Source organism: Phyllobates terribilis, unplaced genomic scaffold, assembly GCF_046119375.1.
Source record: "Phyllobates terribilis strain yellow unplaced genomic scaffold, ASM4611937v1 Scaffold_11__3_contigs__length_659146591, whole genome shotgun sequence".
Taxonomy (NCBI): Eukaryota; Metazoa; Chordata; class Amphibia; order Anura; family Dendrobatidae; genus Phyllobates; species Phyllobates terribilis.
Window position 1 is genome coordinate 530404994 of NW_027362771.1, and position 144179 is coordinate 530549172.

Sequence of the window (144179 nt, forward strand, 5' to 3'; positions counted from 1 at the left end):
CACACACTCACTCTCACACATACACACACTCACTCTCACACATACACACTCTCTGATACACACACACACAGACTCACCATGCCCCGACTCCATTCCTCCTGCCTGCTCTGACTTCTCCGTTGCAGCACTGCAGGCCGGGCACGCATTGCGTGACGTCACAGCTAGGAGACACGGCCGCGCACAGGGCCGTGTCTCCTAGCAGTGACGTGGCCGGGCCAGCACAGGGAATTTAACTGCTGCAGTGCTGGCCCGGCCGGAGAGGAAGCAGCGGCCGTGTGCCGCTGCTGGGGGAGCGGTCCGGGTCCCCCCCCACTGTCTGCCAGTATGTGCCGCAGCGCCGCACATATAATGAGAGCAATCCGCCCATAGACACCCCGGAGGCACGGGCCCCCTGGAGGCCCGAGGCCCCGGGCTGTAGCCCGGATTGCCCTCATTATAATCCGCCTATGGATCAACGTGCAGGGGTAGATCCGAGTACACGATGAACCAGCTGCACTCAGGAGCACTTGTAATGTTTGGGCATCCAGACAAAATACTTTAAAAAAACGTCTGAAGGAAAATATAGAGGCTTGAGCACTACTGGTTGAGGAAGTGGATCAATGGGATATAGACCAAGTGACTATTTTATTGTTAAAACGTTGCACAAAGGTATAAAATAACAAAAAGGCATGAAATGGGAGGTAAAAAGTCATTTGAATGGACTCTTCATCTCCCATTTCATGCCTTTTTATTGTTTTTTACCTTTGAGTAACATGAGTAACTTTTTAGCAATCAAATACTCACTTAGTCTATATCCCATTGGATCCACTTTTCATTCTATCCGGAATTCCTCAACCAGTAGTGCCCAAGGCTCAGTATTTTTCTCCAGACTATACCAGAAGTTTAAAGTCAGGGACAGAATTGTGAGTCAGTCTGATAGTCCAAAAAACGAGCCAAGGTCAGAAACTAAACACCCTGCGTAAGAGGTGTATTATCAATAGCAATGACTATCGTAAGAAAACATAATTTTAGCAATGGTAAACTTAGACCTTCTGCAATTTTGGCATCAATAAATTTTGCTGTGGTGCCACAATTAATAAAAGCTTTAAGTCACGAAGATTTCTCTAGGTGAGATAAGCAAAAAAATATGGAGCAATATTTTTTTAGAATCATAGGGAAAAAATGTGTGCCTACTTGGGATTCCCAGGACCCACCTAGATGCTGAAGCTTCCTGCGTAAGTCCAGATCCCTGTATCAGGATTGAAGGAAAGGGTGAAGGCCAGAGTTCTGTTGGCACATGCTAGACTGTGTGGCTTGTGCAATGCCTGTCTGTTTGAGCCCTATTTGAGCCTTTGAGCTAGGCCTCCACCTTCAGTACCCGGTTAAAGTATAACTGGCCCAAAATTATGGATTACTTCCAAGCAATGGTTAATCAAGTGCAAGACCTGGCCCAGTAATTCAGCTCGTGCAATCTCCCAGGCTCAAGCCATTTCAGAAATTTCCTTTGACTATTTCTAAATCCAGGGTGAATTTACTTGACAAATTTTCAGGAGAAATGTTTACCTTTAGGGAAAGTTGTTCTTATCCTGGTATGTTGTTTTGTTTAGCCCTGTACCCTGAATCTTTTTGTGTTTAGTTCCTAACCTTGGCTCATTTTTCTGACTACCTAACTATCTCACAATTCTGATCTTCACTCTGACCTCCTTTACACTAAACATCATGACAATTGTCTGCCAGTCCGCTCCACCAGCCAGTAGCCACTCTGTAGATGTAACCGAGGGAGATGTGCTTAAGTACTGTTAGCTGTACAACGATTAATTTTGGCAGGGTTCCCTGAGGACCTGCTAAATGGAGTGGCTTGTGCAAAGCCTGTCCGTTGAATCCCTATTAAGAGCTGCTAGGCCTCCACCTTCAGTACACGGTTACAGTATAACTAGCCCAAAATTATGAATTACTTCAAAGCAGTTGTTAATCAACTGCAAGACCTGGCCCAGTAGTTCATCTCATAAAACCTCCCAGGCCCAAGCCACTTCAGCACTTTCCTTTGACTATTTTCGAACCCAAGGTGAATTTACTTGACAAATTTTCTGGTGACTGTAAAAATGTTTTCACCTTGTTGTTGTACTTACCCTGGTCCGTTATATTGTTTAGCCCTGTACCCTGAATCTCTTGGTGTTTAGTTCCTAACCTTGGCTCATTCTTTAGACCACCTGACTGTCTCACAATTCTGATCCTCACTTTGGCCTCCTTGTTTACACTAAACATCACGACAATTGTCTGCCAGTCCACTCCACCGCCCATTTGCCACTCTGTAGATGTAACCGAGGGAGCTCTGCTTAAGTCCTGATTAGTGATGAGCGAGCATGCTCTCTACTGCTCGGTGCTCACCCGAGCATCTCACTGCTCGAGATGCTCGGCGCTCGCTGAGTATTTCCAGGGTTGCTCGGCGGGAGCTTGGGTCCCCTCCCTGCATGTTTGGCGCTCTTTACAGAGCCAATGAACATGCAGGGATTGTCTGCCACTCACTGTAATGCCGCAGCCATGTTGGTTGTTGCATTACGGTGATTGGCTGGCCGCACAGCGTCATCAGGTCTATATCAGACCTGCCGCCGCCATGCTCGTCACAGTCACTCCGCAATCAGACAGTGTAGGAAGAGCTGCTGCTGTGTCAGGGAGAGATTTGCTTGTTTCTAGTTAGTGTAGGTGTATCAAGCTATATTAGAGACACATATCCATCTCAACAAACAGTCCTTCTGAGGACTAATCCATCTGCAAATATATCAGGCAGGCAGTGTATATAAGCAGGCAGGGTATATAGTAGACTGCAGAGCATATTGCACAAGTGGCTCCATTCCAGTTTTGTCTGCTGCTGTTAGATATTTCTAGAAATAGAAACAAAAAAAGAGGACAAAAGAGTAATATGGCAAAAACAGACATAATTTTATTTAATACAAAACTCCAAAGTGGTAAAAGTATACGAAATTACAAAAACAGGGGATAAGGTGCCAAGTGCCAGAGAGCGAAGAATCCCTGGGGGGTAAAGAGACAGGGCATAAGAAAATGTAAATTCCTGGGTATGTGAATATCGAGGGGCAGGTATGAATATATATAAATAGATAAAAGAAATCTAAATATGAGGCAACTGGGGGGGGGGAGGGTTTGTGTGTACCCTTGATCTAGCATGCAGCTCAACCATAAATCATTAAGTAACTATCATATATCAAACACAAGTCAGATGTAATGGCAAGAGCTGAAAGCGGTGTTAAATTAGGAGCAATCATAATGCTCCATATAGACTCAAGGGAAATGCCCACACAGTGTCCCAAAATAGCTGCCCTACAGGTAAACCAAATTACTCACCCAAGAGTTCAGGAGTAGAGAAGAGCCCACGAGTCCCAGGGAGACCCCAGAGAGTGCTGATGGTGAGGAATGCGCCCCGACGCGCGTTTCGCCGGTCTTTCTCAAGAGGTGCCTAGATTTCTTTTATCTATTTATATATTCATATCTGCCCCTCGATATTCACATACCCAGGAATTTACATTTTCTTATGCCCTGTCTCTCCGCCCCCCCCAGGGATTCTCCGCTCTCTGGCACTTGGCACCTTATCCCCTGTTTTTGTAATTTTGTATACTTTTACCACTTTGGAGTTTTGTATTAAATAAAATTATGTCTGTTTTTGCCATATTACTCTTTTGTCCTCCTTTTTTTTTCCAAATTGTGTGAGTAGGCAATACGGACCTAGCGCCTGACACTCTTGTCTTGGCACTATGGTCCGTCTTTTATTGTTCAGCTGGCCACTATTTTGTTTATTTCTAGAAATAGGCCCAGGTCTCAGGGGCCAGGAATAATTTTATTTTGGATCTTAATCCTCATTATTTGCTTAAACAGCAATCCAGAGACTCCTTTTTTCTGCGCCATTTGCTTGTTGGCACTGCAGAATTCAGCCAGGTCCTTTCCATATTATAGCGCTAAAAATCAAGCTATTTAAAACTGTGTTTTCTCCCTCACACGGATTACATATAATTGCGCTAAAAATACTGCCATTTCTGGCCTCCATTAAAAAAAAATTTCAGTGTGTCAGTGAAGCTATTGACACCAGTTTGTTGTTCAAAATAGTTACCTACAGGCCAGGTATTTAAAAGTGTATTTTCTCCGTCACACGGATCACATATACGTTTTCAGAAAATACTGCCATTTCTGGCCTCCATTAAAAATTTGTTTCAGTCTGTCAGTGAAGCTATTGACACCAGTTTGCTGTTCAAAATAGTTACCTACAGGCCAGGTATTTAAAACTGTGGTTTGTCCGTCACACGGATCACATATAAGTTCGCTCCAAATTCAGTCATTTGTAGTGAGCGTGGAAGTTATTGTCCTCCATTTAAAATGGGCAAGGCACGTAGCAAGGGACGTGATGGTGATGGTGCATGCAGAGGGCAAGCTAAAATTGTGGCACAACAAACACCCATATCTTCTCCGCTCGACCTTCCTGTCCCAATTAATAGGGGACCGCAGAACACCACTATTGAACACAGAGTAGTGTGAAAAGGTTATTGGTTGGATAGCAGATAATGCTTCCAGTCACTTCGCCACCACCACCACCACCACCTTGTCTTCCACACGGTCAAGTCTCAGTAGCTGTGAGTCTGGACGGCATATTCCTTACCGTGAACCTCTTTCCTCCCACCATGCCAAGTGACCAGAGACAACTGATCCCACACTTGGACACTCCAAAGAGCTGTTCACTTTTCCATTTATAGATTCGGGCCTCTCACCTGGTCCACTTGAAGCGGGGCAAGAGGAGATCACATGTAGCGATGGCCAAATATTTGAGCAGCCACGGTCACACGAAGGTGATGGTGGGAAAGTGTCATAAGAGGTGGACGATGATGACACACAATTGCCAGAAAGTCAGGAGGAGGACCAGGGTGCGGAAGTGGAAGACGAGGTGGTGGATGGTATAGTAACTGACCCAACCTGGCAGGAGGACATGCAGAGCGAGGACAGCAGCACACAGGGGGAGGGAGGAAGAGCACCCGAACATGTAGGAAGAAGTAGTGTGGTGGCCACAGACAGAAGGCAAGCAACCAATCCCCATAACACCAACACGAAGGAAGTTGCCAGTACAACTGTTAGGTCTTCCAGAGTCTGGTTGTTTTTTAAAGACTCTGCCGATAACCCCAAAAAGGCCATTTGCACCACCTGCCAGGCCACTATCAGCAGGGTTGGCAGAACCACCAGCATGACCACCACCAGCATGATCATGTGTGGCGCCCCTGCGGGTTCAGTCGCAACAGAGGTACTGCATCTCACCCAGAGGTGTGGTATCTCACTCTCAGGTAAGGATGGAGTACTGCCCAGGACCCTAACACCTGCATCCAACACATTCCACTTCAGTGGGGGCAGGGCGAGATTTCTCCTGAGGGAGAGCACAGTCCCTGGTCCCTAGCTGAAGGGTGGAACTATGTAGTGGGTGTGGGTGGAGGACATAGTTCAGGGGAGCACAGGAAAGGAAGTGATATAAAAGAGGGAACTGTCTTAGAAAGACAGGTCAGTCAGAGGAGGAGAGTGTGTGGAGCAGGAGCTCAGCAGGAGCTCTGCTCCGGAGGAGGGCCTAGAGAGAGGCCCAGGACAGACTGAAGGAGATAGGAGCAAGAAAGAAGGCTCCAGGAGGAACGAGGGGATCCTAGGGGTACGGGCAGTGCTGGAGGCCACCCATATGCCCGAATCTGCAGGAACGTGGAGGGATCAGGCCGCTGAGAGGGGACCGGCCCCTAAACTAGTGGAGAACTACAAGGCTCAGCTAGAAACCGGAGACTTCTGTACTTTTAGGGTGCAGTTGCCACAGCCACAATTATATCGCCGAAAAGGTGGCCACAGAGGGTCCAGGGGACTGCAGGTCGCCCGACAAGACCCGAGGCTGCCGGCTTGGGACACTGATTGTGAGGCGCAGAGCAGGAGGGTGAGAGCCAGCGTAGGAAGAAGACTGAAAAAGGCACACAGAAAGGGGTCCCGTTAAGTGCTCTGGAACTACCTGAGGGATTGCTGAACCCCTTGCCTAGTGAACGCAGCGCGACGTGGGAAGTTACCCCGGTACCTGTAACTTGGATTGCAACAACTGTGAGTAAACCTGAAGACTGCACCCCACTGTCTCCGTGAATTACTGCTGCGCCATCACCCCTGCACTACACCGCAACATCCACGGCCCAGGAGGCGCATCACATGCTCATGGCAGCAAAGCACCCGACTTTATGGGCCGAACCCCAGGGTCCAGGAACAGTGTCTGCGGGTGGCACCACTGCTTCTTCCGCTGTTGTGCATGCAAGCCAATCCCCTGTCCATGGTGCATGCGAAGATGCCTCCTGCCCTGCACCTATCATTGCATACTCTCAAGTAGCAGCATCAGGAAGCACGTCCACGTCCTTGTCCCAGCGCAGTGTTCAGTTGTCCTTACCCCAGTCCTTGAAAGCGCAAATACGCAGCCAACGCCCCACAGGCCACACTACTAAATTCCCACATTTCGTGACTGCTTGCGCTCGAAATGTTGCTTTTTAGGCTCGTGGAGACGGAAGCATGATGGCAGCGGCCGTCCCTCGGTACTCGGTCCCCAGCCGCCACTATTTCTCCCGGTGTGCCGTCTCCGCATTACACAAGCACATGTCCCAAAACATTAGCCGTGCCCTTAACAATGCAGTTATTGGGAAAGTACACCTAACCACGGACACGTGGACAAGTTCTTGTGGGCAGCGACGGTACATCTCGCTGACGGCACACTGGATTAACATAGTGGGAGCCGGGACCAAGTCGGACCTTGGGACGGGACACGTCCTCCCGACGCCAAGGATCGTAGTCCCTAGGTCAATCAGGGTTGCCCCCACAGTCTACAGCTCCTGCACCTCATCCTCCTCAGCTTCCTCCTCTTCTTCAGCCTCCATCTCCGAAATGACCACATCAGTCACAAGCTGGAAGCACTGCAGCACTGCCTCAGCCAACCGGCAACAGGCTGTGTTGAAGCTAATATGCTTAGGTGACAAACCGCGCAATGCTGAAGAGTTGTAGACAGCTCTGAAAGAGCAGGCAGATCTGTGGCTCACACCGCTGAACCTACAGCCAGGCATGGTTGTGTGTGACAATGGCTGGAACCTGGTGGCGGCTCTGAGGCGAGGCGAGCTCACACACATACCATGCCTGGCCCATGTGCTTAACCTCGTGTTTCAGCGATTTCTCAAATCCTACCCTGAGCTGCCGGATCTGCTTGTTAAAGTACGCCGCCTGTGTGCCCATTTTAGAAAGTCACCTACAGCTTCCGCTGCCCTTGCCGTGTTTCAGCAGCGTTTGCTGCTTCCGGCTCACAGACTGGTGTGTGATGTCCCCACGCATTGGAACTCTACACTGCCGATGTTGGGAAGGATTTGTGAGCAGAAGAGGGCAGTTGTTGAGTGCCAGCATCAACAAGGCCGTCGGTATTCAGTTCAGACTCCACACATAAGACCTCAGGAGTGGACATGAATGTCAGACAATGTACCATCCTCCAAAACTTTGAGGACTCCACCAAGATGGTGAGCGGCGATGAAGCCATAATTACCGTCACCCTCCCGCTTCTTTGTTTTCTGAAACGCTCTCTGCTCACAATCAAAGAGGATGCATTGCAGGTGGAGCACGATGAGATGGAGCAAGGAACCATACAGGGTGACTACACACAGCCCAGCCTCATCTCATACCAACGTGGATTGGGTGACAATGAGGAAGAGGAGGTGGAGGAAGAACAGGAGCTAGTTTCATGCGCTATAGACGGTACTACCTGCACAACTGTCATACCGTCTGTTCAACGTGGATGGCCTGAGGACAGAGAGGAGGAGGAGGAGGAAGAGAGCATGGTCAGTCCTCTTGGTGAGGACACTGAAGTCTTGCCTATTAGCAGACTGGCACGCATGGCTGAGTTTATATTACGCTGCCTTTCCCATGAACCTCGCGTTTTCAAAATTTTGGGTGACAGTCATTACTGGTGGGTGACACTTGTAGACACACGCTACTGTATATCTCTTATTCCTGAGGCGGACAGGTCTACAAAAATGGGGCAGTACCAGAAGGCCCTTGTTGCAGAACTATTAAAGAAAAATTCCCATCTGAAAACGCTGGCGGCAGAGGTCACAGTTCGTTGGACAACCAAGGACTACAGGAGAGAGAGACCCAACTCCAATCCAGCATAGGCAGGGGAACATTGTCAAAGTTCTGGGAGAATTTTCTCAGCCCCTCCCATCTCACAGGCCCTGAGGCGCGGGGTACTCTCACAAGGAGTGCAAAGTTTGGGAAGATGCTGAGGGAATACCTTGCTGACTGTACCAACAATTCCTCTGTGCCTTATAATTATTGGGTATCCAAGCTGGATACGTGGAATGAACTGGCTCTCTACGCCTTGGAGGTCCTGGACTGCCCTGCCGCTAGCGTTTTATCAGAGCGGGTTTTTAGTGCCGCTGGTGGAATTATAACTCATAAGTGCATCTGCCTGTCAACTGAAAATGCTGACAGGCTGACTCTTATAAAAATGAACAAGGGCTGGATTGGGCCAAACTTCTCAACACCACCGAATGATAGCAACGTAACATAAACTCAAATACCCGCACATGGGTATACGCTTCCTGATTTTGGCTATTTGCTCTTGCCCTCCTCCTTCTCCTCATCCTCATCTTCCACCACCATATCACCAGGGTGACCGTGGTCCTTGATGCAACACCCACATAATTTTTTTAAAGGGTGTATATGATGCCCGTAAAAAAAAAAAATGTATACAATATGTTCATGTATACCCCCCAGGGGTAAATGTTTGTCAGCCCATACACTTAGTGCATGGGCATTACAAGTATAGGAGACCCGCTCCTTTCTAATGGGAACATTTTTTCATGAGGCCCTCTATGTTTCTTCCAAGGGGTATTGGAGTTCCTCCAAATTTTTGGCAGCCGTTGCTTCACTGCATAGGCAAACAGTATGGGAGACCCTCTCCTTTCTAATGGGAATTTGTCATTACTGTGGCCCTGCTCTATGTGTCTTTAAATTGTTAGTGGGTTTTTTCCTAAATTTTGTCAGCTGTTGGACTCACTGCATACCCTATAACTGTATAGCAGACCCTCTCCTTTCTAATGGGAACATGTCATACTCGTTACTGTGGCCCTGCTTTATGTGTCTTTAAATTGTTAGTGGGGTTTTTTCAAAATTTTGGCAGCCCTTGCAGTCACAACATGGGCATTACCACTATAGGAGACCTGCTCCTTTATAATCGGAACATTTTTTTTACTGAGACCCTCCTCAATGTCTCTTCAAAGGGGTATTTGGTTGCGTCCGAATTTTTGGCACGCCTTGCAGTCACTGCATACGCAATAACAGTATAGGAGACCCACTCGTTAGTAATGGAAACAACAAAGCATAGCCGGCTGATAGCTCTCTAACAATAGCGAGGGCAGACTGCTGGCCTTTTAAGAATAGTAAGGGCCGCCTGATGGCCCTATAAAAATAGGCTTTGTGACTTTCAGAGTCCCTCCATCATAAATGAAACAGGTTGTGTCTGATGATGTGTCACACACCACATTGCCCAATAAAGTTGTAAAATGTTAAAATGACATTTCCCGGTGAATGCATTTGTCTTAAAAAATAACGTTAACAAAAAAAAACAGTAGGATCTTTCTTTAGTATAAAAAACAGAGTCGCTAATGTAACCTCAATGTAATCACATTGTTCAGCTCCTGCACCTCCTCCTTCATCTCCGAAATGACCACATCAGTCACAAGCTGAAAGCACTGCAGCACTGCCTTGGCTAAGCGGCAACATGCTGTGCTGAAGATAACATGCTTAATGCTTAGGTGACAAATCGCCCAGCGCTGCAGAGTTGTTGAAAGCTGTAACACAGCAGTCTGATCTGTGGCTTTCACCGCTGAACATACAGCCAGGCATGGTCGTGTGTGACAAAGGGCGCAACCTGGTGACGGAGAAATGACAGCCGGGGTAGATACAGTTTCCCTCTATGCCAGTCCTTTCACCGAGCTAAAGAATATGGCTGTGGTGAAATACAACTCCCACTGAGAAGCTGTTTCAGATTTAAAAACATTGGGCCCACCAGAGGATTTGATTCTGAGGGCTAACCTTTCTCCCCCGCTCAAGAGCCCCATAGCAGCTGCAAAGTTAGCGCTATCATGAACTCTCCTGATGTAGAAGCCTGGGCACACCAGAGGATTCTCAGGTGGGACCGTTCAACCCTGCCGAGAAGCAGTCCTGGCTAAGAAAAGTGTGTGGGAAGGTTCCCGGACACTCTATGGCTGCTTTTTTTACTGAGGTGGAAACCCATGCAAACACGGGGAGAACATACAAAATCCTTGCAGATGTTGTCCTTGCTGGGATTTGAACCCAGGATCCCAGCGTTGCAATGCTTCAGTGCTAACCATTGAGTCAATGTGCTGCCGTTCACCCTCTAAAATCTAGCAGGCTGGAGAAGTTTGCACCTACTGCCACTCTATCTTCAGCTCCTTTGTGAGAAACTAATGTATTTGGGCAGCCACTCAGTCTACCAAATAAAATTCCTTACAAGGAAATTGGTACTGGGGGCAGTGCTAATACGATGGCGTCGTACCATAGTTTACTGGAAATATTCCAGGCTGATAGGAGGAAAGCAGATTCCCACAGAAAAGTACCAGCAGTAATGTTCAGGGACCCTCGCTAGTAAAAGGCGGAGACAATACCGGGAGAAATAGTGGCGTCTGGGGACAGAGTATGGACACCCGGCCGCCGCCATGAGGTTGTGGACAGGTTCCACTTCGACGAGCCTAAAAGGCCACATTTCAAGTGCAAGCAGCTGGCCAGAAATCTGGCAGTTTCGTTTTGCGGCTTGTGGGTGGGTGGGCGTCTGGCTGCATACTTGCGCTTGCATTCCAAGTAGCAGAAAACTAAGCAGATGGTGGCCTCTATCATCATCATGGCCTCACCTCGGCACTATGCACTCTCCTGAAGGAGAAGCCAGGGCCCACCAGAGGAGTCTCCGGTTCTCTGGTGGGCCCGTCCAACCCTGCCAAGAAGCAGCCATGGCTAAGAAAAGTGTGTGGGAAGGTTCCCGGACACTCTATGGCTCTTTTTTAATGTGGATTGGACGTGCTTATGTATGTTATTTCTTAAACTGCATTGCAGATCAGGCCATTGCCCAACTCTGTAGTTATGAAATTAAAGGCGCAAAGAAAGATGTTTGTGTGTCGAAGCACCACCGACAAGTGCGAGCTGATGTTGGAAGGGCTGCTATTGCTTCAGCTACAAGCTGCATTAGAGGACTTCCTGGGAGAAATGACACCCAGAGTAGATATCGTTTCCCTCTATGCCAATCCTTTCACCGAGCTAAAGAATATGGCTATGGAGAAATACAATGCTAACTGAGAAGCAGTGTCAGACTGAAAAACATTGGGCCCACCAGAGGATTTGATTCCGAGGGCCCACCTTTCTCCCCCGCTGAAGAGCCCCATAGCAGCTGCAAAGTTTGCGCCTATCATGAACTCTCTTGATGGAGAAGCCAGGGCCCACCCGAGAATTCTCAGGTGGGCCCGTCCAACTCTGCTGAGAAGCAGCCCTGGCTAAGAAAAGTGTGTGGGAAGGACTCTCTATGGCTGCATTTTTAATGTAGACTGGCTCCGTACCATCCCTGGCCACATTCACCTGTCCACGTGTTTGTGGTTAGGCAGTCTTTCCCAGTAAGTGCACTGGGGAGGGCACGGGTAATGTTGTGGGACCTGTGCTTGTGGAAGGCGGAGACGATACCGGGAGAAGTTGGGGACCGAGTATGGACACCCGGCCGCCACCGGCATGAGGTTGTGAAAAGCTTCTGCCTCCATGAGCCTAAAAGGCCACATTTCAAATGAAAGCAGCTTTAGAGGACTTCCTGGGAGAAATGACAGCTGGAGTAGATATGGTTTCCCAAGTCCTTTCACCAAGCTAAAGAATATGGCTGTGGGGAAATACATCTCTCAGCAAAACTAGCTGTGGACTGGCTCTGTACCGTCCCTGGCCACATTCACTTGACCACGTGTTTGTGGTTAGGCGGTCCTTCCCAGTAAGTGCACTGGGAAGGGCACGGTTAATGTTGTGGGCCCCATGCTTGTGGAAGGCGGAGACGATACCGGGAGAAATAGTGGCGGCTGGGGACCGAGTATGGACACCCGGTCGCCACCGACATGAGGTTGTGAAAAGCTTCCGCCTCTACCAGCCTAAAAGGCCACATTTCAAGTGAAAGCAGCATTAGAGGACTTCCTGGAAGAAATGACAGTTGGAGTAGGTATGGTTTCTCAAGTCCTTTCATCAAGCTAAAGGATATGGCTGTAGTGAAATACAACTCTCAGCAAAAAAAGCTGTGGACTGGCTCCGTACCATCCCTGGCCACATTCACTTGACCACGTGTTTGTGTTTAGGTGGTCCTTTCCAGTAAGTGCACTGGGGAGGTCACGGGTAATGTTGTGGGACCCATGCTTGTGGAAGGCGGAGACGACACCGGGACAAATACTGGCGGCTGGGGACCGAGTATGGATACCCGGTCGCTGCCGCCATAAGATTGTGGACAGCTTCCGCCTCCACGAGCCTTAAAGGCCACATTTCAAATGCAAGCAACTGTCAAAAATTTGGCAGTATAGTATTGCAGCCTGTGGGTTGGTGGGTGGGTGGCTGGCTGCATGCAGTACAGACCAAAGGTTTGGACACACCTTCTCATTTAAAGATTTTTCTGTATTTTCCTGACTATGAAAATTGTACATTCACACTGAAGGCATCAAAACTATGAATTAACACATGTGGAATTATATACTTACCAAAAAAGTGTGAAACAACTGAAAATATGTCTTATATTCTAGGTTATTCAAAGTAGCCACCTTTTGCTTTGATGACTGCTTTGCACACTCTTGGCATTCTCTTGATGAGCTTCAAGAGGTAGTCACCGGAAATGGTTTTCACTTCACAGGTGTGCCCTGTCAGGTTTAATAAGTGGGATTTCTTGCCTTATAAATGGGGTTGGGACCATCAGTTGTGTTGTGCAGAAGTCTGGTGGATACATAGCTGATAGTCCTACTGAATAGACTGTTAGAATTTGTATTATGGAAAGAAAAAAGCAGCTAAGTAAAGAAAAACGAGTGGCCTTCATTACTTTAAGAAATGAAGGTCAGACAGTGCGAAAAATTGGGAAAACCTTGAAAGCGTCCCCAAATGCAGTTGCAAAAACCATCAAGCGCTACAAAGAAACTGGCTCACATGAGGACCGCCCCAGGAAAGAAAGACCAAGAGTCACCTCTGCTTCTGAGGATAAGTTTATCCGAGTCACCAGCCTGAGAAATCGCAGGCTAACAGCAGCTCAGATTAGAGACCGGGTCAATGCCACACAGAGTTCTAGCAGCAGATACATCTCTACAACAACTGTTAAGAGGAGACTTTGTGCAGCAGGCCTTCATGGTAAAATAGCTGCTAGGAAACCACTGCTAAGGACAGGCAACAAGCAGAAGAGACTTCTTTGGGCTAAAGAACACAAGGAATGGACATTAGACCAGTGGAAATCTGTGCTTTGGTCCGATGAGTCCAAATTTGAGATCTTTGGTTCCAACCAAAAAAGGTGAACAGATGGACTCTACATGCCTGGTTCCCACCGTGAAGCATGGAGGAGGAGGTGTGATGGTGTGGGGGTGCTTTGCTGGTGACACTGTTGGGGATTTATTCACAATTGAAAGCATACTGAACCAGCATGGCTATCACAGCATCTTGTAGCGGCATGCTATTCCATCCGGTTTGCGTTTAGTTGGACCATCATTTATTTTTCAACAGGACAATGACCCCAAACACACCTCCAGGCTGTGTAAGGGCTATTTGACCAAGAAAGAGAGTGATGGGGTGCTACGCCAGATGACCTGGCCTCCACAGTCACCAGACCTGAACCCAATCGAGATGGTTTGGGGTGAGCTGGACCGCAGAGTGAAGGCAAAAGATGCTAAGCATCTCTGGGAACTCCTTCAAAATTGTTGGAAGACCATTTCCGGTGACTATCTCTTGAAGCTCATCAAGAGAATGCCAAGAGTGTGCAAAGCAGTCATCAAAGCAAAAGGTGGCTACTTTGAAGAACCTAGAATATAAGACATATTTTCAGTTGTTTCACACTATTTTGTTAAGTATATAGTTCCACATGTATTAATTCATAGTTTTGATACCTTCAGTGTGAATGTACAATTTTCATAGTCATGAAAATACAGAAAAATCTTTAAATGAGAAGGTGTGTCCAAACTTTTAGTCTGTACTGTTCTTGCGCTTGCATTCCAAGGAATGGGGTAGGGACAACTGAATGCTGCACTGGGAGAAGGACGTGGACGGTGATTGTTGCAAGTCTGCAATGACAGGTGCATGGCAGGAGGCATCTTCGCATGCTCCAAGGATCACTTATGATGGGCACACTTTTAGGCAGTGACCTGGGAGTCAGAGATGCTTCCAGGGGTCTTCCCCATGCTGTTCCCATGTCTTTTCAGCACTGTATGCATGTGTCTGATGATGTGTCACACACCACATGGCCAGATAAGGTTGTAAAATGTTAAAATTACATTTCCCAGCGAATGCATTTGTCTTGGTTGAAAGTGTGGCGCCCATGTGGGTTCAGTCGCCACAGAGGTACTGCATCTCACCCAGAGGTGTAGTATCCCACTCTCAGGTAAGGATGGAGTACTGCCCAGGACCCAAACACCTGCATCCAACACTACACCACTCCAGACCAGCAGGAGGGGCAAGATGCACTGCTCCGCTGCTGAGCCCTGCCCCTGGCTGGAGTGGGGGGAACCAAGAGAGGGGGAACCATGTAGTGGGTGTGGGTGGAGGAAGGAGAACAGGGGAGCACAGGCAGAAGTAGTATAAGAAGGGATGGAACCATCTAGAAAGGGTCCAGTCAGAGAAGACAGTGAGAGGAGAAGTTGTGGGAGCAGGAGCTCCGCAGGAGCTCTGCTCAGGAGGAGCGGGCCTGAGTGAGAGAGGCCCAGGAGGTGAGACTGACTGAGGAGAGGAGAGGAGCAGGAAGGAGGCTCCAAGAAGGAAAGAAGGGATCCTAGGAATACGGGAAATGCTGGAGGCCACCTGTACGAATTTACCAGGACGTGGAGGGATCAAGCCGCAGAGGAGACCGGCCCCTAACTAGTGGGAATTGCAACATTCAGCTAGAAACCGGCGGCTTCTACATTTCCAGGGTGTGGTTGCCACAGCCGCAATTAATCGCCAAAAAGGTAGCCACACAGGATCCAGGGAACTCCTGAGGTTACCGGCTTGGGGCACTGTTTGCGAGGTGCAGGGCAGGAGGGTGAGAGCCAGCGCAGGAAGACGACTGAGAAAGGCACACAGAAAGGGGTTCTGTTAAGTGCTCTTGAATTACCTGAGGGATTGCTGAACCTCTCCCATGGTAAACGCAGGACGATGTGGGTAGTTATAATCTGCAGTTGTAACCAGGAGCAACGTGATAATCCTGAGTAAACCCTGAAGACTGCACCCCACTGTCTCTGTGAATTATTGCTGCGCCATCATCCCCTGCACCACACTGCACAACAACATCTACCTCATCTATAATTACCACAGCTTCGCCCTGTAGCTTAGCTCTACCTGTGGAGAGCTGAACCAACTCTGCTGCATTACCAACAGCTCCAGAGGACCTGCTCCGCAGCAGCGGCTCCATAGAGCCGCATACCACAGGTGGTGTCACGAACATTAAACATAAAAACTATAATCCCCTTTCAATAATCCCCCTTTTATTGACCACCCTGAGTCACGGACCGGGTCACCGTCACTGTTACATCCCCTGCACCGACCGGCCCTGCACCGAGTACCCCACGGCCCAGGGGGGCGCGTCAAAAGCAATGAAAAAGTGCAAAAAGGCATCAAAAACGCTACGTGTGAACATAGCTCAAGGTGTGGAGGAGTATTTTTGGCTATTTATTTTGCCTTATATACAAGTCATTACCCTGGAAAGGATGTTCCTTAACATATTTCCCAGGAAAATCCATTTTGGTTTAGTTTTTGTATGTTTTATTGTGAGTCCGTAAAAGTGGCGTAATACCTCTGACAACATTGTTGACAGCAGTGACCTGGGCTCGTTGCTCGGGTCGAGCACCCGAGTATTCCAATGTGCTCGACCCGAGCATCGAGCACCCGAGCATTTTAGTGCTCGTCCATCACTAGTCCTGATCCCTGTAAAACAATTAAAGGGGGAGGGCTAGGGTTTCTCGAGGACCTACTAAATGGAGTGGCTTGTGCAAAGCTTGTCTGCGGAAGGTCTATTAAGAGCTGCCAAGCTTCCACCTATGATGCGCACTAACAATAAAAGCTCCCTGCCTGGACGACATCAATAGTCCTTGCAATCACTTAACTGGACTGTACTTGGGTCTCCCCATATCGTCCGCAACAAAAAATGGAGATGTAATAGCAGGGGTTCACCGGACCTCAAATATAACCTCAGCACTATGTGATCCTGTCCTGATCATTGACAATCATTGGATGACTAGACCTTACATATAACCTCTGCACTATGTGATCCAGTCCTAATCATCTTCAGGTGGAGGATCACTGGCTATTGGACATTAGGATTTTTGGATGAAGTAGGATTCTGCTGCTGATGGTTTTTATTGCAGTTCCTTGAATCTATTCCAGAGTTTCTGAAGTAAATGTTTTCAGGAATATTTTATGAAAAGATTTAAGGACTTTAAGGCACTGGCAGCGAGAGCGCGGTCTGTCTGCTGAGCTTGGTGCAGATTTATGGCCTGTAATAATCCTGCATTAGGAGGGAAGTAGCTCTGCCACAATGGATATACTTGTGTATGGAAGATTTCTTGGCACACTGAGTGCATTCACTGATTACTAGTCGTGCTCAATGAAGTGCCAGTGGCCTACATGTGCGCTATTAGGAAGGAGAAATGTAACATACGCACCCATTAAATCAACAGCCTCTACACTGTTGTACACACCTGACTCCTGAAATATTATGAGGCAAGCTATGTACTTTGTAATGCAAGCGCAGGTGCATGTATCCGCTTTCCTCCACGCAGGCAGTACTTATGAGAACCCTTATAAAAGCGACATGCAAGCAACATTCATTCAACTCCTGGGGATGAAAGTGCCTATCTGGGAATGAATTGTGTCTAGACAGTGTCGTGCTGCAAGTTTTATATTTTTAGCATATTTCCCGAATTGTTGCTTGGAGCATGATATTAAAAATGCAAAGCAAGCACAAAACCTAAAACCTGGGATTAGATCCAGAACTCGGTGAAGAATTATGGACAATATACAAATGTCAAATGGACATCCTAACATCTAATTTACCACTAAGTTAACCATAGCGTATCCCTCATGACATATGGAAAATTAGCCCAGGGCACACCATGCTGCGCCAGTACCTTCTAAGGGCTCATCTGCGAGAAAATCAGTCCGATTTCATCAGTGTTATTGATCAGAGATTCATCAGATGTTTATCCTTGTGTCATCAGAGTTTGGTCAGCGCCTTATCAGCTTTTTAAGCCACTTTGTTATCATTTTGGCTGTATGCTTTCGGTCTTTGTCCATTTGGAAGATCCATTTCCGCCCAAGCTTTAACTTCCTGGCTGATGTCTTGAGATGTTGCTTCAGTATTTCCACATAATCGTTTTTTCTCATGATGCCATCTATTTTGTGAAGTGCACCAGTCCCTCCTGCAGCAAAACAACCCCACAAAATGATGCTGCCACCCCTGTGTTTCACAGTTGGGATGATGTTCTTAGGCTTCCAGGCTTCTCCCTTTTTCCTCCAAACATAACAATGGTCATTATGCCCAAAAAGTTAAATTTTAGTTTCATCAGATCACAGGACATGTCTCCAAAAATTAAGGTGTTTGTTCCTGTGTGCATTTGTAAACATTAATCTGGCTTTATGTTCCTTTTGGAGTAATGGCTTCTTCCTGGCAGAGTGGTCTTTCAGCCCATGTTGATACAGTGCTCGTTTTACTGTGGATATTGACACAATCTTACCAGCTTCCGCCATCATCTTCACAAGGTCTTTTGCTTTTGTCCTTGGGTTAATATGCACATGTTGGACCAAAGCATGTTCATCTCTAGGACAAAGAACCTGTCTCCTTCCTGAGCGGTATGATGGCTGGACATTTGTGACATGCTGAAATAGTGCTGTTGAAGAGTGTGACATGCAGAAGTAGTGCTGTTGCTTTAAGATCATTCAGCAACTATTATAAGTAAGACAAGCACATGAGAAAGGAAGTGTTGTGCTCCAAAAGCATTCAGCAACTAGAGGGGTTAACACAGTCACAGGAGAAGGGGAGTCTTTTAGCAGAGCCCCAGGGGGATTGTGGAGAAGTTGTTTACAGTCTGGCTGGAGCCGAAGAGAAAGGTGGTGTGTGTGTTCTGCATTTAACAGAAGCGCCCCTGCAAGTGAAAAGGATTCAAGTCAGGAGTGAAGCTAAGCACAGGTCAGGTAGAGTTTCTGAACTAGCAGTGCAAAGTATTGTCAAGCAGAAAGATAAGGACTGTAAGAAATGGTGTCACAGGGATCATCTCCCTCAGCAAACCCTCCCCCCTCCTCTATCTCACTGTGCTGTAAAGAATGCTGTGTTCATTAATGTGCCTTTGCATTCGAACTGTGCTGTCCTGTACTACTGGGAATACTGTGAACTGCTGTGCTGCTAAGGAAACTGTACTGTTCTAAATGAAGAATGGAAAGGCGCTACCTGCCACATACCTGCCTTCGGTCGCTAAAAGTACTTTTAGGACCAGTGGAACTCCACAGCAAAGCTGTCAACAAGACCGAAATCCCTTTCATAGGCTGGGTGGAAGTGACTTTCCAACTGAGGGCCACGAAGAGCAGCAACACCATTGACCTTTTGGTACCTTTTCTCGTGACCAGTGATCAGAACGTGGCAGAGGATCCTATCCTGGGTTATAATGTAATCAGTGAGGTCATCACAAAACACAAGGAAGGGACTCTGGTGATGGATGCAATTGCCACATCACTTGCCATACCCAACGCCGTGGCGGAAAATGTGATTCATAGAGCAAAGAAAGGACAGAATACAATGGACCTAAAAGAAGTCAAGGTAAGCTGGCGCCCAGCCATCATCCCTGCAAACCAAATGGTGGGGGTGAGGTGTGGAGTCTGGGTAGAACCGGGAAGAAAGGACCAGAAAAGACTGTTCGTGCCAAAAGACTCCTCAGAACTTCCGGAAGGCCTAGTTGAAGGTGAGATTGTGCTTTCCTACTGGTGGGTTTGTTCGAGTGACAGTACCGGTGATGAATACTACAAAACACGAAATTAGTCTGGATCCAAAGACTGTGTTAGGTCACATTGAAACCGTTAAAACGGTATATTCAGCCAGTTTGAGACCCGCCCAGGGGTCTACAGTAAATTCAGTCTCCCCACCAAGGAACAGGAGTTTCCCAGGGGAAGAAATTACACGACCCACCTCGGAGTCTTGGGAGTCCCCCAGTACCCCTGGGACACTTGTGTGCTGAAGATCGAGTGGTAGCAAAACAGATGCTGAGAGAAGAGTGTCATGCATTCTCCAAAGATGACTCTGATATAGGCTGTATCCCATCGTTGCAGTTGAAAATCAATTTGAAAGACACAACCCCAGTAACCAGAAGTTACATGTCTATACCGAAACCATTACACCGTGAAGGGAAAGAGTATTTACAAGACCTAATCAACAGAGGTTGGGTCCAAAAGTCGAAGTCATCTTATTCCTCTCCTATTGTTTGTGTTAGGAAGAAGGACGGTACGTTGAGACTCTGCTGTGATTACCGGGATCTAAACCGAAAGTCAGTACCTGATGAGCACCCAATACCAAAGATCCAAGATATGCTGGATAGCCTATCAGGAAGTACCTGGTTCTCTGTCCTCGATCAGGGTAAGGCATACCAACAAGGGTTTGTCGAAGAGTCCAGTAGACCCTTGACAGCATTCATCACACCGTGAGGATTATATGAGTGGATCCGCATACCGTTTGGGCTCAGTTCAGCTCCAGCAGAATTCCAGAGGAGCATGGAGACATGTTTAGAAGGATTGAGGGATGATATCTGCCAGCCGTACTTGGATGACAATGTGGTACACAGCAAAACCTTCCGGGAGTATGTTGAACACGTGAGGACCGTATTACAGCGGTATCAACAACACGGAGTTAAGTTGACCCCAAAGAAGTGTGAACTGTTCAAAAGGCAAGTCCGATTTCTAGGGAAAATTGTGTCCGGAGAAGGATATACCATGGACCCAGCAGAAATCGCTCCGGTACTGGCCTTAAAAGACAAGCGGCCCTCCACCTTCGGGGAGTTGAGGCAGATATTAGAATTCCTCTCACACTATCGTACTTACATTCAGAACTTCTCCAGGATTGCCGCTCCACTATACCTCCTCTTGGGGGGGCGACAGAGACGACAACACCCACGGAGAAAAAGAAGAATGCGGGTAGGACCGAGCTTAAAAGAAACAACGCCGTTTTGTCCCAACAGCCCATTCTCTGGACAGCAGACCACCAAGAGGTATTGGAAGAACTAGTAGACTACCTGGTAAAACCACCCATCTTGGGATATCCTGATTTCAATTTATCATTTGTTCTTCATTGTGATGCTTCTCAAGTTGGACTGGGAGCTGCCCTGTATCAGCATCAAGATGGAAAATTGAGTCATCGGTTACGGTTCTAGAACATTGACAGATGCCGAGAAGAATTACCATCTACATTCAGGAAAACTGGAGTTCCTGGCACTGAAATGGGCTATCTGTGAACGATTTAGAGATTATCTCTACTACAGCAAAGAGTTTGAGGTATACACTGACAACAACCCTTCGACCTATGTCCTTACTACAGCCAAACTGAATGCAACGGGTCAGAGATGGGTCGCTGAACTAGCTGACTTCAATTTCAGCATCAATTACAGGCCAGGAAAATGCAATGCGGATGCTGACGGATTGTCAAGAATGCCACTAGAGCCTAAGGAGTTAATGCAAGAATGCTCGGAGGAAGTCAGTCTGGAAGCAATTGAGAGCACTACCCAAGCAATACAATCTTATCAGGAGGAAGACACAACATTGTGGTGTCCGTTGATGGTGGAAACCACCATAAAAGCGAGAGAACAAGATCACCCCCGGTCTAATCAACAACTACCAAAATGGAAAATCCGTAGAGCACAACAGGAAGATCAGATAATTGGTAGAATACTACTTTATGTGGACCAAAATCGATTTCCAAGTAAACAGGAGAGAGACAATGAGTCACCAGCAGTATCTGTTTTAATTAAAGAATGGACGAAGCTCTACCCCAGTGAAGACGATATTCCCTATCGTAAAGGAGGACAAAACCAGCAGCTGGTACTAACCAGAGTATTCCGTAGGTTGGTCTTCAATGAACTCCATGACAACATGGGACACCTGGGAGTGGAAAGGACAACCAACTTGATCCGTGAACGTTTCTTCTGGCCGTACATGCAGAGAGATATTGAGAGGTACGTGACCAGGGAGTATGGGTGTCTGAAAAATAAACGTCCCAACACATCAACCCGGGCACCTATGGGCAACATCCAAACTACATATCCGTTTGAGATGGTCTCAATAGACGTTCTACATCTCGAGATGTGCAAGGGTGGTTACAAATACATCTTGGTGGTGATGGACCATTTCACTCGATTTTCTCAAGCATATGCCACCACCAATAAATCAGATCGAACAGCGGCAGAGAAGATCTTCAATGATTTTGCTTTGAGGTTTGGGTTCCCTACGCGGTTACACCATGACCAAGGAAGAGAATTTGAGAACCAGCTCTTTGCCAAGCTAGGAAAGTACTGTAGAATTCAGAGATCCCACACAACGCCCTATCACCCAGAGGGTAATGGACAAGTGGAACATTTTAACCGGATATTATTGTCGATGTTGCGCACTTTAACAGCTGATGAGAAGAAAGACTTGAAGAGTTCTCTGTCAAAAGTGGTACATGCCTATAACTGTACAAAAAGCGATGCAACGGGTTACTCACCCTTTTTCCTATTGTATGGACGATCGCCAAGGCTGCCAATCGACATCATGTTCGATACTCCGGTGTCAGAAACTTACAAAACGTATCCGGAGTACGTTCAGAAATGGAAGGAACGGATGACAGAGGCATACAACATAGCGTCCAAAGTCGTTACGCAAGGACAGAGCAAGAGTAAGGATTACTATGATCGAAAATGTTAAGGAGCAGAATTGGCACCGGGAAGCCGGGTGCTAGTCAAGAACGTACGTGAGAAAGGCAGTCCAGGAAAACTTTGTTCGTACTGGGAAGACAAGGTGTATGTGGTCGTAAGGAGGAAAGCTGATGACAGCCCAGTGTATGAAATCCGATTGGAAACAGGAGACAAGAAAACCAGAATAGTCCATTGGAATTTACTACTACCCTGTGATTATCTCCCACCACAACAAGACTTCCCAGAAGTAGACCGACATCGTCCGAGATCGACTAAGGGACCACCACAGACTGAAGCTCCGGAGGTGGATAGTGACCTTGAAAGTTCCGATGGAGAAGAACACACCATTGTATTTCTCGGACCGGCAAGGAGAGGGATATACCATCCTCAGGAGAGTGAACTAAATCCTGAGGCTTCAGAGTTCGTACCAAGGAGTACAGATGAAGTCCAATTCAGATCTGATGATCGAACACTGGTCCTTGAAGAGACCGATTGACACTCAGGAGGAGCGGAATTACCAGACCATGCGGAAACAAGCGACTCAGGAGAAGTACAGGAACTTACAGAGGCAGCTCCAAGGGCATCTGAGGAAGCATGGGAAATGAGTGCGGTGGAAGAAACTTCTGTGACAGAAGAACCCATGGTCTCTGAAGAACAACCCACCAGGAGGATGTCAACTCAAGAAGTGAGGAGGCCTGTGATACTGACGTATTAGACACTTGGTGAACTGAGTCAAGTGCCAAGGACTGTCGACTGGTAACGGGTATCTCTGCCTGCGGACCAGGTAAGCCCACTTGAGTGGTATCCACCACCTAGAGGCAGTATGGAAGATGTTGTCTACTGGAAAGACTCGTTTTCATGCTTTGATTTTTCTTAAAAGACTTTGTAGAAACAAAGAACTGTTAAAGCATAGATAGAGAGAGCTGGTTGACGTACGAAAAGCTCCAGCTGAAGAGATGCTAATTGTTTTAATTGTGTTAATTGTTTATTTCTTACAGGCATCCTACAAGAGAAAGGTCATAAGTTTAGGTTGTTACCAATGTTTATGAATGTTATACCAATTTCACAATGCCAATTTGTATATAAAGCTATCCAACTTTCACCACTGTCTCAGAATTGGTCAGATTGACCAATTAAGACGAATGTCGAGGGCGACATTCAAAAAAGAGGGAAGAGTGTGACATGCAGAAGTAGTGCTGTTGGAGAGTGTGACATGCAGAAGTAGTGCTGTTGCTTTAAAAGCATTAAGTAACTATTAGGCTGTGTGCCCACGATGCATTTTTCAAGCGTTTATGCTGCGGAATTTCCGCAGCATAAACGCTTGGGAAACGCTTGGAACACCTTCCCCCATGGTCTCCAATGCAATTCCGCACTTTCAATGCCCATGCTGCGGATCTTTCCGCAGCATTTATGCTGCGCTCAAAAATCCGCAGCATGTCCATTAATTTTGCGGAAGTGCTGCGTTTTTGCCGCCATTGACTTGCATTAGAGCGCGCCAATTCCACAAGACTGCATCTGTACTTGCGTAATTGGCGCGTTCTAATGTGCGGATGGTAGCCGGGTGTGGAGGAGAAAAGACTCTCCTCCACACCCAGGTACCATTAAAAAAGCTGTAAAAAAAGGAATAAAATAAAAAATAAATGTATACTTACCTTCTGGCGGCCCCCGATGCGCTCCTCCTCGCTTCCCGGCACTTTGCGATGGAATGAAGGACCTGCGCTGACGTCGGAGTCATTTGACGGGTCACGCGACGCTGATGTTGGCAGGTCCTTCAGTCTACCGCTGCCGGCAGCCGGGACCGAGCGAAGCGAGACAGCGCGGGCCATCAGAGGGTAAAAATATATTTATTTTTTGACATTCTCTCGGGTCACACTGTATAAATCCATGCCAGTTGCATGGATTTATATAGTGTGACCAAGTTGACAAGCACTTTCCAAGTAATGCTAAAATCGCTTGGAAAGCGCTTGTCAACCCGCATGCGGAAATGCAAGTGAAGAACGCTTCATTTCCGCATGTCCCTGGCAGGAAAACGCATGTACAATCCACTTGCATTTTTTTCTGCCAGGGAGATGCAGAAACGCTCAGGAAAAAATCCTGAGCATTTCTGCATCGTGGGCACATAGCCTTAGAAGTAATGCAAGCACATGAAACAGGAAGTGTTGTGCTCCAGAAGCATCCAGAAACTAGAGGGGTTAACACAGTAACAGGATTAGGGGGGTGTTTTAGCAGTGCCCCGGGGGGATTGTGGAGAAGTTGTTTACTGTCTGGCTGGAGCCGAAGAGAAAGGTGGTGTGTGTGTTCTGCATCTGACAGAAGCGCTCCTGCAGGTGAAAAGGATTCAAGTCAGGAGTGAAGCTAAGCATAGGTCAGGTAGAGTTCCTGAACTAACAGTGCAGAGTATTGTCAGGCAGAAAGATAAGGACGGGAAAAAATGGTGCCACATGGATCATCTCCCTCAGCAAACCCTCCCCCCCCTCAATCTCCCTGTGCTGTAAAGAATGCTGTGTTCATTAATGTGCCTTTGCATTAGAATTGTGCTGTGCTGTACTACTGGGAACACTGTGAACTGCTGTGCTGCTAAGGAAACTGTACTGTTTGTCACTGGAGCCTGTTGCTCATAAGACTTAACTTGCACTGGCTGTGTGGCTGCTTATTAAATGCTACTGTTCTACCGTTTATGAGGACTCTTGTAAAGTGTGAATGGTCAGCAAGTGAAACAATCTACGTATCTGTGCCTGAGGGTCAATACCCCTGTGTGCCTGAGAGAAGCTGCAGCACATGGTCTATGGTCGCCCTGAGTAACGGTTCCCCCAGGATTCCAAAGAATTCATGTAACCTGTCTCACCCCTATCTGAACCTAGCGGCGTGCGTGTAACACATTCCCATCTTGTTTGTATTTCCATATAATTGTTGGTACAGATGAACGGGGCACCTTCAGTTATCTTGAAATTGAACCCAAGGATGAGCCAGACTCATCCTTGGGTTCAAGTCCACAATTCTCTTTCTGATATCTTGGCTGATTTCTTTAGACTTTCCCATGATGCTACACAAAGAATCAGTATGTTTCAGGTGTGCATTAAAATACATCCACAGGTGTGTCTCTAATTAATTCAGATGTTGCCAAAAAACCTATCAGAAGCTTCCAAACACATGACATCATCAAATGGGCAGTCCCAAATTGTTTAAAGGCATAGTAATCTTAGTGTATGTAAACTTTTGACTTTGCAGTAAGTAATAAAAAATGCCTTAAAACATTCTCTCTCTTTCATTATTCTGGCATTTGGCAAATATTACAAATTATAGTAATCCTAATTAACCTAAAACGGGAAAGGTTTATTTTGATTTCATGGCAGATATTGAGAAAAACATGCATATGTGTCTTTTTATATAGTGTATGTAAACTTTTGGTTTCAACTGTAGGTAGTTTTCATTGGGGGCATGTACTTCTGCCTCCTGTATGACATTGACCAATCATAAGTAGGCAGCAACATAGAAGTGCTTAAGGAACTGTGATGATGTCATCAGGGTCACATGACCTAAATCCACAGGTACTGGCAGATGGAGTGTGCAGCCTATTAAACCACTGATCATATATATTGCACAGCACAGAAGTCTCCGGTTAATATTTCTAGAACTTCTGTGCTGAGTAATATATCTTCAGTGCTTTAGGCTTCACAATCCATCTGGCTGGACCTGTGGATTGAGGTCATGTGACCCTGCTGACATCATCACAGGTCCTTCTGCACTTCTATGTTGCTGCCTGCTTATAATTGGTCATCGTCATACAGGAAGAAGAAGGACACGCCCCTAGTGAAAAATATCTAATAACACCCACTTGGATTTAACTAAAAAAAACTTATTAGGTGCCAAATTAGTGATTACTAATATCTCCACAACGGAGAAGCGGAATTAATAAAAAAAACTAAAACGCTTTATTCTGCTCAGCAGCCACTATTACATCGCATATCCAGTTCAACATGAAAACTTTGGTGAAAGGCCATTTCAGGAATTGTTTTGGCTGGAAGACATTGCAAACCAAACACCTCGTGATTAAGCCTTTTATCTTCATTGTCTTCTTCTTGGTTCTCCTGAGAATTTTACAAGCACTTTAGTGTAGATTGTGGTATCAGTCTTACATGTAGGGCAGCTTGTGTCTTAGTTTTAGGTGTCTGTTAATGGCACTGGAGATCTCTTCTCTTGTTTCTGGCTGACAGTGAATGTCACCTTGAGATACTTATCTTTTTATATAATCTAAGGCCTTGACCATACCAGCTCAGGTCTCCATGGCTGATCTAAGGAGTTCATTGTGAACTTATGAGAGATCCTCAGGATGTTAAATATATCTTTTGTAACACTAGGACTCTACTAAGTCATTAGTTATTTACAGACGACATCGTCACCTGATATGACCGGTAGGACCTACTTCCAGTGATGGAGGAACACCAGTCTGGTGACATTGTATTAGGCGCACTGAGGATTACATTGTTGTGGCTTTTGCCAAAACCTGTTTTGCTTGTTTCCTGGAGAACAATGACAAAACACCACTATATACATTTCTGGTTTTTCTAGGCCAGGTATTTCCTTAGTTTATGTTTGTGCCTGAACAGAAAATAAAGTGCAGTTACATAAACTACAAGACTCCTCAAGAAAAGATGGTCCACATGTGTAAAACCACCATACACAAGAGATAGGTGCCGTCCTAGGGTTCATTCCGCAGACATCTATCTCTCCCGACTCCCCCATACACATTATATACATATATATTCTTATTTTAGTGGCTTAAAGGGAATGTTTTTGCTACCTCATGTGAGAGCAGCATTCCACCAAGGAGAACATCGGCAAGGAGTTTGTATGTTCTCTTTGTGTTTGCGTGGGTTTCCTTCGTGTTCTCCAGTTTCTTCCCACACTCCCAAAAAAAAAACATACTGATAGGGAAGCCCAAGCGGGGACAGTGATAATAATGTCTGTAAATCGCTGTGGAATTAATGTTCAATAATGATGTGTTAGATCGAATCCAGCAGAAATCCGTTAGGAAAAACACTTTTTAGTCCGTTATTCACTAAATGATTTCTACCGTATCCGTTTTTTTAACATTGGAATCAATGGGCAATGGATCCTTTAATGCGGTCACCTATTTCTAATGGATCCAGCAAGAAAAGACTGGATCATTACTGGACATGTGAACATAGACTTAGCAGTTTTTTATATACATTGTATATTGACTTGACAGAGAGCAGCTAATCAGGGGTGCGGGCGTGATTAGACCAGGAGGCATGCAGGCAGCTAGTCCTCTAGAGATAATCTCCTGCTGATAAAACACTGATTGTATTGAAACTACAGCACACAGCCGAGTAACACATCACTGAAATCAGTGTCTCCGCCTCTACATTATGCTGCGCTCAGATTATGTAGCAAAAACCTGCTGATGGGTTCCCTTTTAAAAAACGTTAAAATTTGTAAACAATAATTTGGTTTGTGTCATCATTTTTTGAGACAAAGAACTTTTTAATTGTTTTTGCCTAGTAAGCTGATGTTTTATTTTTACACTGTAATTTTTTATTGTAATTTTAGGGGGAGTTGCGGCAACCCAAAAACTGCAGTTCTAATGTTTTTATATATATATATATATATTTTTTATTATTTTATTTTACTCACTTTTACAGCGTCAATGATTCCACAGTACATTACAAACATTATTATCATCACTGTCCTTGTGTCTTTGGAGTTTCTTTATGGCATTTACTTACGGGTTAAATAATTAGATATTTTGATAGATCGGACTTTTACATATGCAGAAATACCAAATATGTGTATTTTTTTTTATTTCTGAATTGTATAAAGGGGGTGATTTAAACTTTTATATATTTTTTTATATTTTTAAAATTATTTTTTTTAGATGATTTATTTTGTGGGTCTGATTGTTTTTATTCAGATGTTTTAGTCTAATTCATCTTTTGCAACTTTTCGAAGTGTTGCAAAAAATGTTGCCATTGTACTCTAGTACCATCGTGGAGAACAAAATCTCTAATTATATATTTAAGTAGTTGAAAATGAACATGCAACATTTCAAAGGATTATGCAACTTTTTTCCTCTAATAGGGCACAAAAAAAGTAAAAGATGAGAAAGAGCATCTTCGATTCAACCTGTGTGCGACATTTGAAGAACTTGGCATGAAAAATACCAATGAAGGTGTGTACTCTACTAAAAAATGAAGTTATTTATATGCTCACAATCCAATTCGTCTGGAGTACGGGGTGCTGGACAGCTACTCGCCACTTCATAGCAAAGACGATGGAAATGAGAAGTGTTGGGCTGCCTCTCCTCTCTGTAAGAGCTGCTTCTACGTTACGTCAGTCCTTGCCCGGATTTATGGACTGTTGGTGGTATATGGGAACAATGGCTTGTGTCAGAAATTCTATTGCCATCTACAGTTTCAATCCTTACCACTGGAAGCTGCTGTTGTGTTCTGCAATTGCCCTTTTCCAAGATGGCGGATTCTGAATCTATGGAATCCATCTTGTTTCCTGTTTGGGCCTACTTAAAGCCACATGGATCTCTCACTCATTGCTTGAGTATTGTGTCTAGCTGTTAGCTTAGCTTCAGTCTCCAGCTCCTGAACATTCTTACCCAGTCTGTTCTAATTTATCTACGGATTGTTTCCTACAACTCCTTGCCTTGCTATCTCCAAGAACTTCTACTGCCGTTTGCTGTTCCTGCTTGTGCTCCTTCTGCCACTGGTTTCCAGCAGTACTACACCAGTATCGCAACAGCTTGTCATGTAATATGGTAGGGCTGTTTGGGCACTATATGGCACTATTACATGTTATAAAGATATGGAAATGGGAATCTTATTTAGCAGGTATATCGTTATATCACAGTATCATTTTAGATGAAGAGGCCGAAATATCCGCCATTTTTCGCTTGACTGTAAAACTTTGCACTATCTCTATTCATGCTTCGGGAAATGTAACCCATGTATTGACCCCGGATTGTTGCACTCAGCAGAGATCAGGTTAATCTGCCGTCTGCTTGGTTAGATAAGTATTGAATGAACATGTGTTTCTAATAAGTCCGCTGTTTATGTGAAACTGATCTGTTTATTGCTCCGAGCTTAACTTTTGTTTCCAGTAAAAATAACATTTTCCATGGTGGGGAGTCAGATATAGAAGAATATACACAAACATACAGTAAATGCAGCGTACAGCGCAGATGTTACATACTGTATCGTACGAAGATGAATGGTGCAGGCGGCTGGGCGATCTGTAAAATATTTACCGGTACATCACTTAGTTCTTTCCCCTAAAGCTGTACGATAAACCCCAAAAAATGGGATAATATGTAGATCTTAGCCAAAAGATTTGTTGGATCCTGGTCAAGTGGCCATGTCAGAAGTCCATGGCCACCTGACCAGAGCCCTGTGAATCTCCTACTATCTGCGACATCACCGGCGCCTCTACTAATTAGTAGGCGGTTTCACCTGCATCATGCCATGTGGTAGTAATGTCGCGGTAACCTACTCTTCATAAGAGGATGCTAGTAGGAAGGAGAAGGTTCACAGAGCTCTGACCCGGCATTCATGGCCACTAGACCAGGATCCTGCAATTTATGTGCACCAATACATAAAACTGGCACATAAGGCATGATATATTCCCCCTATATATCTGATTCAGCCAAATCAGGTTCCCCATTTTGGAAGATCAGGTCTAGGGTTAGATAAGAGGACTGGGATTCTGAGGCCGAGCTGTAAAGAAGGGGATGTGGAATGACCTGACACCCAGTCTCAACAACCGTGCTTACTAACTCCGGGACAAGTGTGTTACATGTAGGGACCAAATTAAAAAACTCAGAACGAATGATCTGACGTTAGAAATTCTGCATTAGGGAATTCTATATTTCAGTTCACTAGTGGAGGGTGGCCAAACTGAACTTCTCTAACTCTGGAGGACTCAGCAATACACTGACAATTGCATGAAAACAATGCAATTCTTCATTATGCCTGTGGTGGCTTTGCAGATAAAATCAACATATGAAGATGGGTTCATCCCCTATATTACAGATGATTCCTGGGGTCATTGCAGCAGGACTCTCTCTGATCAACTTATCCTCAGTGAAACCTTCGAACAAAATGCGCTAAATTCCTTGGAAAAAAATATTTTGCTTTAAAAAGTTCATACTGTACTGTGGGATGGCCTGCAAACCTTGAGGGTAAGGCCAGGAGAGAAGAGCAGAAACTTTCTCAGGATCCATTTCAATGCCCTGACTTGAAACAATGTAGATGAGGAAAGGCAAAGAGGGTTTTCGAAGACACATTTGGATAACTTGGTAAATAAATCATTCTCCCAAAGGCACTGCGGAACCTGATGGACGTGTCTTCTATGGGTAGGTAAATCAGGGGAAAAAATCAGAATGTAGTCCAAATACACAACCATGGAAACATAGAGGAGGTCCCGGATGATGTAATTAACAAATTCTTGAAACATGGCAGGCGCATTGCACAGACCAAAAGGATGACGAGATGTTCATAGTGACCATTACGGATATTAAAGGCCGTCTTCCATTCATCGCCCTTGTGGATCCGGATCAAATTATAAGCCCCTCTTAGGTCAAATATAGTGAAAATCTTCACCTCACGGATTCAGTAAAATAGTTCAGAAATCAAAGGCAGAATCAAAGGCAGGGAATACTTATTTTTTATGGTAATTTTGTTAAAGCCCTGATAGTCATTACAGGAATGTAGGAAACCATCTTTCTTTTTCACGAAGAAGAAGCTGGCATCGGCAGGGGAAGAGGACTTATGAATGAAACCCTTAGCTAAGTTCTCTTGGATATACTACAACATGGCCTGAGTTTCTGGTAGAGATAGGGAATATACCCGGCCCCAGTGTGGAGAGGTGCCAGACTGAAGATCGATGGGACAATTATAAGATCTATTGGGTGGCAAGACCTCTGCCTTCTTTTCACAAATGACATGTGCATAGGCATGATAATAGGTGGGCAGAGAAGAAAGATTCAAAGACACGGATGGCGAAGACTTGGTCAAGACCTTGGCAAGGAAGTTGGTAGCACAACACGGTCCCCATTGAAGCATCTGGCCAATGGACCAGTCAACAAATGGCGCATGAAAACGCAACCAAGGAAGGATCTGACAGGAGTTGTCCGTCAATGGATGCAGTAATCAGGGGTTGACCTAGCTGATGTGTAGGAAGCTGAAGTTGAAGAACCAGATCCTGATGGATGAAGTTGGCAGTGGAGCCAGAGTTCCAAATTGGCTGCTGCAAAGAGAGACCTCGCTCCCCAGATCAGGGTGACCTCGGTCAATAGCTTTGGAGAGCATTCTTTCACCCCTAAGGTATCTCTCCAACCAACCCTAGGTGTTGGAATTTCCCAGCCTTACTGGGCACTGATGAACATAATGTCTTTTGCCTTCACAGTACATGCATTTGTTCTCTCCATATCTTCGCTGTTGCTCTTGTACAGAAATTGGCCCTCTCCACTTGCATCGACTCAATAGCCTCTATAGCAGGATGTGTGACTTGCAGTAGCAAGGGGTACTGGAAGGATGGAGCCAGCTTGGGTGGTCCTCTGACGCAAGATGGTACTTGAGCTTGTTTGAGAACTCACTCATGGAAGCAGAGATCGATCCTAGCAGCCAGGTGTATAAGGGCATCCAACGAAAATGGTAGATCTCCAAGGAAGATGGTTGATTTCTGCTTACCAATTCATCATTAATACGACCAGACAGGCCCTGTCAGAAGGTCGCCACCAGGGCAACTTAATTCCAAGCCAACTCAGCAGCCAGGGAACAGAAGCCTTGTCCGTGCCTTGTCTTAGGGTTAAAAGGGATGGGGAGGCTGAGAAAGTTCAGCCTGGTACGTCGAATACTGCTAGGAACATCTCCAGGAACATCCGTAAGTCATGTGTCTCTGGACCTCCACTCTCCGAAATGGGATTTGCCCAAGCCAGGGCTTGTCCAGACAGGAGAGAGACTATAAATGCATTCTTAATCTGGTCCGAAGGAAAGAGATGAGCATGAAGAGTGAAGTGGATTTGGCACTGGTTAATGAAGCTGCGACTCTCTTTGGCGTCTTCATCGTAGAGGGAAGGGAAGCTGGAGCATAGCTGCTCCACCAGGAACAAGAACTTTAGGTAGATCCCTGGATCCCCTGAAAAGGATATCAATCCTGAGGAAGGATGGGCTGTCACAGCTAAGGTACTGGGCAGGGTGGAAACAGAGGTGTACAAATCCTGCAGCTGAGTTGTCCCCACATTGATTGCCTGCATCAGCTTGTCTTGGGGCTCACGTTGAGAACGGACCTCCTCAAACAGGATTTGTTCATGAGACTTGAGGTCTCTGGGTCCCGATCTGTCAGCGGGGTCCATAGCCTGAACTTACTGGGACGATTGTGGGTGTGCAATGACTTTTAAGCATGCTGATGTCACGCCAGGTGAGGGAAAGACTTAGTGCAACACAGAGGGATAAGAGAAAGGGAACCCAGACACTAGGGAAAGGGGAAAGTGGAGACCTCCTAGTCTGATCTGGCGTCACCCTGTCTCAACTAGCGTCCCTATATTGCCTCTCTAGCAATCGCCGCACGCGTGCCTCGCCCTACTATCCCTGGTGTATGGCTACGGCTAGGGATGGTAGGAGATGAGCACTAGTCAACCTCCGCTAAACTCTATAGACAACAAGGGTAGACAAAATGGGGGGAAAACGGCTTAGCTTTAGATGAACTCCAAATAAGCACACGGGCTCAAGTGCCAGAGAGGACGAAGTACCGCTCCTGCTAAGCTTCACAAGTAGAAATGAGCATAACCGGCGACTCCCTCTCAGACACACCAGGTATATATACACCCAGCCCAGAGAGCTAATTAGCAAGGGAGCGGTAGCCGCTCGGTCCTAAAGACAGCGTCTTATCTCAGGAGCTGTCTGCAATGCCAAACGTAGAGATCTCCTGCAACCCACTGCAGGGCGACTGTCTGTCACCTCTGACACACCCGTGACAATACCCCCTCTCTACGAATGGCCTCTGGACACTCAGGACCAGGTTTCTCAGGAAAAGAGGTGTGGAATGAACTAACCAATCTGGGAGCGTTCACCTCTGATGCTGAAACCCACATCCTCTCCTCTGGACCATAGCCTTTCCAGTGCACCAAGTATTGTAGAGAACGATGTTGGAGACGAGAATCTACAATCCTCGAAATCTGGAACTCCAGATTTCCATCAACCATTACTGGGGGCGGTGGTAGAGGTGAGGACTCAAGAGGTTCCACATACCTTTTGAGTAAGGACCTGTGGAACACATTGTGGACCTTAAGGGTCTGAGGAAGTTCAAGACGAAACGCAGCTGGGTTAATGACAGCGGTTATTTTATAGGAACCAATAAAACTAGGTCCCAGCTTCCAAGAAGGAAATTTCAATATTATATTCCTGGTAGACCAGCACACAAAGTCATTCACATTCAGGTCCGGACCTGGCAAGCTTTTTCTGTCAGCCATATGTTTATACCTGTCTCCCATGTTCTTTAAATTACATAGAACACCCTGCCATACCGAGGAGAGCGATGAAGCAAACCTTTCCTCCTCAGGAACTCCTGAAGCTCGTCCCCCTCTGAAGGTACCAAACTGTGGATGATAACAGTTTGCACCGAAGAATGGTGACCTGCCAGTGGATTCTTGACGATGATTATTGATGGCAAATTTTGCCAGCGTAAGTAGGATGTCCAATCCTCCTGATTTTTGACTCCAAGTTCTGATTGACACGCTCGGTCTGACCATTCAACTTAGGTTGGAAGGCAGAGGAAAATCACAGCTGCACCCCCAGTCGAGAACAGAATGCCTTCCAGAACTTGGAAACAAGCTGGGTACCCCCATCAGACACCACATCGGAGGGAACAACGTGAAGCTTCACAATCTCATTTATAAACACCTGAACAAGAGTCTTAGCATTGGGAAGAGCAGGTAATGCGACAAAGTGAACCATTTTACTGAACCTGTCTACTATGACCAAAACCACCGTTTTGCCTGCAGAAACCGGTAGGTCAGTAATAAAATCCATGGAAAAGTGTGTCCATTGCCTACTAGGGATTGGTAGTGGAAGAAAAGTACCAGGCGGACAGGTATGCAAAACCTCAGAACGCACGCAAATACTACAAGCAGCTACATGTTCAATTAAATCCCGATGCAACCCCGGCCACCAAAAACGACGAGAAATGAGGTCCGCGGTTGCCTTACCACCTGGATGCCCAGCAAGCACAGAGTTATGATGTTCCTTGATTACTTTGTGGTGCAGATCAGATGGTACAAATAACTTTCCTGAAGGGCAGGAGGCAGGGGTGTCCCCCTGAGCCTCCAACACCTCACCCTCTAGTTCAAGATCAAGAGCCGAAATGACTACCCCTTTCTGTAATATCGGGGCAGGGTTCTCATGGTCACCAGGGAAGCTCCGGGACAAAGCATCAGTCTTGACATTTTTGACCCCTGGACGAAAAGTGACAACAAAATTGAACCTAGTAAAAAAACAGGGACCATCTGGCTTGCCTAGGGTTGAGACATTTAGCTGACTGGAGATATGACAGGTTGTTATGGTCAGTAATAACAGTAATAGAATGGACAGCCCCTTCCAACCAATGTCGCCATTCCTCGAATGCCAATTTGATCGCCAAAAGTTCCCTATTACCCACGTCATAATTTCTCTCAGCCGAAGACAATTCTTTAGAAAAGAATGCGCATGGATGCCATTTACCAGGGGACGAACTCTGAGACAACACAGCCCCAAACCCGACATCCAAAGCATCGACTTTCACAGTAAAGGGTTGAGAAACATCGAGTTGACGGAGTATAGGTGCAGTGGCAAAATTATTCTTTAAGGAAGAAAAAGCCTGGAGGGAAGCATCCGACCATTTGGAAAAATCAGACCCCTTCTTAGTCATGTCAGTAAGGGGTTTCACTTTACAGAGTAATTTTGGATGAATTTCCTTTAAAAATTAGTAAAGCCCAGAAAACGTTGTAGAGCCTTTAGGTTCTCGGGACGTTCCCAGTCATGAACTGCACGGATCTTCTCTGGATCCATCCGAAAACCCTGAAGATGACAACAAGAAACCTCAAAAACTGCACCTCCTGAACAGCAAAAACGCATTTTTTTAGTTTGGCATAACATTTGTTATCCCTTAATATCTGAAGCACCTGCTTAACATGCCCCAGATGAATCTCAAAATCAGGTGAATAAACCAAAATATAGTCCAGATAGACCACCACAAACCTCCCCACCAAATGATGGAAAATATAATTTATGAAATGCTGGAATACCGCAGGTGCATTGGTCAAACCAAAAGGCATAACCAGACTCTCGAAATGTCCTTCCGGGGTATTGAACGCTGTCTTCCACTCGTCCCCTTCTCTGATTCTAACCAGATTGTAGGCTCCCCTTAAATCCAACTTGGAGAATACCTTAGCTCTCACACCCTGGCTGAACAAATCAGGAATCAGAGGAAGAGGGTATGGATGGTAATTTGATTTAATTCCCGGAAATCTAAACAGGGACGTAGACCGCCATCTTTTTTCTTCACAAAGAAGAACCCTGCCACGGGCGAAGGTGAGGGTCTGATATCTCCCTTCTCCAGACTTTCCGCAACAAAATCTTTCATGGATTGTCTCCCAGGGCCAGAAAGATTATACAGTCTGGACTTCGGTAGTTTAGCTCCGGGGGTCAGATTAATAGAAAAGTCATAAGCACGATGAGGAGGCAAATCCTGACAACTCTTCTCAGGAAAAAGTCCTCAAAACCGGACAGAAAAGCAGGTAATATTTCTGTATTTCCGTAGAGACAGTAGCAGTGGAAATATCTAGACAGTTCTCATGGCAGTAATCTCCCCATTCAATAATCTCCCCGGTTTGCCAATCCACCAACGGATTATGTTTAACAAGCCAAGGTATACCCAAGACAATCGGAAGTGGGAAGATTGTCCAGAACATAGCAAGGGATGATTCACAATGAACTGACCCCACCCTCAGTTTTACATTATGGACAATCTGAGTAAATGCTTACTGTGCAAGTGGTGCCGAGTCAATGCCAAAGGAGTTGTAGGAAACAATCTGTAGATAGGTGAGAACAGTATGGGTAAGAATGTTTAGGAGCTGAGACTGGAACAGGGCTAACAGCTAGACACAATACTCAAGCAATGAGTGAGAGATCCATGCGGCTTTAAGTAGGCCCGAACAGGAAACAAGATGGATCCCACAGGTTCAGAATCTGCCATCTTAGTAAAGGGCAATTGCCGAACACAACAGCAGCCTCCAGTGGTAAGGAGTGGGATTGCAGCACAATTATTAAGATGAACAATAGCAGCCACTAGTGGTCAAACTGTAGAAGGACAACAGGAATTCTGACAATACTCCTCCCTTTCAACAGTGGCCTCCGGACGATGCTTGGTTTGGTTTACGTGGGTATTTTTGGTGAAACTGTTTAAGCAGTCGAGGAGCATTGATATTTTCTACAGGTTCCCAGGAGTTATATTCAGGGCCGTACCTTTGCTACTTTATTAAGTACTGCAACTTGTTTCTGAATATTCTGGAATCCAGGACCTTTTCAACTGTGTAATGTTCTTGCCCATCCACTTCATTAGGATCAGGAGGAGTTATATGACGCCTTGGAAAAGGATTTGGAACAAATGGCTTTAGTATCTTGTTACGATATTGGCGTGGTACTGCTGGAAACCAGTGGCCGAAGGAGCACGAGCAGGAACAGCAAGCGGTAGTAGAAGTTGTTGGAGTTAGCAAAAGGAGTTGTAGGAAACAATCCTTTAGATAGGTGAGAACAGTCTGGGCAAGAATATTTAGGAGCTGAGACTGGAACTAGGCTAACAGCTAGACACAATACTCAAGCAATGAGTGAGAGATCCATGCGGCTTTAAGTAGGCCCAAACAGGAAACAAAATGGATCCCACAGGTTCAGAATCTGCCATCCTAGTAAAGGGCAATTGCAGAACACAACAACAGCTACCAGTGGCAAGGAGTGGGATTGCAGCACAATTATTAAGGTGAACAATAGCAGCCACTAGAGGTCAACCTGTAGAAGCACAACAGGAATTTTGACACCCCTAGTCCTTATTTCTTAAGCTTCAGTACAAGCCTGCTGTGTGGTACAGTATCAAATGGCTCTCCAAGTCACATAGGTGAATCAAATTTGGTTTAAAAAGAAACACATTGCCAATCTTATCTTGATGTCACCATGCTGGTTGACAGTTATTCTATTATTCTCTGCTATACTTTTGCAGGCCATCTCTTACAATTTCTTCAAAAAATGTGCACAGCACTGAATTCAAACTTACTATTTGCACAAATCTTTCTTCTTATCTTTCTTGAAGATTTGTACCACATCAGCCGTCCTCCAGTCTTCTGGCACTGACCCTATTACAAGAGAATGTAAGAAGATGAGATTCAGCAGTCTGTCAGTTAATGTGCTCAACTCCCTAAATACCCATGGATGAATATCATTTGGCCCTGGGGCTTTATCAATATTTAATTTTTTCAGATACAACCATACTTCTTCCTGTGTTAGTGATATTGAGAAGTGAACCTTAATTTTGCACATTACTGATGTAAAACTTACTGGATCATCCTTCTTTTTCTTGAATATCAGTGCCACACCAGCCATTCTCTGTTCCTGTAACACTGACCCTGTTATTGGAGAGTCTAAAGGCCCCATTAATCATTAGATAAAAGTCATCCAACCACCTAATATTTATGGAGGCCTCCTGACTCTTCCATAAATGATGTTGGGGGAGAGAAAAGGAGACCCAGCATTTGGAATTTTATCTGCCACTGTTTTTGTTCGGCGGTGAGATAAGCTGCTGCCAGTGGGGTCTGGCAGCAGCTCTTTCATAGGGAACACAGGAGCACTTGACAGAGCTGAGCATTCCCGTGTATGGGGGAGTTGGCAGACATAGCTGTCGGTTGAATTAAATGTGTATAGGTGTCTTAAGAAGACAACATTCTGCAATCTATCAATTACCAAGCTCAACTCCCTTAGTATCTGTAGATGAATATTGTCTGGACTGGGGCTTTAATCAATATTTAATTTGTTCAGACACAGCTGTACTTATTAAGTTGGTGATATTAGAGGGTGAAATGGAACCTGGAAGCTTATACTTGCTGCTTCAACCACGGACAGTGTGTATCAGACACTGGCTTTAGGATTTCGCCAGCTGTGTTTTACTCTAAAATGCTGCATCGTTTCAGAAAGGGATGTGGCGCCCGTGCGGGTTCAGTCACCACAGAGGTACTGCATCTCACCCAGAGGTGTGGTATCTCACTCTCAGGTAAGGAAGGAGTACTGCCCGGGACCCAAACACCTGCATCCAACACTATGTGACGCCCTGCTGTGCATGGAGTCACAGACCCAAGGGGGGTGTATTTCAGGTTTTCTCCACAAGAGGCCCCCAGAGCATGCACACACCTCCACCCTACCTCAGAACCACCAGAGGGAGCCCTACAGGGACTTATAAATAGGGATGGCGGAGCTAGGCAGGAGGGGACTCAGCAGGTTTCTGCGGTGAGAGAACAGACTGGAGTCTGCTGCAGCCTGAGACAGAGAGACAGTGTGTCAGCAGGTTCTGCAAGCAGTCTAGCAGAGCAGAGGAGGAGACAGCTAGGAGCGTTGCCGACGCTCTAGAGAGTGGCAGAAGAGGCAGCCAGCTAACTGCCAGTGTGTATAGCCTAGTGAGGGCCCAGAGTAGGCAGAGGGCTAGTGGAACAGTAGTGTTGGGGACAGAGGAGCTTCATAAGCTCACCCCAGAAATATACCGGACACCGGCTCCTAGTCTGCAGAGCAGTATACCCTCTGTGGAAAACAGCCGGATCTTTCCTGGAAGACTTCAAGTCTCAGGATAGCCCAGGAGCTGACACGTAGCAGGACCAGGAGGCACGGAGGCTCCGCCATACCAGGAGCGTGCTCTTCAGCAAAAGGCCCTAACACCAAGTCAGCCGGCGCATCACAAGGACTAAGTTGGGCCTAGTTTCAGACGGGCCATAAACTACACGAAGCGGCAAGGATACAGGAGGCCCTATACCTGCTCACTGGGGAGAGACCTGCAGTGCACCCCTCACCCTACAGTGCTCCGGGCGGTACCGCAACTCCACCAGTAAAAAGGTACTGAAGCCAAACGTGAGTGTCTCCCATTTTTCCTTGGACCCGGCTGGGTCACCGCCATATCGTGCACCTTACCAAACACCGCTGCCCTGAGGCCTAGCTCCACCTGTGGGGAGCTACACCATCATAGCTGCCGTAACACCGGCCTCAGTGGACTGCCGCAGCGCTGGTGGTCCTCACCAGACACCACAGGTGGCGTCACGAACTTCGACATTTCATTTTCCTTTATCCCCTTTTTAAGAGAGACCCCAGGGTACGGGCCCGGGAGCCGACCACCGCGACATCCCCCAAGACCAGGCATTAAGGCCCGGGCGCCGAGTGGTCCCCATCCCCTGGGCGCTACAACTACACTGCTCCAGGCCGGCAGGAGGGGCAAGATGTGCTGCTCCTCTGCTGAGCCCTGTCCCTGGCTGGAGTGGGGGGAACCAAAGTAGGGGAAACCATGTAGTGGGTGTGGGTGGAGAGAGTAAATCAGGGGAGCACTTGTAAGGAATAGTATAAAGAGGGAAGCCATCTTGGGTTTGAGAGTTCAGTCAGAGGAGGACAGTGAGAGGAGCAGGAGCTCTGTAGGACCTCTGCTCAGGAGGAGGGCCTAGCCAGAGAGGTCCAAGACTGAAGAGAGAGAGGAGCAGGAGAAAGGCTCCAGGAACGTAGAAGGGACCCCAGGGGTACGGGTAGTGCTAGAGGCCACCCATATGCCGAATCTACAAGGAGGTAGAGGGGTCAGGTCGCACAGAGGGGACCGGTCCCTAAACTAGCAGAGTTCTTTAAGCCTCAACTAGGAAACCGGAGGCTGCAGTATTTCAGGTACTGCATCCACAATCCACATCTGTCTCACCAAGAAGGTGGCCATAGAGGACCCAGGGGACAGAGAAGACGTCGCCCGGCAAGGTTCGCTGTCACTGGATTGGGACACAAGGTCTGAGGTGCAGGGAGACGGCCAGAAGGAATACACAGAAGGGGGTCCCGTTATGTACTCCGGAGGTACCTGACGGTTGGCTGAGCCCCTGCCCGGTGAACGCAGCACGACGTGGGAAGTTATGATCTGCAGTTGTAACCAGGAGCAAAGTGTGAACTGTGAGTAAATCCGGAAGACTGCACCCCACTGTCTCTGTGAATTATTACTGCTGCGCCATCGCCCCTGCACTACACTGCACCACGAGTGCTACTTCCATAACAGCAACATCTACACTGCCCTGGAGCTAAGCTCTACCTGTGGAGAGCTGAACCAACTCTGCTGCATTTACACCAGCTCCAGAGGACCCTGCTCCATAGCGGCGGCTCTATATGGTCACATACCACAGGCGGCGTCACGAACTGTATATAAGAACTTTAATTCCCCTGTAAATATCCCCTTTTTATTGACCGCCCTGGGTCACAGATTGGGTCACCGCCACTGTGACATCTCCCCTAGCAACGAGCGGCCCGGCACCGAGTGCCCCACGGCCCAGAGGGCGCGTCAGGGACATGGATATAAAAGCTGCTGGGGACCATGTTGCACAGGTGACTAGTCCAAAAGGCAGGTCCCTGGTAGCTTCTTCCAGTCTGCTCTCCTTGAGTGACAGGTCTCTCTCTATACACACACTTGGCTATAAAATGTATAGCTGAAATGATACAGCCGACGTCCGGTACGTGCTGGCCATGGTTCGGGCAGCATGTATCCGCTGTCAAGTTCCCTTGAGCCTTGATCACTTACTGGATGATATCTGGCAGCTCTTTGGTGAACACAAGATGAAAACTACATGTCTGTAATATTACAGCCTTCTCTATATCCTGCACGATTATATTCCTGGGGTCTGAGAAATGCTTCTATACATCACTTAATAATTGGATTCAAGGACTAATGTCAGCGATGATCTCAGTACAGCGCTACGGAACTTGTTAGTGCTACATTAGTAAATGAAATAAACTAATGATATCCAATTATTCATATATGTGACTTGTGATTTTTCAGTAATAGATTGCATCTGCGCCGAGTGTTATAAAGACCCCCTGTACTCATCACGCTGGGGGGTGGCCTTGCAGGTAGCCATGATGTTGAGTCTGCACTTGTGTGAGTGACACTTGTAAATGAATTGTGCCTTTTGCGGAGAAGTGATAGAAGAGGGAGGCGGAGAGGAGATTCAGCAAAGTGGAAAAATCTGGGAGGATGGGAGAAGTGAGAGGGACTGTTAATGGGCAGCCTGCAAGGAGAGGGTGCAAGACTGGACATCAGTGGAGTGGGCTGGACATCACCAATGTGAGAGGAAAGTAACAGAGAGAGTGTGACCCAAGGAGGAGAAAGGGAGGAGAAGAGGAGGGCTGCACTCCTCTCATTGGATCTGCCTGATTCTTTCTTGGCTAACAGTTACTGCTCTCTGTTCTCCAATATCAAACTGTTCAGATCCAGCAGCCAGAAGCTCCAGCAACTCTGCAGCCCATTGTACTGCGCCACCACAAAGTCAGCACCAACTACTTTCATAAGAAGTTCGGACTACATACTCCTATCATTGGGATTCATCAAAAAAACTTTTACAAACTTTTTCTATTTCTTTTTTTTGTATAGGATTTAGGACACAATGTCACCAAGGGATGGCGTTTGGCCCTTGCTACTTCTATGGGTCACACCTGGACTTCTCTCCCGAGAACCTCAACCAAGTGAATATGACTATGTAGGCTTCCAGCCAGAAATGGTTCGGCACTACCAAAGCGGACGTTTTTATTCCAGAACGCCACAGTGCGTGGACATTCCCCAGGATTTAGCACTGTGCCATGGAGTTGGGTACCACAAGATGGTACTGCCAAACCTTCTCGACCATGAGACCATGGTAGAAGTCAAGTATCAAGCCAGCAGTTGGGTGCCTCTGTTGAGCAAGAACTGCCATCCGGGGACACAGGTGTTTCTCTGCTCTCTCTTTGCCCCAGTTTGCTTGGAGCAGCCTCTTTACCCATGCCGCTGGTTGTGTGAAGAGGTCAGAGATGCTTGTGAGCCAGTCATGCAGTATTTTGGTTTTCCCTGGCCTGATATGCTTCGGTGTGACCAGTACCCAAGGGAGGATGTTTGCATCGCCTCACCAAATGCCACCCAAGCCCCTCGTCCACGGAGTAAGTATCACAAACCATGACAAGGTTGTTACTTCCCTGCAAAATGTTATTGATCCACAAACGTAGCAGAGCTGAATTTGTCATTTAACTCTTTGTATTTTTACCACAGTGCATCGTGATAACCCCCTGATAAAGATAATGTGCGAAACCACAGATAACATATTGTGATCTTGAGTCAAGCCACAAAGCAAAAAACATAAGATATCACAAGGTGCCATAAACTCTGCTGTGCTACAGTACATCTATACATGTCCCACACTGTGAGGCTATTATTTCCCCTGTTCATTTGGGATCCGTTTGTAACTGATCCAGTAAAAAAAAACACAAAAAAACAAAACACCAACATATAAAAGAAAAAACAGATTCCACAATGAGCCCGAAGTTTCCATTTTTAAACTGATCTGTCAAACTTTGGTTTCCGCTTTGCATCCATTTTTGCACCATTTTCAACCATTTTTGCTCCCTTTTCATGTTTTTTGCACCATTTTAATTCATTTTTGCTGTATTTTCATGTGTTTTTGCTCCATTTTCATTAGTTTTTGCATAATTTTCATCCGTTTTTGCTCCATTTTCATATGCTTTTGCATCATTTTCATCCATTTTTGCTCCCTTTTCATGTTTTTTGCACCATTTTAATTCATTTTTGCCGTATTTTCATGTGTTTTTGCTCCATTTTCATTAGTTTTTGCATCATTTTCATCTGTTTTTGCTCCATTTTCATATGCTTTTGCATCATTTTCATCCATTTTTGCTCCCTTTTCATGTTTTTTGCACCATTTTAATTCATTTTTGCCGTATTTTCATGTGTTTTTGCTCCATTTTCATTAGTTTTTGCATCATTTTCATCCGTTTTTGCTCCATTTTCATATGCTTTTGCATCATTTTCATCCATGTTTGCCCTCTTTTCATCCATTTTTGCTCCCTTTTCATGTTTTTGCACAATTTCCATCCCTTTTTGCACCATTTTCATCCATTTTTGCTCTATTTTTGTTTTTGCATACTTTTCATCCATTTTTGCCGTCTTTTGATCTGTTTTTGCACATTTTCACCCATTATGCCCTATTTTCATTCATTTTTGCACCAATTTTCTTTGTGTTTGTTCCATTTTGAACTGATCCCATTTGTATTAGGGCTGTCTCTAAACACCCCCAGTGTTCTAGGCATGCTCAGTGCTAAAAATGGATCCATTAAGCGGTGACAAACGAAATGCAGGCCTTTTTAGGAAGCATAAAAAGCCATTAAAATGAAAGGTTTCTATAACCGAATATTTTATTTCTGTTTTTATGATTCCCAAACAGATCATAAAAAAACCCAGAAAATGTGAACAGATCCTAACCCCATACGTACAGGTGCTTCTGCTCTAGCCTTATGCTGGATTGCTCTAGGTATTTTTCGGTAGGGTTAGATAAAACTGGGAAAGAACTCTCTGTACAGAACTCCATTTGTACATACAGTTGACGATTGTCCCATATTTTCAAGGACTGACCCAGTTTTTAAAGATTTTTCCCTGGATTTTCTTGGTCCTTGCTGCACTAAAATACCAATTTCTTGCTATCCATAAGATAATGTTATCGGACAAATCTTGGAAGTTTATTTCCACCGACCTCCTATTAAATTATGAATTCCATGTATGTAGGGGCAGCTTTCCACCAATACCCCTTTGTGCCGGAATTGTGGCATAAATGGTTGCAAATTGTAGCATGTCTCATTTGAGGAAAGATTTGTGACTTTTTTTTTATTTTATTCCATGCTGGCTACTTTTCTAATCAGTTAGTGGGGGGCAGCAGAAGAGGTGGGACCTCCCGCGACCCATCAAAAAGTGAAACTGGCACAAATCTAAATAGATCAGATTTTCTGGCAACTGGATGATCAGAGATTCACTCTATTAGGAGGCGCGCGCCTTTTGATAAATTTTACATTTTACTCCAAGATTGTCCATATTTGGGGACAATTTTTTTTTTGCTACTTAAATGCATATCTTTGAGGTTAAAAATAATTTTTTGTTTCATTAAAAAGTTTGCAGTGTTTTGCTTTTACAGGCTTTTATTATCCCTGCACATTCAACTTTGATGTGGTCTGTGGTCATAAATTAGGTGAAAAAAGCCAGATAAAAAAGTTAGAATCTCTCACACAGGATCGTCGGAACAAGCTCGCTGACCGTTTCTCAGTGAACTCATTCTGCAGCCAGCAATAGACAATGCAGCACAGAGGCTATAGAAGGCAAAAGAGTGCAAACTTTTTAATGAAACCCAATAGCAAAAATGATTATACATGCGCTTAAGAAATAAAAATGGTCCCCAAAGATGGACAAACCTTTCTTATTAAAGTCGTGCTTATGTGCACATCCAGCCTGATCTTATTTCATGAGGAATGTAGGACTGTGTGTTCACAGAAGTTCTTTTCCATTCTATACGAGGCTTTAATAAACATTTACCTTGCTGGTATATAGCACCGGAGCTGTAGTAAAAGAGAATGATTTATTTTCACGGAGTGCACACTCATAAATCAAGAAAGAGGATTGTCGCTAAAAGAGGTCATGAAAATCACCAACATTTTTTCGGAGTAAAATACTGGTGCAAATGCGCTATAACCGCGCAGTGTCGCAATGAAAATACTTTTAACTCGCTTAGCAAATTGCTGCTTGTTAATTATGCCAATTAAAAGGAATTTATCAGCAAGTTTAACCTCCCTTAATCATTTGTGGGTCACTGTGCATTGATACCCTTTATGCTATCCGGCGCATTATCTGGAGAAATTCACAATTTTACCAATATGCAAAGGAGGAGTTAGGTGCTCTGTTCCGCCCAGAGCACCTAATAAAAATTTACATCTTTCTCACCTGCCTCCCTATATTCATTCATTAATAGCTGATGTCAGCCAGCTTAACCGCAATCAGTGCAACTTACCTCGTAGTGTTCAACAAAATTACTTAAAGGGTTTATTTTCATAAATAAGGATTTTCGAATAGTGGTTGCCAATACAAGCAATATTGCAATTTACTGCTTATTAAAATGATCAGCCATTTTTGAGATAATAACATTTTTCTTTTGTTTAAACTTTGTTGCTTCGGAGACCGACCACCGCTGCTACACAGCAGTACAGGCTCAGGGCTTATCAGCTTTTTTTTATTCAGCTTGTAAGCACTTTTTCAAGCCTGCCGGGTTTGTTAGAGCGCGTCGTTGTCTCCTAATCCCAGCTAGCTTCGGAGCAGCGCTTACTAGCTAGATATCAGCGGTGGTCGGTCTCCAAGGCAAAGAGCAGTAAACAAAAGAAAAGTCTTAATATCTCAAGAACACCTCAAAATTTTAGTAAGCGGTAAATTGCAAAAGTCCTTGTTTTTATGAGCACTATCCGAAAATATCTCTCTATAAAAATGAAAAAAAAAAAAACCCTTTCAATGGCAATCCCTTAACATTATTAACATTATTATTATTGGGATTGATATTGGCCTCAATCTGCACTCGTTAGGGCTGGCAACATGTTTCAATAATAAATCTATAGGGGATTACATTTCCCTTATTATTTTTTTATATGACCCAAAGTGAACATATTCTTTGATGATTCCCTAATGTGGCAAAGATTTAGTTTTAGATTCTACTGTGAATCTATTCTGTCAATAAGGAATGTGCCATCATTGTTTCTAGCAGTAGCATGCTCTGACCATAGGATCCTTTTGTGCTGACACTTGTGATTCTTCCTCCCTGCTTTCATCTCATTGGGGGTTAGTTACCAGCAAAGTGCCAATGTGAACAGCGCCCAATCAGACTTGTATGACATTGTCTAACCAGCGCTGGTGAACACTAATTGTTTCAACTGTCCTTTGTCCTTTTTTTCCCTCTGTTCTGTTAAACATACTTGTGATTCTCTTTGCTGTCCATGAGGGTTACTTGTAAAAAAGCATTATTTTAACACTAAAGGGTGGATTCACCATTGGAAAAAAACATTTTTTATAGTCCCATGCATCAAAAATGTAAAAAACGTAATGCAAATATTTTTCATGAGAAACATTCTATCGTTTTGTGTATGCAGCTCCTATGTGGACCTATGTGTCTCTATAGTTTCAGACAACAAATGAAAAATCCTGTACATTAACTCCTTACAATCTGCACCTCTTCTTGTAAACTTACAAACAGTAGAGACGTAATACAGGAGGCAGACGGAGTAATACACTGCTCATAAAAATAAAGGGAACACTTAAACATCAGAATATAACTCCAAGTAAATCAAACTTCTGTGAAATCAATCTGTCCACTTAGGAAGCAACACTGATTGACAATCAATTTCACATGCTGTTGTGCAAATGGAATGGACAATAGATGGAAATTATTGGCAATTATCAAGACACCCTCAATAAAGGAGTGGTTCTGCAGGTGGGGACCACAGACCACATCTCAGTACCAATGCTTTCTGGCTGATGTTTTGGTCACTTTTGAATGTTGGTTGTGCTTTCACACTCTTGGTAGCATGAGACGGACTCTACAACCCACAGAAGTTGCTCAGGTAGTGCAGCTCATCCAGGATGGCACATCAATGCGAGCTGTGGCAAGAAGGTTTGCTGTGTCTGTCAGCGTAGTGTCCAGAGGCTGGAGACGCTACCAGGAGACAGGCCAGTACACCAGGAGACATGGAGGGGGCCGTAGGAGGGCAACAACCCAGCAGCAGGACCACTACCTCCGCCTTTGTGCAAGGAAGAACAAGAGGAGTACTGCCATGGAGAAACCGACTCCATGAGGGTGGCATAAGGGCCCGACGTCCACAGATGGGGGTTGTGCTCACAGCCCAACACTGTGCAGGACGCTTGGCATTTGCCACAGAACACCAGGATTGGCAAAGTTGCCACTGGCGCCCTGTGCTCTTCACAGATGAAAGCAGGTTCACACTGAGCATATGTGACAGATGTGACAGAGTCTGGAGACGCCGTGGAGAGCGATCTGCTGCCTGCAACATCCTTCAGCATGACCAGTTTGGCAGTGGGTCAGTAATGGTGTGGGGTGGCATTTCTTTGGAGGGCCGCACAGCCCTCCATGTGCTCGCCAGAGGTAGCCTGACTGCCATTAGGTACCGAGATGAGATCCTCAGAACCCTTGTGAGACCATATGCTGGTGCGGTTGTCCCTGGGTTCCTCCTAAGGCAGGACAATGCCAGACCTCATGTGGCTGGAGTGTGTCAGCAGTTCCTGCAAGATGAAGGCATTGAAGCTATAGACTGGCCCGCCCGTTCCCCAGACCTGAATCCGATTGAGTACATCTGGGACATCATGTCTCGCTCCATCCACCAACGTCACGTTGCACCACAGACTGTCCACGAGTTGGCGGATGCTTTAGTCCAGGTCTGGGAGGAGATCCCACAGGAGACCATCCGCAACCTCATCAGGAGCATGCCCAGGCGTTGTAGGGAGGTCATACAGGCACGTGGAGGCCACACACAATAAGGAGCCTTATTTTGACTTGTTTTAAGGACATTACATCAAAGTTGGATCAGGCTGTAGTGTGTTTTTCCACTTTAATTTTGGGGGTGACTCCAAATCCAGGCCTCCATTGGTTAATAAATTTGATTTCCATTGATGATTTTTGTGTGATTTTGTTGTCAGCACATTCAACTTTGTACAGAACAAAGTATTCAATGAGAATATTTCATTCATTCAGATCTAGGATGTGTTATTTGAGTGTTCCCTTTATTCTTTTGAGCAGTGTATATAGTTGTAGGATCAGATTACGCAGTTTGTGTGTAGCTTGCTACCTTGTACGTACATAGCTCTGCATAAGAGCTGTATACACAAAAAATAGGAGATTTTAAGGAGATGTGTCCCCATATTTTACAATGCAAACTGCATACATTATCAGATAGATCTTAGACCTGATGAGACTGGTGTACTGACTCTGAAAATACATCTCAGAATGGCCGTAAAATCCTACCCTTTTCCCTTTTTCCTGCCTGACGCGTTAAAATGAGCATTTTTGAGTCCAGGTAGTGCCAAGAGCTCCTGACTCCTGCATACATATGCTCCCTTGGTTTTTCTGGGCGTGCATGTGTTTTAACCGGGGAGAGTATAGTAAGCTGCAGCTAGTCGTCTTCGGCAGTGGCTTATCTCCTGTGACAACAAAAGGATCTAATGTTGAAATTCAACATGCCCCCTCCTTGTATCCCCTGGCATCATCTGTCAGGTAGTGCGGGGAGCCCCCATATACATCAGATTTTTGGCCGGTCTAATATTAGTGGGTTCAGCTGACTTTTATCAAATATTTATGGGGGTCTTTAGAACTAGACCATTTCCACAAAGGTCCACATACATGCAGCCATTCCTTGTCATATATCTGTTCTTACTTCATCTTAAAGGGGTTGTCTGGCTTTTGGGGTAGATGTGCCGGCATTCTATATTTGTCTGCCGGCAGACATGCCGACTAGAGTTGCAAGGCCTTGCTCAATAGCAGTGTATTGAGCGAGGCCGGACAAGTCTAGTCAGAATGTGGCCAGAACTATTTAAATCACATACTTGCATTCATATGAGCGCCTGCTCCTGGCACCGGAGAATCCTCACAGCTCGCACAAGTAGAGTCACTGCAGACTTGTGCCCCAGGACCAGACAACCCCTTTAATGTCGATTAAAGATAGCCATACATTTATTTTCCTTGTTAAAAAAGTTACCATTCTAATCAATTATTACCAGCAATTATTATATCCAGAGTAGTGATGAGCGAGCATGCTCGTTACTCGAGATTTACGAGCATGCGCGGGTGTTTTCCGAGTATCTTCAGCGAGCTCGAGTGTTATGTTTGAGTCACTCCCGTGTGCTTTGTTTGAGTCACTCCCGTGTGCTTTGTTTGAGTCGCTCCCGTGTGCTTTGTTTGCGACTGTTTGACAGCTTTAATACATGTGAGGAATGCCTATTTCTTAGGCATTCCTCACAAGTATTAAAGCTGTCAAACAGTTGCAAATCAGGAGTAAGGAGTGACTAAAACATAGCAAACATAACACCTGAGCACACTGAAGATACTCGGCGAGCACCCGAGCATGCTTGCCAAAAGGGTTAACAGAACATACTCACTCATCACTAATCCAGAGCGACTGGCGTGAATGGTGGTGGAAACCTGATCCTCTGATCAGAACATTTCATGGGACACATTTCAAAACTATGATTTTTGTTTCAAGAGTCTCATTAATAAATTGATCATAGGGTTTCTTGCTGCTGGCAGCAAAGGGGAAAACTTCAGTGTTCAATTTCCTATAGCGCCACCACAGGGGGACATTCTACATTACACAGTTCTTATTTAAAGAGTGTCAATCAGCGCAAAATTACTGTTCACACCAAGCACAGGCGCTTAGTGTTCCCTTGACGTGGCCATACAGTTCGGTGCACACTTCCCACCTACTTGTTTTCATCAGTCTTGGCCCCCATCTTTCTTGTTTGACAGCTCCAGCTATACAGAAGACAGAGGATGGCGGAGATTAATGGAAAACTATTACGGTAGGTATGAAGGTGCACTGGACTGCTCGTTCACGACAAGGGTGCACCGAGGGTCTGTGCTTGGTTTGAACAGTCATCTTGTGCTGACAGTCCCTTTCAATTTAAGGACTGTCTGTTTAATTCTTGGATGCTTTGGGTCCTCCAGAGAAAGATATGCTTTTTTTGTAGCCACTCTCTGCTTTATCTAATATTTGAAGGTCCAAATAAAAGTCTCCAATTGAGCTCATCAGAGGATCCACAAGAACACATTTCTATAGAAATCATTCCCATTTTAGCAAAATTTTGTTACATAATATTAAAATTTTATAACATTCTTCTTCTAGAGGAAAATAAATCAGCCTGTAAGATGAAAACCGATAAAAAGTGCAAATATGTCAAAAATGTATGACAGCTCTAAATGTATCTGAACGATTTTCTCTTTATTCCGAAAATAACCCAATACATTTCTAAAAACATGCTCATGTGCTGCATGCACAGTTTTGTAAGGTCATTCGATGTGCCGGCCGTGGGAAGTAGAACATTTTTCACATGCTACACAACAACCTAAACATGGCCACAAACAGTATACACATTCGTGCCGAGCTCATCGATTTCAGCAGGAACGGGCAACCATCTAATGTGTAGTACGTGTTTGGCAGATGTTTATTTAGTTGATGTTGAGGAGAGGTGTGTGGGAGTGGGGAATGATAGGGCATACTGAATTTCAACATGCCCAATCCCAAGGGAGAAAAGCTCCCCACTCCTGCATACATGCGTATGGAAAGGTCAGTAAGAATAGCTGTTGTCCAAACGTGCACTTGGCCGACATCTATTGAAGGTGCACAGCCACCATAATACCGCAATATAGCTCCAAGATACCACTGTCATTTACAGCCCTATAACACCACCCACAAGTGCCCAAGTAATAGCTAAATAATGCAAATAAACACTAAATACTGTGTAGTTTTAAGCTCCCAATACACATTAGACCAATATTGGCCAAACCTGCCGATATTGACAGGCTCTCCCGACAGTCTAATGTGTATGGGGCCCCCATATCTATATATATAATTGTCTTATCCCGTCTATCTGTCTGTCTAGGAAATCCCGCGTCGCTCATTGGTCCAGCTGCTGTCTGTCCAGGAAATCCCGAGTCTCTCATTGGTCCGGCCCCGGCCAATCAGCGACGCGGGATTTCAGAAAAAAGATGGCGGCCGTTAGCGGCTCATCTGCAGGACGGCTAACGTCGGGAGATCAGCGGCTAGGACCACTGATCTCCCGACGGCAAGTGTGAACGGAGGACCGGGGAGCGGCCACACAGGCAGCGCCGCTCCCCGGTCCTCGCTAATACGACGTTGATTGGTCGCAGCCGCCGGACGCAACCAATCAGTGATATGGGCGGAAAATTTAAACGCCGCTCGGCTGATTGGTTGTGGCCGCCGCCCGCATCCAATCAGCGATTTGGGCGCCAAATTTAAACTCGCTCTCCAGTACTCACTAACACGGTTCACTGATTGGTCGCGGCCGCCGGCTGCGACTAATCAACTGTATGGGCGGCAAATTTAAACGCCGCTCTGCTGATTGCGAGATTGGCGCCAAATTTAAACAACGCTCTGCTGATTGGTCGCGCCGGCCGGCCGCGACCAATCAGCGAGATTGGCGCCAAATTTAAACAACGCTCTGCTGATTGGTCGCGCCGGCCGGCCGCGACCAATCAGCGAGATTGGCGCCAAATTTAAACAACGCTCTGCTGATTAATCGCGGCCGCTGGCCGCGACCAATCAGCGAGATTGGCGCCAAATTTAAACAACACTCTGCTGATTGGTCGCAGCCGCCGGCCGACCGCGACAGATCAGGGAGATTGGCGCCAAATTTAAACACCCCTCTGCTGATTGGTCGCAGTCGCCTACCGCGACCAATCAGCGATATTGGCGCCAAATTTAAACACCCCTCTGCTGATTGGTCGCGACCGCCAGCCGCGACAAATCAGCGATATTGGCGCCAAATTTAATCACCGCTCTGCTGATTGGTCGCGACTGCCGGATGCAACCAATCAGCGACATTGGCGCCAAATTTAAACACCACTCTGCTGATTGGTCGCGGTCACCCGCCGCAACCAATCAGCATTATTCACGCCAAATTTAAATCCCGCTCTGCTGATTGGTCGTGACCGCCGGCCGCGAACAATCAGCGATATTGGTGCCAAATTTAAACACCGTTTTGCTGAGTGGTCGCGATCGCGACTAATCAGCGATTTTATCGCCAAATTTAAAGAAGCTCTCCGGTCCTCACTAACACAGTTCGCTGATTGGTCGCGGCCGCCACCCGCGATCAATCACCGATATTGCAGCCAAATTTAAACACCGTTTTGCTGATTGGTTGCGGTTGCCGGCCGCGACCAATTAGCGATTTTGGCGCCAAATTTAAACAACGTTCTGCTGATTGCGCCCGGTCGGCCGCATACATATTCTAGAATACCCGATGCGTTAGAATCGGGCCACCATCTAGTACAATATAAGGATCCTGCATGACTGATTTCGGATTGCCGATCTTTTAGATCTCTAGAGATAAGCTACCCCCAGAGAAGTCTCTAATAGAGAACATAGGGTTGTTCGTCAGAGTGAACGCTCTTGTGTATAGAAGAGTCTGGCGAGATAGCTGCCGGCCTAATGGTTCGTGGAAGTATGGGCTGCATGCTATCTAAAATGTATAGGATCCTTTAGTTTACCCCTGGGGTTTCTCATTCTTGGTGGCCCCTACTCAGTTCACCAATTGGCAACAACATGCATATAACTGCAGTTTACAGCGAAGATCTATATGTCCTACACTTTTTATATGTGGCTGACGCGCCTCATGGGCCTGTGCTGTACAGGGGATACCCGGAGCCGGATCGCTGGGGGTTGTAGTCCTCCGTGGCTGTGACCCGGTCCGTGCCCAGGGCGGTCAAACCAGTGGCAGTCTGAGTGTGATAACAAATGTCCGACTACGCCACCCGTGGATTGCGGTCAGTGGGGACCGCCGCTGCGCTGCAGACCGCTGAGGCTGATGTTGTATGCGCAGCCAAGTATGGGATGACTCCCCACGGGAGAAGTATTGCCTCAGGGCAGCTAGTGTGGATGATGGGAGTGATGGTGTGAGCGTCCCAGTACTGATGGTGCCGGTGCGGCGATGAAACACAGAGACGTGTGGTGCAGTTCAGGGTCTTTACTGATGGTATAACGCAGACCCTCCCGGGAGTACTGGTTAGCAGTAGGGGCCTGGTCAGCCTGTAAGCAAGTAGGATCTCCCCTGGCCAGGTGGAGTTGTAGGCCTCCCCGACTATCTGCACTCTTTCCTGGCTACCTTGCTCTATGCGGGTAGAAGTAGCCCACGTCCCTGAGTATACCGTGTGGTGCTCACCCGTATGGCCGGTGACTTGGGGCCTTCCGTTAGCCTCCGTTTCACGATGGCGGTGCTGGTCCCTTGCTTGTGACCGTGCCTCCGGGCTTCTAAGGCCAGAGGACATGGAATCCCCTGCCGGTTGGATTCTGCTGCTGGACCTGGATGTCCCCACAGCCTCGGACTCCGTGTCCGGGTTTAGTGTCTTCAGCCAAGGCGAGCTTTCTAGCTTCCAGCCTCTGGCACTCGCTCCTGCTCCTACAGAGCTCCTGTTGTAACTCTCCCTTTCCAGGCTCTCACTGCTCTGCTTGTTCTGCAGGCTCTGTCTGTCCTAATCCCACCCCAGACCCAGTTTATAAGGGCAGATTCCTCCCCTCCCAGGTCTGGGTGGGCCGTGTTGCATGCTTAGGGCTCCTGACCAGAGAAACCTCCCACTTGCTCTCAGACATAATATTTCTATTACTGTGGCAACCAGACCCCTGGGGTGCCACATTCCCCCCTAGTAAATTTTAGTACTCCGGGACTAAACACATTTTTAAAGAAACATAAATGCAGGGTATAACAATAACACAATAACATATTTACAAGAAGCTTTAGTTCTTTAAAGGTCACGGCGTGTCCGCAACCGGGTGTCCATATCACCCAAGGTGAAGTTTGGGAAACAAGAGGGCGTCCATGTCACCCAAGGTGAAGCTTTAAGCGAAGTAGGGGACCTGTCCAAAGCAAACCCCTTGCGTTGGTCTTGTTCGTGGCTGCAAGGCTGGAGCTAGCTACTTTGGGCCTCAAGTAGGCCACGCCAGACAGGTTTTCTCTTCCGCGGCCGTCTTCGCAAGAGGCACCAAGGTGCAACTATCTACAAGAATTGTTCCGGTTATCCAGTGTCCATAACCTGTTAGTCCATAAAAATCTGCAGGGTAACTGAGAAACATAATTAATAACAGGCAACAACAAAAAACATAAACATTTTCAAGAAACAGGTAAATTTACAGTGCATTACTTTATATTTTCCAGCGAGCGGGCATCTGACCTCTAGTGACTCTAGTGGACCTACGGAGCTCACTAACTGGTCCTGCACTACAGGGTGTAGGAGGTGTTATGGGTAAGCTGGGCAGCTGTCTGCGCACTCTTTGGCTCACTAGGGGCACGGCAGGCTCACTACTAGCAGAGGGTTGATTCTCCTGGGCTGCTGGTATGGATTCTTCTGCCTCCTGGGCCGGCTGCTCTTCCAGCTCTACCTGGTCTTCTGAAGGCACTTGAGGGGCTGGCTGGAGAAAGGTGAGGACGGGCACCACGATAGCGTTGTTTACTTGTGTCCAGGACCGGGGAAAGTCTCCGAGTACGGTGGTAATCATTTCCTCCTTTTCCTCTACGGGTTGAGGGTCTTCCTGATCTTCATCCGTGCTTTGCAACTTCTCGGGGCACTTTTTAAGGTGGTCTCCGGAGACAGTGGCTGTGGTCTCTCCTCCATCCTTGCTGATGACGTACACCTTTGGATTTTTGTGGCTTGAGGGCAGTACGGTGTATGGGTCCTTTTCCCACTGGTCGTCCAACTTATGGAGCCGCCTTTTTCTTTTTAAGACCTGCTCTCCAGGTACCAGGGGAACAGCGGGAGCATGTTGGTTATAAGTCCTCTCCTGCCTTTCTCTTGATTGACAGAGACTTCGCTCGACGCTCTCCTGTACTTTCCGGTACTGTTGCTGCCATTCTGAATCCCAGTCTGCTTCTGGTGAGGTGTCCTCGGGTATCAGGACTCCCATATCCAGCTCAACAGGCAGCTTACCAGGTCTTGCTCGCATTAGGTAAGCCGGGGTACAGTTGGTGGAACCTACCGGGATGTGGTTATACAGGTCCACCAGATCGGGCAGTTTCTCAGGCCACAGACTGCTTTCTTCCAGGGGAAATGTTTTTAGCAGGTCTATCACCACCTGGTTCATCTTCTCGCAGAGTCCATTGGTTTGGGGGTGATAGGGCGTTGTTCTTATCTTCTTGCAGCCATACAGGTTGCAGAACTCCTGGAAGACCTCCGCTTCGAAGGCTGGTCCTTGGTCCGTCAGCACTTGGTCCGGGTACCCGTGTGGGCGGCAGAAGTGCAGCTGGAAGGCTCTGGCTGCTGTCTGACCGTCAGGTCTTTGACAGGGACCACCACCAGGAACCGGGAGTAGTGATCCACGATGGTTAGGGCGTAGACATACCCGCTTCTGCTTGGAGCCCGTTTAACATGGTCCAGAGCGACCAGTTCCAGCGGCTGCCTGGTGATGATGGGCTGCAGGGGAGTCCTTTGGCTGGCACGGTCCCTTCTTCTTAGATTGCACGGGCCACAGTCTCTACACCACCTCTCAATGGCTCCTCTCATGCCTATCCAGTAGAACAGTTCACGCAGCAGGAACTCCAGCTTCTTCCATCCGAAGTGCCCTGCCCCATTGTGGTAGGCCTCCAGCACCATAGCTGCGTCCCGTCTTGGTACCACAACCTGCCAGATCAGTTCATGTGTCCGGGAATTGACCATTCTGCGGCACAACTTCTCCTTGTAGAGAAACAGTCTGCTTTTCTCGGTCCTCAGTTGCTTGGTCTCTTCCGGAGCGTCTGGGTCCAGGCGGGCGTCAGCCTGGGTCAGCATCTCCTTCACCAGACGGACTGCGGGGTCACTGTCTTGCGTCTCTGCCCAGTTGTAGTGGGGTAAGGGGTTGAACGTAGCGGATCGCTGGCCCCTCACACGGTGGGAATACTGGGTAATCCCATGACGGTGAAACGCAGGGAGTTCGATCTCTTCCAATTCTTCTGGATCCTCCCCTTCGTCCGGTAGGTTTAGCATCCTGGACAGGGCGTCCGCGTTGGTATTGGAGCGTCCTGCCCGTTACTTGATCGTGAACAAAAATTGGACAGGCGGGCCATCCATCACTGCTCCAGGGCACCCAGTCTTGCAGTGTCCAGGTGTGTCAACGGGTTGTTGTCCGTGTACACGGTGAACCTGGAAGAGGCAAGGTAATGCTTGAAACGTTCGGTTACTGCCCACACCACTGCCAGGAACTCTAGCTTGAACGAGCTGTAATTCTCAGGGTTTCTTTCCGTGGGTCGCAGTTTTCGGCTGGCGTAAGCAATTACCCGTTCTCTCCCCTGCTGGATCTGGGACAGTACGGCTCCTAGCCCGATGTTGCTTGCGTCCGTGTGGAGGATAAAGGGCTGTCTGTAATCAGGGTACGCCAGGATTTCATCCCCCGTGAGGGCCATCTTCAGCTGGCGGAAGGACTCCTCTTCCAGCTTTTCCCATTTGAAGGGTGGCTTCTGGTTTTTGGCCTTCCTGGACTGGCCTATCAGGAGGTCCTGCATAGGAGCTGCCTTGTTGGTAAAACCGGGAATGAATCTTCGGTAGTAGCCTACCAACCCGAGGAACTTCCGCACTTCCTTTATGCTGGATGGTCTTGGCCAGTCCTTAATCACGGTGATCTTGTCAGGGTCGGGGGCCACTCCGTCAGCACTCACCACGTGTCCCAGGTACTGTACCTTTGGCTTCAGTAGATGACACTTTGAGGGTTTTACCTTTAGGCCATAGTTTGCCAAGGCTTCAAACACTTCTGCCAGGTGTTCCAGATGGTCCTCATAGGTCTTGGAATAGACGATGACGTCGTCCAGGTATAATAGGACCGTCTCGAAGTTCCGGTGTCCCAGACAGCATTCCATCAACCGTTGGAAGGTTCCTGGTGCGTTGCAGAGCCCGAACGGCATACAGTTAAATTCGCTGAGTCCCATCAGGGTGGTGAATGCGGTCTTCTCCCGGTGCGCCTCTGCTACAGGAACCTGCCAGTACCCGCTAGTGAGATCCAAAGTAGAGAAGAAGTTAGCAGATTTTAATGCAGCTAAGGACTCTTCTATCCTTAGTAACGGGTACGCATCTTTGTGTGTGATACGGTTGACCTTCCTGTAGTTTACACACATTCTCATGGTGTTGTCTTTCTTTTTCACTAAGACTAGTGGAGCTGCCCAGGGGCTACAGCTGTCCCTAATTACCCCAGCCTCCTTCATGTCTTTTAGCATCCCCTTGGCGTGTTGATAGTGTGCAGGGGGTACGGGTCGGTATCTCTCCTTTATGGGAGGATGGTCTCCCGTGGGGATGTGATGTTCTACCCCCTTTACTCGCCCAAAGTCTAGCGGGTGTTTACTAAACACTCTCTCGTACTCTTGAACCACCCGATAGACTCCCTGTTTTTGGTGTGAGGGAGTGGAGTCAGTACCCAAATGCAGTTGCTGACACCAGTCCTCCATTGGTTTCTTAGAGCCGTTACCTTCCTCTGGTTGAGATGGAGGCAAGGGTTCCACGGCCTGTACAGAGTTCTGGTTGATGGTGAACAATTTGGCTAGCGTGGCATACCGGTGCAGGTATACTTCTCTCTCCCCGATATTGATGATGCGGACAGGCACCCTCCCATGACGTACATCGACCACCCCCCGTGCTGTCAAAATGGTGGGCCTACTGTCTGAGTAGACGGGTTCTACCATTGCTTGGTAGTCTCTACCTCTTAGACCAATAGCTGCCCGGCACCAAATCATCATCTCACTTTTTGGGGGCATGGCAATAGGGAACGGGTCACACATTCTCACGCTACTTATCTCACCACCAGATAGTTCCACTTGTTGCCGCTTCATCAGTGCCCGGATCTCTTTTTGGAGCACTCGCTGCTGGCTGGAACTGGCGTTCTTGGCAACCTACTGCAAAATAAGAATCACCTCTGCAAGACAGTTTTCAATTACGTTAGTACCTAGGGTTATTTTTGGGTGACTCTCGCGACGGTCAATGTCCACAATGATCAGTCCTTGTGCCGGCAGTTCAACTTTACCGACCTTGATGGTCACCCCCTTAAATCCTATCTGTGGCACGGGCTGACCATTGCTGGCGATAATGCTCAGGTCGTCATCTGGGTAGTGGGTTATGTCCGAGTCATTCCAGTACCGCTTGAAGAGCACGTACGGGATGGTGGTGACCTGTGACCCGGTGTCCAGTAGGGCACTCATAGGAATGCCGTCCAGTACCACAGGCAAGACCGGACGTCCCCCTACGTACTTGTCACGCCAGTTTGATGGGCCTGATGATCTTAGGCCTGGGGTTGGCCCTCTACCCCAGGTTGTGCCCGTTTAAATGACAGTACCTTGCCATATGTCCGGGTTGATTGCAGCGGCGGCAGATGGGTCGTCCGTCCTCGTTGTACCTGTCGCTGGATCTCCCTCTGGCCGGTGGGGTCCTCCTCAGTCGGCGCCACGGGACGTCCTCCGGTCCGGATGCCAGCTGGATCTTTCCTGGAGAAGAGACCTGTAAAGACTGCACAGTTCTGGTTAGCGCGGCAACACTCTTAGTCAGCTCTTGGACCTGATGGTGCAGGTCTGTAGCCGGGTTATTGTTCAAAGCCTGCGCATCAGCTCCCACAGGCCCTGCAGACAAGGGCGCCGCGTCCTGGTGAAAAGTGATAGCAGGGCGCCTGTAGGTCACAGCGCCACCTGGTGCCGGTTCTCGGAGTACCCGGATGGCTCTGTCCTTGAACTGTGCAAAGTCCAGGTCAGGGTCCTGTAAGGCCATTGCCCGCAACTGGGTTCGGTGGGCATTGCTCAGTAGACCCTCAATAAATTGTTCAGTCAACAGCTTGTCTTCATTTCCCACGCTGTCAGGGTCTGCCTGTTTAATGGCTCTCAGGGCCTCTTGTAAGTTTAGAGCATAGCCCCTTATACTTTCATGTGCCCGCTGTTTGCACCCGTAAAATCTGTGCTTTATTTCGGCTGAGGTGCGGGTGTCAAATGTGTCTTTCAGGCGGGCTAGTATTTCTCTGACAGTCCTCTTCTTCCCAGGTGACCAGGACTTTACCTCCCTTTGGGCTGCCCCGATTAACTGGGCCACCAGGATGCTTACTTTTTGCTCTTCCGTGAGGGGGTATACCTGGAAGAGGCTATCCAGTCTTTCCCTAAAGTCACTTAGGGTATGTGACTCCCCTGAGTACTGGGGTAGCCAGGTTGCCTCCGGGATATAGGGCATGGTGAATGGCATGACCGCTGCAGCGGTTGCGCTGGCGGCCGGTGTGGCGGTGGAGCTCCCCTCGGTATCCGACATCCTTCTACGCCCCTAGTGGACCGTGGCCTACCTTGCGATGCTTTTCTTCCGTAGGCCGCGGCTCCGCAGTCAATCGTCGGGGTAGAGGACCTGGCGTCGCGCTCCGATGACGTCAGCGTCGCTGTTCCTACCTTCCAGGACCTTGCGCAGCGTCAGTGCGTGGGGCGGAGCTTCGGCTCTCGCGCGCTTTCGGTGCCCCTCTTCTTCCCGTGCGGCGTCCCGAAGATGGCGTCCGATGGCGGGAAGCGGCCGCGGATGGCGGGAAGACGGCAGAAGATGGCGGGAAACGACCCCGGACGGCGGGAAACTTCGCCCCAGGTAAGTACAAAAGTCTTTTTCAGGCACGCAGTACCCGGTGGTTGCGGGCACGAAATCCTGCCGACTACGCCAAAGTTGACTCGCCCCCTGGGCCGCGTGGGTAACCCGGAACCGGGCCTCTGGTGGGATGCTGGGGGTGGTAGTCTCAGTGTGGCGGCGACCCGGTCCGTGGCTCAGGGTGGTCAAACCAGTGGCAGTCTGAGTGTGATAACAAATGTCCGACTACGTCACCCGTGGATTGCGGTCAGTGGGGACCACCGCTGCGCTGCAGACCGCTGAGGCTGATGTTGTATGCGCAGCCAAGTATGGGATGACTCCCCACGGGAGAAGTATTGCCTCAGGGCAGCTAGTGTGGATGATGGGAGTGATGGTGTGAGCGTCTCAGTACTGATGGTGCTGGTGCGGCGATGAAACACAGAGACGTGTGGTGCAGTTCAGGGTCTTTACTGATGGTATAACGCAGACCCTCCCAGGAGTCTGGTCAGTCTGTAAGCAAGTAGGATCTCCCCTGGCCAGGTGGAGTTGTAGGCCTCCCCGACTATCTGCACTCTTTCCTGGCTACCTTGCTCTATGCGGGTAGAAGTAACCCACGTCCCTGAGTATACCGTGTGGTGCTCACCCGTATGGCCGGTGACTTGGGGCCTTCCGTTAGCGGTGCTGGTCCCTTGCTTGTGACCGTGCCTCCGGGCTTCTAAGGCCAGAGGACATGGAATCCCCTGCCGGTTGGATTCTGCTGCTGGACCTGGATGTCCCCACAGCCTCGGACTCCGTGTCCGGGTTTAGTGTCTTCAGCCAAGGTGAGCTTTCTAGCTTCCAGCCTCTGGCACTCACTCCTGCTCCTACAGAGCTCCTGTTGTAACTCTCCCTTTCCAGGCTCTGACTGCTCTGCTTGTCCTGCAGGCTCTGTCTGTCCTAATCCCGCCCCAGACCCAGTTTATAAGGGCAGATTCCTCCCCTTCCAGGTCTGGGTGGGCCGTGTTGCATGCTTAGGGCTCCTGACCAGAGAAACCTCCCACTTGCTCTCAGACATAATATTTCTATTACTGTGGCAACCAGACCCCTGGGGTGCCACATGGGACACAGGAGCCCCATTATTAGTATTAATTATTTTTCGAGCACCATTGATTCCATGGTGCTGTACATAAGGAGGGGTTACATATAAAATACAATTATAATTTACAATGAACACACTAACAATGATAGACTGGTACAGAGGGAAGAGGACCCTGCCCTTGTGGGCTTACATTCTACAGGATGGTGGGGAAGGAGACAGTAGGTTGGGGCATTGTGGCAACTTCGGTGGTGTTGAGCAGGCAGCAGGGTCATTGCAGGCTGTAAACTTTCTTGAAGAGATGGGTTTTCAAGTTCTGTCTGAAATTTCCGAATGTGGTGGGTTGGGGTACAGAATTCCAGAGGATGGGGGATACTCGGGAGAAATCTTGGAGGCCATTGGGTGAGGAACATACAAGTGTGGAGGAGAGAAGGTGGTTTTGGGAGGATCGGAGATTACGTGTGGGAAGATTTCAGGAGATTAGTTTGGGGATATATGGAGGAGGCAGATTATGGACAACTATGTAGGTCAATGTTAGTAGTTTGAACTGTATACATTGGGGCATTGGGGGCCAATGAAGGGATTTGTAGAGAGGAGAAGCAGAGGAGTAGCGAGGAGAGAGGTGGATAAGTCGGGCAGCATAGTTGACTGGAGATGTGCGAGAGTGTTATTAGAAGGGAGGCCGTATTGCAGTAGCTGAGTAGGGAGATGATGAGGGCACGCACTAGTGTTTTAGTAGACTCAGGGTTGAGGAAAGGACGGATTATGGAAATATTTTTGAGTTGAGACAGCAGGAGGTGGTAAGAGGTTGGATGTGTGGTGTGAAGGACAATTATGATTTGTAAAATTATCTGGGCAGTAAGAAAATACTAAAGTATAGACACATGACTATCTTCAATATTCTAGAGGTAGGTGTGGAATATTTGCTAACAAAGATGGGGCCTGTTAAATTCTTTAATGCCCAGAAGAATGCAGAACACAGGAGAATAAGGCCAAGGGTCTGTCTGTGGAGCTCCCCCCTATCATTGTGCAAACACACCTTATCTCTCTCTATAAGCTGGGGCAAGATAAACATTTACATATAAATGGACAGAGGAGGGAAGAGTTAGCAGCAGAGGTGAGAAGAAGTCTTTACCACATCTCGGGTTATATCCTTGCTGCATATACTAACTACTGAGTGAGGTCATTAAGGAGGGGGTCACTTTATCACTACCCTGCCCACTTTGGATGACCTTCTCTACTGCACTTTGTCCTTTACTGTACTCTGAAGAGATTATTTGTATCTACTGTACTTTGAAGCATGAAATTTAATGCTGATAGGAGCAAAGTGGCCTCCCAGTCTGTTTTCTTTCCCTAGTGTTCCCTGACCATTTATTATTCTGGGAAATGGGTCTCCTATTTTTAGTATCTGAAAATCTGTTTGTCAGATTATAACTTACTTTCCAAGTGTATCTCCCAAAGAAGATAAAGGAGGATAGATGTGATGGTATGGCTATGTGCCCACGATGCAGAAATGAAGCAGAAAATTTCTGCAGCATTTCTGCATCTCCCTGGCAGAAAAAAACGCATGCAGATTGTGCATGCGTTTTTCCTGCAGAATACATGCGGATCCACATGCGGGTTCACATGCGTTTCCGCATGCAGATTGACAAGCACTTTCCAGGCGATAGCATCACTTGGAAAGTGCTTGACAACTAGGTCACACTGTATAAATCCATGCAAACAGCATGGATTTATACAGTGTGAACCGTAAAAATAAAACAAATAAAGCTATACTCACCCCCGATGCCCGGCGTGGCTGCAGCGCTGCTTCCTGGCTGGTTCCCGGCTGCCGGCATATCGCGAGACAGAGCGGTGAAGGGCCTGCGGTCACATGACTGTGACGTCACCGAAGGTCCTTCAGCGCTGCTGGCATTCAGAGAGAAGACGCCGGACAGGTGAGTATAAACTTTATTTGTTATTTTATTCTTTTTTTACAGGTACAATGGTACCCAGGTCTGGATGAGAGTCTCCTCTCCTCCAGAACTGGGTACCATCCGCACATAGAGACGCATAGAAGCCGCTTGTACAAATGTACAGTCGCGGTTTCTATGCGTCTCAATGCAAGTCAATGGCGGGAGTTCCGCTGCGCTTCTGCAAAATTAAATGACATGCTGCGGATTTTTGTACGTAGCATAAACGCTGCGGAAAAATCCGCAGCATGTGCATAGAACATGCGGAATCCCATTGGGGACCATGGGGTGCGGATATACTTGCGTTTTTCAAGCGTTTACGTTGCGGAAATTCCGCAGCATATACGCTTGAAAAATGCTACGTGGGCACACAGCCTAAGGCTTGTTCACATCTGAGTTCAGAGCTCTTTTAGCACATCCATTTACTTATTAATCATACTCGCTTATATGGCACCATATTGTTCTGCAGCGTTTTACAGACATCATCATTACTGTCCCCATTGGGGCTCACAATCTAGATTCCCTATCAGTATGTCTTTGGAGTTTGGGAGGAAACCGGTGAACTCGGAGGAAACCCACACAAACACGGGGAGAACATGCAAACTCCTTGCAGATGTTTTCCTTGGTGGGTTTTGAACCCAGAACCCCAGAGCTGCAAAGCTGCAGTGCTACCACTGCCCTCTTTATCATATTTAGTGCAAGAATAATGCAGCATGCAGTACTATTCTTACCATCAAGATGATGAAAACCTTCAGTGACAGACTCCATCAGTGAAGTCCGTTGTGTACCATTTGGGTTTGATATACACTGCTCAAAAAAATCTCATTGAATACTTTGTTCTGTACAAAGTTGAATGTGCTGACAACAAAATCACACAAAAATCATCAATGGAAATCAAATTTATTAACCAATGGAGGCCTGGATTTGGAGTCACCCCCAAAATTAAAGTGGAAAAACACACTACAGACTGATCCAACTTTGATGTAATGTCCTTAAAACAAGTCAAAATGAGACTCAGTATTGTGTGTGGCCTCCACGTGCCTGTATGACCTCCTTACAATGCCTGGGCATGCTCCTGATGAGGTTGCGGATGGACTCTGTCATGTCTCTCACATGTTCTCAGTGTGAACCTGCTTTCATCTGTGAAGAGCACAGGGCGCCAGTGGTGACTTTGCTAATCCTGGTGTTCTGTAGCAAATGCCAAGCGTCCTGCACGGTGTTGGGCTGTGAACAAAACCCCCATCCGTGGACGTCGTGCACATTTGTGGCCTGCTGGAGGTCATTTTGCAGGGCTCTGGCAGTGCTCCTCCTGTTCCTCCTTGCACAAAGGAGGAGGTAATGGACCTCCTGCTGGGTTTTTGCCCTCCTATGGCTCCCTCCACATCTGCTGGTATCTGCTCCATGCTCTGGACACTTGGCTGACAGACACAGCTACCCTTCTTGCCACAGCTCGCACTGATGTGCCATCCTGGATGAACTGCACTACCTGAGCAACTTCTGTGGGTTGTACTGTAGACACCGCCTCATGCTACTGTACCTCTAGGGGTGAGAGCAATGGCAAAATGAAAAAGTGGCCAAAACAACAGCCAAAAAGGATGAGAACAGAGAAATGGTCTGTGGTCACCACCTGCTGAACCGCTCCTTTATAGGGGGTATCTTGCTAATCATTTCTACCAGTTGTCTGTTCCATTTGCACAACAGCAGGAGAAACTGATTCACAATCAGTGTCGCTTCATAACTGGACAGATAGATTTCACAGCAGTGTTATTGACTTGGAGTTACATTGTGTTGTTTAAGTGTTCCCTTTATTTTTTTGAGCAGTGTATATGCAGCAATAGGATTACTCCTTCCTAGGTACATTACTCTACATTTATCTACATTAAGCCTCATCTGCCAAGTGTTTGCCCATTCAGTCATCTTATCCAGATCGTTCTGCAATATCGTAATGTCAAGATCAGATTTTAATATCCTACGTAGTTTGGTGTCGTCAGCAAAGACTGACACTTTACTCTCAATCCCATCCCCAAGGTCATTAATAAAGAGGTTAAAAAGAATCGGTCCTAGCACTGATCCCTGCGGTCCCCACTGCTGACTATGTCACATTTAGAGAACTTACCATTTATGATGACTCTTTGTTTCCTATCATTTAGCCAATTCCTTACCCATCTGCATATAGTCCCCCCAAGTCCTTTCTTCTGTAGCTCCAGTATAAGGCTGCTATGTGGTACAGTATCAAATGCCTTCGCAATGTCCAGATAAATCACATGCGCCGCATTACCAACATCCAGATTTGCACTGACCTCCTCATAGAACCCAACATGTTAGTTAGACATGACCTATTTTTCATGAATCCATGCTGATTATCATTTATTATATTATTCTCTGTGATATAACTCTGCAGGTCATCTCTTATGATGCCTTTAAAAACTTTGCACACTACTGATGTCAGATTGACTGGACGGTAGTTACCTGGATCCACCTTCTTACCTTTCTTAAATATTGGTGCCACATTGGCTATCCTCCAATCCTGTGGCACCAGCCCTGTTACAAGAGAGTCTAAGAATGTGAGATACATCAGTTTGTCAATTACTGAGCTCAGCTCCCTCAGTATCCGTGGATGAATGCCATCTGGTCCGGGGGATTTGTCAATGATTAATTTGCTCAGACCCAGGCGTACTTCTTCTTGTGTTAAACTAATTATATCAGTGTTATGATCTGCAACAAGTACTAAGGAAAGATAGGGGAAAGCTGTCCCTACAGTAAGGGTATGTGCACACGATGCAGAAATGAAGCAGAAAATTTCTGCATCATTTCTGCATCTCCCTGGCAGAAAAAACGCATGCAGATTGTGCATGCGTTTTTCCTGCAGAATACATGCGGATTCACATGCGTTTCCGCATGTGGATTGACAAGCGCTTTCCAGGCGATTTTAGCATCACCTGGAAAGTGCTTGACAACTAGGTCACACTATATAAATCCATGCAAACAGCATGGATTTATATAGTGTGACCCAAGAGAGTGTATATACTTACCTCTGATGGCCCGCGCTATCCTGCTTTACACTCCGTTCTCCCGGCTGCCGGCAACTTTGAATTGAAAGACCAGCCGACGTCAGCGTCACGTGACCCGTCACATGACTCTGACGTCCGCGCAGGTCCTTCAACTCACTGCATGTGCCGGAAACCAAGCAGGAGCGCTGCGCGGGCCGACAGATGGTAAGTATATATATATTTTTTATTTTATTCTTGTTTTACAGCTTTTTTAATGGTACCTGGGTGTGGATGAGACTCTCCTCTTCTCCACACTCGGGTACCATCCGCACATTAGAACGCGCCAATAACGCAAGTACTGATGCAGTCTTGCGAAATTGGCGCGTTCTAATGCAAGTCAATGGCGGCGAAAACGCCGCGTTTACGCAAAATTAATTGACATGCTGCGGATTTTTGAGCGCAGAGTTTACGCTGCGGAAAAATCCGCATCATGGGCACAGCACATGCGGATTTCAATTGGGGAACATTGCTGCCCTTCTACCATGCGTTTTTCATGCGTTTCTGCGGCGTTTACGCAACTGCAAAACCGTCGCGGAAACGCATTAAATACGCATCGTGTGAACTCAGTCTAAGACTAATCTGAATCCCTACGATGTAGCGGGCTGCCTGTTCCTAGTGAACAGACCCGCCTTAGTCCTCGGCTAGTCTGAACGAAGACCTATAAAATTAAGGGAGGGGTCCCTAAAAGAACTAAGGACTGGAACAAAAATGGGACACCTCCTAAACAGAAGTTGTTGCAGAACACAAAAAGACAAACTGACAAAAAGTACTAGAGGTCCCAGATGACCAAGCGAACTGACAGAGATAGGCACCGAAGCACCAGGCTAGCAAAACAGTCAAACAACACTGTAGTCCAGCACAGCCATAAGGGCGGAGCTGGAATATAAAGGCAGATGGTCACGTGACCGCAAAACACAAGATAGAAAAAACTAACAGGAGGGTTCTAACAATCAGGTGGTGAACTTTGATTTTTGCCTTTTTGAATAATGAACATACAGTTCATTGGTGAACATGGATGAAAAGTGCCTGTTTAATATCTCAGCCTATTCTTTGTTCTCCATAATTATCATGTTATTATCATCTTTTAAGGGGCCAATACCATCGTTTTTTTTTCTTTGTGGCTTTGATGTATTTATAAAACTACAGTAGACAATAAAAAAACAAACATTACAATAATCTGGAAATGAGTTTCATAGGTATGCTCATTCCCGACTATCAGCTTGTCCAAACAGATGGCAATCACCCATCAAAAAAGCTAAATTCTTGTTCATCCGGTGAAATGATTTTTCAGCTCGCGTTCTCCACAGCACATTGTTGTTTATAAACAGGAAATGTGCTGCTGACAACATGATATTCTATGCGCACGGGATGATTGTCTTAAAGATTGCTTGGTGCGCATAGAACTGTGGTCGGCCTGTCTATGTAGCTCCCCGAGGGCTCGGTCGCTACAGAGGTATTGCACCTCTGCCAGAGGTGTGATATTCCACTCCCGGGTAAGGATGGAGTATGGACCAGGGCTCAGGTAGCTGCATGCAGCAGACATACCCCATTTCCGGGGGACAGCTCAACGGTGCTCCCATTTAAATAGTAATGCAGGCACGACAGACCATGTCCCTGGCTGGAGTGGGGAGGGGGGAGGAAAACCCTGTGATGTAGGAGCAGTAGGGGACGGTTCCTGAGCGTAGGTAGGAGCCCATTGGTTGCTGGTCACCTGGGCTCAAGTTCTAGAGGGAAGTATAAAAGGTGGGCACCATTTTAGATCGCGGTTCAGTTCAGTTCGGGGTCGGTCTGTTCGGTGGAGAACGCAGAGGAGAAGACAGGGAGCAGAGGCTCTGTAGGAGCTCTGCTCAGAGGCAGGCCTAGAGAAAAGGCCGGGGCCAGAGAAGAGAAGGAACAGAGGAGAAGAGAAGGAACAGGAGAAGGGAAAGAAGTGGCCAAGAAACAGAAGGGCTCAGGAACAAGAAGGTGGAAGGGACCCTAAGGACCAACGTGAATTGGGTGATGGGTCAGGCAAGAAGAGGGTACAGGATCCCAATTTGGTGGAAGCTAATAATCTTCAGCCAAGAACCGGAGGTCGCGACCAGCACTTGGTACGACCCCTTGCTAAACCTTGCTAGGAAGGCATACCATATAGGGTAGCGGGAAACGGGGCCCACGTTTGCCCGCATAGACCCGTGGGAGCTGGACAAAAGCTTGGTCATTGGCGGGGCATGAGCCGAAGGAAGGATAGGAAGGAGCTCTGAACCATACTCCTGAAGTGCCTGGGGGTTGACCGAGTCCCTCACCTGGTGGACACCGCACGGCTTGGGTGGTCACTGCTTGCGCTGAAGTGACCCGGAGCATATGAATTGTGAGTAAAAGCCATTGGACTGCAGTACGTTGTCTGTGTACTCCTTGCTCCTCCAGCGCTAACGGCACTGGGACTCTCTGCACCATCACCCACACCATCCTCTACACTGCCCTGGGGCTGCACTCTTCCCGTGGGGAGTAACACTACCTCAGCTGCAAACACCATCAGCCTCAGCGGTTTGCCTTGCAGCGGCGGTTCATAATAGCCGCAATCCACGGGTGGCGTAGTCGGACATTACTTACAGCACATCATAGACTACCACTGGTCTGACCACCCTGAGCCACGGGACCGGGTTGTCACTACTATTCCCAGCATTACCCTGAAGTCTGGTCCCGAGTGCCCCACGGCCCAGGGGGCGAGTCATCTACACAAGCCATTAAATGACTGACCGTTAGCTTGAATGCAGCTTATCTACCTAACTACTGTTGTTAAACGGCACAGTCGGCACATCTAAGCCAAGCACTAGTTAAAGGGACTCTGTCAGCAGGGTTGGCCTTAGGCTAAATGGTAACCTGTGCAAAATTGTCTTGGTGCACCCCACTCCATTGTTTTTTCTATTCAGTTTGCCCAGGACAGCTTTCTTCACACATAAGGTCCTATGGATTAAGACTGGTATTTTGTATGCCAGTTTTAAGAGGGTTGTCCACTATTTAGACAGCCCCTTCTCATTTGCTATATTTCCACTTATAAAAAAAACTCTGGTGCTAGCGCTGTTCCAGCAATGACGGCATCGGCTCTCCTCAGGCTCGCATGATGTTCTTATGCCACGTGAGCCCTGCAGCCAATCAGTGGCTGCTTCACTCTCACTTCATTTGGACTAAACTGCCATTCAGAGGAAGTCAGAGAGCAACAGCTCCCACTTCTACCAGATGTCAGTTTTGCCAAAGGAAGTGGGAGTGAAGCAGCCGCTGATTGGCTGCAGGGCTCACGTGGCATAAGAACATCATGCGAGCCCCAGAAGAGCAGGTGTCGTCGTTACTGGAATGGTGCTGCCACCTGAGGGGAGTACAAGCTGTTTGTATTTTCTTTATATGTAGCACTCACACATTGGTTGTATACCGCACACAGCACTCACATACTGCTCGTATACCGCACACAGCACTCACATACTGCTCGTATACCGCACACAGCACTCACATACTGCTCCTATACCACACACAGCACTCACATACTGCTCGTATACCCCACACAGCACTCATATACTGCTCGTATACTGCACACAGCACTCACATACTGCTCGTATACCGCACACAGCACTCACATACTGCTCATACACCGCACACAGCACTCACATACTGCTCGTTTACCGCACAGAGCACTTACATACTGCTCGTATATCACACACAGCACTCACATCCTGCTCGTATACCACACACAGCACTCACATACTGCTCGTATACCACACACAGCACTCACATCCTGCTCGTATACCACACACAGCACTCACATACTGCTCATATATCACACACAGCACTTACATACTGCTCGTATACCACACACAGCACTCACATACTGCTCGTATACCACACACAGCACTCACATACTGCTCGTATACCACACACAGCACTCACATACTGCTCGTATACTGCACACAGCACTCACATACTGCTCGTATACCACACACAGCACTCACATACTGCTCGTATACCTCACACAGCACTCACATACTGCTCGTATACTGCACACAGCACTCACATACTGCTCGTATACCACACACAGCACTCACATACTGCTCGTATACTGCACACAGCACTCACATACTGCTCGTATATCACACACAGCACTCACATACTGCTCGTATACCGCACACAGCACTTACATACTGCTCGTATACCACACACAGCACTCACATACTGCTCGTATACTGCACACAGCACTCACATACAGCTCGTATACCACACACAGCATTCACATACTGCTCGTATACCGCACACAGCACTTACATACTGCTCGTATACCACACACAGCACTCACATACTGCTTGTATACTGCACACAGCACTCACATACAAATCGTATATCACACACAGCACTCACATACTGCTCGTATACCTCACACAGCACTTACATACTGCTCGTATACCACACACAGCACTCACATACTGCTCGTATACCACACACAGCACTCACATACTGCTCGTATACTGCACACAGCACTCACATACGGCTCGTATACCACACACAGCACTCACATACTGCTCGTATACCGCACACAGCACTCACATACTGCTCGTATACTGTTCACAGCACTCACATACTGCTCGTATACCGCACACAGCACTCACATACTGCTCGTATACTGCACACAGCACTCACACATTGGCCGTATATCGAACACAGCACTCACACACTGGCCGTATACCACACACATCCCTTACAAACTGGGCAACTCAGCTTGAGACTCTGCCTGTTGCAGCTGAGCCACGCCCCTTTGCATTATGTTCCGCCCATCTTCCCCATCTGACGTTCACCCCAATCTATAGCTACCCAGCTTCCCCTCCACCCGAAAATCCCTCATTTTTCACATCCTATTCTTATGTGGATCCGTGAAATATTTATAGCCATGTTGAAATTATATGGATTGGTATTATGCCACATCACCACCAATGTCATGGAGAGACAAGGTCCTACAACCTATCCACACCAGAGTATTTCCAGTGATTACAACTAAAAGTATAAATTTGCAGCACTATTGAACATCTAATGGATTTTTCTTTTGAGTTGACAATTTGGCTTAAAAAAACCATTGCCTTTGGGGTCTACAACAATGCTTTACTGTACTGGTTCTAAAAAGTCTATTAATTCCTTTTTTTTTCTAGATTTTTGATTTATAAGGAATCCAAAGCATGCCCTAAACTGAAGAGTGACCAAAATAGAATAGTGCCAATTGTACCCCCATCAGGTGAAGTTTTAATGACAAGACCCACGAGGAGAGGGCAGCTGTCAATCACGAAGACCAGTGCAGTAAAGGTGCAGCTGCCATAGGATTTCTCATAGGGATACAGCGATAGAGAGGGGCCAGAAGACTGCTGTGTCTGGTTTCACGCACTCCTGCACTGGTTAGAAGTACTTCTCCATCTTATTAAACAGTGCAAGTTTTTTCCTTACCAGCAGTGCAAGGGTTAATCTGTTCACTAGACGCTCCTGAAGCTTTCCTACCTGGATTGTCTCAGCTGTTCAGTGTTGGCCACTCCCCTCTGCTATATATGCTATATATACTCGCCTCTGGCACTTAGGGATTGCCAGTGTTAGTTCTTACTGCCTGGTTCTGGAGTTGGAGATGTTGTTAGTGGTTGGAGTAGGCGTTTGGAGATTGTTCAGGAGATTGTGCTTTGAGTTTTGTCTGCGTGCACACCTTCACCCTCCCCTATTTGGTTTCTCCTTCCTTTAACTCCTCTGTGTCCCACTCTGTTGTTTCGTGTGTGTATTTTGTATGGTTGGTATTTTCATTTATCCTTGTACAGTACAGACCAAAAGTTTGGACACACCTTCTCATTTAAAGATTTTTCTGTATTTTCATGTCTTTGAAAATTGTACATTCTCACTGAAGGCATCAAAACTATGAATTAACAGATGTGAAATTATATACTTAACAAAAAAGTGTGAAACAACTGAAAATATGTCTTATATTCTAGGTTCTTCAAAGTAGCCACCTTTTGCTTTGATGACTGCTTTGCACACTCTTGGCATTCTCTTGATGATCTTCAAGAGGAAGTCACCGGAAATGGTCTTCCAACAATCTTGAAGGAGTTCCCAGAGATGCTTAGCACTTGTTGGCTCTTTTGCCTTCACTCTGCGGTCCAGCTCACCCCAAACCATCTCGATTAGGTTCAGGTCTGGTGACTGTGGAGGCCAGGTCATCTGGCGTAGCACTCTATCACTCTCCCTCTTGGTCAAATAGCCCTTACACAGCCTGGAGGTGTGCTTGGGGTCATTGTCCTGTTGAAAAATAAATGATGGTCCAACTAAACCGGATGGAATAGCATGCGGCCGCAAGATGCTGTGGTAGCCATGCTGGTTCAGTATGCCTTCAATTTTGAAGAAATCCCCAACAGTGTCACCAGAAAAGCACCCCCACACCATCACACCTCCTCCTCCATGCTTCACGGTGGGAACCAGGCATGTATAGTCCATCCGCTCACCTTTTCTGCGTCGCACAAAGACACGGCGGTTGGAACCAAAGATCTCAAATTTGGACTCATCAGACCAAAGCACAGATTTCCACTGGTCTAATGTCCATTCCTTGTGTTCTTTAGCCCAAACAAGTCTCTTCTGCTTGTTGCCTGTCCTTAGTAGTGGTTTCCTAGCAGCTATTTTACTATGAAGGCCTGCTGCACAAAGTCTGCTCTTAACAGTTGTTGTAGAGATGTGTCTGCTGCTAGAACTCTGTGTGGCATTGACCTGGTCTCTAATCTGAGCTGCTGTTAACCTGCGATTTCTGAGGCTGGTGACTCGGATAAACTTATCCTCAGAAGCAGAGGTGACTCTTGGTCTTCCTTTCCTGGGGCGGTCCTCATGTGAGCCAGTTTCTTTGTAGCACTTGATGGTTTTTGCAATTGCACTTGGGGATACATTCAATGTTTGCCAAATTTTTCACACTGACTGACCTTCATTTCTTAAAGTAATGATGGCCACTCGTTTTTCTTTACTTAGCTGCTTTTTTCTTGCCATAATACAAATTCTAACAGTCTATTCAGTAGGACTGTCAGCTGTGTATCCACCTGACTTCTGCACAACACAACTGAAGGTTCCAACCCCATTTATAAGGCAAGAAATCCCACTTATTAAACCTGACAGGGCACACCTGTGAAGTGAAGACCATTTCCGGTGACTACCTCTTGAAGCTCATCAAGAGAATGCCAAAAGTGTGCAAAGCAGTCATCAAAGCAAAAGGTGGCTACTTTGAAGAACCTAGAATATAAGACATATTTTCAGTTGTTTCACACTTTTTTGTTAAGTATATAATTTCACATCTGTTAATTCATAGTTTTGATGCCTTCAGTGTGAATGTACAATTTTCAAAGTCATGAAAATACAGAAAAATCTTTAAATGAGAAGGTGTGTCCAAACTTTTGGTCTGTACTGTATGTCTTCCCTTGTTTGTCTGATTAGAGTGTTCCTATACATTTCAGCTTCCTGCTACCCTGGGTGAGGGAAGGGACAGATCAGGGTAGATAATGTATAGGAGCATAGCAAGGCACGAGAACCCGGTGTCTCCACCTTCAGGAGTAATCCAGGGGACAGGGATAGACTAGGGAGCCCATAGTTCTAGGGACCTGGTTAGCGCCCATAGCCATAGCCTCAACACCAACTTGACAAGACTACTCTTGATTCTGCACTGTCCATTAATTGCTGTTTTTCATTACGTCTTATGATTTACATACTGTATATTCTTTATATGAGACAAGGAACTTTTTTAAATATTTTTGTCCTCTCATTTTTCAGACCTAGTCTAGATCGTTGGACATGATGGCAAAAAAAAATCACACGTTGTGGTTTCTTCAACCTTATCAACTTTGTTGAACTCTATTTGTGATTCTCAGACTCAACGGCGAATGAGAATAATATGTTGTTGTAAGTTTAATCCGTTCTTGCACTATGACATATATTTATGCCATGAGTGGATGATGGGATTTAGAGCAATGTGCCGTACTATTACAGCACAGTGATGACACAGGAGCTGAGCCTGTTTCATCAGAAGAAAGTGCCAGCTGCAGCATAACCCCTTAGATGCCACAGTGCATCTAAACAGTTTGACAGAGGAGCAGGGCTTCCAAAAATACTGTAAGTAGTGTAGTAGATTATGTAAGCGACCATTTGCATGAACAACTCCCCTTATGGGACTAATACATATTGTTAAAAAGTGTCCTAAAATGTTTTAAATGCAAAAAAATAAAAAAAAAATCTTGTAGTAATAAAAGATGCTTTCTTATGGGAAAAAAATAAATAACTAAATATATAAAATATATAAAATTCTAATCAGGACTATACAATTTATCATATTTTTTTGTGCATACTGCCTCCCTCAGAGAAAATGGAATAAATAGTTGTATGTACTCACAAATGGTAGCAGTAATAACTACTGTTTGCCTTGCAAAAAAAATCCCCCACATGGATCAATTAACTTAAAAATAAAACAAAGTTGTGACTCTCACAATATGGCGACATTAAAAAAATAATTTTCTTTTTAGTAGTTTTCCAGATCTCTATTTTGTTTATTTCACTTCTTAAAAACAGAAAGAAAGAAAAAGTGATTAAAATGTAGTACGTACCCCCAAAATGATAACATTGATAATGATAAATGATAAAGTTGTTGTGCTAAAAAAATACAAATCCTCACACAGTGTTAATAGAAAATTAAAAAAGTATGGCTCCCAGAATATAGGGTCACAAAAAAACATTGTGCAATAGCAAAATACAATAATTATATAGTTTTTGTTTTATGTCTCTTACTGACCCCTAGAGTAAAGGTAACACGTTGCTGCATGCTGTTTGTCGAAAAAAAAAGTTAAAGTGGAAAAAAAACAATGGAGGAATTTTTGTTTCCCATTCCTATCTGATAGAGTTATTAAGATGGCAATAATTAGAAAAAATAGTGAATCATCCTTCATTAAACACCTACTCGTACAGCTATTAGCGATGACGCAAAAGTTCAAAAAGTTAATAAAAGTTAAAAGTGAATATAAATTAATAGCTTTAAGGTTGTAACAATGAAAAAAAAATGTAAAAAAAATCCACAAACACTCCACGTTTAAGGCTGCATTCTTAAGGGGTTAATATAGTGTATCCACCTAATACCACCAGCCTCAGTAATGGCTGCCGTGCTGCCTGCTGTTGGATTATATACATATATTATATGTACTGGCTGGCTAGCTTGGCTCTGATATTTCCTATATGTGACCAGATTTGCTGTTTGCACTTGGCAGACAACTGTTCTCCGTGTGTCAGGGATTGTAACGTGGAGCAGGAAGCAGAAATGAAATCCATTTACACATCAGAGTCTACCAGAAGAGTCAACTCAACGTGTCACCTGGAGTGTGAGTGTGACTCCTTACACTGGAGCATGGAGGGAGTAAGCTACAATCATGTCACGTAATGATAGAAGAGTTATAAGGGATAATTTACTAAACCTATAGGTGAAATTTCATGCTATTATTGTAGGGGTCATTATAAACTGTCGTATATATTTAGTTATTGTTTTTATTTTATGGATTATTAGTCAATTCATAGATGATTTTTACCGCTCCAGCACCCAGATGTGTGGCTAGAAAATTCTGGGTCCAATATCAAACTTGTACTAGGATTACGTCCTATTAAAGAGGTTATCCAGGACTTTACCATTGATGGCCTACCCTAAGGCTAGGTCAACAATGTCTGATCGGTGGGGGTAAGAGACCGGCATCCCTGTCAATCAGCTGTTCCCGATCTCGGCGATGGCCGGAACTGCTCAGTTGTGGAGCTGCACAGCTTCATTGACGAAATAGTGACCCCATTGAACATGGAGCTGATGTGAAGTACCCAGCCACGGCCACTATACAGTCAACGGTTCTGTGCTATACAGCGCCACAACTGAGCAGTTCTGGCCACCGCTGGGATCGGAGCAACTGGTCGGCCGGCTGTCGCACCCCCACCGATCGGACATTGTTGACCTATCCTTAGGATAGGCCATCAATGTTAAAGTCCTACACAACCCATTTAATAAAAGTGGTGCCCTCTAATTTGGTAAAGGTGGCATGGGATTAACTTTGTCACAACTTATAATTGGGCCCCTGGTGTCACCTATGCTTCAAAAGTTTCAACTCGGCACCCGTTTTTTCCGGAAGGGCTTTATAACTGAGATTCTGAGGAAGGGGAGCTTACAAAAGGCAAGTGGTTGAAGGTTTCTGAGGTCTCTTAATTGGTCTCTTCATTGCTATAAACCCCATACATGAGATAGCTGTCGGCCAGACAGCTATATTTCGGTTGTCTGCTACCTCTCCTGTCTCTCCTATACACAGGAATGCTCGGCTGATTAAAATCCTACTGACCAGATCCATTTCTTTCCCAACTTCATCTGTCAGGGGAGCATTGGGGTCCCAGTACACATTAGATTGTCGTTGACTTCGGCCAGTTTGACCAACTTTAGTTTATTGTGTATGTGCCTTATGGTATTATTTTCTTACATTTCTCAATGTGAAACGAATGGGGTGCATGGGGTAGGACTAAACTCAGAGCTACTGTGCTTGCATTGCAGAAGTTCTAATGCCTGTAGAGTAACACTAAGCTTTAGGGTTTGAGGCAACACTGGTCAAGAGTCCAAAAGAGGGACAGGAGATGAACGAAATAGTTAAAGGGGAGGTGGGATACAGAGTTCTGCTTATTAAAGCTGGCCATGGACATGAGGTAACTGTTGGATGTTCATTGGCCAACACCTATCTCTCCCGACACCCCATACATTGTAGACCGAACATTCAGCTATCTCTCCATTACCTCAAACACTTGAGCACTTGGCCGAGTGTTCATGTCTTTTCAACAGAGAGGAAGGAGACAGATATTCCCCTGAAAACAAAAGATCGGCAATCGAAATTCCATCTGCCCAATCATTCTCTCCAGTTACATCATCTGTCCAGGAAGAGTTGGGAGGTCCTATGTACATCAGATGGCTCCTCCGACATTGGCTAGTACAGGTCAACTTTCATTTATTGCATATGGTGGCATCTCCAAAAAGTAGAGAATACCAAAGAAGCACTTGCACAATGGAGCCAATACATTTAATAATAATGTTTGTTTTGTGTCTTATGCAGAGACGGAGGTGTGTCCACAGTGTGACAGCGAGATTAAAGCCGACTCTCTCTATGAACACATGTGCGCCAGTGAATTCGGTAAGAGAAGCTCCTAAAGTAAAGCTGATCCTGTATTGCTTGAGTGAAGCCATGATTGATTCCTCAGGAGGAACTACTGTTTTGAGACCACCATTTCTATGTTTAGTGACAGCACAGTTGCGATGTATACTAACATGGTAACACACCAATGTCTATGGCCTTAAAGGAGCCTGTCACCTTGTACATGCAGTCCGATCTGTGGACAGCACGGTGTAGCAAAGGAGAAGCTGAGCAGAATGATATATAGGTTTGTTGGAAAAGATTCATAATAACTTGTATTTTATTCATTAAAATCCCTGGTGATTGTACCAATGAGTCCAGTGGGTGGTCCTACTACTGTAGTGAATGACAGCTATCTCTGAATGTAGTCATACAGGCAAGACTGTCAGTCACTAGTGGCACCGCCCACTGGACTCATTAGTACAATCACCAGGGATTTTAATGCATTAAAGTTTTACTAAATCTTTTCCCAGAAAATCTGATCAGCTCCTCCTGCTGTAAAACATCCTGACAGCAGGTGAAATGCCATTTTCAACATGACAGGTTCCCTTAAACAATAGATAAGTAAACCATCAGTTGAAAGTAACTTGGCTACAAGATCATATTGAAGTCATTTATCCTTCTTGGGGCTTCATCGTAACCACTTTCCAAAAATGATTAGTAAGAAATAAATATTGATATACCTCCTTATGAAATTGGAGGCACAAAGAGGAGCAATATCTGACCATAGCAGGCTATGCTGCTGTAGTAGGGATCTGTACAACCCAGATTGTTGATATGAAAAATGCATGAGGCCTCGATACGAGAAGCCCCGGAACGTCTTACACCTGGATCTTTGGTGTTTCAGCTGTTTGCAGGACAGATTAATACTGCTGAAACACTTACATGCAGTATCCATGTATTCTACATTGTATAGTAATAGTGCTCACATATTACTATATCGTATATAGTACCCACATATACTACATTGTATAGTACCCACATATTCTACCGTGTATTGTGGCCGTATATCCTACAGCAGGTAGTACCCATATATGCTACTATATAGCGTACCCTCATCTTTTGCTGAGTATAGTACCCATTTATTCTACATTGGGTAGTATTTACGTATTCTGCCATGTACAGTGCCCACATATTTTACAATATATAGTATCCACGTTTTCTATTTGTAGTATTCACATATTCTACCATGCATATTACACAAATTCTACTGTAGTGTATTATCCACGTGGATGTCATTTGACAAACTATAAGGTTTTAAATATTAGAGTTAGGACTGTCCCAAATAGGGTCACCGTGAAGTGGTGGGATGGCTTTTGCATTATTTTGATCAAAATTATGTTAACTGAGTAACCTATATTATTTCCATGCACTATTGCTGTTGCAGGGTATTTGCATATTATGTTTCGGTCTTTATTTTTCTTTCTGTTTAGTGGCAATGTGTGAACATCCACTTACATGCTGCATGCACACCAATTTATATCCCAGTTCATTTTCTTAGTTTTTTTTTTTTTTTTTTACACATTCTAGTGTGTATAGCGCCCACATATTCTACCATGTGTAGCACACACATTCTACTATGTATAGTACACACTTTCTATTTTGTATAGTACCCACATAGTTTACCATGTAGAGTACCCATACATTCTGCCATGTACATTCTGCCATGTACAGAAGACATATTCTTATACTACCATGTATAGTACCTACACATTTTACCATATACAGGTGCATCTCACTAAATTAGAATATCATCAAAAAGTTAATTTATTTCAGTTCTTCAATACTCATATATTTAGAGTCATTATATATATATCATTATCATGATATAGATATAATAGAGTCATTATATAGAGTCATTATATAGAGTCATAGAGAAACTCATATATTATATAGAATCATTATATAGAGTCATTGCAAACAGAGTGATCTATTTCAAGTGTTTATTTCTGTTAATGTTGATTAATATGAATTACAGCCAATGAAAACACAAAAGTCATTATCTCAGTAAATTAAAATAATTAACAAAAAACACCTGCATAGGCTTCCTAAGCATTTAAAAAGGTCCCTTAGTCTGTTTCAGTAGGCTCCACAATCATGGGGAAGACTGCTGACTTGACAGATGTCCAGAAGGCAGTCATTAACTCTAAGTAAATGCAAGTAAATGTTGAATTTCATTTGGAAATCAAGGTCCCAGAGTCTGGAGGAAGAGTGGAGAGGCCACAATCCAAGCTGCTTGAGGTCTAGTGTGAAGTGTCCACAATCAGTGATGGTTTGGGGAGCCATGTCATCTGCTGGTGTAGGTCCACTGTGTTTTATCAAGACCAAAGTCAGCGCAGCCGTCTACCAGGAAATTTTAGAGCACTTCATGCTTCCCTCTGCTGACAAGCTTTTTGGAGATGGAAATGTCATTCTCCAGCAGGACTTGGCCCCTGTTCACACTGCCAAAAGTACCAATACCTGGTTTACAAACAGCAGTATCACTGTGCTTGATTGGCAGCAAACTCGCCTGATCTTAACCCCATAGAGAATCTATTATAGAGAATCTATGGGGTATTGTCAAGAAGAAGATGAGAGACACCAGACCCAACAATGCAGACGAGCTGAAGGCGGCTATCAAAGCAACCTGGGCTTCCATAACACCTCAGCAGGGCCACAGGCTGATCGCCTCCATGCCACATTGCCGCATTGATGCAGTAATTGATGTTAAAGGAGCCCCGACCAAGTATTGTGGGCATTTACTGCACATACATTTCAGTAGGACAACATTTCGGATTTTAAAATCATTTTTCAAGCTGTTGTTATAAAGTATTCTAATTTACTGAGATAATGACTTTTATGTTTTCATTGGCTGTAAGCCATAATCCTCAACATTGACAGAAATAAACACTTGAAATAGATCACTCTGTTTGTAATGACTCTATATAATATAGGAGTTTCACTTTTTGTATTGAAGAACTGAAATAAATTAATTTTTTGATGATATTCTAATTTTGTGAGATACACCTGAATGTTACATACATATTCTACCATGTATAATGACCATACATTATACTATGAATAGCGCCCACACATTTTACTATGTATAGTACAAACATATTCTACTATGTATAGTATACACTTTTTACTGTAAATCGTGCCCACACAGTCTACCATGTATAGTACACACATATTATACCATGTATAGTGCCCATATATTCTACCCTATATAGTACACACATATTCTACCATGTATAGTACACACATATTCTACTATGTATAGTACACACATATTCTACCATGTATAGTACACACATATTCTACCATGTATATTGCACACATGTTCTACCATGTATAGTACACACATATTCTACCATGTATAGTACACACATATTCTACCATGTATAGTACACACATATTCTACCATGTATAGTACACACATATTCTACCATGTATAGTACACACATATTCTACCATGTATATTGCACACATGTTCTACCATGTATAGTACACACATATTCTACCATGTATAGTACACACATATTCTACCATGTATAGTACACACATATTCTACCATGTATATTGCACACATGTTCTACCATGTATAGTACACACATATTCTACCATGTATAGTACACACATGTTCTACCATGTATAGTACACACATATTCTACCATGTATAGTACACACATATTCTACCATGTATAGTACACACATATTCTACCATGTACGGTACACACATATTCTACCATGTATAGTACACACATATTCTACCATGTATAGTACACACATATTCTACCATGTACAGTACACACATATTCTACCATGTATAATACACACATATTCTACCATGTATAATACACACATATTCTACCATGTACAGTACACACATAATCTACCATGTATAGTAGACTCTTATTCTACCATGTATAGTACACACATTCTATGTATAGTATAACTAATAATGATAGTACACACATATTCTACCATATATAGTGCCCATATATTCTACCCTGTATAGTAAACACATATTCTACCATGTACAGTACACACATATTCTACCATGTATGGTGCACACATATTCTACCATGTATAGTACACACATATTCTACCATGTATAGTACACACACATTCTACCATGTATAGTACACACATATTCTAACATGTACAGTACACACATATTCTACCATGTATAGTACACACATATTCTACCATGTACAGTACACACATATTCTACCATGTATAGTAAACACATATTCTACCATGTATAGTACACACATATTCTACCATGTACAGTACACACATATTCTACCCTGTATAGTAAACACATATTCTACCATGTATAGTACACACATATTCTACCATGTATAGTACACACATATTCTACCATGTACAGTACACACATATTCTACCCTGTATAGTAAACACATATTCTACCATGTATAGTACACACATATTCTACCATGTACAGTACACACATATTCTACCCTGTATAGTAAACACATATTCTACCATGTATAGTACACACATATTCTACCATGTATAGTACACACATATTCTACCATGTATAGTACACACACATTCTACCATGTATAGTACACACATATTCTAACATGTACAGTACACACATATTCTACCATGTATAGTACACACATATTCTACCATGTACAGTACACACATATTCTACCATGTATAGTTCACACATATTCTACCATGTACAGTACACACATATTCTAACATGTACAGTACACACATATTCTGCCATGTATAGTACACACATATTCTACCATGTATAGTACACACATTCTGCCATGTATAGTACACACATATTCTACTATGTATAGTACACACATATTCTACCATGTATAGTGCCCCCATATTCTACCATGTATAGTACACACATATTCTACCATGTATATTGCACACATGTTCTACCATGTATAGTACACACATATTCTACCCTGTATAGTACACACATATTCAACCATGTATAATACACACATATTCTACCATGTATAGTGCACACATATTCTACTATAGATAGTGCCCACATATTCTACCATGTGTAGTACATACATATTCTTCAATGTACAGTACACACATATTCTACCATGTATAGTACACACATATTCTACCATGTACAGTACACACATATTCTACCATGTATAGTGCCCCCATATTCTACTATAGGTAGTTCCCACATATTCTACCATGTGTAGTACATACATATTCTACCATGTATAGTACACACATATTCTACTATGTATAGTACACACATATTCTACCATGTATAGTACACACATATTCTACCATGTATAGTACACACATATTCTACCTTGTATAGTACACACATATTCTACTATAGATAGTGCCCACATATTCTACCATGTGTAGTACATACATATTCTACCATGTATAGTACACACATATTCTACTATGTATAGTACACACATATTCTACCATGTATAGTACACACATATTCTACCATGTATAGTACACACATATTCTACCTTGTATAGTACACACATATTCTACTATAGATAGTGCCCACATATTCTACCATGTGTAGTACACACATATTCTACCATGTATAGTACACACATATTCTACCTTGTATAGTACACACATATTCTACTATAGATAGTGCCCACATATTCTACCATGTATAGTACACACATATTCTACCATGTATAGTACACACATATTCTACTATGTATAGTACACACATATTCTACCATGTATAGTACACACATATTCTACCATGTATAGTACACACAAAGTCTACCATGTATAGTACACACATATTCTACCATGTATAGTACACACATATTCTACCATGTATAGTACACACATATTCTACCATGTATAGTACACACAAAGTCTACCATGTATAGTGATCACACAGTCTACCATGTACAGTACACACATATTCTACCATGTACAGTGCACACATATTCTAACATGTACAGTACACACATATTCTACCATGTATAGTACACACATATTCTAACATGTACAGTACACACATATTCTAACATGTACAGTACACACATATTCTGCCATGTATAGTACACACATATTCTACCATGTATAGTACACACATTCTGCCATGTATAGTACACACATATTCTACTATGTATAGTACACACATATTCTACCATGTATAGTGCCCCCATATTCTACCATGTATAGTACACACATATTCTACCATGTATATTGCACACATGTTCTACCATGTATAGTACACACATATTCTACCCTGTATAGTACACACATATTCAACCATGTATAATACACACATATTCTACCATGTATAGTGCACACATATTCTACTATAGATAGTGCCCACATATTCTACCATGTGTAGTACATACATATTCTTCCATGTACAGTACACACATATTCTACCATGTATAGTACACACATATTCTACCATGTACAGTACACACATATTCTACCATGTATAGTGCCCCCATATTCTACTATAGGTAGTTCCCACATATTCTACCATGTGTAGTACATACATATTCTACCATGTATAGTACACACATATTCTACTATGTATAGTACACACATATTCTACCATGTATAGTACACACATATTCTACCATGTATAGTACACACATATTCTACCTTGTATAGTACACACATATTCTACTATAGATAGTGCCCACATATTCTACCATGTGTAGTACATACATATTCTACCATGTATAGTACACACATATTCTACTATGTATAGTACACACATATTCTACCATGTATAGTACACACATATTCTACCATGTATAGTACACACATATTCTACCTTGTATAGTACACACATATTCTACTATAGATAGTGCCCACATATTCTACCATGTATAGTACACACATATTCTACCATGTATAGTACACACATATTCTACTATGTATAGTACACACATATTCTACCATGTATAGTACACACATATTCTACCATGTATAGTACACACAAAGTCTACCATGTATAGTACACACATATTCTACCATGTATAGTACACACATATTCTACCATGTATAGTACACACATATTCTACCATGTATAGTACACACAAAGTCTACCATGTATAGTGATCACACAGTCTACCATGTACAGTACACACATATTCTACCATGTACAGTGCACACATATTCTAACATGTACAGTACACACATATTCTACCATGTATAGTACACACATATTCTACCATGTATAGTTCCCACATATTCTACCCTGTATAGTACACACATATTCTACCATGTATAGTTCCCACATATTCTACCCTGTATAGTACACACATATTCTACCATGTATAGTACACACAAATTATACCATGTATAGTACACACATATTCTACCCTGTATAGTCCACACATATTCTACCCTGTATAGTACACACATATTCTACCATGTATAGTACACACAAATTATACCATGTATAGTTCCCACATATTCTACCCTGTATAGTACACACATATTCTACCATGTATAGTTCCAACATATTCTACTATGTATAGTACACACATATTCTACTATGTATAGTACACACATATTCTACCCTGTATAGTACACACATATTCTACCATGTATAGTACACACATATTCTACCATGTATAGTACACACATATTCTACCATGTACAGTACACACATATTCTACCATGTATAGTACACACATATTCTACCATGTATAGTGCACACATATTCTACCATGTATAGTACACACATATTCTACCATGTATAGTACACACATATTCTACCATGTATAGTTCCCACATATTCTACCCTGTATAGTACACACATATTCTACCATGTATAGTACACACAAATTATACCATGTATAGTACACACATATTCTACCCTGTATAGTACACACATATTCTACCATGTATAGTACACACATATTCTACCATGTACAGTACACACATATTCTACCATGTATAGTACACACATATTCTACCATGTATAGTGCACACATATTCTACCATGTATAGTACACACATATTCTACCATGTATAGTACACACATATTCTACCCTGCATAGTCCACACATATTCTACCATGTATAGTACACACATATTCTACCATGTATAGTACACACATATTCTACCATGTATAGTACACACAAAGTCTACCATGTATAGTGACCACACAGTCTACCATGTACAGTACACATATATTCTACCATGTACAGTGCACACAAAGTCTACCATGTATAGTACACACATATTCTACCATGTATAGTACACACATATTCTACCATGTATAGTACACACAAAGTCTACCATGTATAGTGACCACACAGTCTACCATGTACAGTACACACATATTCTACCATGTATAGTGCACACATATTCTAACATCTACAGTACACACATATTCTACCATGTATAATACAAACATATTCTACCATGTACAGTACACACATATTCTACCATGTATAGTTCCCACATATTCTACCCTGTATAGTACACACATATTCTACCATGTATAGTACACACAAATTATACCATGTATAGTACACACATATTCTACCATGTATAGTACACACATATTCTACCCTGTATAGTACACACATATTCTACCATGTATAGTACACACATATTCTACCATGTATAGTACACACATATTCTACCATGTATAGTGCACACATATTCTACCATGTATAGTACACACATATTCTACCATGTATAGTACACACATATTCTACCATGTATAGTACACACATATTCTACCCTGCATAGTCCACACATATTCTACCATGTATAGTACACACATATTCTACCATGTATAGTACACACATATTCTATCATGTACAGTACACACATATTCTACCATGTATAGTGCACACATATTCTACCATGTATAGTACACACATATTCTACCATGTACAGTACACACATATTCTACCATGTACAGTACACACATATTCTACCATGTATAGTACACACATATTCTATCATGTACAGTACACACATATTCTACCATGTATAGTGCACACATATTCTACCATGTATAGTACACACATATTCTACCATGTACAGTACACACATATTCTACCATGTATAGTACACACATATTCTACCATGTATAGTACACACATATTCTACCATGTATAGTACACACATATTCTACCATGTACAGTACACACATATTCTACCATGTATAGTACACACATATTCTACCATGTATAGTACACACATATTCTACCCTGCATAGTCCACACATATTCTAACATGTATAGTACACACATATTCTACCATGTACAGTACACACATATTCTACCATGTATAGTGCACACATATTCTACCATGTATAGTACACACATATTTTACCATGTATAGTACACACATTATACCATGTATAGTACACACATATTCTACCATGTACAGTACACACATATTCTACCATGTATAGTGCACACATATTCTACCATGTATAGTACACACATATTTTACCATGTATAGTACACACATTATACCATGTATAGTACACACATATTCTACCATGTATAGTACACACATATTATAACATGGATAGTGCCCATAAATTCTACATTGTAGCCACTTATTCCACTAGGAATCCAGCTGTGGTCTTCACTTGTATTTAACCTTTATGAAAATACACCACCCAGCCTGTTGCTGTTAGGGCATGCTAGATGTTGTAGTTTAATTAAAGGAAGGTGAAAGGTGTTGACCGGTCCAAGTCGATAAGTCTGCATTCACTCTGTGTGACTGCAGACTTATGAATTTCCCCAGTGCACTACGGGGATTCACCAGTTTCTGAGCTGGGACCGGTGGGTATGTATGGGTTATAGATACTCCTGACCAGTGCCCGTCCAGTGGACCAGGCTTCGCTCCATACACTTGTATTGAGCGAGGCTGCACACCGACTAGTGACTCGGCCGTCCAGTGCGCTTGGCCAACTAGAGGGTGCAGCCTTGCTCCATACAAATGACACGTGGACGGAGTCTGGTTGAGACCCTCCGGTACCAGCTTAGAAACCGGCGAATCCCCTCAGCCCACAGTGCGTGTGCTGGGGGGACTCATAAGTCTACAGTCACACAGAGTCACTGCAGACTTATCAATTTAGACCAGAAATGCCCTTCAAGGAGCAGCTATAGTAACATAACCTGCTCCCAATAATGTAGTTTAACCAATAAACTTGTAGGGGAACAGAATTTTCCATTCTCTGATTATATCAAATAAGACAGCAGAAAAATAATGAGAAAAAAAGAGTGAATAGCAAAATATAATAAAGAATACATATTTGTGATGCCTTTTCTTGTTTTAGCCTTGAAAGTTTCCATCCGGGAGGTCAAGAAGGACAACGGAGACCGCAAGCTGACCCTACGTAAGAAGAAAGCCCTGAAGAAAGGGCCCATCCAGAGGAAGGACTGGGGAGAGCTTGTCCTCTTCCTGAAGAATGGGGCTAATTGTCCATGTCCACAGCTGGAGCAGCTGAGTGGTCAGTTCTTGGTCCTCGGTCGGAAGGTGAAGAATCAGCACATTCTCACTGCCATCCACAAGTGGGATAAAGGAAACCGAGAGTTTAACCGATTCATGCGCAAAGTGAAAAAGAACAAGTGTCCAAAACCTCACTCTGCGTTCATGTGAGGAGGCTTCCCCTTGAAAGACACAAGATCTGCCCCATCACGCTACCGTCTCTACTGAGAGGACTCTGCAGCCGATCAGAGTGAGGGAATGGTGGTGAAAGAATTCTACCCTCTCTATAAAACCTACAGACATTGGGGAGAGGGAATCTAATGATAGACTTTGGGACTGCACCATGGTATTAATTAACAGAAGGTGAATTAATGAATTATGAATTTCCAGGCTACAAATCTCTGCTGTCATTTACATTTTCTAATCCGATCTTGAATCTGTCATCATCTACATGGCGCATGCTCAGTTTATTCACTGATTTTTGTCATAACTGCATTGCTTTCATTCGTTCCAAACATGTTTCATTCCCCTTTTTTTTTTTCATTAAAGATCTTTATTTCAATCACTTATCCGATAATAACCTCAGGGGTCACATTCATTCATTTTATTCACTGCATTGCTTCCATTTATTTCAAAAATGATTTATTATCTTTTTTTAAAATTAAAAAACATTATTTTAGTCACTATTCCCCTAAAAACCGCAGGAGTCATATTAATTCACTTACATATTAACAATATCAGGACCATCATTGAAAATAATTTTGAAGGCCATCCATACAGAACATGCAGACATCTACTTTTTATTTAATTGTAATCCATGTTATTTTTATTGCAATCACTGGTCATATCTAATTTATTTCTGGATCATCTCACAAGAAATACACCCTACTGGCAAGTGTTTGGTTTCATAGTCACCTCTAAACAGGGTTATAGCATACTTACCAACACCTGGGTTCATAATATGGAAATGTTTACCGCCTACCCACCAAGACCAATGCCAAAAGGGAATGCCCAATTATGAGAAAGGTAAAAGAAATCCCACTTCTTTTTGAACCAGGACATGCCCAAATATATTGGGGTTGTTTCAGAAAATTTGAGACAATCCCAGCGAATTTTAGAGCTCTGGCAACAATTTTTTTATGCTTCTGGACCACCTATCAAACATGGCTTCTTTCTTCCAATGACAGTGACAGGGGTGTACATAGAAATCATGACAGAAATTCTACCTGGCCCCCCCCCCCCCCCAAAAAAAAAAAAACTAAAAAAAATAATTGTCGGGGTCACAGAAAAACCTATCTCATAATGTTGCAGCTTTTACATACTAATATTCCTCCAGCTGAAGTCCTAGATTCCTCTTTCATTGACTCCATAAAGAATGATGCCAATTAAAATGCCCCTCCCCAAAACACAGTATGATACCCCCATGGTGAATTCTTCCACATTAGCCTACACATGCAGAGTATAGTGACCCTACTGTACCCCACCTCAACTCCCAAGGCAAATTATGGTGACCCCCAACACAGTATGATCCCCCAACTGTGACCCAAACACAGCCCTCCATGCAGTATAATGGGCCTATATACAGTATAATGGCCCCACACCTCTCCACACTGTATAATGGCCCCCATTAGCCTTCCAAACAGTATAATGGCCCCACACAGCCCTTCACACAGTATGATGGACCCCACACAAACCTTCACACTGTATAATTGCTTGCATACAGTATAATGGCCCCCACATAGCCCTTCAAATAATATAATGGCCCCACATAGCCTTCCATATAGTATAATGGGCCCCATATAGCTCTCCATATAGTATAATGCGCCCCCCATAATCCTCCATATAGTATAATGCTCCCCCCATAATCCTCCATATAGTATAATTCACTTCCCATGGTCTTCCATAGAATATAATGCACTCCCCATGGTCCTCCATGCAATATAATGCACTACCCATGGTCCTCCATGCAATATAATGCACCCCCCCATGGTCCTCCATAGAATATAATGCACTCTCCATGGTCCTCCATCTTAATATAATGCTCTCTCCATGGTCTTCCATAGAACATAATGCTCTCCCCATGGTCCTCGATAGAATATAATGCTCGGCTCATGGTCCTCCATGAAATATAATGCTCTCCCCATTGTCCTCCATATAATATAATACACTCCCCATGGTCCTACATAGAATATAACACACCCCTCATGGTCCTCCATAAAATATAATGCACTCCCCATGATCCTCCATAGAATTTAATGCATACCCCTTGATCCTCCATAGAATATAATGCTCTCCACATGGTCCTCCATAGAATATAATGCACTCCCCATGGTCTTTCATAGAATATAATGCATGCCCCAAGGTCCTCCATACAATATACTGTACTCCCCATGGTCCTCGATAGAATGTAATGTTCCCCCCATGGTCCTCCATAAAATATAATGCACTCCCCATGGTCCTCCATAAAATGTAATGCACTCTCCATGGTCCTTCATACAATATAATGCACTCCCCATGGTCCTCCATATAATATAATGCACTCCCCATGGTACTCCATACAATATAATGCACTCCCCATGATCCTCCATAGAATATAATGCTCTCCCCATGGTCCTCCATGCAATCCCCATGGTCCTCCATGCAATATAATGCACTCCCCATGGTCCCATGGTCCTCCATGCAATATAATGCACCCCTCATGGACCTCCATAGAATATAATGCACCCCCCATGGTCCTAAATAGAATATAATGCACTCCCCATGGTCCTTCATAAAATATAATGCACCCCCCATGGTCCTCCATTTTAATATAATGCTCTACCCATGATCTTCCATAGAATATAATACATAGTAACATAGTTTTGAAGGAAGACTAAGTCCATCTAGTTCAACCCATAGCCTAACATGTTGATCCAGATGAAGGCAAAAAAAAACATGTGGCAAACACTAAGCTCCACATTGGGGAAAAAAATTCCTTCCTGACTCCATACGACAATCAGACTAGTTCCCTGGATCGACGCCCTATCAAGGAATCTAGTATATATAACCTGTAATATTATACTTTTCAAGAAAGGCATCCATGCCCTTCTTAAATTTTAGTAGTGAATCACTCATTACCACATCATGCGGCAGAGAGTTCCATAGTCTCACTGCTCTTACAGTAAAGAATCCGCGTCTGTGATTATGATTAAACCTATTTTCCTCCAGACGTAGAAGATGCCCCCTTGTCCCCGTCTCAGGCCTCAGAGTAAAAAGATCAGTAGAAAGGTCTTTGTACTGTCCCCTCATATACTTGTACATAGTAATAAGATCACCCCTAAGCCTTCGTTATTCCAAACTAAAGAACCCCAAGTGTAATAACCTGTCTTGGTATTGCAGACCCCCCAGTCCTCTAATGACCTTGGTCGCTCTTCTCTGCGCCCGCTGTAGTTCAGCTATGTCTTTCTTATACACCGGAGACCAGAACTGTACACAGTATTCTAAGTGTGGTCGCACTAGTGACTTGTATAGAGGTAAAATTATGTTCTCCTCATGAGCATCTATGCCTCTTTTAATGCATCCCATTATTTTATTTGCCTTTGCAGCAGCTGCCTGACACTGGCCACTAAACGTGAGCTTGTTGTCCACCAATACACCCAGGTATTTTTCAGTGACAGTTTTGCCCAGTGTTTTACAATTAAGCATATAATTATACATTTTATTTCCTCTGCCCAAGTGCATTACCTTACATTTATCCCCATTAAAGCTCATTTGCCATAATGCTCTCCCCATGGTCCACCATAGAATATAATGCTCTCCCCAAAGTCCTCCATGAAATATAATGCTCTCCCCAAGGTCCTCCATGAAATATAATGCTCTCCCCAAGTTCCTCCATATAATATAATGCTCTCCCCATGGTCCTTCATAGAATATAATGCACAACCCATGGTCCTCCATACAATATAATGCTCTCCCCATTGTCCTCCATAGAATATAATGCACTCCCCATGGTCCTTCATAGAATATAATGCTCTCCCCCCAGTCCTCCATAAAATATAATGCTCTCCCCATGGTCTTCCATAGAATATAATGCATACCCCATGGTCCTTCATAGAATATAATGCACTCCCCATGATCCTCCATACAATATAATACACTCCCCATGGTCCTTCATACAATATAATGCACTCCCCACGGTCATCCATCGAATAAATTGCACTCCCCATGGTCCTCCATAAAATATAATGCATACCCCATGGTCCTCCATAGAATATAATGCTCTCCCCATGGTCCTCCATAGAATATAATGCATACCCCATGGTCCTTCATAGAATATAATGCACTCCCCATGATCCTCCATACAATATAATACACTCCCCATGGTCCGTCATACAATATATTGCACTCCCCATGGTCCTCCATAGAATAAAATGCACTCCCTATGGTCCTCTATGGAATATAATGCACACCCCATGGTCCTCCATGCAATATAATGCTCTCCCCATTGTCCTCCATAGAATATAATGCTCTCCCCATGGTTCTTCGTGGAATATAATACTCTCCTCATTGTCCTCCATAGAATATAATGCACTCCCCATAGTCCTCCATGGAATATAATACACTCCCTATGATCCTCCCCATGGTCCTTCATAAAATATAATGCACTCCCCCTGGTCCTCCATAGAATATAATGCACTCCCTATGGACCTTCATAGGATATAATGCAATCCCTATGATCCTCCATACAATATAATGCACTCCCCATAGTCCTCCATACAATATAATGCACTCCCCATGATCCTCCATACAATATAATACACTCCCCATGGTCCTTCATAGAATAAAATGCACTCCTCATGGTCCTACATAGAATATAATGCTCTCCCCAAGGTCCTACATATAATATAATGCACTCCCCGTGGTCCTTCATAGGATATAATGCACTCCCTATGATCCTCCATACAATATGATGCACTCCCTATGGTCCTCCATAGAATATAATGCACTCCCCATGGTCCTTCATAGAATATAATGCATACCTCATGGTTCTACATAGAATATAATGCTCTCCCCAAGGTCCTCCATATAATATAATGCACTCCCCATGGTCCTTCATAGGATATAATGCACTCCCTATGATCCTCCATACAATATAATGCACTCCCCATAGTCCTCCATAGAATATATTGCACTCCCATAGTCCTCCGTAGAATATAATACACTCCTCACAGTCCTCCATAGAATAAAATGCACTCCTCATGGTCTTCCATAGAATATGATGCACCTCCCAAGGTCCTCCATACTCTATTATGGCCTCCAGTCACTGATTTAAAAAAAAAAAAAATACATTACTCACCTCTCCTCATTCCACCTGATGCTCCTGAGCGTGTGGTGTGAAGCACATCTCAGTACGTACTGTCCGGGAGTATGTATAATGCATACCCTCAGGTCCCGGGTTAGAAACTGACGAATCCCCGCAGCGCACAGTGGGGATTTGGACCAGACAACCCCTTTAACCACTTCCTTATTGTCACATGACAATATACAGTATATTGTTATCATTGCTTATTTTCCGGCACAGGGTAGAGCTACCGATCCCTGTGATTACACTGTATGGTAGAGCAATCACCGGGCTGTGTCTGCAGCACTACTGCAGCAATAATACATCATTAACTCCCTAGATGCTGTGCTCAATAGCGGCCATACATCTAAGTGGTTAGACAGAGGGAGGAGTCTTCCTTTATAAGCCCATCAGCATATCATGGCAGCATAAGTATATTAAAGGGAATCTGTCACCAAATTTTTGCCACCTAATCTGACAGCAGCATGATGTAGATCCAAGACCCTGATCCCAGCGATGTGTCACTTATTGGGCTGCTTGGTGTTGTTTTGATAAATTCATTATTTCATCAGCAGGAGATTATCATTAGAGGACTAGTAAACCTGATGGCAAATAGTCCTCCATATTCATGAGCTCTATATAACCCTGCCCCCCATTACTGATTGGCAGCTTCCTGCCTATGCACAGTGTACACAGAAAGCTGCCAATCAGTGGTGTGGGCGGGGTTATACAGAGCTCAGCATTCAGAGAACTGCTAGATCTGCAGCAGATAAAACAAGGATTTTATCAATATGAGAGCACACAGCTTAGTAAGTGACACATCGCTATAATCAGGGTCTCTGTCCCTACGTTATGCTGCTCTCAATTGTTGTAGCAAAAACCTAGTGACAGATTCCCTTTAAGCTGTGCCAGACACACATCTAAAACAATTGCCTGTCAGTTTATTACTGTCAGGCTATAATACTTTGGTACAATAAAGTATTATAGAAGCGATTAAACAATTGCATAATAAAAAAATGATCAACTAAGTTTAATTAAAAAAAACCCCATAAAAAAACATTGTTTAAGGTACAAAAAAATAAACATTTTTAGATAAAGCTTAGCTATTTTGAGCATGTGTTAAAAAATACACATCACAATCACTGCGTTCATAACAGTTGCACAAAAATTTGTATGCAAACAAAAATGGTTTTATTAAAGAGGAGCTGTCAATTGATTAAAAAATAAGTTAAATCCCTTGGAAAATCCCTGAACTCACCTGATGTTTGTCGTTCTTTTCTATTTTGTGCATCATTGCAGAGATATAACACTTTTTGTTTTTGTAGTGCAGTATGTGAAATCTCTGCTTTGCAGTTCAACTGGGCGTTTTTTAGAGTCTTCTCGGGGGGCGTGCGCTTTAATACCTCCCTCCCTCATGCCGTCAATCACAGCTCTGCAGTGTCTGAAACTCCTAGATCAGCTGATGAGCTGTGATTGGCAGCATCTGGAAGGGAAGGGTGAAAGCGCACACCCCCAGAGAAGACACTGAAGAAACTTATATTGGACTTCAAAGCAGAGATTTCACATAATGTGCTCTACAAGCACTACAATTGGAGAGAAAACAGTTATGGGTCTCTGCACGTGAGAACAAAAAATTACCAAATTCCGCCAAGAGACAGAAATGGAGCTGAAATAGAAGATGTTAAACCGTTTGGTGAAGAAGTGATTATTGGATGTCCCATATTGGTAAGTTATCACCTATTTTGTCAGGAATCCGGTATGATCCCCATAATGAGACTTTGAACTGCCCTGTTAGAACGAATCTCCATTCATTATCAATGGGACTACCAGATATAGGTGCGTACAGCACACCGCTATTTCTGTCAGTCCCATCGATAATGAGCATGTGTATGTCTGCTCCATTTAAGAAGGGGCTTTACATGGTCCAATTTTTGGGTTTCAACACCCCAATCTCAGGATTGGAGAGGGGTCCCCAGCGTTCAGAGCCAACAGCAATCAGTAGGTTATTTCCTATCCTGTGGATTAAGGATAACTTAAATGGAATCAGTCAGTGGGGTCACCCCTCCTAAGCCGTCTATATGGGCATGTGGGTCATAGAAAGCTGAATAAAATGATCCAATGTTTTTTTCCAGAGAAATCCACATTTTTCTTAATATGTAAATGAGCTGTTAAGATCTATGGGCCGGACAGAGAATTTGCCTCCAGAGCCTATTTTAAATGTAGGAGGCATTACCAGTGTGAGACTAGTAGATCAGGAGAGCAGACTGTCAGTCATTACATGTCTCACACTGGTAACTCCCCCTTTCATTTATAAGCTCTGGAGGCAGATTCTCAGGGAGATCTATATCCGGCCCATAGATCTTAACAGATTATTTACATATTTATAAAAACAATGATTTCTCTGGAAGAAGACATCGAATCGCAGATATCAAGGTGTCATTTTTTTCATGACTTGCATAACCATATAGTCAGCTTAGGAGGGTTGATCCTACCAACAGATTCCCTTTAATATTTTGAGAATAACTCTTTGATGTGTGGACAATGAATTGTACGGTTGTGTCCCTTTAAGAACTTTTTTTTTTTTTAGGATTTGGAAATGTCGTTTCTGCTCCATTAAATTATGAGAGGATTTGTAATTCATGAGGACAGATTAAGGAGCGGTATTGCAAAACTTTTCTTTTTCATTACGTTAGTAATACCCTGGCTGCGAGAGCTCGATAATAAATGGACTACTGTATTCAGTAATCTCAGACCTTGCAACATGACCCATTTTCCCCAGGACAAAATGTTCTGCTTCCTGTTTTCCTACTGATTTTCCAAATGATTTACCCCATCCTGATTTAAATAATTGATGTTAAAGAGGGAAACCGTAAGACTTTTCTACATCGTGTTACCCACATAGAAATAGAGTCGTATCATTACCCTGTTCTTATTGAAAGATCTTAACAATCCTGGGGGTGCCGAGCGTCACCATTATTGGTTAGTAATTGGAAGGGCTGTCTAGTTTGGACAAAGCCTATACAGTAAAGCACATCATGGAGGAGTGGGATTGCTGGGACCCCACTTCTTGCTACCAGCTGTTATCACCAGGAGTAAATTGCTTTTTAAAACTCAATGGCCATCCATTGCTTATAATGGCTACTGGCAGTGATCCGGAAGAGAGACGCCCTTGATATGGCTCTTGCTTGTCGTTAATAGTGCAGCCTTTACTTAACGTATGTAATCACAACCTAAATGTGATAATAAATGTAAGACTTTTTTTGTCCAACTAATATGTCTACATCAGGTGTGTGTAGTATGGAAGCAGGGGCGGATAGGTACACCCCATGGCCAGCCATCTCTGGAACCCCAATATACCGGCAGAATGGGAATCTCTTGAACCTTGACTGGCACGGTAACGGAGCATTAGCCGTGGGCGAGGTACTTATCTCTTACACCCCAGCACATTACATGAAAGAGTGGATCCTGGCTGGGTGTGTGGACTTGTGATAAGGGGGTGATACGCCCTTGCAGGCCACATGTTACCGATAACTATGGTTGGCAAGGACCAGATGTTGAATGAGGGAGACCACAAATTAAAAATAAACTTTTTACTGAAAGATAACTTTGTGGGAATTATGTACAGTAGGGAGCTGGTACACAACTTTAGGATGTTTCCTTCACAATATAGAGCATTTTTCGCACACAGTTTCAATTCCTCTCTCGTTAATCATTTGGTCTCTATCTTCACTTTTCCACTCTCCTCCACCACAACCCAGCTCAGTACTGCAGTCCAGTTAGCAAGAGTCCTATTCTCGAGCCGCGGTTCCACGTTCTCTTTCCCCTCAAGGGAACTATGTTGGAAGTATGGCAGATCCTCAGATCCTTAGCTTCTCTGCTACTGACATCTTGGAACTCCCACCTGGGGCACTCTCTTCGTCTCACGTTCTCTGTCCAGTCTTGGCCCATTACCTTTCTGTGTTATAAACTTGGGGCTGTGCTGCTAGACGTCCTCTTCCAGGACCCGTCTCTGATTGACCACTCTGTTCTTCTGTTGGATCTCCTTTCTTTTTTTCTCTGGTTCATGCTAACCACTGTCTTGATCTCCTCTCACTTTCGGGACACACACATCATGCGACACTGCCTGCTATTCAGACCTTAGGCACACTGGGCCCTAACTAACGTCATGCCAGGAAACTGTCTCTGCAACTTCACCTTAGCCCCTCCTACCCTGGGCTAGTCCCAAACATTAACTCTAACTCTCCCTACAGTCGGGCAGGACACAACCTATTGCTAATAACGCATGTCACAATACACTTTACACTTTACAACCATTTACGTGTTCTTTAAGGCGGAATGTGGACAGTATATCCATCTCCTTACATAACTCCAGAAAGAACCCAATAAAAAAACAAAATAACTATATACCCTGTAGTAAGTAAATAGGTAAACAGTAATAGTACACATAAATAACATAGGGTACTTAGTAGCACTATTTTGATTAAAAAAAGAGTAAAAGCCATCCCACCGCGACAACGTGTACCCAGTTGGGATGGTCCTATCTCTAGTATTAAAACCTTACCTTGTGTCAGTCGGCCTCAATGTCGATAAGGGCAGAGCAGGACAGGCTGTCCAGACTCCTGTCCATGGGAAGCTATATAGATGAAATACTTGGCTCAAAAGATACAAGATTTCTCCCGTGCTTCCTCCCTACTCTGGAACTCTCTACCCCAACGTATCAGACTCTCGCCTACCGTGGAAACCTTCAAAAGGAACCTGAAGACTCACCTCTTCCGACAAGCCTACAACCTGCAGTAACCCTCACTCCACCATACCGCTGCACGACCAGCTCTACCCTCACCTACTGTATCCTCACCCATCCCTCGTAGATTGTGAGCCCTCGCGGGCAGGGTCCTCGCTCCTCCTGTACCAGTCACTGTCACATTGTGTTCAAGATTATTGTTATTGTAATTGTTCTTGTATTATACCCCTTTTTCACATGTAAAGCGCCATGGAATAAATGGGGCTATAATAATAAATAATAATAATAATAATAATAATAAAAGGGTGAGCCACACTCCTGTTTGTACAAAGTACAAGAAACTACAGCAAAACCAAAGAAATGAGCCAGAGTTCAGGTTGGTATACGTGCAATGTGTAAGAGCACATTCACACTGTGGCTATTTCACGGACAAAACCCAAGAAAAAAATAAAGTGAGCATAGACCTTACAGCAAGTAAATAAGTAAATAGTAATAGTACATATAAATAACGTAGGGGTAGGGTACTTAGTTTTTCATTCCAGAAAGAAGTAGATGAGGCAGGCATACGTGAGTGCGGCTATCATCTTTGTAGCTTATGCAAATAGTGGAAAACTTTGTTTGTTTCTGAAATTCACATTAAGTACAATGAAGAGAGCCATTTACATAGTCGCTGCCTTCTGGACTGTGAATAAGGGAGTGGTGCGGACCTCATTCTCCTAAAAGTGGAAACTAGCACCTATCAGACATTTACAGCATATATTTTCACCATGCTTTACATGCTCTATCTGGTAATACCCCAATAACCCTCCTACTGTCTTTGAACTCCTGTGTAGCACAGTCTAAGGCCACCACCCGACTATCAGTATTCAGTCAGTATTTTTTCTCAGGAGTGGGAGCCAAAACCAAGAGTGGGTGATAAATGCAGAATTGGTGACTTGTTTCTATTATACCTTTTCTCTGATTGTTCCTCACCTGGTTTTGGCCCCCACTCCTGAGAAAAAATACTGACCGAATACTGACTAAATACTGATAGTGAGGCCAGGGCCTTAGACTCAACTTCTTAGCACACCTTCTCTTTCACTACATATTGCAATACTGAAGTATTGCGATATAAAATATAAACATCAGAGAGCTACAGGTACAAGATGGAGGCCAAAAATACTGTGTATAGTTAAAAAAAGCTTTTAAAAAAAATAAACAAAACTATGAATTAACAGATGTGAAATTATATACTTAACAAAAAAGTGTGAAACAACTGAAAATACGTCTTATATTCTAGGTTCTTCAAAGTAGCCACCTTTTGCTTTGATGACTGCTTTGCACACTCTTGGCATTCTCTTGATGAGCTTCAAGAGGTAGTAACCGGAAATGGTTTTCACTTCACAGGTGTGCCCTGTCAGGTTTAATAAGTGGGATTTCTTGCCTTATAAATGGGGCTGGGACCATCAGTTGTGTTGTGCAGAAGTCTGGTGGATACACAGCTGATAGTCCTACTGAATAGACTGTTAGAATTTGTATTATGGCAAGAAAAAAGCATCTAAGTAAAGAAAAACGAGTGGCCATCATTACTTTAAGAAATGAAGGTCAGTCAGTCCGAAAAATTGGGCAAACTTTGAAAGTGTCCCCAAGCGCATTTGCAAAAACCATCAAGCGCTACAAAGAAACTGGCTCACATGAGGACCGCCCCAGGAAAGGAAGACCAAGAGTCACCTCTGCTTCTGAGGATAAGTTTATCCGAGTCACCAGCCTCCGAAGTCACAGGTTAACAGCAGCTCAGATTAGAGACCAGGTCAATGCCACACAGAGTTCTAGCAGCAGACACATCTCTATAACAACTGTTAAGAGGAGACTTTGTGCAGCAGGCCTTCATGGTAAAATAGCTGCTAGGAAACCACTGCTAAGGACAGGCAACAAGCAGAAGATACTTGTTTGGGCTAAAGAACACAAGGAATGGACATTAGACCAGTGGAAATCTGTGCTTTGGTCTGATGAGTCCAAATTTGAGATCTTTGGTTCCAACCACCGTATCTTTGTGCGACGCAGAAAAGGTGAACGGATGGACGCTACATGCCTGGTTCCCACCGTGAAGCATGAAGGAGATGGTGTGGGGGTGCTTTGCTGGTGACACTGTTGGGGATTCATTCAAAATTGAAGGCATACTGAACCAGCATGGCTACCACAGCATCTTGCAGCGGCATGCTATTCCATCTGGTTTGCGTTTAGTTGGACCATCATTTATTTTTCAACAGGACAATGACCCCAAGCACACCTCCAGGCTGTGTAAGGGCTATTTGACCAAGAAGGAGAGTGATGGGGTGCTACGCCAGATGACCTGGCCTCCACAGTCACCAGACCTGAACCCAATCGAGATGGTTTGGGGTGATCTGGACCGCAGAGTGAAGGCAAAAGAGCCAACAAGTGCTAAGCATCTCAGGGAAATCCTTCAAGATTGTTGGAAGACCATTTCCGGTGACTACCTCTTGAAGCTCATCAAGAGAATGCCAAGAGTGTGCAAAGCAGTCATCAAAGCAAAAGGTGGCTACTTTGAAGAACCTAGAATATAAGACATATTTTCAGTTGTTTCACACTTTTTTGTTAAGTATATAATTCCACATGTGTTAATTTATAGTTTTGATGCCTTCAGTGTGAATGTACAATTTTAATAGTTATGAAAATACAGAAAAATCTTTAAATGAGAAGGTGTGTCCAAACTTTTGGTCTGTACTGTATATATATTTATTTACATTTTTTCAAAAAGCTTTTTTTTAACCATACACAGTATTTTTGGCCTCCATCTTGTACCTGTTTACCTGTAGCTCTCTGATCGTTTGTACTATATATCGCAATACGTCAGTATATGTATACGTGTATATATATATATATATATATATATATATATATATATATATATATATACACTGCTCAAAAAAATAAAGGGAACACTCAAATAACACATCCTAGATCTGAATGAATGAAATATTCTCATTGAATACTTTGTTCTGTACAAAGTTGAATGAGCTGACAACAAAATCACACAAAAATCATCAATGGAAATCAAATTTATTAACCAATGGAGGCCTGGATTTGGAGTCACCCCCAAAATTAAAGTGGAAAAACACACTACAGGCTGATCCTACTTTGATGTAATGTCCTTAAAACAAGTCAAAATGAGGCTCAGTATTGTGTGTGGCCTCCACGTGCTTGTATGACCTCCCTACAATGCCTGGGCATGCTCCTGATGAGGTTGCGGATGGTCTCCTGTGGGATCTCCTCCCAGACCTGGACTAAAGCATCCGCCAACTCTTGGACAGTCTGTGGTGCAACATGACGTTGGTGGATAGAGCGAGACATGATGTCCCAGATGTGCTCAATCGGATTCAGGTCTGGGGAACGGGCAGGCCAGTCCATAGCTTCAATGCCTTCGTCTTGCAGGAACTGCTGACACACTCCAGCCACATGAGGTCTGGCATTGTCCTGAATTAGGAGGAACCCAGGGCCAACCGCACCAGTATATGGTCTCACAAGGGGTCTGAGGATCTCATCTCGGTACCTAATGGCAGTCAGGCTATCTCTGGCGAGCACATGGAGGGCTGTGCGGCCCTCCAAAGAAATGCCACCCCACACCATTACTGACCCACTGCCAAACTGGTCATGCTGAAGGATGTTGCAGGCAGTAGATCGCTCTCCACGGCATCTCCAGACAATGTCATGTCTGTCACATGTTCTCAGTGTGAACCTGCTTTCATCTGTGAAGAGCACAGGGCGCCAGTGGTGACTTTGCCAATCCTGGTGTTCTGTGGCAAATGCCAAGCGTCCTGCACGGTGTTGGGCTGTGAGCAGAACCCCCATCTGTGGACGTCGGGCCCTCATACCACCCTCATGGAGTCGGTTTCTAACCGTTTGTGCAGACACATGCACATTTGTGGCCTGATGGAGGTCATTTTGCAGGGCTCTGGCAGTGCTCCTCCTGTTCATCTTTGCACAAAGGTGGAGGTAGCGGTCCTGTTGCTGGGTTGTTGCCCTCCTACGGCCCCCTCCACGTCTCCTGGTGTACTGGCCTGTCACCTGGTAGCGCCTCCAGCCTCTGGACACTACGCTGACAGACACAGCAAACCTTCTTGCCACAGCTCGCATTGATGTGCCATCCTGGATGAGCTGCACTACCTGAGCAACTTCTGTGGGTTGTAGGGTCCGTCTCATGCTACCACGAGTGTGAAAGCACAACCAACATTCAAAAGTGACCAAAACATCAGCCAGAAAGCATTGGTACTGGGATGTGGTCTGTGGTCCCCACCTGCAGAACCACTCCTTTATTGAGGGAGTCTTGATAATTGCCAATAATTTCCATCTATTGTCTATTCCATTTGCACAACAGCATGTAAAATTAATTGTCAATTAGTGTTGCTTCCTAAGTGGACAGTTTGATTTCACAGAAGTTTGATTTACTTGGAGTTATATTCTGTTGTTTAAGTGTGCCCTTTATTTTATTGAGCAGTGTAAATATAAATATATATATACAGTACAGACCAAAGGTTTGGACACACCTTCTCATTTAAAGATTTTTCTGTATTTTCTTGACTGAAAATTGTACATTCACACTGAAGGCATCAAAACTATGAATTAACACATGTGGAATTATATACTTAACAAAAAAAGTGTGAAACAACTGAAAATATGTCTTATATTCTAGGTTCTTCAAAGTAGCCACCTTGTGCTTTGATGACTGCTTTGCACACTCTTGGCATTCTCTTGATGAGCTTCAAGAGGTAGTCACCGGAAATGGTCTTCCAACAATCTTGAAGAAGTTCCCAGAGATGCTAAGCACTTGTTGGCCCTTTTGCCTTCACTCTGCGGTCCAGCTCACCCCAAACCATCTCGATTGGGTTCAGGTCTGGTGACTGTGGTGGCCAGGTCATCTGGCGTAGCACCCCATCACTCTCCTTCTTGGTCAAATAGCCCTTACACAGCCTGGAGGTGTGTTTGGGGTCATTGTCCTGTTGAAAAATAAATGATGGTCCAACTAAACGCAAACCAGATGGAATAGCATGCCGCTGCAAGATGCTGTGGTAGCCATGCTGGTTCAGTATGCCTTCAAATTTGAATAAATCCCCAACAGTGTCACCAGCAAAGCACCCCCACACCATCACACCTCCTCCTCCATGCTTCACGGTGGGAACAAGGCATGTAGAGTCCATCCGTTCACCTTTTCTGCGTCGCACAAAGACACGGTGGTTGGAACCAAAGATCTCAAATTTGGACTCATCAGACCAAAGCACAGATTTCCACTGGTCTAATGTCCATTCCTTGTGTTCTTTAGCCCAAACAAGTCTCTTCTGCTTGTTGCCTGTCCTTAGCAGTGGTTTCCTAGCAGCTATTTTACCATGAAGGCCTGCTGCACAAAGTCTCCTCTTAACAGTTGTTGAAGAGATGTGTCTGCTGCTAGAACTCTGTGTGGCATTGACCTGGTCTCTAATCTGAGCTGCTGTTAACCTGCGATTTCTGAGGCTGGTGACTCCGATAAACTTATCCTCAGAAGCAGAGGTGACTCTTGGTCTTCCTTTCCTTGGGCGGTTCTCATGTGAGCCAGTTTCTTTGTAGCGCTTGATGGTTTTTGCAACTGCACTTGGGGACACTTTCAAAGTTTTCCCAATTTTTTCGGACTGACTGACCTTCATTTCTTAAAGTAATGATGGCCACTCGTTTTTCTTTACTTAGATGCTTTTTTCTTGCCATAAGACAAATTCTAACAGTCTATTCAGTAGGAAGAACTTCGGCACTCCATACATGAAAATATAAGAAATATTGTATCTAGACTAATGTCACTTTGAAAAATGAAGGTTTTTTGCGCATAATTTGGCCAATTTATGTGTGCCCATCAACCACGACAAGGTCACCTTCGTATGATGGGAAACTACGCTACACTACCACTGGATATGCCACTCTTGGGCTGTAAGCCTGTATGGACAATATGTCTCTGCTTGGGCTTTTAACCTACAATGTATGGGCTGGTAGAGCTAGTTAAAACCACCTGTGACTGAATGGGAGGGACACATGGTCAGAAAAAAGGCTGTCAAACTTTTAATAGTGTGAACACGTACCTGCTGCAATGCTCCAGGAGCGGGATCCCAAAAATGATTAATAGAAAAAAGAGAGGGGTAGCTCACTGGTCTATTCGGGTGCTCTGAAGAAAAGAGTAATCTCAATTGCAAAAAGAACTTCGGCACTCCAAAGTGGCATTAGTCTAGATACAATATTTCTTATATTTTCATGTATGGAGTGCCGAAGTTCTTTTTGCAATTGAGATTACTCTTTTCTTCAGAGCACCCGAATAGACCAGTGAGCGACCCCTCTCTTTTTTCTATCAGTCTATTCAGTAGGACTATCAGCTGTGTATCCACCAGACTACTGCTCAACACAACTGATGGTCCCAACCCCATTTATAAGGCAAGAAATCCCACTTATTAAACCTGACAGGGCACACCTGTGAAGTGAAAACCATTTCCGGTGGCTACCTCTTGAAGCTCATCAAGAGAATGCCAAGAGTGTGCAAAGCAGTCATCAAAGCAAAAGGCGGCTTCTTTGAAGAACCTAGAATATAAGACATATTTTCAGTTGTTTCACACTTTTTTGTTAAGTATATAATTCCACATGTGTTAATTCATAGTTTTGATGCCTTCAGTGTGAATGTACAATTTTCACAGTCATGAAAATACAGAAAAATCTTTAAATGAGAAGGTGTGTCCAAAATTTTGGTCTGTACTATATCAAAAAATTTAAATTACTCCTTTTCACCCATAAACAATCAGGAAAATTCTTTATCGCCACATCTGTAAAAGTCCAATCTATCAAAATATAAAACACCAAAATTGCCATTTTTTTGTACCTCCCCAAAAAAATGCAATAAAAAGTGATCATACATCGTGTGTCAGTAAAAACTACAGCTAAGTACGCAAAACCAAGTGTTTTTCTACAAAGTTCAGAATTTTTATTTAAGTCACTAAAATAATAAAAAGTATGATGCAACTTTGGTATTGTTGTAATCATACTGACCGGCAGAACTATGCCTCCGGGTCATTTTTACCACCTTAAAAAAAGAAAGGCTAAAAAACACCATCTAAATTGCGGATTTTTTCACCATTTTACCTCCTTTGGTTTTTTTTTTTTTACCGGAATTCAGTACATTATATGGTGAAATAAGATGACGTCATACAAAACTATAACTCGTCCTGAAAAAAATAAAAGAGCCCTAATATGGATATATGGATGGAAAAATAACAAACTGATGGCTCTTCGAGGAAGTGGAGGAAAAAGCAAAAGTGCAAAATAATGAAAATTGGCTGTGTCCTGATAGTGTGGTCCCTAGACCAACAACAGCAAAAAATACTTTTGCCTCTGCTAACTGACTATGATAAACCGGTAGCAGGTTTTCAGTCATGTGACACTTAATATTTAAGATGTTACAAAACTAAATGTAAGTGGGGGTGGGGGGGCAGTCCAATTTACGCCATAGACCCAACTACAACACTGACATCTACAGGTTGTAAGTGGGTACTGCAATACATGTAAAGCAAATGGAAAATAAATATGATTTTAGTTGTTTAATTATTAAATTACATCTTTCTGTTATTGTTTGGTATTCAAGGGCTATTTTGTACATACATTATGATAAAGGTTCTCTACATGGCTGAACTTTTTTTTTCCTGTTAGTTCTACTTTATTCACACGACTGCTATGGAGCCCTTAGGGCCAAATCCTGGTTGGTCTCATCCCCTTAGATATTGGATGCATGAACGCATTCAAATCCGTCTGTGCCTACATTGCTAGAAAACAAAGGGTTGAGGAGCTGGCCTATGGATCATGGTCAGGGGTTCTTTGTTTCTTCCATAGGAAATAATTTTCTGGTTCAGACATCCAGCTATGCAGAATGTTCAATTTCATCTGTGCCCTTACAATAGGTCATCAATATCAGATCTATTGGGGTCCGACACCCAGCATCCCCATTGATCAGGTGTTATAAGCTCCGCTGGCTGCCAAGAACAGCACATCAGCTCCTGTGTAGCTTTAGTCAATGTTTATATCTGGCCGCCACCGGCAGAGCTAATAACTACTCATGGATGTGGCGGTCTCCCACCGATCCGATACTGATGGCCTAACCCGAGGATAGTTCATTAATACAGTGTGAATATATTCTGTAAAAGTGACCATACATAAGAGCACCAGACTCTTCCAAAACTTCAGTTGTTGAAATAAAGATGGTTTGGACATGTTCTGGTCTTTTGCAAAGAGAATGACAGGAGGCGACCAGGGAACCTTCCGAAGTCACTAATAATTGAGCGCTACCTGCTTGGGCCCTTTCTACCTTTCATATCTTGGAAGAGCTAACATTGAGGGATGAATTGGGAAGTTTAAAGAGGTTGTCCACTAGTACTCAATGAACAACCTCTTTTTAAATAAAGCAGTTCTCCAAGTGGTGGACAACCTCTTTAAAGATCAGTTCATCAAACAGTTCGCATCATAAATTATGAGTTAAAATGTTTGAAATGATGCAACATTTTTGAGCAACTCATAATTACGCAAAGATGTAAACAGAACTTAATGGGAAGGCGCCAACAAATTCATCATAATTTACCCCATAAAAGTGGCATAAATTATATCAGCAATAGACTCTGATCCATGACGGCTCTGAACAGAAGTACCGCCAGTAACTATACCGCTCATCAGAGTCACCGAGTCACGCTGCCCTCTATGAGACTCGACAACTCTGATGAACTCTGTAGTTACTGTTGTCACCGCTGTCCAGAGCCACCGGATCTCACGGGAACTGGAAACTTTGATTATGTACTGCAACGCTTCATAGGTCACTCCCGGTCACGTCTCACGAGCAATGACGTTACTCAGTCACCGACGTCATCGCTCGTGAGACATGACTGGGACTGACCTATGAAGCGTCATTTTCAGAACGACGCTCCATAGGTTGCTGTACATAATCGCTGGACTTCATGGGAACGCAATGGATTACGTCGGAGCTGCGGGGATTATTTTTTAATAATAAATTGGTGAATGAAAGAGTGTTTGTTTCTTGTTTTTATTTCTTTACCTCTCTCTTTTTATGTCTTTCAGGTTCCCATTTGTGGACTACTTCGGATTCGATGGATTATGTCGGAATCCCTGGACTGAATGGGTTTTTGTTTTTGTTAATAAATTGGTGAACTAGGGAGTCAGGGAGTGTTTTCTAAAATAAAATATTTGTGTGTGTTTTTTTCTTTTAAACTACTGGGTTAGTAATGGGGGTGTCTGATAGACACCTCTCCATTACTAACAGCAGGGTTTGATGGCAGTTGACATATTACTCTGATTGCCAACCGAACCAGGGGCAATCGGGAAGAGCCAGGGCAAAGTGCCAGAATTGGCGCATCTAATGTGATACTTCTGCTAATTCTGGGGTGACTGTGGACTGGTATTTTTAGGATGGGAAGGGCTCAATAACCAGGGACCTTCCCAGCCTGATAATATAAGACTGTAGCTGTCTGCTTTAACTTGGCTGGTTATCAAAAATAGGGGGACCCGAAGTCGTTTTTTTTCAATTATTTATTCATTTATTATGTTAAATAAGACTAACACCCTTCAGTGCCACATGAAAGGCACTAAAGGGTGCTAGTTTATTATATATAGGGGGCATTGTGACATTAAATATCTATAGGATACCTATCTATTCTATATATTTATTCAATCTATTCTATTCTGACGGTTTGGGCAGTGAATTTACTTGGCTGGTGAAATGTCAGGTTTCCTTTGAGATGTGAGCGTAAAAATTGAGCAGCATACGTATGATCCGTGTGCCGTCCAATTTTTTTCTCGCACCTATAGACTTGCATTGGTGAGCACAATCCAATTCTCGCATCCACTCGCAGCAGGCTGTGATGTTTTCCTCAGTCCGATTAGAGCGGCGGAAAAACTTGCAGATCAGCACTGTCTCATTTAATAACACTGATCAGTGCGTAATGTGATGCTTTCTCGCATTGCACTCCTCCGTATTATACACCAGTGTGAGCGAGCCCTTAGAAGCATTTTCAATCCATAAATAAGTGCAAAAGAAAGGAAGAATCTGCCCTTATATGTCTTGTTCTCTGTGTGATTAAAGGGGTTGTCCAGTCACTCTATGTGACTGTAGACTTTTGAATCCTCACATCACATGCACTATTTGCTATGAGGATCCTCCGGTACCGGGCGGTTGTGTGACTGCAAGTATGCGATATGCATACTCCTGGCCTAGTGGCGTAGCTACCGGGAGGGCAGAGGGGGCATTTGAACTGGGCCCTAACTTGGGGGACCTAGGGCAAATGCACCCTATACCAGTGTAAATAGCATGCCGATACAGTTAAACTCTGCGGCAGAGCAGGGAGAAATGGTCTCCCTGCACTGACGCTCTCCGTTCTGTAGACCGCAAGTCGCATTAGACCTGTGGCCTACAGAACGGTAGGTCCAGGATAGAATGCTGCAATGACGTCATCACGCCACCCACAGGACATCAGAGTCCCCGAGCGATGATGTCACCGTGTTGAACTGTCCGGGACCTGCCACTGTCTGCTGGACTTGCCGGGTTTAGGTGAATATATGATGTTTATCTTTTTATTTTAAGATTGTGTGATTGTGTCATTATGTATGGGGGCTACTAAGTGGGCCATAATAATGTGGAGGCTACTAAAGGTGCCATAATAGTGTGGGGCTACTAAGGGGGTCATAATAGTGTGGAGACTACTAAAGGGACCTGTGAGGACACAGCATTTAATCTTAATTATCCAGATGTCTATTTTCAGCAGGCCAGGAGACATAGGCTATTGTCTAAATGTTGACTCTTCTTGTAGGTTGAATTGATATTTGTAAATTGTTGAATGGCTACCATTTTATTGTACTGCTATCTCTGCAAGACAGGAACACAGGGTAATTGAACAATAGATGTTTGTTAATATGTTGATTACACATTGTACCAGGCCAGCTAGTTTGTTGACCTTCAAAACAGAATAGGACAAACTAGGAAGATTGATTAACCCCTTCATGACTGGAGCATTTTCTGTTTTTGCGTTTTTGTTTTTTGCACCCCTTCTTCTCAAAGCCATAACTTTTCTATTTTTCATGGCCGTGTGAAGGCTTATTTTTTGCAGGACAAGTTGTACTTTTGAATGACATCACTGGTTTTACCATATCTTGTACTGGAAAACAGGGAAAAAATTCCAAGTGCGATGAAATTGCGAAAAAAAAGTGCAATTCCACAGTTGTTCTTTTTTTTTTGTTTTTTTACCACGTTCACTGAATGCTAAAACTGACCTGCCATTATTATTCTCCAGATCATTATAAGTCCGTAGATACCAAACATGTATAGGTTTTTTTTTTATTTAACCCTGCTGTTCTGTTCGGGTCCACTATACACTTATAATGTTCCGGTCATTTTTGACCGGACCTTTTAAAGTCTTGATTTTCAGGCAATTTATTTGAATATCTGTTGCATTATTATATTATTTTTGCATCAAAAAATGTTACATGGCCTTATTGAATATTCATGCATATTACACATTTGCACATAAAACAATATTCTGTATATAACTGTAAACTATAACTAATAGCATCAAACTGTATGTAAATATATTTTTTTTCAAAAAAAAAGAAAAGAAAAAGTTTAGTTTTTTATATATAAAATGGTAAATAAGGTTCACGGTGCTAAATTTACTGTTTGCATTCATCACAAGTATAATTTACATGTCATTTGCATAAGTACTTTGCACAACTGCAACATATCACATTTGTTTTGTGATTACTTGATGTTGGACAGAAGGCGAATCGTTTCCGTTTTACGCTGGTTGCATTGCTGGTGGAAGCCGCGGGTATCGTAGCAGTGCCGGTGGAAGCTGTTGATTCGCTTTCTTTAGCATGCTGTTGGATCCTGTGGACAATGGCTGCCGCTCCATCATCACTGGGTGTTACTATTCTTTCTTCGATAAAAGGGCTAACCAGTGATTTTTCCAACACAGTAATAGAACAAGCTAACACAAGGAAAATAAGAAAATCTTTTCATTTACAATGTGAAATGTTGACAACTGAATTGAACTATTTCTTTATGAACAGCAGGGTAAATAAAATACAGCGAAAAAATTTTGCACATAACTATATTGGAAGCGAATCCATCTGCTGTATCGTAATTTGAAAATGTGTATGTGTAAATCTGCACAGACTAAAAAGATAAATTGATAAATAGTAGTAGATGCAATATATAGTCCAAAATGAGATTATAACTCCTTTATTTTACTCAAAAAATGGCTGGAGATTAGTATAATAGGCTATCGATCATTTTTGATCGAACAGTACAAGTGTAAAAAAAAAAAACATGGAGCAAAAAGTAAACAAAAAATAAATAAATAAATACCCATGGTAAGAACCCCTCAAATGAGGAAAAGTCAATTAACCACAAGTTTATTTATAATTAATTAAGTAAATTTCAAATTCATTCATTTTTGACCGAACAGAACAGCAGGGTTAAGTGGTGAAAAAAAATCCAAAGTTTGTTAAAAAAAAAAAAATTGCACCATTTTCCGAGACCCGTAGCATCTCCATTTTTCGTAATCTGCGGCCAGGTGAGGGCTTATTTTTTGCGCTCCAAGCTGACGTTTTATTGATACTATTTTGGGTTAGATGCGATGTTTTGATTGCCTGTTATTGCATTTTATTGCAATGTTGCAGCAACCCAAAAAATTTATTCTGGCGTTTAGAATTTTTTTCTCGTTACGCCATTTAATGATCGGATTACTTCTTTTTTTATATTGACAGATCGGGAGATTCTGAAAGCGGCGATACCAAATATGTGTATATGTGGTTTTTTTTATATTTGTAAAAACTTTTTTTTACACTTTTTTCATGCTTCAATAGTCTCCATGAGAGACTAGAAGCAGCACTTGTCTGATTGCCTGTGCTACACACAGGCGATGATCAGATCACCTGTGTGTAGCAGATTTGCTCACTTGTTATGAGCGCTGACCGTGGTGCTCATAGCAATCTGGCAGTGAAAACCACAGGGGTCTCCTGCAGACCCCGGGTTGTCATGCCAACCCATCGGCTACCTGCGATCATGTGACGGGGTCGCCTATCACACGCCTCCCGGAAGCGCAAGTTAAATGCCGCTGTCAGAGATTGACAGTGGAATTTAACTAGTTAACAGCCACGGGTGCATCGCGATCTCACCCGTGGCTGTTGCAGGCACATGTCAGCTGTATAGATCAGCTGACATGTGCCCGGAAAGGTGCGGGTTCTGCGCCGGAGCCCACAACAAACAGGGGGGTCTGATGTGGGGCGTGCTATTAAGCTCCACATCAGAAAGGGGTTAAATAATCAAACAAATGCGAGTTAATCTCATCACACCTTCACCTTGACCTGTGGATGACGGCTTGAAAGATAGATGTGAACTACAGGATGTCAGCTTAGGAGACCATGGCTCCAGCTGGAAGAACACGGATCTTCTCCATTGACCATCGCTGAACCCTCAGAGACGTCTTGAAGAATCCAGGTTGGGACAATCAGGTAAACTGGCCACATACCTCACTGCTCTTGGTTAGCTTCCTAAGCTTGTCGTTACCTCCTCTCTGTGGGAGCCTGCCAAAAGCTGGGTGCCACTGGTGGGGGCAGTTGGCCCTGCAAACCCCGATGTCGCAGCCGCTCTAATCCTAGCGAGTCAGTGGAACAGTGAGACTATAATTTGCACCATCTTGGGTATTTGCTGGGACTGTTCTATATATTATTGTTTGTTGGTGGTTCAATAAATTATTGCCGCACTGTTTTAACCTCATCCTGTGTTGTCTGAGTAGTGTTCTGCCCAAGGGAAAAAAGAGTGGGCATTCAGTTGGATGAGCCCTGGTCCATGTGGTCTTTCTAAAGATAGTTGGTCCAGCGGACGAAAGCACCCACTGACCCCTGAGTCTCCACAGGATCATATTAGCTACTGGGGCTACTAAGTTGTCTATTATAATGTGTGGCTACTAAGGGGCCATAATAGTGTGAGGGCTGCTAAGGGGTCCATAATAAAAGTGCGGAGGCAAATAAGGGTCCATAACAATGTGGGGCTACTAAAGGGGCCATAATAACAGTATGGGGACTACTAAGGGGGCCATCATACAGGCTGGGGGCTACTAAAGGGGCCATAATAGAGTGTTTGGGCTACTAAGGGGGACTATTATACAGTGTGGGAGCTGATAAAGGAGCAATGATATAGTATTGGGGCTACTAAGTGGGCCCTCATACAAAGTGGGGGCTACTAAGGTGGTCTCCTACAGAGTGGTGGCTACTAAGTACATGATACAGTGCTAATAAGGGGGATCATCATACAGCTTGGATGCTACTACAGGGGACCATCATACATCATGGGGGCTACTAAAGAGGCCATGATACTGTGTTGGGGCTACTAAGGGGGCCCTCCTACAGAGTGGGAGCTAATAAGGGCCTGTCCTACAGATTTGGGGATTCTAGTGGGGCCATCAAAGTGAGGGCTATTAAGGGGCCATCTTACAGAGTGGTGGCTACTAATGGGGCCAATATATTGTGAGGATTAATGTGGAGGCCATCACACAGTTTAGAGAATACTGTGGGGGCTATCATACAGTGACAAAGCGATCATACAGTGTGGGAGCTATAGTGGGGATATCATACAGTGTGGGGGCCTGATAGAAAGACCTGAGTAGTCTCGAAAGCTTGCAGTTTGTTACTGTCATGGGTTTACAGCGGCATAGAGGAGCCAGAAGACCGCAGCGTCAGATTCCTCCCACTCTTGCTCTCACTAGAAGCTTTTCACCTTCATAATTAAATGGTGCAGGTTTCTTTCAGCAGTGCAGGGGTTAATCTGCTCAGTTGTGAACTCCTGGAAGCTTACCTTTATTAAGGCTCTCAGCTGTCCAGTTGTGGCACCCCTGAGGGTTCAGTCGCCACAGAGTTACTGCACCTCACCCAGAGGTGTGGCGTCTCCTTTTCTCAGGTAAGGAGGGAGTGCTGCCCGGGACCCCAACACCCGCATTCAACACTACACTACTCCAGGCCGGCTGGAAGGGCATTACGCACTTCTTCTGCTGCCCTGTCCCTGGCTGGAATGGGGGGAACCAAAGAAAGGGGGAACCAGTAGTGGGTGTGGGTGATGTAGAATAGGGGAGCACCATTATAGGAGGCATATATAGGGAAGCCATCTTAGTTGGAAGAGAGTGAGAGTTAAGTTCAGTCAGTGAGTAGTAAGGAGAGGAGGGGAGCAGAGTCTCTTCAGGAGCTCTGCTCCATGACTGGGGGAGCAGAGGAGAAAGGCTCCAGTAACGTCAGAGATCCCAGGGGTACGGAAGGAGCAGAAAAAGCCACCCGTACGCCTGAGTCTGCCAAGTGTCAGAGGGATCAGGCTGCAAGAAGGGAACCGGTCCCTGGACCAGCCGTGTTACACCAGGTCTCGGCTGGAAAAACTGGAGGCTTCTGCACTTCCATGGTGCAGTTGCCAAAACCTCACCCTAGCCGCTGTGAAGGTCCGGGAGCTCCACGTTACCCAGAGGGACTTCAGAGTACCCGATCGGGACTTTGTGTGGGGAAGCGCAGGAGGGAGAAGACCCGGCGCGAGAAGGCGGTCTAGTAAGGAACATAAAGAAAGTGGGGTTCCGTCAAGCGCTCCTGATATACTTGAGAAAGTGCTGAACCCCTTGTCTGGTAGACGCAGTGCAACGTGGGAGGCGGACACCCGTACAGTGTACCTGAGGAACTTGAACAGAACTGTGAGTAAACTCGGATGACTGCACTGCACTGCCTCCGTCAGTTATTTCCGCTGCGCCATATCTCTCTTCTGCACTACAACACCCAGCATCATCATCTGCACCTACACTGCCCTGGGGGCCCGCTCCGCCTGTGGGGAGCAGAAACATCCCAGCTGCCATCCCATCACCCCCGGAGGTCTGCAGCAGCACCGGTAACCGTTACCGGGAACCACAGGTGGCATCACGAGACAAACTGTACACTAAAACCCCTTTTTCAAGAGAGACCCCAGAGTACGGGCCCGGGAGCCAACTGCCGTGACATCCTAAACAAGGTAAAAGGCCCGGGTACCGATTCCCTTATATCCCCCTGGGCGAGACACAGTGTTAGCCACTCCCGGCTCCTATATATTCTAGGCTTTGGCTTGGAGTCATTGCCATAGCTAGCTTATGCCGCATGGTTCTAGGAGTGAGGTGGAGTGTAGTTGTTTGAGAAGGTGTTTGGAGGATTTGAGCTAATCCACTTCTTATCCTATTTTGTTTTTTTTTCCCCATCCTCCTCTCCCCGGTGTTATCTCTGTTGTTTGCGTGCATATATTTGTATGATTGGTATTTTCCTTTAGCCCTGTTTGTATTACCCTTTTAGCCTGGATCATGTACTGCCATACACTACTACTCCCCTCTTCCCTGGGTGGGGGAAGGGAACAGACTGAGGGAAGATTGGGGAGCTCAGACAAGGTATATGGCCCCGGCATCTTCACCTTCAGAAGTAATCCGGGGAACAGGGCCAGCTAGGGCGCCCCTAGCATTAGGGACAGGGAAGGAGACACTGTCCCTGGGATACCTGACAACAGAGCCGTGACAGTTACCATCTTTTCAGTTAGTCATTAAAAGGTATCAACAACTGACGACTCTCAAATCTTAATCTTTTTTATGCATGTACAGTATTTTACACTACAAAAAATGTATTTCCTTAAAAAATTTAACATACAACATTTTCTAGTTAACATGAAAACAGCTTACTGTTTAAAGGGCACATGTTAGTGATGAGCGAGCGCGTTTGGTTAACTCTTTCGGCGAGCATGCTCAGGTGCTCACCAAGTATTTGCGGTGTGCTCGAATGTTATGTTTGAGTCACTGTGTGTGCATGATTTGCGACTGTTTGACAGCTTTAATACATGTGAGAAATGCCTAACAAACAGGCATTCTTCATGAGTATTAAAGCTGTCAAACAGTAGCAAATTATGCACACGGAGTGACTCAAACATAAAATTTAAGCACGCCGAAGATACTCGGAAAACACCTGAGCATGCTCGTAAATCTCGAGTAACGCGCATGCTCGCTTATCACTAGTACCTACGTATCATTTCAGGTAACTTTTTGGAATAAGCTGTCATGACTGTTCATGAGGAATGACACTATCAATGGTCATTATATGACTTGTACCCTGAATGTTTATCAGTATTTCCCCTCTACCAGCTGTCTCTAATTTTCAGTTGTCTCTGAGCTAGTGAGAGGAGACTTGCAGCTATGATGTCTCCCATACACAGCACACACATAAATGAGGGATTTCTGCTCTCCTGTCTCTATGTAGGACATTCTAGGAACTTGTGAATCACAATGCTGCAATGTAGGTGCGGCATAGCGCAATCTTTGGCTGTGGGGTGAAAGTTGAGGCCATGTAGCCCAGTCTAAACACCTACTGGAAAGCAGCAGCACCTTCTCTCTGTCTCTCTCCCACTCTGCTGCTCCCTCCTACTCTCCTCCTCATAGACTTGTCCTATGATTATCAGTATGGTAGGTGGCACACCCGTAGTGAACGGTATGAATTTGTATAGGGTGCAAAATCCTTTGGAGTCAACCATTGAGCTCCTATAGATCCGTAGTGAATGGAAGAAAGGAACTGCCCACCAAAAGGCTAGTGGAAATGCTTAATTAGGATTTATTCAGGATCTCTTCTACACATAAATTACAACGCCATCAGTACAGCAAAAAAGTAACGTTTCGGGTAAATATCCTTCATCAGACATGTCTATTGTGGTAAATGCTCTCAAAATTAGAATGGGCCAGGATTTGTAGAGCAAAAAGGCTAAACAGGACCAATTATTGTACACAGTGAGTGGTGTGTCACCAGCATGAATTTGGAAAACAAATCTTTTATTAATGGTCAGAAATTGTTACTATATCCAGTACTGCATCTCAGCTACAAATCACTTGGAATAAAGGGGTTGGCCAATACTTTTTTTATTGATGGCCAATCTTTAGGTTAGGCCATCAATATGTGATCGGTAGAGATGCAACTGTGGCGCCCAGGGGATGGGGACTACTCGGCGCCGGGGCCTTAATGGCTGGTCTTGGGGGGGATGTCGCGGTGGTCGGCTCCCGGGCCTGTACCCTGGGGTCTCTCTTAAAAAAGGGGAAAATTAAATGTTAAAGTTCGTGACGCCACCTGTGGTGTCTGGTGAGGATCACCAGCGCTGCGGCAGTCCACTGAGGCCGGTGTTACGGCAGCTTTGATGGTGTAGCTCCCCACAGGTGGAGCTAGGCCTCAGGGCAGCGATGTTTGACGAGGTGCACGATATGGCGGTGACCCAGCCAGGTCCAAGGAAGAACAGGGGACACACACACACGGTTTGCTTCTGTACCTTTTACTGGTGGAAATGCAGGTACCATCCGGAGCACTGTAGGGTGAGGGGTGCACTGCAGGACTCTCCCCAGTGAGCAGGTGTAGGGCCTCCTGTTGGAGTACACACTCCCTGGTATATGGGGCCTCGGTAACTCCTGACCCTGGTATAACAGTCAGCGTTTGGTATTCCTGGGACATGTAGTTCGCCAGGGGTTTTGGTTGTCTTCTGCTGGGTATAAAGAATCCCTGCAGACTCGGACACAGTGTCCGGTATATGGTTTCTGGGGTGAGCTGGTAAGGCTCCTCTGCCCCCAATGCTACTCACTCCTCTAGCCTTCGGCCTACTCGGCCCTCACCAGGCTATACACACTGGCAGTTAGGTGGCTGCCTCTTCTGCTGTTCTCTGAGCGTCAGCAACGCTCCTAGCTCACTTAACTCAAGCTGCTTGAGTCTGACTGAGCTCCACTGCAGACTGACCTGTTTCTCTGTGTCTCACTCTGCAGGAACTGGCTGTGGACTCCAGACTGTTCTGTCTCCACTCTCTTCCTGAGGAGAACTCACTCACAGACTCTCTCCTTCTGTGTCTGAGCAGAAACTGCTGAATCACTGTCTGGGCTGCCTAGCTCCACCATCCCTATTTATATCCCTATCAGGCTCCCTCTGGTGGTCTGAGGTGGAAGGTGGAGGTGTGTGTATGCTCTGAGGGCCTCTTGTGGAGAAAACCTGAAATGCACCCCTCCAGGATCTGTGGCTCCATGCGCAGCAGGGCGTCACACAACACCTGGCACCCCTGCCGGTTCAGCTGTTGCTGGCGCTGGCGGCGGCCGAAATTTCTTGGATGCAGCCGAAGAACAGCAGCCCCGTCAAAACTATAGTGGCCACAGCTGGGTACTGTAGAGCTGCCCCCTATTAAAATACCCTGCCACGGTCACTTTAGTTTTGACGGAGAAGATCAGATCAGATCACCGATCAGGAATTGATGGCCTATCCTAAGCATAGGTCATTAGATCATCAATAAAAAATTAGTGGCTAAACTCTTTAAACTGCCATAACTGCCACAAAGAACTAAGTACAGCAGGGTTGCACAAACTGTGGCCCGTAATTGCACTCTGTGCGGCCCCTAGCTGTCTCTGGCACCCCTATATCTTTTTCGCTAACTCTTATGCAAATTGTCTCTTCAGCGAGGAAGAGGACTAGAACTCTAGTGCCACCTATAGGAAGTAGCAATGCTGAAAGTCAATATCGACCCTTTAACGAGCCTTGTCACATGACTTAGGAGAAAAGCCAGAACCAGAATCTCAATTTGGAGACACTGTGTTTCGGGGTACTGCCCCTCGTCAGTGCAAAGTGTGAGAAACGTTACCCCTTGGATACCGGTTTGATACCGGATTCTCACCCAGCCAAACCAGATCTCACACTTTGCACTGACGACAGGCAGTACCCCAAAACATAGTGTCTGCAAATTGAGATTTTGGTTCTGGCTTTTATCCTAAGTCGTGTGACAAGCGTCGATATTGACTTTTAGGATTGCTACTTCCTATAGATGACACTAGAGTTCTACTCCTCTTCTTCTCTGAAGAGACAATTTGCATATTTCCCAGAAGAACATTGAGGCTTAAAAGTCTCCTCACCTTGACATGCTTAACATGTCACTCTCTGCAAGGAGAAATGTTACCCCTTGGATACCGCTCTGTTGCCTCTCACGCAGCCAAACCAGATCTCACACTTTGCATTGACAAGGGGCAGTACCCTGAAAAACAGTGTCTGCAAATTGAGGTTCTGGCTTTTATCCTACGTCATTTGACAAGGCTTGTTAAAGAGTAGATATTGACTTTTAGGATTGCTACTTCCTATAGGTGGCACTAGAGTTCTAGTACTCTTCCTCTTGGAAGAGACAATTTGCATATTTCCCAGAAGTGCATTGCAGGTTAAAAGTCTCCTCACCTTGACATGCTTAACATGTGACTCTCCGCAAGGAGAAACGTTATCTCTAACTCTTAAGAATTACAATGGGAATAGCCACGCTTATGTGTGGTCACCTTCACTTTTTTTCCTTGAAGTGCCAAATAGGGGTGCTTCTCAGATCACTACAACTCTTAGCCATAGTCTGTCTGGTCATGCTGGGAGTTACATTTTTGCAACAGTGAAACAAGGGATTAAATAAATAAAACAAAACAGAATTTATTTTCAAGCCGGCATGCATTTTTTTAGCTGAGCGGGGATAATTGAATTTGAATTCCTATACACGAACCTTGTGTGGCGCTGAAGGGCCAGATGTGTTTCCAGGAATCAGGAAAGTAAACATCCACTCAGACCTGTCTGTTCTGACCTTCCCACTGCTGCTGCACCATTGTATAAAACTATCCGAAGTGGACGATATCATTTGATTTTATTTCTGCTCCTTCAGTCAAGTTGAAATATGAATTTATTTCATAATTCAGGATTAGAAAAGTAAGAGTGTTGCACTGCAAGGAGGAAAGCCATAGGAGCCCATACACATAATGTCATGAATTAATACACTCTCTCAATCAGTCGCCTGGTAATAATGTCTAGTACTCTTCCTCTCTAGGTCCAGCGGAGGCTTCCCTGTGTTTTGGCTACAGTGGTGACGTCACAGCCAGTGGTGTACCGCTAACCCCATCCGATCCTGGATGCAGATACAGTTGAAAGAAATTGTGGCACCCCAGGGGTCTGGTTTCCACAGTAACGGCAATGTTATGTCTGAGAGCAGGTGGGAGGTCTCTTGGTCAGGAATCCTATGCATGCCACACCTCCTGCCCAGTCCTGGGAGGGGAAGGACTTCCCCTATATAAACCTGGGGCTGAGGCAGGGTTAGGGAGTTCAGAGGGAGAGTTCAGCCAGGAGGGCTGACAGGGAGCTGTGGCTCCGGCTGGGCCCAGCTCCTGGGCCATGCCAGAAGTAGAGAAGAGAAGCAGCATAGGAAGAAACAACAGGAGCTCTGTGGGATAAGTGTTACAAAGAGTCAGGGGCTGGCAGCTGCAGAGCTCGCCCTGACTGAGAAGATTTCTTACCGGACCCGGAGTCCGAGGCTGTGGGGACTAACTCCTACCCAGCAGCAGAATCCGTCAGGCAGGGGATTTCAGGTCCTCTGGCCAAGAAACCCGAAGGCACGGTCACACGCATGGGACCAGCACCGCCGTCGTGGAGCGGAAGCTACTAGAAGGCCCCGAGTCACCGGCCATACGGGTGAGCACCACACGGTACACTCAGGGACGTGGGCTACTTATACTCGCTTCTAGCAAGGTAGCCAGAAGAGTATCGTTAGTTTGGGAGGCCTACAACTCCGCCTGGCCAGGGGAGATCCCATCTGCTCAAGGACTGACCAGGCCCCAACCGCTAGCCAGTACTCCGGGAGGGTCTATCTTTGTCACCAGTAAAGACCCTGAACTACACCGCATCGTCTCTGAGTGGTTCCTGCTACCCCCATCATCCACGTCGGCTGCCCTGAGGCCATACCCCTCCCGTTGGAGGGCAGACCGCTGAGGCCGGTGGAAGGATGGTGCAGCGTGGATGGTATAACCCCCAACGGGAGGGGTATGGCCTCAGGGCAGCCGACGTGGATGATGGGGGTAGCAGGAACCACTCAGAGACGGTGCGGTGTAGTTCAGGGTCTTTACTGGTGACAAAGATAGACCCTCCCGGAGTACTTGCTAGTGATAGGGGCCTGGTCAGTCCTTGAGCAGATGGGATCTCCCCTGGCCAGGCGGAGTTGTAGGCCTTCCCAACTAACTGTACTCTTCTGGCTACCTTGCTAGAGGCGGGAATAAGTAGCCCACGTCCCTGAGTGTACCGTGTGGTGCTCACCCGTATGGCCGGTGACTCGGGGCCTTCTAATGGCTTCCGCTCCACGATGGCGGTGCTGGTCCCACGCGTGTGACCGTGCCTTCGGGCTTCTGGGCCAGAGGACCTGAAATCCTCTGCCGGACGGTTTCTGCTGCTGGGTAGGAGTTAGTCCCCACAGCCTCGGACTCCGGGTCCGGTAAGAAATCTTCTCAGTCAGGGCGAGCTCTGCAGCTGCCAGCCCCTGACTTGTTGTAACACTGCTCCCCACAGAGCTCCTGATGTTTCTTGCTATGCTGCTTCTCTTCTCTACTTTTGTTCTGTCTTCTTTCTCACTCACTCTGCCTCAGCCCCGGGTTTATATAGGGGAAGTCCTTCCCCTCCCAAGACTGGGCAGGAGGTGTGGCATGCACAAGATCCCTGACCAAAGGACCTCCCACCTGCTCTCAGACGTAATATCTCTATCACTGTGGCAACCAGACCCCTGGGGTGTCACATTCCCCCCTAGTGAAATTTAGTACTCCGGGACTAAACATATTTTTTTAGAAAAACATAACAAAGTATAGCAATAACAATACAACAAGAAAAACACATAAGATGGTTACGGCGTGTCCGCAACCGGGTGCAGTTTTGAAAAGCAAGGTGTCCATTTCACCAAAACAGGGAGACGTAACCAGGTAGGGGCCTGTCCTGCCCCGAGTCCTTAACAGTCTTTAGTCCATCCTGGGTTACGCTCCAACTATGTACAAGGATTCCCGGTAAATCCACCAAGGACTCCTAAAAAGAACTAGAAACACAAAATTATACACAAGCAACTATAAACAAGTAAACAGTATAAGATAGCTTAAACATTTAGATCCTCCAACGTGCGGGTAGCTGGCCTCTAGTGGCCCTAGTGGACCTACGGAGCTGACTGTCTGGCCCTGAACTACAGGGTGTAGGAGCTGTCAAGGGTAAAATGGGCAGCTGTCTATGGGCCCTCTGGCTCACTAGGGGTATGGCAGGCCCACTATAAGCAGAGGGTTGACTTTCCGGGTCTGCTTGTGTAGAGTCTTCTGCCTCCTGGACCGGCTGTTCTTCCAGCTCTACCGGTTGCTCCGTAGGTTCTTGGGATGATGGTTGGAGGAAGGTGAGTACGGGTACCACAACTGCACCATTGACTTGAGTCCAAGACCGAGGGAAGTCCCCGAGCACGGTACTAACCATATCTTCCCTTTCCTCTACGGGTCGATGGTCTTCTTGTTCCTCTTCAGGGTTCCTCAGTTGTTCGGGACACTTCTTCAGGTGGTCCCGGGATACAATGGCTGTGGTTTCCCCTCCGTCTTTACTGATGGTACAGACCTTCGGGTTTTCGTGGCTTGAGGGCAGTACGGTGTACGGGTCCTTCTCCCACTGGTCGTCCAACTTGTGGAGCCGTCTCTTCCTCTTCAAGACCTGCTCTCCGGGTACCAGGGGAACAGCGGGAGCATACTGGTTGTAAGTTTTCTCTTGTCTTTCCCTAGCCTGACAGAGGCTTCGCTCCACGCTCTCCTGTACTCTCCGGTACTGCTGCTGCCTCTCTGTGTCCCAGTCTGTTTCTGGTGAAGTGTCCTCGGGTGTCAGGACTCCCATTTCCAGGTCAACAGGTAACTTACCAGGTCTTGCCCTCATTAGGTAAGCCGGGGTACAGTTGGTGGAACCTACCGGGATGTGGTTGTATAGGTCCACCAGATCGGGCAACTTTTCAGGCCACAGACTGCGTTCTTCCAGGGGCAATGTTTTTAGAAGATCCATTACCACCTGGTTCATTTTTTCACAAAGTCCATTAGTCTGCGGATGGTAGGGTGTCGTCCTTATCTTCCGGCAGCCATACAGATTGCAGAATTCCTGGAAGACCTCCGCTTCAAAGGCAGGTCCCTGGTCCGTCAGCACTTGGTCCGGGTACCCGTGTGGACGGCAAAAGTGCTGCTGGAAGGCTCTAGCTGCTGTTTGAGCCGTTAAGTCCTTCACGGGGACGACAACCAGAAACCGGGAGTAATGATCCACGATGGTTAACGCGTAGACGTAGCCACTTCTGCTTGGGGTCAGTTTTACATGATCCAAGGCTACCAGTTCCAACGGTTGCCGGGTGACGATGGACTGCAGGGGAGTCTTCTGGCTGGCGCGGTCCTTCCTTCTCAGGTTGCACGGGCCACAGTCTCTGCACCACTTCTCAATGGTTCCCCTCATGCCTACCCAGTGGAATCGCTCGCGCAGCAGGAACTCCAGCTTCTTCCACCCGAAGTGTCCAGCTCCGTCGTGGTATGCCTCCATCACCATGGCTGCGTCTCTTCGTGGCACCACTACTTGCCAGAGTAATTCATGCGTCCGGGAGTTAACCATTCTGCGGCACAACTTCCCTTTGTAAAGGAACAGTCGACTCTTCTCTGCCCATAGTTGTTTGGCTTCCTCCGGAGCGTCTGGTTCAAGGCGAGCCTCCGGCCGAGTCAGCATCTCCTTCACCAGTCGGACGGCAGGGTCGCTGTCTTGCGTTTCCGCCCAGTTGTAGTGAGGTAAGGGGTTCAACGTAGCAGCCTGCTTGCTCCTTACCCGATGGGAATACTGGATAGTCCCATGACGGTGGAACGCAGGGAGTTCAATCTCTTCCAGTCCCTCCGGATCTTCTCCTTCGTCCGGCAGGTTGGGCATCCTGGACAGGGCGTCCGCGTTAGTATTGGAGCGCCCTGCCCGGTATTTGATTATGAACTCGTAGTTGGACAGACGGGCCATCCACCTCTGCTCCAGGGCACCGAGTCTTGCCGTGTCCAGGTGTGTCAACGGGTTGTTATCCGTGTACACGGTGAACCGGGAAGAAGCAAGGTAATGCTTAAAGCGCTCAGTGACTGCCCATACCACGGCCAGGAACTCTAGCTTGAATGAGCTATAATTCTCGGGGTTCCTTTCAGTGGGTCGCAGTTTTCGGCTGGCGTAGGCGATTACTCGTTCTTTCCCCTGCTGGATCTGGGACAGTACGGCTCCTAGCCCGATGTTACTGGCGTCGGTGTAGAGGATGAAGGGCTGGCTATAATCCGGGTACGCCAAGATTTCATCCCCCGTGAGGGCCATCTTCAGCTGGCGGAAGGACTCTTCTTCTAGCTCTTCCCATTTGAAGGGCGGCTTCTGGTTCTTGGCCTTCCGGGACTGGCCTATCAGGAGGTCCTGCATAGGCGCTGCCTTTTTGGTGAAACCGGGAATAAACCTTCGGTAGTAGCCTACCAACCCGAGGAACTGCCGCACTTCTTTTACGCTGGAGGGGCTTGGCCATCCCTTAATTGCGGTGATCTTATCGGGGTCGGGAGCCACTCCGTCAGCGCTCACCACGTGTCCCAGGTACTGCACCTTTGGTTTCAGGAGGTGACACTTGGAGGGTTTCACCTTTAGGCCGTAACTCGCCAGAGCTTCGAACACCTCCGCCAGGTGTTTCAGGTGGTCCTCATAAGTTTTGGAGTATACAATGACATCGTCCAGGTACAACAGGACCGTCTCGAAGTTTCTGTGGCCCAGACAGCACTCCATTAATCGTTGGAAGGTTCCTGGGGCGTTGCAGAGTCCGAACGGCATGCAGGTGAACTCGCTAAGTCCCATCGGGGTGGTGAATGCGGTCTTCTCCCGGTCCGCCTCTGCTACAGGAACCTGCCAGTACCCGCTAGTGAGATCCAAGGTAGAGAAGAAGTTAGCAGACCTTAAAGCAGCCAATGACTCCTCTATCCTTGGTAAGGGGTACGCATCCTTGTGTGTGATACGGTTGATTTTCCGGTAATCTACACACATCCTCATGGTGTTGTCTTTCTTTTTGACTAAAACTAGCGGGGCTGCCCAGGGGCTACAGCTATCCCGGATTACCCCAGCCTCCTTCATGTCTCTAAGCATCCCCTTGGCGTGTTGGTAATGTGCAGGGGGTACGGGTCGATACCTCTCTTTTATGGGAGGATGATCTCCCGTGGGGATGCGGTGTTCTACCCCCTTGACTCGCCCGAAGTCTAACGGGTGTTTACTAAACACTCTCTCATACTCTTGAACCACCCGGTAGACTCCCTGTTTCTGGTGGGAGGGAGTGGAGTCAGTTCCCAAGTGTAGTTGCTCACACCAATCCTCCATTACTTTCTTAGAGCCGTTACCTTCCTCCGGGTGAGATGGAGGCAAGGGTTCCACAGACTGTATAGAGTTTTGGTTGATGGTATATAATTTTGCTAGCGTGGCATACCGGGGCAGGTACACTTCCCTCTCCCCGATATTGATTATGCGAACGGGCACCCTCCCATGGCGTACATTGACCACCCCCCGTGCTGTCAAAATGGTGGGCCTACTGTCTGAGTAAACTGGTTCTACCATTGCCTGGTAATCTCTACCTCTCAGACCAATAGCTGCCCGGCACCAAATCATCATTTCGCTTTTTGGGGGCATGGCAATAGGGAAAGGGTCACACATTCTTACGCTACCAATCTCACCGCCGGAGAGTTCCACCTGTTGCCGTCGCATCAGTGCCCGGATCTCTTTCTGGAGCACTCGCTGCTCGCCGGAGCTGGCGTTCTTGGCAACCTGCTGTAGAAGGAAAATCACCTCTGCAAGACAATTCTCAATTACATTAGTTCCTAGAGTTATTTTTGGGTGGCTCTCATGTTTGTCAATGTCTACAATGATCAGTCCCTGTGCTGCCAGTTCGACTCTACCGATTTTGATGGTCACCTCTTTAAATCCGATCTGTGGCACGGGCTGTCCATTGTTGGCGATGATACTCAAGTCGTCGTCAGGGTAGCGGGTAATATCCGAGTCATTCCAGTACTGCTTAAAGAGCACGTACGGGATAGTGGTGACCTGTGACCCGGTGTCCAGTAGGGCACTCATGGGAATGCCATCCAGTACCACAGGCAAGACTGGACGTCCTCCCACATATCTGTCGCGCCAGTTCGATGGGCCTGGTGATCTTTTTCCTGGGGGTTGGCCCTCTACCCCAGGTTGTGCCCGTTTAAAGAACAGTACCTTTCCATATGTCCGGGTTGATTGCAGCGGCGGCAGATGGGTCGTCCGTCCTCGCTGTATCGGTCACTGGGTCTTCCTCTGGCCGGTGGGGTCCTCCTTGGTCGACGCCACGGGATGTCCTCCGGTCCGGATGTCAGCTGGATCTTCCCTGGGGTGGAAACCTGTAAAGACTGCACAGTTCGGGTTAGCGCAGCAACGCTCTTAGCTAGCTCTTGGACCTGATGGCGTAGGTCTGGAGCCGGGTCATTGTCCAAAGCCTGCGCATCAGCTCCCACAGGCCCTGCCGACAAGGGCGCCGCCTCCTGGTGGTAAGTGATAGCTGGGCGCCTGTGGGTCACAACGCCACCCGGTGCCGGTTCTCGGAGCACCCGGATGGCTCTGTCCTTGAACTGTGCAAAGTCCAGATGGGGATCCTGTAAGGCCATTGCCCGCAACTGGGTTCGGTGGGCATTGCAATATAAACCCTCTATAAATTGTTCAGTCAACAGCCTGTCCTCGTTTCCCACCCCATCAGGGTCGGTCTGCTTTATGGCCCTCAGGGCCTCTTGTAGGTTTAGTGCATAGTCCCTTATACTCTCATGCGCTCGCTGCTTGCACCCGTAGAATCTAAGCTTAATCTCGGCTGAGGTGCGGGTATCAAAGGTGTCCTTCAGCCGGGTTAGTATCCCTGCGACAGTCTTCCTCCCAGGTGGCCAGGATTTTACTTCCCTTTTGGCTGCCCCGGTTAGTTGGGCCACCAGGATGCTCACTTTTTGCTCTTCTGTGAGTGGGTACACCTGGAAGAGGCTATCCAGCTTTTCTCTAAAGTCATGCAGGGTATGTGACTCCCCTGAGTACTGGGGTAGCCAAGCTGCTCCCGGGATATAGGGCATGGTGAAGGGCATAACTGCAGCAGCGGTGGCGCTGGCGGGGGTTGAGGCAGTGAAGCTCTCCTCCGTATCCGACATCTTCCTCCCCCCTAGTGGACCGTGGCCTACCTTGCGATGATCCTGTTCCGTAGGCCGCGGCTCCGCAGTGGATCGTCAGGGTTGAGGACCTTCCGTCGCGCTCCGGTGACGTCGGCGTCTGCTGGGCTCCTTCCAGGACCTTACGCAACGTCCGGACGTGAGGCGGGGCTTCAGTTCTCGCGCGCTTTCGGAGTCCACGCCCCTCTTCTTCCCGCGCGGCGTCCTCAAGATGGCGTCCAATGGCGGGAAAACTCCACGGATGGCGGGAAGAAGGTCGAAGATGGCGCCGGATGGCGGGAAAACTTCGCGGATGGCGGGAAGAAGGTAGAAGATGGCGCCGGATGGCGGGAAACCCCCACGGATAGCGGGAATCTTCACCACTGGTAAGTTTGAACAGTCTTTGCTTTTCAGGCACGCAGTACCCGGTGGTTGCGGGCACGAGATCCTGCCGACTACGCCAAAGTTGACGCGCCCCTGGGCCTGTGTCGCGCTGCGTTGCGCACGCGGGAGCTTACCCGGAGCCGGATCTCTTGAGGGTTGTAGTCTCGTGGCGGCGACCCGGTCCGTGCCCAGGGAGTCAAACTGAGCGGCGATGTACTAGCAGTAGATGGTTGATGACTACGCCACCCGTTGAATGCAGCTATGGAGCTGCCGCTGCAGGGCAGACCGCTGAGGCCGGTGGAAGGATGGTGCAGCGTGGATGGTATAACCCCCAACGGGAGGGGTATGGCCTCAGGGCAGCCGACGTGGATGATGGGGGTAGCAGGAACCACTCAGAGACGGTGCGGTGTAGTTCAGGGTCTTTACTGGTGACAAAGATAGACCCTCCCGGAGTACTTGCTAGTGATAGGGGCCTGGTCAGTCCTTGAGCAGATGGGATCTCCCCTGGCCAGGCGGAGTTGTAGGCCTTCCCAACAAACTGTACTCTTCTGGCTACCTTGCTAGAGGCGGGAATAAGTAGCCCACGTCCCTGAGTGTACCGTGTGGTGCTCACCCGTATGGCCGGTGACTCGGGGCCTTCTAATGGCTTCTGCTCCACGATGGCGGTGCTGGTCCCACGCGTGTGACCGTGCCTTCGGGCTTCTGGGCCAGAGGACCTGAAATCCTCTGCCGGACGGTTTCTGCTGCTGGGTAGGAGTTAGTCCCCACAGCCTCGGACTCCGGGTCCGGTAAGAAATCTTCTCAGTCAGGGCGAGCTCTGCAGCTGCCAGCCCCTGACTTGTTGTAACACTGCTCCCCACAGAGCTCCTGATGTTTCTTGCTATGCTGCTTCTCTTCTCTACTTTTGTTCTGTCTTCTTTCTCACTCACTCTGCCTCAGCCCCGGGTTTATATAGGGGAAGTCCTTCCCCTCCCAAGACTGGGCAGGAGGTGTGGCATGCACAAGATCCCTGACCAAAGGACCTCCCACCTGCTCTCAGACGTAATATCTCTATCACTGTGGCAACCAGACCCCTGGGGTGTCACACTATACAGTTTTCAGGGCTATCTGGGGGCCATTATGCTGTTTGAAGAGCTGTGTGGGACCATTACACTGCATGGTGGGCTGTGGGAGGCCATTATACATTGTGGGGATCATTATACTATGTGGAGGGCTGTGGGAGGAGATTATACAGTGTGGGTATCATTATACTGTGTAAAGGGCTTTGGGGTGCTATTATACAGTGTGCAGGGCTGTGGGGGCCTCAGGGATTGGCTGCAGTAATCATGCGCACTGTAGTGGTGTCGCCGTTGCTGCAGTAGCAAGGAGTTAGTGCTTGTCCGATGGAGGGCAAGTAATACTTCTGTTTTTTAGTACTATATGATCTGTTGGAGTCCACTTTTCTAAAAGTGGAAAACCCCTTTAGTAAAGCAAATGCTTCAACATAAAGGGGTCTGTCAGCTTCATAGCGCAGTATCACCCTGGTATAAAAAAAAAAAATCATGTGGAAGAAGGCAGGAAACCAGCACCATAAAGATTTAAATGAACATTGTAAAGCCTTTACTTAAACAGCATGATGCAAAAAGTTAAACATGTGCAAGAAAAAAACATGTACATACTCTTTCTTACGTGTTTGGGGCTACTAAGAGTCCTTAGTCATAGAAATGCTAAGTTTCAATTACTCAAACACGCTAGGTTAAATCCCATACAGCCCATAGCAGTACCCCTCCTCCACCTTGCCTCCATCTGAGTGGAAGTATAGGTCTGTGCCCGTTACTGATCCAGCCATGGGCCCATCCATCTGGTCCATCAAGAGTCATTCTCATCTCATCAGTCCATAAAACCTTTGAAAAATCTGTCTTCAGATATTTCTTGGTCTTGATATTTCCACTTCTGTGTCTTGCTCAGCGGTGGTCGGGTGTCAGCCTCCTCACCTCGGCCATGTCTTTGAGCACTGAACACCTTGTACTTCTGGGCCTCCAAGGAGGCTGCAACTCTGGAATATGACAGTAGTGGAGGATAATGACTTCCTGATCTCTTCACATTTCATTCTTCTCAAATCTTTGTGCGTCTTTTTCTCTCAACATGTTTTTTGCAACCTTGTTGACTATTTACAACAAAACTTTTGATGTTTCTGTGATCGCCCCAATATATTAAAAATATCCAGAGTGCTGCACCTTCTGTAAGACTTTTCACAATTTTGTACTTTTCAGAGTCAGGTAAATCTCTTTTTTGGCCTATTTTTGCCTGATAAAAGTAAGTTGACTAATAATTCTGCACACCTTTATAAAGGGTGCTGTATCTTTATCCCTCACCCCCCTCATTACACAAATACATATCACCTGATCTGCTCCATCCAATAAACATTCACGTTTATACAGTGCAGAGTTGGAAAATATGCATAAAAATCATGATAAAGTCAATATGAAAATTATCTCTTAAGAGAGGAAGAGGACTAGAACTGTAGTGCCACCTCTTGGAAGTAGCAATCCTAAAACTCAATATCTACCTTTAACGAGCCTTGTCACATGACTTAGGATAGAAAACAAACCAGAATATCAATTTACTTGATCCTGTAGACCTGCAGAGGCCTCTTATAAAGCCAAATCAGATTCTCATGCATTGCACTGAGGAGGGGCAACACCCCAAAACACATCTGCAAATTGAGATTCTGTTTTTTATCCTAAGTCATATGGCAAGGCTTGTTAAAAGGTGACTTTTAGGTTTGCTACTTCCAATAGGTGGCACTAGAGTTCAAGTCTTCTTCTTCTCTGAAGAGTTAATTTGCATACTAAATTTCCCAGAGGAGCATTGCATTGCACCGCCTATAAGTCTCCTTAGTCTGGCACTTCACTCTCCACAAGGAGAGACGTTACTCCTTAGATATGGTCAAAATACTCACTTGCCTAATAAATCTGAACACAGTGTAAGAAGACTCAAGTATTATAAATGACAAATGGTAGGTTAAGACCTGTTATAGATTTTATACCAATGACAGAGAGCTTCTACCTGCAGTAGTGCCAAACTATTAGGTAATTTAACATTGTACAGTTGTTATGACTGAGCCCTAACACTCGCACAGGGATGAACAAACAAAATCAGGGAAGATGATCAACCTGCACATCACAGGTTTCTATACAGACTAGGCAAATCCCTAACTTGACCCTGATTTGTCCCTGACTGACCGCAGAGGTTGAAACCCTAAAATTATGCAATGGTGCCCCCACTCAACGTCGGCTGACCCTGAGTGTCCTTAACTGCACCCTAAACTATTCACACAGTTTAAGGTGCTGAGCGAGGTAGTCATGGGTGAGCTGCTGCTTCTGCTCGCTCTGGCACAGGCAGGCTTAGTGTGCCCAAGGGCCCCGATGTCCAACTTGAGGTTCCCAGGCCGGCAAGGGGACTTGCATGGAGGGGTTCTTTGGCAATCCACTGCCCTCAGGTTTAAGGCCCATGTTGTTGACGCGCCCCCAGAGCCGTGGGGTACTCGGCAGCCGGGCCTAGGGATGCTGGGGGGGGATATCACGGTGGCTGGCCCGGTCCGTAGCCCAGGGCGTCACCAAAAAAGGGGAATTATTTATAGGGGATTTGTAAAGTGTTCGTGACGCCACCTGTGGAATGCGGCTAAAGGGAGCCGCCGCTGCGGAGCAGTCCTCTGAGGCAGATGTTAGGGCAGCTTTTGATGGAACGTCTCCCCACAGGTGGAGCGGGCCTCAGGGCAGTGTGAATGGGGTGGGTTGCGCTGGGCGTTGTAGTGTCGGGAGGCAAGAGGGCGCAGATGAAAGAATGGACGGAGGCAGTACGGTGCAGTCATCCGAGTCTTTACTCACAATTCTTTTGACAGTTCCACTGGTGCACTGTACGGGTGCTAGCCTCCCACGTCACGCTGCGCTCACCAGGCAGGGGTTCAGCTCTTCCTCAGGCAGATCAGGAGCACCTGACGGAACCCTGCTTTCTTGTGTTCCTAGCTAAACCGTCTTCACGCTGGGTCTTTCTCCCTTCTGCCCTGCGATTCCCCACTCTCAATCCCGCTCGGGTGCTTTGAGGTCCCTCCTGTCTTACAGGAGTTCCCAGACCTGCTTGACCCTCACGGAAATTATCTGACAGATTCGGGGCGTACGGGTGCTGTCCCGCACTCGCCGTACCCCCTGGGATCCCTTCTTTAGATCAGAGCCTACTCCTCTGCTCCCCTCCTGGGCCTCTAGGACTAGACCCTACTTGTGGAGCAGAGCTCCTGATGAGACTCTGCTCCCTGACTGTCTTCCTGAACTGTTCTTCTGAACTGACCTTCTGTTCTGCCACCCTAACATGGCTTCCCTTTTTATACCTACTGTCAAAGTGCTCCCCTAAACTACTTCCTCCACCCACACCCACTACTGGTTCCCCCTACCTTTGGGTTCCCCCCACTCCAGCCAGGGTCAGGGCTCAGCTCTACGCACGCATGTTGCCCCTCCAGCCGGCCTGGAGCAGTGTAGTGTTGGATGCAGGTGTTGGGGTTCCGGGCAGCACTACCTCCTTACCTGAGAGAAGAAGACACCACACCTCTGGGTGAGGTGCAGTACCTCTGTGGCGACTGAACCCTCAGGGGTGCCACATTGTCCCTAGCAGCCTTTGACTTGCGACTGCTAATTGTCACCTCTCACTACTTCTCACAACTGAACTAACACTTCCTGAAATGGCACTAACTCTCAGTTTTCCCCTCCCCAATCTGGGCTGGCTTTAACCCTTACACTGCCTCTGTACCTGCTGTATTAATGGGCAGACTTCACCTTTCATTAACATTCTAGACAGTGACATCTTGTGACCGTTAGTTAATACTGCAGCCCATAGGGAAACATATCAGGAATAGTGATGAGCGAGCATGCTCGCTACTGCTCGGTGCTCGCCCAAGCATCTCCCCAAGTATTTCCGGGGTTGCTCGGCGGGAGCTCGGGTCCCCTCCCTGCATGTTTGTCGCTCTTTACAGAGCCAATGAACATGCAGGGATTGCCAGCCAGTCACTGTAATGCCGCAGCCATGTTGGTTATGGCATTACAGTGATTGGCTGGCCGCAGTGTCATCAAGTCTATATCAGACCTGGCGCCGCCATGCTCGTCACAGTTACCCCGGAATCAGACAGTGTAGGGAAAGGTGCTGCTGAGCTAGGGAGAGATTTGCTTGTTTATTAGGTAGTGTAGGTAGAACAGAAGTATATTACACATATCCATCTCAACAAACAGTCCTTCTGAGTACTAATCCATCTGCAGAGATATCAGGCTGGCAGTGTATACACCGCGTGCAGAATTATTAGGCAAATGCGTATTTTGATCACTTTGATACTTTTTATACATGTTGTCCTACTCCAAGCTGCATAGGCTTGAGAGCCAGCTATCAATTAAGTAAATCTGGTGATGTGCATCTCAGTAATGAGGAGGGGTGTTGACTAATGACATCAACACCCTATATAAGGTGTGCTTAATTATTAGGCAACTTCCTTTCCTTTGGCAAAATGGGTCAGAAGTGAGATTTGACGAGCTCTGAAAAGTCCAAAATTGTGAGATGTCTTGCAGAGGGATGCAGCAGTCTTGAAATTTTCAAACTTTTGAAGCGTGATCACCGAACAATCAAGCGTTTCATGGCAAATAGCCAACAGGGTCGCAAGAAGCGTGTTGGCCAAAAAAGGCGCAAAATAACTGCCCATGAATTGAGGAAAATCAAGTGTGAAGCTGCCAAGATGCCATTCGCCACCAGTTTTGTCATATTTCAGAGCTGCAACGTTACTGGAGTATCAAAAAGCACAAGGTGTGTGATATTCAGGGACATGGCCAAGGTAAGGAAGGCTGAAAAACGACCACCTTTGAACAAGAAACATAAGATAAAACGTCAAGAATGGGTCAAGAAATATCTTAAGACTGATTTTTCAATAGTTTTATGGACTGATGAAATGAGAGTGACTCTTGATGGGCCAGATGGATGGGCCAGAGGCTGGATCAATAAAGGGCAGAGAGCTCTACTCCAACTAAGACGCCAGTAAGGTGGAGGTGAGGTACTAGTATGGGCTGGTATCATCAAATATGAATTTGTGGGACCTTTTCGGGTTGAGGATGGAGTGAAGCTCAACTCCCAGACCTACTGGCAGTTTCTGGAAGACAACTTCTTCAAGCAGTGGTACAGGAAGAAGTCGGTATCATTCAAGAAAAACATGATTTTCATGCAGGACAATTCTCCATCACATGCATCCAACTACTCCACAGCGTGGCTGGCCAGTGAAGGTCTAAAAGAAGAAAAAATAATGACATGGCCCCCTTGTTCACCTGAGCTGAACCCCATAGAGAACCTGTGGTCCATCATAAAATGTGAGATTTACAGGGAGGGAAAACAGTACACCTCTCAGAACAGTGTCTGGGAGGCTGTGGTGGCTGCTGCACGCAATGTTGATCGAAAACAGATCAAGCAACTGACAGAATCTATGGATGGAAGGCTGTTTAGTGTCATCATAAAGAAAGGTGGCTATATTGATCACTAATTTTTTTGGTTTTTGTTTTTGCATGTCAGAAATGTTTATTTCTAAATATTGTGCACTGATATTGGTTTACCTGGTGAAAATAAACAAGTGAGATGGGATTATATTTGGTTTTTATTAAGTTGCCTAATAATTCTGCACAGTAATAGTTACCTGCACAAACAGATATCCTCCTAAGATAGCCAAATCTAAAAAAAAAACACTCCAACTTCCAAAAATATTAAGCTTGGATATTTATGAGTCTTTTCGGTTGATTGAGAACATAGTTGTTGATCAATAATAAAAATAATCCTCTAAAATACAACTTGCCTAATAATTCTGCACACAGTGTATAGGCAGGCAGTGTATATAGCAGACTGCAGTGCATATAGCACAAGAGGCTCCATTCCAGTTTTGTCTGCTGCTGTTGCTGTTAGATATTTCTAGACACAGGCCCAGGTCTCAGGGGCCAGGAATAATTTTTTTTGGATCTTAATCCTCATTATTTGCTTAAAAAGCAATCCAGAGAACACCGTTTTTCTGCACCATTTGCTTGTTGGCACTGTAGAATACAACCAGGTTCTTTCCATATTACAGCACTAAAAATCCAGCTACCGTATTTAAAACTGTGGTTTGTCCGGTCCCGTGGCTCAGGGTGGTCAACTCAAATAGCAGTCTATTTATAGGGTTTTGTGATTTTAAATGTCCGATTACGCCACCCGTGGATTGCGGTCAGGATGAACCGCCGCTGCAGGGCAGACCGCTGAGGCTAATGTTGCGGGTGCAGCAGAGCATAATACAACTCCCCACAGGAGGAGTGTAGCCTCAGGGCAGTGTATGCGGAGGATGGGGGTGATGGAGCAGGAGTAGCAGTGACGACACAGAGTCAGTGATGCAGTCCAGGGTCTTTCCTCACAGTTCTTATTATCCAGACCACTTCTGCAGGTAACGGCTGCCCACGTCGTACTGTGCTCACCAGGTGTGGGGCTCAGCCGACTCCCAGGTATCTCCGGAGTGTTTCACAGGACCCCCTTAGTGTGTCCTTTCTCTGGCCTGTCATACCCCGCCAGTGACCTCGCTTCTGTCCGGCTGCCTCGGGCCTTCTCTTGGTAAACTTGGCGCCAGTTTCCCTGACCCTATATGGTGCCTTCCTAGCGGGTATAGTGAGGGGCTGCGCCACGTGAAATGTCACAGCCTCCGGTTTCTAGCTGAGGGTAGTTCCCCGCCTCCACTAGTTTCGGGGACCGGTCTCCCCCTTTGGCTTGACCCTTCTACGTAGGTAGATTCGGGCGTGTGGTGGCTACTCGCCGGTCCACACCCCTGGGGTCCCTTCATTCCTTGTTCCTGGAGCCTCCTCCGCTCCTCTTCCTTCCTTCTCCTTCCTTCTGCTCCTTCAGGCTCCGGCCTCTCTCTTAGGCCTGCCTGCGGAGCAGAGCCCATGCAGAGGCTCTGCTCCCAGTCTTCTCCTCTTACTCAGAGCTGAACTGAACTGAACTCCACTAAGATGGTGCCCACCTTTTATACCTCCCTCTAGGTGCACCCAGGAACTGCTCTCTCCCTGCTCCTGCACTACAGGGTTCCCCCTTCCTCGGTGTTCCCTCCCCCCACTCCAGCCAGGGACAGGGACTGTCACGCTCTGCTGGGAGCATATCGGTCGCCCTGCCCCCCGGAAATGTGGTGTAATGCATGCAGGTATCAGGGTCCTGATCCACACTCCATCCTTACCTGGAAGTGAGATATCGCACATCTGGTTGAGATTCAATACCTCTGTAGCAACCGAGCCCTCGGGGTGCTACACTGGAAATATTGCCATTTCTGGCCTACATTGAAGTTTTGTTTCAGTGTGTCAGTGAAGCTATTGACACCAGTTTGCTGTTCAAAATAGTTACCTTCAGGCCAGCTATTTAAAACTGTAGTTTGTCCGTCACACAGATCACATATAAGTTCGCTCTAAATTCAGCCATTTGTAGTGAGCGTGGAAGATATTGTCCTCCATTTAAAATGGGCAAGGCACGTGGCAAGGGACAGGGAACTGGACGTGATGGTGATGGTGCATGCAGAGGCCGAGGCCGTGGGCAAGCTGAAATTGTGCCACAACAAACACCCACATCTTCTCTCTCGACCTTCCTGTCCCAATTAAAAGGAGACCGCAGAACACCACTATTGAACACAGAGCAGTGTGAAAAGGTTATTGGTTGGATAGCAGATAATGCTGACAGTCACTTAGCCATCACCACCACCACCCTGTCTTCCACACGGTCAAGTCTCAGTAGCCGTGAGTCTGGACCGCATATTCCTCACCCTGAACCTCCTTCCTCCCACCATGCCGAGTGCCCAGAGACAACTGATCCCACACTTGGACACTCTGAAGAGCTGTTCACTTTTCCATTTATAGATTCGGGCCTCTCGCCCGGTCCACTTGAAGTGGGGCAAGAGGAGATCGCATGTAGCGATGCCCAAATATTTGAGCAGCCACAGTCACACGAAGACGACGGTGGGAAAGTGTCACAAGAGGTGGACGATGATGAGACACAATTGCCAGAAAGTCAGGAGGAGGACTAGGGTGCGGAAGTGGAAGACGAGGTGGTGGATGGTATGGTAACTGACCCAACCTGGCAGGAGGACATGAAGAGCGAGGAGAACAGCACACAGGAGGAGGGAGGCAGAGCACCCCAACAGGCAGGAAGAAGCAGTGTGGTGGCCACAGACATAAGGCAAGCAACCAATCCCCATAACACCATCACGAAGGAAGTTGCCAGTATAACTGTTAGGTCTTCCCGAGTCTGGTTGTTTTTTAAAGACTCTGCCAATAACCCTAAAAAGGCCATTTGCACCACCTGCCAGGCCAGCAATAGCAGGGGTGGCAAAACTACCAGCCTGACCACCACCAGCATGATCAAGCACATGGCAGCAAAGCACCCGACTTTGTGGGCCGAACCCCAGGGTCCAGGAACAGTGTCTGCGGGTGGCACCACTGCCTCTTCCAATGTTGTGCATGCAAGCCAATCCCCTGTCCATGGTGCATGCGAAGATGCCTCCTGCCCTGCACCTGTCATTGCACACTCTCAAGTAGCAGCATCAGGAAGCAAGTCCACGTTCTTGTCCCAGGGCAGCCTTCAGTTGTCCATACCCCAGTCCTTGGAACGCAAGCGCAAATACGCAGCCAATGCCCCACAGGCCACACTACTAAATTCCCACATTTTGCGACTGCTTGCACTCGAAATGTTGCCTTTTAGGCTCGTGGAGACAGAAGTATTCCACAACCTGATGGCGGCGGCCGTCCCTCAGTACTCGGTCCCTAACCGCCACTATTTCTCCCGGTGTGCAGTCCCAGCACAAGCACGTGTCCCAAAACATTAGCTGTGCCCTCAAAAACGCAGTTACCGGGAAAGTCCACCTAACCACGGACACGTGCTTGTGGGCAGGGACAGTACATCTCGCTGACGGCACACTGGGTTAACATAGTGGAAGCCGGGACCCTGTCGGACCTTGGGACGGAACATGTCCTCCCGAAGCCAAGGATTGCGGGCCCTAGGTCAATCAGGGTTGCCCGCACAGTCTACAGCTCCTGCACCTCATCCTCCTCAGCCTCCTCCTCTTCTTCAGCCTCCATCTCCGAAATGACCACATCAGTCACAAGCTGGAAGCACTGCAGCACTGCCTCGGCCAAGCAGCAACAGAGTTGTGGACAGCTCTGAAAGAGCAGGCAGATCTGTGTGTGTGTGAGCCAGGCATGGTCGTGGGTGACAATGGCTGAAACTTTGTGGCAGCTCTGAGGCGAGGCGAGCTCACACACATACCATGCCTGGCCCATGTGCTTAACCTCATGGTTCAGCGGTTTCTCAAATCCTACCCGGAGCTGCCAGATAAGCTTGTTAAAGTACGCCACCTGTGTGCCCATTTTAGAAAGTCATCTACAGCTTCCGCCGCCCTTGCCGTATTTCAGCAGCGTTTGCAGCTTCCGGCTCACAGACTGGTGTGTGATGTCCCCACGCGTTGGAACTCTACACTGCAGATGTTGGGAAGGATTTGTGAGCAGAAGTTGTTGAGTACCAGCATCAACAAGGCTGTTGGTATTCAGTTTAGACTCCACACATAAGACCTCAGGAGTGGACATGGATGTCAGACATATGTACCATCCTCCAAAACTTTGAGGACTTCACCAAGATGGTGAGCGGCGATGGTGCCATAATTAGCATCACCATCCTGCTTCTTTGTCTTCTGAAACGCTCTCTGCTCACAATCAAAGAGGATGCATTGCAGGCGGAGCACGATGAAATGGAGCAAGGAACCATACAGGGTGATTACACACAGCCCAGCCTCATCTCATCCCAACGTGGATTGGGTGACAATGAGGAAGAGGAGGAGGAGGAGGAAGAACAGGAGCTAGTTTCATGCGCTACAGACGGTACTACCTGCACAACTGTCATACCGTCTGTTCAGCGTGGATGGCCTGAGGACAGAGAGGAGGAGGAGGAGAGCATGGTCAGTCATCCTCAAGGTGAGGACACAGAAGTCTTGCCTGTTAGCAGTCTGGCACGCAGTTTATGTTTATGTTACGCTGCCTTTCCCATGACCCTCGCGTTCTCAAAATTTTGGGTGACAGTCATTACTGGTTGGTGACACTTCTAGACCCACGCTACAAGGAGAACTTTTTATAATAATAATAAAAAAAAAAAAAAATAATAATAATAATAATAATATCTCTTATTCCTGAGGCGGACAGGTCTACAAAAATGGGGCAGTACCAGAAGGCCCTTGTTGTGGAACTATTAAAAAAATTCCCATCTGAAAACACTGGCGGCAGAGGTCACAGTTCATTGGACAACCAAGGACTACAGACGAGAGAGACACTACTCCAATCCAGCAGAGGCAGGGGAACACTGTCAAAGTTCTGGGAGAATTTTCTCAGCCCCTCCCATCGCACAGGCCCTGAAGCATGGGGTACTTTCACAAGGAGTGCAAAGTTTGGGAAGATGCTGAGGGAGTACCTTGCCGACCGTACCAACGTCCTCCGTGATTCCGCTGTGCCTTATAATTTTTGGGTATCCAAGCTGGATACGAGGAATGAACTGGCTCTCTACGCCTTGGAGGTCCTGACCTGACCTGCTGCTAGCATTTTATCAGAGCGGGTTTTTAGTGCCACTGGTGGAATTATAACTGATAAGCGCATCCGCTTGTCAGCTGAAAATGCTGACCGGCTGACTCTTATAAAAATGAACAAGGGCTGGATTGGGCCAGACTTCTCAACACCACCGAATGATAGCAGCGTAACATAAACTCAAATCCAGTGTCTTTTTTTGGGAGGTGTATTCCCATGCACCTTTTCACCTTTTGCTCTTGTCCTCCTCCTTCTCCTCGTCCTCATCCTCCACCACCATATCACCAGGGTGACCGTGGTCCGTGATGCAACACCCACATAATTTTTTTAAAGGGTGTTTATGATACCCGTAAAAAAAAACAGTATACAGTATGTTCATGTATACCCCCCCAGGGGTAAATGTTTGTCAGCCCATACACTTAGTGCATGGGCATTACAAGTATAGGAGACCCACTTCTTTCTAATGGGAACATTTTTTTATGAGGCCCTCCCCCACATCTCTTCCAAGGGGCATTGGAGTGCCTCCCAATTTTTGGCAGTCCTTGCATTCACTGCGTAGGTCAACACTATGGGAGACCCATTTCCTAATAATGGGAACATTTTTTCATGAGGCCCTCTACGTCTCTTCCAAGGGGCATTGGAGTGCCTCCAAATTTTTGGCAACCCTTGCATTCACTGCATAGGCAAACACATTGGAGACCCACTTCCTAATAATGGGAACATTGTTTTCAGGAGGCCCTCTGACCTCCACGTCTCTTCCAAAGGGCATTGGAGTGCCTCCAAATTTGTGGCAACCCTTGCATTCACTGCATAGGCAAATACAATGGGAGACCCACTTCCTAATAATGGGAACATTTTTTTTCAAGAGGCCCTCCTCTACGTCTCTTCCAAGGGGCATTGGAGTAGGTCCAAATTTTTGGCAGCCCTTGTATTCACTGCATAGGCAAACAGTATGGGAGACCCACTTCCTAATAATGGGAACATTGTTTTCAGGAAGTCTCTTCAAAGGGGTATTGGGGTGTGTCCAAATTTTCAAAGAGGTATTGGGGAGCGTCCAAATTTTGGGCAGACCTGCCACTCACTGCATACACAATAACAGTAAAGGAGACCCAATCTTTAGTAATGGAAACAACAAAGCATAGCCGGCTGATGGCTCTCTAAGAATAGTGAGGGCTGACTGCTGGCCCTTTAAGAATAGTAAAGGTCACCTGATGGCCCTATAAAAATAGGCTTTGTGATTTCAGAGTCCCTCCATCATAAATGAAACAGGATGTGTCTGATCATGTCTCACACACCACATGGCCAGATAAGGTTGTAAAATGTTAAAATGACATTTCCCGGTGAATGCATTTGTCACGGTTGAAAGCAATGGAAAAGTGCAAAAACGCATCAAAAACGCTACATGTGAACATAGCCCAAGGTGTGGAGGATTATTTTTGCTTTTGGTTATTTATTTTGCCTTATATACAAGTCATTACCCTGGAAAGGATGTTCCTTAACATATTTCCCAGGAAAATCCATTTTGGTTTTGTTTTAGCATGTTTTATTGTTAGTCCGTAAAAGTGGCGTAATACCTTTGACAACGTTGTTGACAGCAGTGACCTGGGAGTCAGAAATGCTTCCAGGGGTTTTCCCCATGCTGTTCCCATGCCATTTGAGCACTGTTCCCATCGATTTGGGCAATTTTTAGGCCCTCTGCAGACCACCGGGGGGAGCCGCCTGAAAAATGCTCGAGTTTCCCATAGATTTACATAGGGCTCGTTGCTCGGGTCGAGCACCCGAGTATTCCAATGTGCTCGACCCGGGCAACGAGCACCCGAGCATTTTAGTGCTCGCCCATCACTAATCAGGAACAAAACATTATTCACTTTCTATACCACAGCAGCATTGATGTCTTCAGGGGGAACATGACAGCTGGTCCATCTCCTTACACAGTCATACATGAAAAATGGAAGAAAGAGAAAGAAACCCAAAAAGACCTTCGGTATATGTGGAAACCCCCAGACTCTAAATGTAACAAAATGGGAAAAGTGCTGGGGAGGGGAACATGCAAATAAACTGCAGGAGAAGCAATAGAGAAAACCTCAGCAAGATAATCCTTTACGGGGGAGCTGGGACTCAAAACATCCATCTAACTTGGAATCTAGGCAGCAAAGACTGCATGTGCCAGGAGAGTATAAATAGCCCCTTCCAAGATGTGATAGTACAAACCAAAACGAGGAAGTGAAAACACCTGCATAGAAGCAGCACAGCAAAGCAAAGCAGAGACAAGAATACTATCAGCAGTTGGACAGAGACAACACAGGCTGTGGTCCAGCAGACAGGGAAACCGACCCACAACAAGAGGTCACCAGATCAAGCCAGGGATTTGAGTCATGACAACAGTATTCTGGTATGGGATTATATATGAAATTTCTGGCCTATCATTAGAGTAGTCCATCCATAAAAGACGGGCTCTCCACTGATCATTTGACTGCAAGGGGTTGCAGCGAGTATCGATACTGTTACTGCTAAACAATAAAAGGGCAGGAAAGTGATCCCTTCCATCATCTTATAAAGTAGGTTAGTGTTGGGTGTGTAGCCTTAAACTTTAACTTGGTATCTCACTAGAGGATCAAGTAGCAATATTGGGGGACTTTGTAGTGTTCAAACAAAATGCAACTTTATTTCAACAAAGCGTAGAAGTTATAGAGAGACACTTAGCCTGATGGATACAGTCTCAAACAGGTACATAGCCTGACTGGTAAAATATATTAAGTACTTTTCTGAGTGTTTGGCCAAGTGAATTGACAATTGGGATCAGGAGGGAAAGATAAGCTCGTTTTGGGGCGGACTGGATCATGTGTTATGGTTGTGCATACAGTCGTTTGAAAAAGTGTTTGCCCCCTTTCTGATTTCTTATTCTTTTGCATGTTTGTAACAGTAAATGTTTCAGATCACAAAGCAAATTTAAAATTTAGACAAAGATAACATAAGTAAACACAAAATGCAGTATTTAAATGAAGGTCTTTATTATTAAGGGAAAAAGAAATCCAAACCTACAGTGCCCTGTGTGAATAAGTGATTGCCCACTAAAGCTGATAACTGGTTGGGCCAACCTTAGCAGCAACAACTGCAATCAAGCATTTGCGATAACTGGCAATGAGTTTTTTACAACGCTCTGGAGGAATTTTGGCCACTCATCTGTAAAATTGTTGTAATTCAGCCACATTGGAGGGTTTCCGAACATGAACCGCCTTTTTAAGGTCATGCCACAGTATCTCAATCGGATTAAGGTCAGGACTTTGACTAGGTCACTGTAAAGTCTTAATTTGGCTTTTCTTAAGCCATTCAGAGGTGGACTTACTGGTGCATTCTGGATCATTGTTCTGCTGCATAACCCAAGTGCGCTTCAGCTTGAAGTCACGAACAGATGGCCAGATATTCTCCTTCAGGACTTTTTGGTAGACAGTAGAATTCATGGTTCCATTTACCACAGCAAGTTTTCCAGGTCCTGAAGCAGCAAAACAGCCCCAGACCATCACACTACCACCACCATATGTTACTGTTGGTATGATGTTCCTTTTCTGAAATGCTATGTTACTTCTACACCAGATGTAATGGAACAAATGCCTTCCAAAAAGTTCAACTTTTATCTTGTCAGTCCACAGAGTATTCTCTCAAAAGTCTTGATGATCATCAAGATGTTTTCTGGCAAAACTGAGACGAGCCTTTATTTTCTTTTTGCTCAGCAGTGGTTTTCGTCTTGGAACTCTGTCATGCATGCCATTTTTGCCCAGTTTCTTTCTTATGGGGGAGTCATGAACACTGACCTTAACTGAGGCAAGTGAGGTCTGCAGTTCTTTGGATGTTGTTGTGGGGTCTTTTGCGACCTCTTAAGTCGTCGTTGCGCTCCTGGGGTAATTTTGGTCGGCCGGCCACTCATTGGAAGGTTCACCACTGTTCCATGTTTTCGCCAATTGTGGATAATGGCTCTTATTGTGGATCTCAATTACTTTGCTTCTCATTTGTTCCCGAATTTCTTTGGATAGCAGCATGATGTCTAGCTTTTGAAGATCTTTTGGTCTACTTCACTAGGCAGGTCCTATTTAAGTGATTTCTGGATATGGATATTGAACTAAGCTTCCCAAAGATGTGATAAACCACAGTTAATCTGTGTTTTTAAGAGGGGGAGGGGCAATCACTTTCTCACACAGGGCCCTGTAGGATTGGATTTCTTTTTCCCTTAATAATAAAGACCTTCATTTAAAAACTGCATTTTGTGATTACTTGTGTTATCTTTGCCTAATATTTAAATTTGTTTTGTGATCTGAAACATTTAAGTATGACAAACATGCAAAGGGTTAAGAAATTAGGAAGGGGACAAACACTTTTTTACACCACTGTATATCTCGGAAAATTGCGTACTTGTGGTCACATGATCGCCCACTTGAGCGGAAAATAGAAGGGAATCCTGACAGTGTGAACAGGGAGTGGCTGCAGAAATTTAAATGAGCCAGGAAAATCACTTTAATAATACAGATCCTATGGGATGACTAATCACACATGGGGCAGGGGGCTATGTGCACAGTCTCTTGACAACTGTACTGCATGTTCATGGATTCACAAAATCACAAAGTTGCATCAAAATGTGGATGCTTTGAATTAAACAAACAATGGCCAGGAGGGGGCAGTGTGGTACAACAAGTCACAGCATTAACATTTTATTATCCTACATGTGATTACAAACGGAATCAAATCTGTAAAAACTTTATATAAAGTAGAATGGAAAATGAGTTTAAGTATTTAGCAGGAATTCTAAATAGCAATAGGTATCCATTTCTTAACATTTTTATAATATGTTGACTGGCATAAGGGAATCTCCACTTATATGCCATTGTCCTAGGTTGAATATTAAAAAGGTCTTTTGATTTTGCTGATCTCTGGGAGTCCGGAGAGCCTCAGCATCCGTTTGGTTCTCATCACATCTTTTTATCTCTGCCGATGAGCGCTGAATCCCTGAGACTTCCGATTCTGATAAGGCCCGGGACAGTTTTGCGCACAAGATTCTGTGCTCGGTGGTAGAGATAAGATGTGACGGGTGACAATGAAGAAAGGAGGGGCCGGAGAGGTGAGCATTAAGGTGAGTATAAGGATTTTTTTTTATTTTTTAACCTTTAAATCACTTTTTACAATTTATCTTGCTCAATCCGCACGGAAGTGAATTACAAAATGTCCACATCTTGGCAAATGTGGATTTTTAGAATAATCGAGTAGAATTCAATTTGACTCCAATATGTTCGCTTATCTCTAGTGTCTACTTGGACAACCTTTTCTCAGTGTATGTTTGCACCCAGTAAAATATCAACACTTATACTCACCTCCAGTACTGGCGCTGGTTCAGTGCTCGCTCAACCGGGGACCATGACATAATATTATGTCATGCGATCCCTGTGCCCACTCAGCGCAGACTTCGCTTTCCCTGCATTCAGACATATCAGACATCAAGAGGAAGTGAGATCAGCAGCCGCGGCTATGACTTCCTCTTCATGTCTGATTTGTCTGAATCAACTTGGCGTTTCTTCACAATCTTCTATGGATCATGTGCTTTTGCCCTTCTCTCCCAGATGTTGCCAATCACAGCTCAACATCATTTAGGGAGAGAATGATGGAAGCGCATGCCTCTGGAGAAAACTGTGAAGAAACGCCCAGTTGAACTACAAGCAGAGATTTCACATACTGCGCTTCAGAAACAACAAATGTGAATATCTCGGCAATGGAGTGTCGCAGCACAAAACGGAAAAAAGTGGCAGAATCAGGGGAAGTCAGGGATTTGTATAAGATAAGCTATTTGACTACATTTTTTGATCAAGTGACAGGTTCTCTTTAACTGTACCTGCAAGTGGTGCTCACATCCCTGATGATATATTTAAAGGATATTGCAACTTTTTCTTAGAATTTTTTTTATTATTCAATTGTGTTTATGGTCAGTCTACTCCATGTTATTGTCTGATTTCTGTATTTCTTTTTTACCTTTAAAACTTGCGTTTTCCGAAATTCCTGTTTGTGGAGCTGCAAGTTCAGGGCTCAGTGGGTGTTCACCGTATACCTGTGTCTACCCCTCTCTTTTCTGTCACACTAATAAGGCTGTGCAAACTAGATTTTGCAAGAGAATACAACACAGAAGTCTCCACAAGAATATAAAATATGTTGTGTGTGAATAACACTATCCTACTCTGACCATAAATGACTGTAGAGTGCTCTGAAGTGGATTATTAAGAAGCAGGGATTGGGAAGAAATACATGACTAGAGGATAAAAATCTGCTTGGAGGTTTTTTTTAAGTCTGTAACCATGAAGGACCACCTTGATCAAGTTACAGCATGATTCTGCATTGGAGCTGTATACATAAAACGGTTGGATATTTTTAATTAGAGCCATAAGAAATTTAACTCAATTTTTTAAATTGTAACTTCATTGGCGTGAAATGTAAAGATGTCACAAAAGATAGTCTATTAGCAGAGGTACATTGTTGAAAATAGGTCAACATTTTCCATGTTTGTCTTTAATTATTTCCTATAATTAAATAATTATTTCTACTATTCTATTAGTTCTACTTTATATATTCTATTATGCAGAATGAACAACAGTGTGTTATTATATCATTTAACTAG

General features: G+C 45.5%; 1 protein-coding gene across 2 annotated transcripts; it reads left to right on the forward strand.

The window, feature by feature from the left end:
* Positions 1–38707: 38707 nt before the first annotated feature.
* On the forward strand, positions 38708–87906 carry SFRP1 (secreted frizzled related protein 1). 2 transcript variants are annotated; one of them, XM_073653737.1, is made up of 4 exons: positions 38708–40414; positions 41883–42421; positions 76838–76915; positions 87186–87906. In XM_073653737.1, the coding sequence occupies exons 2-4, from the start codon at positions 41896–41898 to the stop codon at positions 87506–87508; spliced, it is 927 nt and encodes a 308-aa protein (XP_073509838.1). In that variant the 5' UTR covers positions 38708–40414; positions 41883–41895; the 3' UTR covers positions 87509–87906. The 2 variants fall into 2 exon arrangements, with proteins under 2 accessions (XP_073509838.1, XP_073509837.1); XM_073653736.1 differs by lacking the exon at positions 38708–40414 and adding an exon at positions 41652–41777.
* Positions 87907–144179: the final 56273 nt, after the last annotated feature.

Coding starts and splice junctions, on each gene's coding strand:
- SFRP1 (XM_073653737.1), top strand. CDS start 41,896: ATGTCACCAAGGGATGGCGTTTGGCCCTTGCTACTTCTATGGGTCACA. Junction 42,422..76,837: donor CCAAGCCCCTCGTCCACGGA/GTAAGTATCACA, acceptor TGTCTTATGCAG/AGACGGAGGTGTGTCCACAG. Junction 76,916..87,185: donor CATGTGCGCCAGTGAATTCG/GTAAGAGAAGCT, acceptor TTCTTGTTTTAG/CCTTGAAAGTTTCCATCCGG.